The sequence below is a fragment of the Rhipicephalus microplus genome, chromosome 8, assembly GCF_043290135.1.
Source record: "Rhipicephalus microplus isolate Deutch F79 chromosome 8, USDA_Rmic, whole genome shotgun sequence".
NCBI classification, from domain to species: domain Eukaryota; kingdom Metazoa; phylum Arthropoda; class Arachnida; order Ixodida; family Ixodidae; genus Rhipicephalus; species Rhipicephalus microplus.
The window spans coordinates 104,941,009-105,085,187 of NC_134707.1; the positions used below are offsets into that span (position 1 = coordinate 104,941,009).

Here is a 144,179-nt window from a genome sequence, read left to right on the forward strand (position 1 = left end):
GCAGCGTTCAAAAATGATAAGAACCAATGACAGAGATGCTGCAGGGTGAAAGGAAAGAATTGCAAGTAAAAGTAAACATTAGAGATAACGCGGCGTCACTAAATGAAGCCATTTATTCTGAATGGACAAGCTGAAAACCAAATAAACTTTTGATGCCTCAGACAAGTTAGAATACCTCCATATCGGTCTGTCACGATAGTTTTACACCAACAAATTCGAGCTCGATCACTTGTTCCGTGACGAACGATCAGTGTGTGAAGGTGCATCTCGGAGGGGGTGAGACGGAAGTCCCCTGTACCTTTAACCACCTTTATGCAGAAGCTGTAATTATTGAATGTGTGTGTCAGCTGGGTATTATCAATTCTATCGACGATTACGATACTTCTTCGTGTTCAGAAAATGCCACCTGTTTGAAATTTTGGCTATCTGCAGTAGTAGCACTGCAACACTTGTTACAATTCCCTATAAAACTACTAGGGCTTCCATGCCACGCGCACCACCCTTTGCTTTGCCGGCGTCGCGACAAGCAAATCCAGTCACAGTGCACGTTCCAGCCCTGCAAGTGCACGATGTTGACAGAGGGAGAAAGCGATGTTACAGACCAGTGGCTGATTATGTCGCCAGACTCGTCAGTCAATCTGTTGTCCTCTTTCGCTAACTGTCGTACTGGTTCGATCTATCGGTGACGCCGGGAACGCCAGCGCCTACGGTGACGCAGCTCAACGAAAGAATTTCCGAAAGGTTCTACGATGTGGCGGCAAATCAAAAGAAATTCTTTTCCGAGCCCTCATCCGTTGTGTAACATTTACCAAAAGTTTTAACCGAACTGCTGCATTGCGGCTGCCTCAAGGCTACGAAAAATCACATTTTTTGGGAATGTCAGGGGAACCCCCCATTAAAGCCAATGCTGCCAGCTTCTTCACTCGAGGCTCTCGAGGCGTGTCAGTCACTCCCATCATCAAGTGACTATCGCATTCAGGTAGAAGCGATTAACTGGGCTGAACCGGTCATGGCAATCTGCTGGCAACCACCCTTCACACCACCGGCATGTTCAATTAAACGACCTCGTTGGAACTTTTAAGAAAGTGGTTTTTCTCTCTCTTATTAAAGTAAAATAGCGCGAAAAATGTACGGAAGCCCTCTGGTAGAGAACGCAGCGTGTTTCATGCAAGGTGGTAAAGCGACACTCTTTCTTAAAGGGTTACGGTATATGACTTTTTTAGAAGCCGCTTATACTAACTCTACCTATCCCCTTCCAGTGGCACCGCGGCGGTAGCCCGGGAAACCAGCCCTGTCACACCAGTTTCGGGGCACGCGGCAGGAGGCACCAGATGCGTTTTCATCTAAGTGGTAATGGCAAAGCTACAACAAAATTTCGTCTTCAAGCGGCCACCATTCTAAGTTCGCGTACAGCTCGAGTTCAATGCGACGCGATGAGTAGCCTGAGGAAACGTGGAGTGATAAAGTGGAGTGGAGCTCTGCAACACCAGAGTCGCACGTTAGGAAGAAGGAGAAATGCATTGTAACAGACGGGGCCTACGCTGTTACGAACGGCTAGACTGCTCATAAGCTACAAAAAGGCGGCGTAATACGTATCTTCATGCATATAAGGTTAAACGGGGAACAGCACCACGCTCTTTATCGATCAAGCAGATAGCACTCACTCATTGCGGCCGAAGTGAGGTTGGGCCCTGTACTTTGCTCGAGATTCAAAGGAAAGCTGAGGCACAGCTACGGCTCAGACGGGTAGAAGAAGGTCAAGAAGAGAAGACTGCGGCGCAGGTTCTTTTCTTCTTCTTCTTGCCTTTCACTTGTGGCTCATACCCCCTGTGGGGGATTGACCAATAATTGAGTGGCCTTATAGAGTATTATGCGATATTAGAGTAAAGGAATTAGGAACTTCCAAAGTTTTAGAACAAAATATTGATGATCACTGATCAGTACTTAATATAAAGTTTTTGTATTAGTAATAGATATTAACGTAGATAAAAACCTCGCTTTAAAAAAGAAAAAGGGAGAAGTTTGAGTATGTCGACACAGAAGAACTATGTTAGTTTGTTAGTCTTTTCGTTTCATTCGGATAATTCTGCACTGCCTCGCAAACTTTCGCAGCTCCGGCTCAAAACGGGCGGCACGCGCTGTGAGTGGAGATGATGATTATGCACAGCTATTGCATGTATACCCACTGATGACTGCCACTTCGGCATATTGAAAAGGGTCTCGATGAAACAGGCGCAGTATGCACGATGACTAAGAGATGACAACGGATGAAGCGTCTACTAGCAAGTGAAAAACTTTTATTTCGGAGAGAACAATCTTTTATATGCATCGCATTAAAGTACGACCCCGCAAATGATTTTTTTAATCACAAAAAGCGTGAATACACGAAAGACCGCTCATATGTATGGATTGTTACTTTCAAAATAAGTATTTTTGCTAGTTAGTACGCGCTTCGTCCTGTTTCCTTTCTAAGGATTCGTGCAAATTGCGCTTGTGTCATTCTGATCTTTTTCACGCTTGTTAAATCATAGTAGAAACATTCTCTCAGAAGTGGGCTTACTCTGCGCCGCATATAGTTTACAGCACTCCTAAAAAGAGGGTGAAATACGAGGCAAACACGCACTTTGGGGAAGAAAGTTGCAAGCACAGTTTTACCGCTACGATTGTGTAGCAAATATGATAAAAGCGTGACATAGTTAAAGTAGTCAGAAAGCCAACTTGCCATTGGCAGGGATCAAACCTGTGGTCTTAGGATATGCACTGATAGCAAACCTGCTCTTCAGCTAATCACAAATGTGAGATCACCTTACGAAAATGGTGAAATAGCACAATGTATTGCAGAAACTGTGGAATATGCCTCATCGCAGGGTCACAACATCGTATTCCAATGGATACCCAGCCACATTGGAATAAAGGGAAATGAAGAGGCTATAGCCTCGCGAAGAAAGCATAGAAGGAAGGTCGGGATTGTGCAATCTCTGTGCCTGGGACGGATATTCGACATTTTATAACGCAAGGAGCTAACCATTGTTCGACGGAGAAGTGGTTTGAGAGCCCTAAATCAAAGGAAACGATACTTTATGAAGTTGGTCCACACAGAAAATTTTCCATAGGGACAGACCTCCCACGACACCTAGAGACATTATTCCACCGACTTCGATTGGAAGTAGCATACACAAACAGTTTCCTGGACAAGATACATCGATCCAACTCACAGGAATGCCATTGTGGTGATGCAGAAAAAAAATTTTTGCCATCTCTTTTTGGAGTGCGTTAAATACGCGAATCAAAGAGAAAAATTAAAAAAACAAATTAGCAAGTTTGGACAGACGGCCCCTCTCAATAAAGAAACTACTTGGACCATGGCCTGAGATGCATCTTCATAAAAAGGCAATAATCTTCCTGACAGACTTTTTAGTGGAGACCGAACTGGACAAGCGCCTATGATATACTGCCAGAGATGGGTATATATAAAATGTGGTCATGTATATACTGACAGTTGAATAGTAAGGTGTGCGTGTAAATACTTAATGACTCTGTGAACTGCTCTAAGAAAACTGTGTATTGGCATGATATTTGAATTGGTTTCAGTGTGCTATTATGTTTTTTTTCTTTTCTTTTCCGTATTGTTATTTTTGAGTGCCGTTCTGTATTATTCTTTTTTTTTTCGCTGCAGAACTTTGTGATATGGAGTGGCCGAGGCAATATGCACTTCAACCTCCCCACAGCAAAACATGTAAAACAGAACAGAACAGAACAGGATGACAAGTCTGGTACTTTCCCCGCTAAGACACCACGGCAGTCATTCCATAGTCCAGGGATGGTGACCTGCAGCCCACGGGCTAAAAGTAGCCCGCGAGGCATCGTTATAGGCAGCTCCTAGATGACGTCACCAACACAATTTCCCCTTGCCGTTTCCTATCTTATAGAAGACATGACTTTTTGGACCTCAAATGCATGTTGCAATCACTTCCATTCGGCATTGTGACAAACCTTGACTTTGATAAAAATTTCCCAAAACTTAGGTAGAACTTAGAAGTTTAATACATCATTGCCAGTTCGCCAATTTTTTTTTCTCTTAGCCTGCGAAGCAACCCCCCTCCCTCCACTTAATTTGCCGTGCAGCCCCCAACCTTGTTTGCTCTATTGACTTGAGCTTCAACTTCTTGTCACCAAATCTGACTAACTTTTCCAGCTTTACACACGCAAAAGTACCTGTCAAGTCCGACAGAGCGACCACCACCTCTGTAGGTCAATTGGGAGAGCATCAGACGCGTGATTAAAAGGTCACATGATCGGTACCTACAGGGGTAACTTGTATTTTTGCCCAGTTCTTTATTTTTTCACAATTTTAATATACTTATAGCAGCAAGCACAGGACCGAGACGACTGGCGGTACGTGGGAGAGGCCTTTCTTCTGCAGTGGACGTAGTCGGACTAATGATGATGATGGTGGTAGTGGTGGTGGTGATGATGATGATGATACTATAATTGCTGCTTCAAGTTGCAATGCTACAAATAACGTGTCCTCTACCTTCCTTGTCTTTACTGTTTCTTTTCGTTATAACTGTATCAAAAAAAAAAAAACTAGCGCTTAAAAACGGCACCGCGTTCATTTGCAGCAACGGTCTCATTCTCTCAGACCAATAACCTTTTGGCAGTCTGCAAGGGCTTATCGGTCGGGTGTGCATTCGCTAAAGAAGACGTATACAAATAGCTTGCCCGTGACGTCACCATCGCAGCTCCATAAAGTACTGCATCAACAACAAGGTGGGCTTGATTGTACAGACAGCATATTCTACAGCATATGATTGAGCTGCTTTATTATGATAACGATGTGGGCAGAATTTTTATTTGCCTTTATCTGTTAATAACAAAAAAACATAAAATTATATAGTAATAACAATACCGCTAGTGCCTTAAACCTTGCGTGTGTCATGTGGTTCATCAACAGGGTGGTTTCAATGACGTCAGTGCATGCCATCTATTGCGTTTCACGCGACACCATCAGGGAGAGAAAAGTGTTCCGAACTTGTCGTCATGGATATACGAATGCCGCTGACTGTCAATCTCGTCTTTCCATGCACAGAAATACTCGACAAAGTGGACCAGAGAACAACCACTGCCGTAGCACGGTTTCTTCAGCATCAGCCGCGTTATCCGAATGTCGTAGGTTTGGTTTCTGCCGACGGCACTTGTTGTGTTTCTATGCAATTTCCTTTCCTGGCATTTCTAATATAACTACCAGAATAGAATGGCAATAGCACAAATTAAGCCATCTACGCTGTCTTTAGCGTCACAATTCTTATTATCCATTAAGGTCACGTACCACTGATTCTCACTTTTTCAAAAAATATAATGTGCTAGTGGAACAGCTTCAAACAGTGAAGACCCAATAGTGCGTACAAAAAGTAAGCAATTGAAAAGGCTGCTCGCGAGCCGCCAGGGCAGGGCGGAATACACCAAGAGCAAGGCAGGGGTGAGGGACTCCCGCAGCTGTTACTGTTTCGCGTATGAGGAAAACACATTAGCTCAACTGGCATAGCTTACTATCTGCACTACTTGGGTTATTCATTCTGCTTCGAAAGGTCGATGTATTGGCAGGCAAAAATAAAAGAATGCATGCGAATTTAGATTGAGTCTCATACGGCTAGATGGGTTCACCACTGAACTGCAAGAATGTTCGAACAGAATATTCAAACAGAATGCACCAGTGCTGCATTACTTCGTATGTTAGTAAGCTGCAGCTATGTTCTTCTGAAAAAACTATTCGCATGTGCCGGCACGGATTTTGTAGCTGCCTGTTCGACTCCGCAGATCAAAGAAATATACGAGAATGAAGGACACGGTCGGTCCGTACAGGGCGACCGTGGAGAGTAACAGTGACGCACCATCAGTTTCTGATATTGCAAAAACTAGTGAAAAAGGTGAGGCAATTATTCGTATATGTATATATATATATATATATATATATATATATATATATATATATATATATATATATATATATATATGTGTGTGTGTGTGTGTGTGTGTGTGTGTAACATAACGTTTGAATATTTAACGAATAAGCCCCTAAATCACTGCGCATAACTTTTCAAAGGTTGGTTTTTCCGCCCCATTAAGACTGTCTGAAACTTGCGCGACGACAAATAGAAATTCAGGGAAGCCCTGTACAACGAAGCACAGAACGCTCTACTCGGAATGCCCTTGCGATGTGGCTTACAGGATTGCTGATACATGAGAACGCCAGTATGTATATTAGACTGAAACTTGCTTTCGCCAGAGCGTGAATGAACACAATTTGAATGTGTTTAACAAAATTGAGAGATTTTTAGCAGAGCAGTGCATACAGTGCGGACATGTTCACTTTGTTTGGAACACCCCATTTCCAAAAAAAAAAGGGAGGGAGGTATTGCGACGCACAACACCAAGACGCCATAGCGTTTTATTATGAGGGAAGCAGCAGACAATAGAATCAAGAAGCCATTTATTTCATTCACTCACGCTTAGATTCAACACTTCCAAGGTTTGGATGGTTGGTTAATTCCTCAACATTTTGGCAAAGCCCACTCCAGGGAATAGGCCAAGAAACGCGCGGTGCCTTGCTTATTAAAATAATTCAGTTGCAGAGTGAACGGGTGGAAAGTGAATTGTTTAGTCAATACAAATAAATAAATTAAACTCGTAAAAGTATAAAAAAATTTAGTAATCAAACCAATATGCCAAAAATAAATTGATACGTCTGTAACTATGGCAACTGAATTAAGATGCGCCTACCAGTCAATTATTTTAGACTTTAGTGAAAAGTTATATACAGCGTTGAAAATACTCCTGCGGCTAAAATCGAATATGGCTACAAAAAATGAAAAAAAATCACCGCAAGAAACAAATTTTTTTATTGGTCTTCTTTTACCGTGCTTGTTGTTAGTAATTCTTTTTCATCTATTATCTCACAGGAATTGTTATTTCACCCACACTGCCTGTTTTTGTCTGCTTGCTGGCTTTGCTCGTTCAATTTCATGAATATTGGCTTGTCGAATTTTTATTGCTGCTTGTAAATACTTTCGTGTTGGTCGGTGTCTGTTTTCTTTATTTTGCTTTTTACATTATGGTACAAGTTTCTTACGCGCAGCGTCAATGAAATAGACGTTTTATCTCTTCGTGAAAACTACGCTTGAATCTGCATGGACGCTTTCTAACGCGGCAGGTTTGACTGTAAAGGCAGTGAGTTATTGCACGCTATAAAAGAAAGTGGTTCTAGGAATACAGTTTAATAATATGCTGAGAGAGTTGACTGAGTTCGTTTTCTTTTTTTTGTGCTTCCGAACAGCAAGTACTCTCTTACATACGTGCGTCCTATAGCAAACCTCGAGTGATACAGTTTGATAAGATAGACTAGTGAATGTAAGGTTTCTTCAAAACTGGTTTTGAAAGTCAATACGACCCAAAAAAGATGTCGGAATGGAAAAGTAGAAATTAGGTGCCAATAAAGGTTACCCGCCTATAAAATTATGAATGATATCTGAGGTTGAACGTTCAAAAACCACCACATGATAGAGACGCCTAAGTGGAGGGCTCCGGAAATTTCGACTACGAATGGTTATTTAACGTGCATCAAAATGTGGACACATGCACCTGCAGTAAATTCGCCTGCACCGAAAATGCAGCCGCCGCAGCCGAGATTTGATCCCACGGCCTGCGGGTTAGCAGACGAGTACTTTAGCCACTAGGTCACCTTGGCGGGGCTGCCTCTAAAATAGGCTCTAAAAATTCTTACACCGTTTTTTTTAATCACAAGCCAAACTGCGACCCCTAAAGTAACTACGAGCTCTTTATTTGAAGTTTTCATAGACATTGAGGGAGATTTGAAGGCATAAAAAACAGGAATATAAAAAAAAAAGTCGCGGAAAGAAAGGAGATCATGATTGCACTTGCGTTGCGAACCTGTAACCAGCACCGGCGCTAGTACCTGGACGCCCTAGAAAGAAGGTTCCTTTCAAGCCCGGGTGGCATCCTCGCCTAATAAAGCTACTCGAGTTTGGTGAGGACATGTCACTTTGGGTTTGATGTATGGTCTTGGAGAGAACATATAATGTGTGTACTGTGGCGTGATTTTTCGTTCTATAGGTCACGTGACTTTATCGTGCATCTTACGTGATGTTCCGATCTTTCCTTTTCCATCTTTTTCTATGTTTCTTTATGCTAACTATTTTATGGTATCAGTAAAAATTGAACGCATATCAGTGTTTTGCACTGATGTCGTTGCTCTGTGTTATTCCGCTTTTTCAAACACCTATTTCGTATGATTATATGTGTGATATAACAAAAACGTTAATATACGTCTAAATTGCATCACATCTGCTGGCCCCTGCTGTGCGCACGCTAATTGTGCTAAAACTGTGCATGATTCTTATGTACTGGGAATGGCGCTCTCCCCTTGTCAACCAAAGCAGGGGCCAACTGGGATCAATGTTATTGGTTTCTTCGGCAATACTTGACCACTGGAGCGTCTATACATTTGCATAGCTATATAGAAATAAAAATAAGCATACAAACACAGAGAGGAAAAGGGACACCTAGCGCTGTCACGGAATCTTACTGTTCCTGCTGTTTTTCAACTGTCATCGTTATTTTTGTTTGTCTTGACACGCCTAATGCCTCGAACTGCATTCGTATTGCAACTATCCCAGCAAGCTGCTTCAGGCCCAGCAAGCTGCTTCAGGTCAGAATTTATTCGTACAACCTGCACCTACAGCAAGCCGTCACGTTCACGCAGTTGTTTCACCAGGTACTTCTTGCGACATGACAGTGACCTATTCGCTTTCCTTCCTGTCAGTATTATTATATACTCAAGGTTCTTATGCAATATTTTGCGGTCGCAGAGAAGAATAGCCGGCTGTAGGGGCCACCCTACTGTTCTTTTTCTTCTTGATATTATCCACATCTCCTGATACTATCCTCTCTTATTGTCTCTTGTTTTTATAAATGCTCAAACTACTGCCTTTCCTTGCCAAGAGCACTCATTGAACGCCTAAGATTCGTTCATGACTGTAATGGGTGGGACGCCCGGTCAACTTCCACCACTTGCTGGCCTCTTGTATTTTATTTCGCTGGGAGCTTGTCGCTTCGCAGATTCCCTGGCATCATCAATGTCAGGTAGGAACTCGAAGCAGCACAAGTTTTCACACTGTGGTGCTATGTGAAGCTGCTGAAGAAATGTAAGTAACGCAATGAGAGACCAGGCGGTGCACACTATTTTAACGAAAGTTTGGATCATACCTTCGATTCATCATGACAGTGCCTACAGATCGGCGATATTGCGACACTGATATACATGAGTGATATCAGTGTCGCCTGTTAACTTTTTCTATAGACGCGAAATTTCTAGTTCAGAAATTTCCGCCTGCTCACTCTAGTTTCTGAAGAGAAATGTACTTCCCCCCCCCCCTCCACCAAAGCTTTGAGGACCTTTTTTTTTAAGCGCGGGAATAAGCCTATAAAGTTTACAAAAATTGAAAAAAAATCAATATTACCAAATACGCGGGAGTAAAGCCTATAACCTCTCGGTCCACGACACCAAACTCTCTTATTAACTTTCGTGGACGTCCACGGCCACAAACGTCGAGAAACAAGGTGCCTGGCAAACTGCGCTAGAGAAGCTGACGTATGCGACTGTACATATGTGCCTTGTATCTTAACACCTTTTTTTTTACAGTGGCCTTTTTGGGGCAGTGCGGATAACCGCATTGGAGAGGTTAAGTGAAGTGCAGCATCATGGCAATAATGGGAATTGACAGGACGCACTGACAGTTTCAGCACATGAGCTCCTCGATGTCAGAATTTATTCGTTCAACGCTCGCTTCGAGGCGCCCTACCTGGCTCCGCGGAGAATGGCTGCTGATTTCCACTCAATGTCGTTTCAGTACATATATTTAGTGAGTGCTTAATTGCACTTACACGTCATAGCCGGCAGCTGGACGCCTTCACGCGTTAATGATCGAAAGTAAGAGCATGGCCTCTCGTATGCCTGAAACGCTGTGAGGAAGTGTACGCATGACCAGAAGAGTACCCATTTGAAGGATACGGCTCGCCTATTCGTTTCCCTCCTTACATGAGCACGCTTTGAGTGAGCGCATTTAGAATACTAGTGTTTATTAGGTGCTTGTTGGTGTCATCTTTCCAACCAAGTCCGCACGCACTCCATACGGGTTAATGTTAACTACTTGAGCGGCCTGAAAGGTTTCTACTGTATCGTTGACGTGTATCATTTCTATTGATGTGTTCTACTAAGTTTGACCATAAGTGGATTCGCATGAAACGATGCGATATCCACACAAAAAAGCAGCAACCATAACAATCCATCATACATCAGTGTACAATAAACATTGAACTACTTTTGTAAAGACGCGTAAAGCTTTTCTATTATAACAATTCGTACTGGTAAAGGGATAAAACATATTTTTTTTGTTTACGAATCTTCACTGCCAGGATGGGATTCCCAACTAAGCTGGTACGAAAGAATCATGCTTTGGGTGCTACGACAAGGAACCATACCTCGGCACTTCACCATCCTCGCGGATGGTAACCGCCGTTTTTCTCGGAAAAAGAAAATGTCCCTGAGCCAAGTCTACTCTCTCATGTTTAGGAAGTTCACTACGGTAAGAGGTCTCACGCTCGGCCGAATAAAATGGTCTTCTTATTTCAGTATGTTCGAGTTTACCACTATATTTGCAACTGTTCAACCAGTTGTTCATGCTCATAATCGCTGATGGACGCACTTTGACCCTGCAAAATTAGCGTGCACAAGCGCGTTCCAACGTAATCTCATACGTCACAGTATTTGTTGCTGACTGATGTTAAAAACAATCTCTCGTACTTTTAAATGAGTGGCCTCACTGCGGAAGAACGTGTGATATGGAGCACAAGCTTTGGCGTCGCTCTCGTTACGTGCGGATAAAGACCTCGCGGAGCAGAAATGCAGCTCGGCTCTCAAGAGCTCGGAATATCAGCATAAACTTTGGGCTGTCCAGAGAGCCTGCAATATGGCAGTTAGGTTAAGTTTAGCTGTCCCTGCGTAGGAGCGATCTATGGTGTCGCCCTATTGAGTGGCACTTCTCCCTATCCTCCCTATCTTTAAATAAAATTATTCGTTCTCCCTATCTTTCAACACATCTTCTTGCCACCAAGTCGTTCATTATTATTCTAGTAATTTGCTTGAGGTAAAACCACTCGGAGAGAATCTATAAAACGACGGTACCTGCTTTGAAATTGAAATGGCGTGCTTACACAGAGTGATAATCAAGTATGGTTGTTTGCTGGGCTAGTTCGTTCATTTTAATGTATGGATCAGCGCATGGAACTAGAAAAGACGACACGAACAGAAAGAGCGCTGACTTCGAAAAGTTTTATTTCACTGATGATACCAAACAGAAATACCGCTTACTTAGCTTTGCAAATCTGAGTTTGATGAAAGTAGCATTGTTTATTGTGACAAATACCAGAGCTCCATAGAAATAGTATAGGCGGTAGATCGAGATTGCTCGTTTGGGAGAGGAATGTGTCAGCATGCCATCGCTTGCATTGGCTAATGAGGAGTGTAAGTTTTTAGAAAATTAGTGATTAAGACTTGTTTATGTCACCCAGTGCTTTCATTACCGATAGAAATTTCTTTTGGCTGTCATTCTAATCTTACTCGCTGTCTCTGCGCATGCATTTATGCCTGGTATCGTCAGTGCAAAAAAGACAGTCGGCGCTTTTACTTTTCTTTTTGTGTCGTATTTTCTGGCTTTACGCACTAGGAGAGAGGATAAAATGAGGATAGGAAGTGACCATTTTCTCTTCCCGTTTGCACTATCCACAATCATAAGGCGAGCGTAAAAAAAAACACGAGGCCTGCGCGGAAGGCGCCGCACAGTCACAAGGAAAGATGGAAGAGCGGCCTTTCAGAGCCTTTTCGAAACACTCATTGGGTAACTAGTGCAAGCACACTAGCTTGATACCCAATAAGTCAATATAATAAATTTATTTGGGTAGTGGGCTGGTATTCAATATACTATTTATCATCAATCTTCTGAGAAACGTCAATTCCGCTAAACACTTGCAAAGTATTTTATGCCAATTGCTCACGCAGTGGCGGACAACGATGAAGAATAATGGCTGAAGTGGGTATTCGCCCCAGTTAATAGAGGAACAAGAACACGCTTTTGTGATGGGTTGGGCCATTGGACGGCCCACTCGTTACGCTATCCGCACTGTGCGACGCCTGGTTTTCTTTCGCAGTCTTAAAACGCTTATGTGGTATTAACACGATTGTTTTCCCGACATCAAGCCTGCCAAAGGCAAGTTTGAGAAAACACAAGCACCGGTGAAACTCGGTAACTCGGTGGTAGAATGCTGGGCTGGCACCCAGCGGACCCGGGTTGCAGCTCCGCTGTGTCATTGGTGTTAGGTTTTCTCTAGATATGCACGATGTGGCTACGAGCACCGGCCACCACCGGTGTCCATAACCACATCGTTATGTTATGAGATCTTAAGTTATGAGATCAAAATCAGAGTTGTGATCTAATAGCAGCTTACGCTGTAAAACATTATTTCTAGCAAGCATTACTTCTTCCCAACAGCGCACCACGCATACAGTGTGGTCTTAAATAAAGTTGATAAGAGCCAGTACACTGATAATGGCGCCGAGGCCTTCGGTAATATATGAAGGGTCCATATAAGAATGAAGTGCCCTCATGTAAATCCCGTTTAACCTAAATTAAGGCTCAGCCAGGAATGCTGTTTTATAAGATGTCTAAGAATATTATCAAGTACCATAAAAGTTTTCCTAAATGCGTGTTCTCCGAAACCTTTTCATCCTGACCTTGACATATACCTTCGTCCTAGTCACCATTTCATACAAGTGATTTGCGCATACCTTTATTGATATTACAGTACCACCCAGTGGTTCACAACGCTTGACCGATTTAGATGATTGTTATTGTGTGTAACCTACCCTATAAAAACTGAGATATTAGAGCTGCAAACTTCAAGTTATGAGCTGCGTAATGAAATATAGTATTACGCATCTATGTACAATTTGCAGTCCCGTAGTTTTGCTGCTTCGCATTCAGCACAATATATATTTTTTTTTACCTCGGGTATCTTCTGCTTTCACCATTGGATCTCATGTATATTTTTTTTGACAGACTTGGCCCTACATGGCAGCTCTCGGTGTTCCCGAGGTCACCTACTTCATGATTAGTACTCGTAACTTCAGCCGCAATACCTGGGACCTCGTTACTGCCATTGATGAGATGATGAAATTCTTCACCAGAACCCTTCAGTGCCTGTGAGCATTCCCACATTCATCACATTATCGTGAATTTGCAGGTAAGGCAAGCGTGACGTACAAGGTGATTGCTTTTATTGCGATATCATATGGACATTCTCGGCGGGACTCCGCCGCTGGCGTCCACCGTCATTTAACGTATATGTATACATATCTATGTATGAGCGCGTGGCGTTAGCTACTGAGCCACGAAGAAGCAGTTCCTTCAACGCTTAAACGGCAAGCTACTTATATCTACCGCTTATTACTGGCGATGCTGATCTCGGAAGAAATATCGCGCTATCTGCATTACCAGCGAGATGGCGCAATGAGCGCGCGCTTCGCCAAATCGTCATGACGCGACGACGCGCGCTCATGCGCTGATCTCCCATGCGTACTTTGCCCCGCAGAGAGGGGGACGGGGAGTGGGCGTAAACGCTCACGCGCGTACGCCCATGTCTCGTGGTGGGGACAACCGAACGCCTTCGGTTCTCACCAGAACGATTCTGTTGTAGTTACCGGGCGCACAAAGGTCGCTGCAATCGCTGCATTGTCTATATTTTGTGTCCGTGAGCGAAAAGAGCATGGTTTGCAGACTCAGCAAAGTAACAACTTAGACACTTATTCACGTACATCTGCACTAGTGAATACGTTTAGCGTGTCATGAGGACCGCCAGGGGGCTCGAAGTAGTGCAGACGCGCTCGCTTTGCGCTCTGAATTCTCATGATTTTTAGTGGTGTTTTCCGTCTGCAACGACTCGAAAACTTTACTATCAGCTTCAAGAAGTTCCGAGGAACGCCTGGGCACCACTCAAGAGGATTTCTTGCCACTTCGAGGTGCCAAAGGACTTCAGAAAGCTCGTCACCCCTAGGACGCTCACCAAACGCTGACCTGGGGAGCCGCCGGCAGCTGCACCGACGCTGGGGACGCCCGCGTCGGAGCTTCATCCAGCTATGGCTCTCAACGTGGCGGCCGACCAACAATACCACCTCCTAGAACAGGAGGGTACAGCAGACGACCAAATGGATCAACTCCAGGGCGACCACGATACGGTGAGCCGAGACGCTATCGGCGCTCAATCGCATGCAGAAGAGGACGCTAGCTGGCAGGCAGCGAAATCCACCAAAAAACGCAAGCAAGAGGCACTGGAGCGGAGGCGTGGCAGCGCAGGGCTCCAGGACCAAGTTAAGACAGGCACGCCAACATTCAAGAAATTGCCAAAGCTACCGCCGTTGCCGAAGGACGATTACAAGATCGTCATTCGTCCAAACCAGGCCCTCCCGCTGAAAAACATTCTGACTCCTACGCTTGCGCAAGCAATCATCGAGGCATGCCAAGCTGGCATCAGAGATGACCATTTCATCCTTAGAATCAACCCAGGGTCAAACATAGTGATTCTGTCGACCAAATATGAGGAAGTGGCGGACAAAGTGCGTCTGATACGCGCCCTTGTGCTTAACGGCAGGGCTCACGCTGTCCGTGCCTACGCCGCAAATGGAGACGATACTCTGAGAGGGGTGATTCACGGCGTACCGATGAACACCTCAACCGAAACTCTCATGGCGCACCTACGTGTCAGAACGCACGGTGTGGAGATCATCACTGCCAGAATGATAGGCACAACGAAAAGCGCAGCCATTACATTTTTCGGTCCAACGCTACCTCGTACCGTCTACTATTACGGGGGTGAACTCCGCTGCTACCCCTTCCGACCTACGATTCAAGTCTGCAAGGTCTGCCGAGAAAAAGGACACCGCGCGGACGTTTGCCCGCATCCGGATCGCCCCATTTGCCGGCTGTGCGGACTGACTAATCCAACGGATGGACATCCGTGTTCTATTAGTTGCGCCTCGTGCGGGGAGGCTCACCCCACAGGAGATCCAACTTGCAAAAAAAGACTTAAGCCGCCGAAGCCTAAACAGCCGCAAGTACAAGCAGGCCACAGTGATAAGCTTCAACAGGGCACTAGCAACGACCCACCGAGGACCAAGAATCTCCGCTGGTTCTCCTCCGAAGAGGAAGAAAACGCCTACAAGTCAGCCGATGACAAGCACAGTTCCCGGTCGCATTCACGGTCCCCGGGCAGAAAGCCGCACTCGCCATCCAAGAAGAGCGCGCCAGCACCGACTCAGCAGAACCTCCACCGCAGTCCTCCAGGAGGGGGAGCCAAAGGCAACGGTGGGGATCAAGGATGCACCCAACAGGCATCATCACTTCCGGTAAGCTGGGCGGAAGCCGTGGCTCCCAAGTCTGCATGTACTCCCCCCATCACACAAAACGTACACTATCAAGCAGTAATCGCTGAAAACAAACAGCTTAAGCAACGCTTTGACAAATACGAGAACAAAATAATGTGGCTCGAAAAACAGCTGGCCCAATTAATGGGAGCCACCCCGAAAACTACAGTCCAGGCCTCTCAAAATCTAACTAGCCACCCAAGCGAAAAGCTACGGGACAATGGGCACATCCAACCGCAATCGACACCACCACGAGGTCCTGTAGCCAATATAGGAACAGAACAAACAGCGACAAACCTCACTTTAGAACAACAACTGCAGCTAATGCAACAGCACATACTGCAGCAAACAGAAGCCCAAATGAAACAGTTCTGTTGAATTTCATGACCTGAAGCGATACGTTCATGAAAGCCTCGACAAAGAAACGAAGCGTCGACGTAAGCAGAACGAACCGCGGTCCCAGGAGTCCGACGCCAAAAGCATGCTTACCTCGGACGCTGAAAGCACACCCACCTCCTCGCATCATGGCAATTAACCGACGCATAGCGAACGAGAATCTCACTATATGGTCCTGTAACTGTCGTTCCCTGCACAACAAGCACGCTACACTCACTCTATACATAAAGGCGGCGCTGGTTCCTCCTGACATAATCTGCTTGCAAGAGGTGGGAGCCAGGCCTAAAACAGTTTCTGGCTACAAACTGTACATGGATCCAAATACACCGGAGATTGCGACACTCGTCCGGAAAGAATTGGCAGCTACATGCATAACGGCACCGAACGAAGAGACGCAACACCTTATCGTAACGCTCTGGCCAGCGAAGAAAGGACGCCCGAGGCAGGGTATATGTAACATATACAGTCCCCCACAAGACAGAAAAGCAGAATTCAGCAATATCTTCCACTATTTGAACAACAAGCTTCAACCACGCGACCGCTTGATCATCACTGGGGACTTCAACGCTTGGCACACCACATGGGGTTATAGCGCAGACAGACCCAAAGGTACGCGGCTTTTAGAAGCGATACAGCGCTACGACTACACACTCCTCACGACACCGGGCATACCGACTCGTATAGGAAACAGTGTCAACAGGGACACCACTCCCGACCTTACCGTAACCAACAATGCCGCGACCATGCGCTGGAGTGTGCTGGACGACAATCTGGGCAGCGATCACAATATTGTGCAAATAACATATGAAACAGCTCGACTGCGACGCCCGCTCGGAAAAGCCAGACTGACTAACTGGACTAAATATAGAGAGCAACAGGAAGTAGACGGGCCCAAGCCAACAACTATAGCCCAATGGACACCGTACATTAAGGGTCTCTATGACAAGAACACCAAGATATATCAAACAACTACCGACGCACCTGCCATTGACACCCACTTGACACATCTTTGGGAAGCTCGTCGAGGCCTCACGAAACGGTGGCGCCGACAAAAGCTAAATAAGAAACTCAGACTCCGTATAGCGAAAATCACGGAGGAAGTAAACGCATACTCAAAGGAACTTTACAACAACAACTGGCGCACCTTCTGCGATTCCTTAAAAGGCACATTAAGCACGAAAAAGACGTGGAACATCCTACGGAGTCTTTTGGATCCCTCTGCAACAAGAACCGAAACAAACGCTACCCTTCAACGGCTAGCTGGGGAATTTCAAGGTGATCCGGATCAGTTAATAGAAGAGCTGAAACAACGCTACACAGAAGAACGCAAGCGAAACGTTAGCCCAACACCCAGTCAAGAATACAATGGAGAACCGAACACTGAGCTCGACGCCCCCATAACCTTTGCGGAGGTTTATGCAGCGGCTCAAAGCTTCAAAAGAAATACAGCGCCCGGATTGGATGACATTACAAATGCCATGGTACGGAACCTCAGCGATGAAGCATTACAAGCCATCACAGACCACTTTAATCAGGAAGTCTGGACACCGAGTGGAAAGATACCTGCAGAATGGACACTGGCACAGGTTGTACTCATACCTAAACCAGGCAAACGGCGAAGCCTTGATCAGCTACGACCAATTTCTTTAACGTCATGCATTGGCAAGCTCTTCGAAAAAGTTATACTCACTCGCCTTGACCAATACACAAAAGAACGGGGGCTTCTACCAACATCTATGTACGGATTTAGGCGAGGAGTGTCTACCCAGGATATCTTCTTACTGCTCAAAGAGGAAGTGCTTAACCCAGCGCCAGGTAGTCTCAACAATCTACTCGTTGCACTCGACATCGAAAAAGCATTTGATAATATTGCGCACTCTACCATACTAGACGTTCTTGCAGCCATAGGATGCGGACAACGCATATTCAACTATGCCTCTTATTTTCTTGGAAATCGCAAGGCGCAGATTGGCATAGCTGGTACCAAATCATCACCATACGACCTCCCATTGAAAGGCACACCTCAGGGCTCCATCTTGTCTCCATTTTTATTCAATATCGGCCTCCGGAAACTAGTCCTCCAGCTGGAGACTGTATCAAACCTGGGCTGTGCCTTTTACGCGGACGATATTACGCTATGGGCAACAAAGGGCTCCTATGGAGAACGACAAGATGTACTGCAAACCGCTATAGACATGATTCAAGGCTACCTCACTGCTGCAGGCATGTCGTGCGCACCTAGCAAATCGGAATATTTGCAAATAATACCCCCACGCACTCGGTCCAACCGTGCACCCGCGCTGCAGCTAGAAATTGCCGGACAGATCATCAACAGGACCCCAGTAGCTCGAATATTAGGCATGCACGTGCAAGAAAACAACAGCGTAAAGACTGCAATAGGCAAACTCAAACACACCGTAAAGAGTATTGCATCCCTTATAGCTAGAATTGCGCGAAGTAATGATGGGATGACAGAGGCCGACACAGTACGCCTTGTACATGCCTTCGTTCTCAGCCGAGTCACGTTCGCTCTTCCCTTTTAATCAACACGCAAGCCCGAAATAGAGCAGATTGACAGACTCATCAGAATTGCGTACAAAGCAGCATTGCGACTTCCGAACAGCACAAGCACAGAAAAACTCATGGGACTCGGCATGCATAATACGTATGAAGAATTGGCCGCCGCCACGCTAATCGCACAGCGAGAACGACTCACCACTACGCTCCAGGGAAGAACACTGCTACAGGGTCTGGGATACCCTCTCACCCCTCAATATTGCAGCGATGAGACACTCATTGTACCCAAGCAAATACGTGATTAAATAATCGTGGAACCAGTTCCAAAAAACATGCACCCGCTCTACAACAAAAAAAAATTGCCCGCAGCTTCCCTCGGGGGAACACTGAGGAGGATGCGGAGCATATAATTGGTGAACGGGGTGTTAAAGTGCGACTTACTTGGGTCGATGGCAAAATTGGTTAACGTGGTTGTGAAATGGGGTGTTAAATTGCGACTTACTTGGGTCGATGGCTAAATTGGTTAACGTGGTTGTAGGAGGGGGTGTTAAATGAGTGAACACGTACACACGTATGCGAAAGGGTGGCGCTGGTCGAAGGGACGTCGATTATTGTGTTTGTGGATTCGTTGGAATTCATTTCACCGCGACCTTGGACGTCGACGCGCCGTACAAACCAACCGACGAGCGGCAACTGAGCGAGCGAGCGCCGACCTTGAGTATATATACAGCGCGACGGCGCATGCACTGTCAGCTGTCGAATGTTCGAGAAGGGGGAGAAGCGCAACGGCGCATGCGCGCGCGTCAGCTGCCGATGTTCTCGAAGCGCGACGGCGCATGCGCGCGCGTCAGCTGCCGATGTTCTCGAAGCGTGACGGCGCATGCGCGCTACATTATACAGCTAGCGAATGTTCGTGAAGAGGAGAAGCGCACGCGGTGTGTAGAGGAGGAAGGGTGCACAGATGGTGGAGGAGTGAAGCGCGCGCGGTGTGTAGAGGAGGAAGGGATGCACAGATGGTGGAAGAAGGAGGAGGAAGCTTGCGGACGGCGCCGCACTACAAGCCTCGAGTATTAGATGCTCCGCATCTAAAAGCGCCGTCGAGCGCGAGCACGAAAACTCCTGCAGAGAAGTAGCGATCCAGACGCTTACTTTACCGACGTCAGTCTTTATTCCGCGCCACCACAAGGCTCCAGAAAACAAGCATATGCACTGGCAGTGACTAACCAAAGCAAAGTCGTGGCCTGCGCGTCCCTACGCACCAGATCAAGTGCCACCGCAGAGGCAGCAGCCATAGCCTTGGCAATCAGAGAAGCCGAAAGAAGGGGGCGCTCAGCGTATATTTTGACAGACTCACAAGCTGCATGTCGCTTATGCCTTAGAGGCACACTTCCAAGGTGCGTCACTGATATTTTGGGGTCCATGTTGATGGAGGCACATGGCGTCACTTGGTGCCCAGGGCATGATGGCCTGAGGGGGAACGAGGAGGCAAACTGCGTAGCTCGCGGACTTACTGGCCGAGACGTAGGACTCTCCTCAGGACACCTCACAGGGCATCATGAAGAGCAAAGTGTAACAAGCAGGCAGATATTGGAAAACCAACGCCTTACAAGACGCACGTACGCCCCTCCACATCCGAACTTAAGCAGCCAACAAGCCCGGGATTGACGCCGCCTCCAAACGAACACATACCCCCACATATCAAAACTACACGCAATTTTTCCACAGATATACACAACAGGGGTATGCCCATGGTGTAGAAACCACACAGCCACACTTACACACATAACCTACCAATGTACCGAGCGGCCAGCCAATGCAGTATCTAGGTTGGTGCGCTCACTACAAACACTCACAACGTGGTCTTGGGAGGCACGGCTTTCCGAGCTGGCACTGGGGAGCCAACTGGTGACCCTAGACCAGGCCCGGCGAGCCGCTGTGGCCAGTGGGGCTCTACAAGAGGGCTCCACCCGAGATTAGTCACGTACTTTTAATTCTTCAATAAAGTTTATTCTCTCTCTTTAGCGTGTCATTTGTGCATGAGCAACGCGGGACACGTTCAGACCCGCTTGCCTTTCTTCGTATGACATTTCAATAAGTTGTTCTCGCATTCATTGCTCCGCCTTTGCGGCAAAGCTGTCACTTTATAGTATAGAGAGATTTTTCTTTGCTAAAAATGCAGTTTCCTTTGAAGATCAAGCATCTTTCTTTTCTACGTATTTTGCAGTTTTCATAGTTTCTGTATTAACCCGGTGTAAATACCAAGTGGAGCCTTCGCATCGCATATTTTTTATTTATTTACTTGAATAATAATTACGTTGACGCTAAACAGCCATGACTGTTATTAAGCATTTATTTTTAGGCACCCTGCGTTGTCACTATGAGTTGGACCATAACCACGAAACAATAACTGACTGTATCAGTGCATTTTGCAATTTGAAGATTTGTATTTATTTGATCTTTGAGTCCTGATGGATATCTACGGGAAAAAATGGCAGATGCCACGTACCATGGGAATAGATGATATGTGAACCACGAAAGAGAAATGTTGATATATCATTTTAAAATCAGCACAACGTTACGAAGAGAAGGTAAATGTTGCCACACGAGACTTCCGTGTCATGATTATCATGTTTGGATGTGTTATTTACTTTCGTCATCTATTCACACCACGTGATACCAATTTTAGTATATGTGGAGCTGGCGAAACAGCCACGAGCACGCTATGAGCGTGGTGCGTTGTCATGTTCTTACATGACACGCGTGCCACGATTATCATGTTTGCACTAGTCATATATTTCGTCATGCGTTGACGTCAGGTAACACCAAATTTGGTATATGTGGAACAAGCAAAACGGCCGCGATCACATCATAAAGGACCCAAAATACTCCAATGTAGCGTTGACGCCAGCGCACACTGGGCACAGCGACGCAACGTTAGCGAAATGTGAGCATTCTATGGTCTGACGCCAGGCGCGACCAGCGTCCATCGGCGCGAACCGATGACCACTTGCGCGAAATGCGACATGCTGCATTTCACGCCAATGTGCTTGGTCTTTTTGGAACGGAGGGACGCCGGACGTGCTGGAACATGCATCTGTCAAAGCAACGCAGCGTGGCACGCGCCTGCGAGTAAATTTCAGGACAGGCGCCTGGTGTGGCAACGCCGGATTGACGCGACGAAATGAACGCTGGCGAGCACGCGCACCGCGTCACGTCGAAATATATTGGCGCCTTGACTATGGCATGTAGTCACGTTCTCACATGACACGCATCTCATTATATAATGTTTGCACTAGACACATACCTTTGTCATCCATTGGCGTCACGTAATACCATATTTGGCATATGTGAAGCCGGCGAAACGGCCGTGAACGCATCATCAGTGTAGCATAAAGTCATGTTGTTATATGAGACGCACTTCGTAATTATCACGTTTAGATGATGCATTTACCTATGTCGTCCATTCACGTCACGTAATACCGAGTTTGGTACATTTAAAGCTAGAAAAACGGCAGTGAGCGCATCATGAGCGTAGCATGTAGTCACGTTCTCACATGACACGCATCTCATGATTATCATGTTTACACCAGACACTTACCTTTGTCATCCATTGGCGTCATGTTATACCAAATTTGGCATATGTGACGCTAGCGAAATGGCCGCGAGCGCTTCATGAGCGTGGCATGTAGTCATGTTCTTACATGACACGCATGTCATTTTCATGTTAAGGCCTGTCGCTTCTGTTCGCCATGCAGCCATACCACACCATACCAGTTTTGCAACACCATATGAACGAAACCACCACAAGACCTGCAAGACCATGAAACGTATATCATGACATTATTGACATACATGTCATGATTTTCATGTTAGGACTAGTGAAATATGTTCTTCGTACAGTCATGTTATGGCATACCAAGTTTGGTATCGATACCGATATCCAAACTACCAGGAGAGCTAAATGCCGTAGGCGGATAGATAGATAGATAGATAGATAGATAGATAGATAGATAGATAGATAGATAGATAGATAGATAGATAGATAGATAGATAGATAGATAGATAGATAGATAGATAGATAGATAGATAGATAGATAGATAGATAGATAGATACGCTCAATGTCGCCGAAGTTCACTAAAAATTATTCGCATTAATTAACTGATGTTTGAATTATGACAAAGGCGTTTTTGAATTTTGAAATGGCAATGTTAGGTCTCATTGAGTACAAACCAGGCACCTCATATCTCTTGCGGGGCTAAACTCTGTGACTTAGGTTCACTAGTGTAGGTCACTCGGGGGCACTTGCTTGAAACGTAACGTACAAAAATATACAAAACTGAAGCGAAAACTAACTTATTTTCTAATAATAAACTTTATTTCAGGACCTTTCGCGCCAAATGCTTAAATGTTTCGTATTTACCCTCTAACAGCGTGCTCAAGTGTATACATTTGCGGCAGCATTTTTGACCTGTCCTTTGTCAGAATGTAAAACTATTCCAGCGGCTAATCTGTGAATTGCCTCGATGCTTTTTTTTTTGAAGTTTATTCAGACAGTCATGGTCTGGGATGAAGGGGCTAAAGGCAGATGCAACTACCTGACAAAGGCCCCCCTACCCATACATTGCTCCCAGCCAATACATTGCTTTCACAGTCAACATGTCTCTACAGTTATTTCCACTGAAGAAGTGAAATGCGAAGTTTAAGCTATCTTCAGAATATATTATAAAGTCATGAAAATAACAGAGCGTGAATATTTGCATAGCGTTACACGTTTGCAGTTCCAAACATCCGTACACAATGAGCAACAGAAGTATTGGTATCACCGGCATTTTGGCGTAAAAATTCCGGAAGGCATTAACGTATTGTGTAACTGCTTTTTTAGTGCAAAGTTTTCGTGTAATACTCTTGAACACGAAGTGCTCTCAACCATGCATCGAGTAGCCGTATGGGCGTACCAGCTAAGCAAATGGCCACGGCTCTTGGTGACAAATTAACACTGCGTCAGCATTCTTGAAGGCTGAACACCTAAAAAAAAGCGCCATCATCTCTGATAGCCACACGATGACGGTCACTGCACATCGTTGTTTCACAAAAGGACGTTTGAGAGCACTTCAGTAAAGTAGAGTGTGAGCGCAGTCACGTGGTTTTATTGCAGCTTTCACGGCTTTCCCATAGGCTGTTTTCTGTAAGACATCTGTGCGCCACCATCTTGGGCTCTTAATCCAATGTTATATGTTCTTGTCTGCATTTCAACGTAAATAATAATGCCATACGGAACAGCACAGGTTACATTTAAATATGTCGCAAAATTCGGGTGAAAAGTATGTCAGAAGCTAGGGCCAGTGACATCTAGTAGTATTATTATTTCTTCGCGTTTAACGTCTTAACATAATCATAATATTATGAGAGATGCTGCAGTGCAGTGCTCAGGGGATTTCGATCACCTGGGCTTCTTTAACGTGCACGTAAATTTAAGCACAAAAGCCTCAAGAATTTAAGTGCATGAGCCTCGAATAGGCAGCGTCTACGGTGTACCGTGTGATCGGTGAGTAGATCCCCTAATCGTCTATCACGCTACAACTCACATGCTTGCATTTGCATACGTAACAGTAATGTATTGGAGCAAGAGAAAACAAACCACGTGACTGCTCAGGCACTTTTTGTGAATAATACCAGACCAGGGGCTCCATGTTTACAGTGTAGTAAAAGTGAGTTTTGTGACCATGAAGTGTCGCTGACGTCTCAAAATATATGCATGGCAAGGCTTCTTCAGGGTCCTACAATAACTAAGTTTTCATCAAACTTGGCGCCTTAGGCAACAAAACAACGTAACAAGTTTACGAGCTGTATACAGTCACGCCCTGTTTTTTTTTGTTTCGCCAGAAGAGTGTCCTCCTCTTACAGATGGTGCTAAGCCGCATGACCAGCTGACATATCGGGCCAAATACGAAGAGGTAGACACGGTATGCAGCGCGTGTGGAGATAAAGAAGAAACTGCCGAACACTTGATAATGTTCTGTAAAGGGCTTCGCCCTATAGTTCAGGATAATGGCGCAGAGTTTTTCAAAGCAGGTGGCTTTACGGACAGGGAGGGCAAAATAGACTTTAAGAGGGTAGAATTAACTAGAAGGATGTTATATGATTGGTAACTAAAGTCAAGGAACGAGTGAAAATAAACGCTTTACTGCAAAGTACGAATGCTCAACCTCACTTTTAAAAGGAAAAAAAAATAAATCTAGTTTTTGGTTCGATACGTATTACGGCTTGGTGGCGCTAGCCACCGCCCAATCTAAAGGGTGCAGCCATATCCATCCATCCAGCTGATGAGCCGCCTTTTTCTGATTGGATGGGCACCTATGAAAGCTTCGCTACCAGTTACATTCACCTCGCATCGCATGCAACAACCCAGTGGATTTTATACGTGTGCGTTCGCCGTAACACTGTTTTTTTAGCAGTTAAAGATCCAAAACATGAAGGTTAACAGCCCTATGTCACGGCAATCAGACGCATACATACAATAATCCGTAATGCCGGAAGAAAACAACACGTAGCATTCACGTTGGCAGTACAATATAAATCACTCCCCGAGCACTCCGTACATATGGTTCACCAGCGAAAGCTCAAACGTTCGACTCCGGTGTTTAGCAGTGGGTTCAACCCGGTGTGGCAGTAAAGCCTTTCGCGATTATTAGTTCCGTGTTCGTTCTCCTTTATCAGGTTAGAGACACGTTTGGCTTGGGTTTACTACAGTGTTTATTTCACATGTAGCACAATCCACCTAGCATGATCGTGGTCAAGGAGGAGTGAAGTTAGCGGTTATATGAGTTTCACAATGCGTTAATCACAATGGATGTTGATGAACGACACGCGGTCACAGACATCACAGCCGAAACCAATGTGCCGCTGAAGATCGAAAGCGGATTTCACCCCGGTGAACACGCTCCCGCAACCATCACATTGATGCCGCAACGACGCATTGTTGAAAGCGTCTGACATCGCGAGCCAACTCGACGGGGAGGCTTTAGGAGGAACTATTGCGCGCGGGCTCGGCCCTATGGCTGCGATGACGTCACTCACAACGCAGGCACTGGCGTGCGTACTTGGGAACGACGCTGAGATTGAAGAAAGTGATAGAGCAGTCAATGGAGAGCACTCATGACACCACTCCTGAACGGAATTTCGTTTCCCCTAGCCATATACAGCTTCCGCTGTAAAAAACTGGATAAGTCGTTTTCCTGATTCCTCTACCCTGGATCTAAACGTACTTCGCCCTAAAGTAGCCCACGAAAAAACACGGGCGAAATCTTCGTCGTAGGAATCAGCATAACACAAAAGTAAAACCCGTCTTCACAGAACTAGTGCTTGAAGTGATACAGGAGAGCGTGTACAATTTTTATTGGTGTTTTTTCGCTATAGCGTCGTCTGATGAGGTCACATTCACGTTGACGCCTAGTGGCACGTCGCCATGGTGACGACTACCATCCATAATGATGATTTAGTCGTTATGGTAACGGAAGTTTTTAACACATACCTGAACGCAGCGTATTCTATAATGGTGCACCAAGACGACATCAACAAAAACACACTAAACATGCAATATCAATCTTTGCAAGTCGGTCCAGAGACGAAACGCTCTGTTGCAACGCCGCTATCTGTTATTTCTTCAAGATACTTTCCTTGATGTAACACTTATCCGCTACAAATTCGTCAAGATGCTTCTGGCGCAGGACCGTGAAACTGCCGAATACATCGACGTTCTCGCATCGGAAAAAAGTGTCTAGTACGACCGCCACTGTCCCCAAAGTGATTGTGTAGCCTCCCATGTAGGTCCTACATGAATGACCCTAGGCTTCTTCCAGTTCCTCACCCTTAGGTCGAGTGCTGTTACTTTTCAGTATACGCACTGCAATAAGAACCGTTCGGGCACTTGCCAAGAGTGCTGTGTATTGTCGTCGTACCCTACGTTCACCAGTGTCGTGTTGGTGCTGGTGTCGCTTGGATTTGTAAATTTTTCTTCGTCCGGAACATCAGAAGTACTGAATATTGTGTGAATGCAGCGTTTTGGGGACGGTGAAGTGAGCGATGGAATCAGAAACGATAGGTGTAACCTTGAGAGACCAGAAGAGAGCAGAGTGGAACGTGGGTCAAGGAACAGACCAGGATTGAGGATATCATATTTGAAATAAAGAAGAAATGGACATGAGCTGGGCACGCAGCGCGTTGGCAGGTTAACCACTGGAGATCAAGGCTTACCGACTATCTTCCCAGAGAAGGCAAATGCACAAAGGAAAGAAAGAAAGTTGGGTGAGCCGATGAGAATAAAAAGTTCGCCGATACGAATCTTTTTTGCGGAGAGGAAGATTTCCTCCTTTCTGGGCTGTTGCACGTGAGCACGAAAGGCAACGTCACAGCCTCGGCAGTGCATTTCTTGGGGGTCAGGTGCTCTAACAACAGCCCAGAGAGGACTATGGCAACGCCCAGAATGCCTTGAGTGGAAAGGTCTATATTGTGGCAACGGAAAGCACAAGACCGGGTTTACTGGTGGGTCATGAGGAAGCATGTGCCCTGCAGAAGGCGTAGTCAAAAAGGTGATGATGATAACGCAGCGTTTTGGTGCCTCATTGGTACACTAAATTTTAAATCGTTGCTATGAGCCTTGCTTTTCTCCTAATTATAAGACGAGCCCTATTATGCTTATTTCCTGGTCCTAGTTGTACTACTGTGTTATATTTCGGCAAAGTGAATTCGGACACTTCGGGATATATAAGTTGTTCTTGAAAAAAACCCAGGAAACAGAATGACGGAGAGGTGAATAAACTTCGGAAAACTTGCGCAATTTTACCATTGGGCGAAATTTATAAAGACACACTCGTGTGCCTAAACTTCAGTTCACTTTTAAAGAGCCCAACTGGTAAAACAGTTATTCTAGATGACGTGCCTCACCCTTATGTCGTAAAAATTCGTGCAAACACAACTTTTTACACTATCTTGAGCGCTTTTGTGGCATTATTGATTGGCGGAAGTATCGCACACTTTTAGCTTTAAGAAAATACAGTTGTTCCACAATATAACCGAGCATTTCCTGTACGACTCTCATGCAGATGATCTACGAAAGCTGCGTGCTGAACTGTTACCTTTTTATGTTGTTGTTGGAGTAATAACAAACGCACCAATACCACACCACGTTGCTTTAATGAGTAAACTTATCATCTGTCCCACGTTCATTTCATAGGTAAATGAAAAAATGTACATGCATATACGTGGTTGTCTTAGCTCACCGCCAAGAAATATGGCACTTCTTTTCCCTTTTTTTTAAGTATGCGAGACCAGTATTCAAGAAGCGAATAATAAATTCAGTCACTCTACAGCAGGGCGTACTTGGCGGGGCACGAGTTCAACACTTACTAATAAAAATACAAGAAATGTGTTATAGTGCCAAAACCCAAACAGTCGCCCAGTGTGAACATCGCTTTCGATGGCCGATTGCGTTTCTCTCAGAAGTAATACCAACGTTCGATGAGCTTCGCGCATACATTCGGCAACGGGCCAGATATATTAACGGGTAAGCTGCAGTCAATGAGGTTTGAAGCAGTCAACGCATTTTATACGCCGACAATCGGCTCACATGACTCTCAATAAAGCGCCGCTGAGTTCATTTGCTCGCCCGTCGCTGGCTACAAATTCACACTATAGTGTGGTGATGGTGCTGCCACCTGTAGCCTGATCTCAGGGCGAATGGAGTTACCAACTATTTCACGAAGGCAGCTGGGACATAGTGGGTGGATGGGGGAGCCCGGACATGGAGCCAGTGAATTACGTTTTCTTCATGCATTGTCTTCCACACAGATTCATTCTTTGCTGTTGCCGAATCTTGTTATGGTTCAGCAGGGGAGCCATTCAACATCGATGATAAGGTGATTGTCTATTGTGTGCTCTACCGATTGCCTCTGGTCTTTAAAAGCGAGTCGCAGTACGAACGGCTGAAAACACTTCTTGGTGAAGGACTAAGAGTTGCTTTGGGAGTGCCAAAGTTTGCAGCGAACATAAAGGTAATTCATGAAGCTAGTTTTCCACCACTACGACTTCTCGCCTCTCGGTGACTGCTGACACAGCTTTGCCGACTTAGCGAATGAAGCCCAGGACGAGCATTACTCCGTCGCCTTCGGCGACACACGGAATCGCGAGCCTTTGTAGCCCTCAACACCCTTCGTTATCTCGGCATCAAACTCCCAAAACACAGACAACCTCGACAAAATCAACCTTGGTCACATGAGGATGTCGACTGTCAAGTGACGATTCTACGGATGCAAAGCAAGCTCTTCGCACCCGCAGCAGAAGTACGTTATTTGGAGCTTGAATACAATGAAAAAAAATACGCCAATCATTTGAAAGTTTTCACCGATAGATATTATTGAATTGGAGCACGGAGCAAGCGCTGCAGCGTTTGTGATCTGGTCTCCTGGTGTCTTAGGCAGTGCAACTAGAGTGCATTGTTTTATCGACAGCACGCGAAAGCGTGGCACTTCAGGTAGCCCACAAGAAACTGAAGTTTTGAAGGCTGCAACCAGTCGTGCTGTTTTTGGACAGTAAGCCCACTTTGCAGCGGCTAAAACATAGATTAGCTTTGAATGGGTGCACTGAAAGGCCACTGCGAATTCCTCAAGACCTGTATGACATAGCTCTAAACATGAAGTTTCAATGGATTCCTTCACACGTGTTTATGAGGTGGCTGACAGACTTGCCCGGAGTGCTTTGAAACTTACACCAACGAAGAAGGTTCCCAAAGACAATCAGCGTCTTTCTTGAGAAGCTGTGAACGAGTATTTCCGCTCGGTATGGCTGACGCCTTACCAGCCATGTGTAACAAAAGGGCTATCAAAGGTTTCAAAGGCAAGCTTGCTCCGTCGCATTCGAGCGCGATCAGTGCGTGCATCACCATGACTCCACAAGTTCAGACTCTCCGCGACGCCAATGCACTCGAATCCCACGAAAAGTGGTGATATAAAACACCATTTGCTTAATTATCTTTAGCTTAAGAAGTAACGGCAAAGCTTATCTCAGGAACCGCAATGTTTAGGCTCACCACGTGACAGCGTGACTCATATTCTGTTTGCGCTGGTCACTTGATCTTCAGGAAGCAGGTGTCGCGACTTCTCTTGAAACTTTTGAATGCTGCAGACTCCGCATTTGAATGATGATGAGTGACAATTATGTTTGGGGTATGGTGCAGTGAGATATGGGTACCGGCACAATACTGCATGTGTAATAGTAGTTGCCGCCGGCTTATGCAGGCTTGCGTCGCGCTACGCGTGACTTCTTAGGAGTCCGCCCGTTCTTGGATAAAAAACTCTTTGGTGTGTGCGCGTGCTTAGTTAAAAAAAATGAAACAGCATTAGTGACAATTAGCGAAGAGGACAAGGGGAGGGGCGATCGACTGCAAGTTATGCAAGCCTAGACTCACTGACTACCTTACAATGCCCTAATCTTAATTATGGTACGTCAGATGGTGTCGCCACAGGTCTGACTGCTTTTCTTGCTAGATGATGCTCTCCTAAAAAAAGTCAATTTGCACAGAGGTTGAATTAAAGTGGCCAAAGCCACTGACTGCCATTGCTAGCCACCACAACACAGGTTCCTAAGAAATTCGTGCGAACTTCCTGTTAGGGTAGCGAGACGCGCATTTTGTGACGTGTGTTGTATGAGATAATAAAACCTGACTAAATATTCTGGAAAAAGTACGGAACATTTCAAACTATACTTCTATGCAGAGAAGACGCAGGGGAGACCCCGTGCCATCCGGCTAGTCCCAGGTAGTCACCGCCAAGCCAAGCTTGGCAGCTTGTTCACGGGCGCTCTGGGCAGCCAGTATTTGATCGTCGAGTTGGGGTCTGCGCAAGCGAGCTGCCCATCTGTACTCGCGGAAGTCGATGTAAATAGCTTCGCATTGTCACAGCACTTGGTTGAATGTTGCAAATAATCTACAGGCGGGGCCGTCCGCACTAAGATACCGTTCACGTCATATGATAAGAAGAACCGCAGGGGTTGAATAGACATGGATTTGCAATAGTGTAACGGTAGCTGCCTGCGCCATGCAGAATGGGGGACAAGGAATACTCGTCAACAGATAGAAGTATTTATTTTTATTTCGTTAGACGTGAGGAAACGGTTCCCAGCGAGGCAGCGGGACTGCGGAGGCGGCGCGGTAAGCAAGTCGTCACGTGACCTCGCATGCGTCCTCGTTAAGGTTAGAGCTGGAGCCCTCAATGTACCCCTGGGGAGCGGGAAAGCAAGGGAGAAAATAGGACGTGATACTCTTGACGCTTTGAAGAATGCGCAAGGTCTAAGGGGCACCATCCTTCTTTGGTAAGCCTTAATAGTCGTCTCAGAGCCACTGTATATCGACTATCTGCCACTATCAAGCACAGCCAGTGGGATTGCAACCTGTTTGTCTATAGCGGGCTTTGATGTGCGTACCGTGGCGAAGCAAGTGAGCCTGGAATACTGCATAGGTTCTTGTAGACCCGTGTTTCATTTCATTTCATTTCATTTATTTTACCGTCAATCGCACATAGCTTTACAGAGGGGAGTGGCGTACAAAAAATAATACACTATAAACAAGAGCAAACATAGTAACATCAAAATAATAAAGATTACAAGACATGTAAATTTGATGTTAGGCAATACACTGAATGTATGTGTAAGCACCATCAGAAGCATGGGGGAAACAGAGTACAATGATATATATGTACCTTATACGCTTCACGCGTCATCTCGTAAGTACTTCCGTATTGTCGAAGAAAACAAGTCATGATTTGACATGGAAACCATGTCCGAAGGATGGTGGTTCCAGTCGTTGGATGTGCGTGGGACGGAGGAATGATGGAAAGTGTTAGTGCGGCAGCTAATGACGTGTACCTTATGTTGATGATCTAAACAATCTGAGTATTAGGCAGGAGTGGTACTGAACTGAGCTTTCAAAAGTGGATGATTCAATATGTTTTGAAAAAGTTTGAGACGAGATGCTTTGCGACGTGATTCAAGTGACTGTAGTGAAAGGCTGTGTTTCATTGACGTAATGCTGCTAGTGCGATGATAGTTAGATATAATGAAGCTGCTGCGTTATTCTGTATCATTTCAAGGGAGTGAGTCAAGCTCAGTTGAAAAGGGTCCCAAATGGAGCATGCATATTCGAGTTTTGGACGAACTAGTGTTTATACATTGTTAGTTTTATGGCTTGAGGGGCATGGCTAAAGTTGCGTCGTAGGTACCCTAGCATACGGTTGCTATTGTTATTAACATAGGTGATATGATGTTTCCAGTTCAAGTCAGATGTTATATGAATCCCCAAGTATTTGTATGAAGTTACAGACTCTAGATCAACGTCATTTAAGATGTAGTTAGCAGGGGGTCCGGTAGATCGTGAGATACGTAAAACTTTACATTTGTTAGCGTTGAGGTCCATGTGCCAAGTTCTACACCAGCTGGCAATATTATTAATGTCACTTTGCAAAAAACTAGCGTCAGAGTTTGATGAAATCTCTTTGTAAACAACGCAGTCGTCGGCGAAAAGGTGAATCGATGAAGTTACAAAATCGGGTAAATCGTTAAGATAAATAAGGAATAGTAAAGGGCCCTACACAGAACCCTGGGGCACACCAGAAGTAACGAGACAAGAGCTTGAGCTGTAGTTGTTAGCAACAACGAATTGTGAGCGATTAATTAAGAAAACCTCAATCCAAGCAAGAATGCTGCCATCAATATTAAAGAGCTTAAGCTTATACAGTAGTAGGTGATGATTATTCTTGTCAAAAGCCTTCGAAAAGGCTAAAAAAATGCAGTCGACCAGTGAACTCCGATCTAGAATGATATGTAACGAATGGGTAAAACAAAGCAACTGCGTTTCACATGAGGATGACTTCCTAAATCCATGCTGTGACGTGCTAAAGAACGAATGTGATTCTAGAAAGGTGACCAAGCTAGAGAAGATTATGTGCTCTGAAAGTTTGCATGGTATAGAAGTAAGTGAAATAGGTCGTAATTAGTAACAGAATGCTTGTTTCCTGATTTCTGTAGCGGAACCACCTTTACCTCGTTCCAAACGTGTGGCACCACACCTTCATTCTAAAACTGATAGAATATTTTACACAGGAACATAGATGGGGCACGCTTAGTTTCTTTAAGGATTCTTGCGTTTATATTGTCGAAACCACAAGCAGAGGACACTGAGTGATTCAATTAGTTTTACAATTCCATGGGCCTCAGTCACTATAACAGACGTTGACGGATAGTTGCGCGCTGGTAAAGAGACGGTAGCAGAAGTGGACGATACTAAAAAGTTCCGGACAAAATTTGCGTTCAGATGTGCTGCACACATCTCGGAAGATACGGAATGCCTTCCGAGTCAACAAGTACAATTTCACTGTCGTTGGTATTTGTAATAGTTTTCAAAATTTTCTAGGGTTGCTGACTAGCATTGATGGCAGAGTGTTAGATAGAAAGTTAGCCTTAGCATCCTAAACTGCTGACGACTAAACTCGCGCAGCACTCTCGTAGGAGTGCCAGCGTTCCTCCGTACTCTGAAGTTTCGCAGCACGAAACAAGCGTTTCTTTTTGTTAGAATGTCGCTTCGAGTATGTATTGTACCAGGGTGAGCAAGAGCTCACAGGTATAGACTTTAAGGAAACAAAGGTGCGAGTAAGTTCGTAGATTTTGTTAACAAACAGATCCCAGTTTTCCTGCACGGTTCTATTATCAAAGTCATGTAGATAAGCGTCGTAAAATAGAGGGAGTTCATGGTTCATTGTCTCAAAATTTGCAGCATTGTAGTTATAGATAACCTTGCGTTTCTTAGTAGCAGTTGGCATGCTGTTGCGTATGTAAAAATGTAGCAGACAGTGATCACTGAGACCAGGAAGTGAGTTTAGTGCATGAATGTTCTCGGGCATTGTTGTAAGAATCAAGTCAAGAATGTGCGATGAAGAATTGGTGACGCGAGTTTGGTTATCCACCATCTGCGCAAACTTAAACAGGTGGCAAGCATCGAGAAAACATTGGGCATTTGAAGAAAATGGTTCGACGTCTGGTAACGATGACGCCCACATTATGGTAGGATAGTTGAAGTCGCCGAGAATAGTTATCGAAGAAGATGGGTACCGCATTATAATTTCATTGATGTTATCGTGAAACTCCTGAATATCTGTATCTGGAGGGCGGTAACAGACGCCAAGAACAAGCGTTTCATTATTCACAACTAACCCGCACCATATCACTTCCAACGTAGACGTCACGTTTATAAGAAAGGACTTGAAACGCTTCGAAATGGCAAGCAAAGTACCACCACCTTGTCTTTCATCTCAATCGCTGCGGTAAATGTTCAATGATTTGGAAATAGTAAAAATTTTGTTATCGCAAACATGAGCATTCAACCAAGTCTCGGTCACGGCAATCACGTCGGCTTCACAAGAATCGATAATAGCGTCAAAAGCGCCACCCTTTCCTATTATACTACGGATGTTCGTGTAGGGCACCGAAATAGGACGTGATACGATACTGCCACTTCCCCTCGCTGATTGTTATGAGGAGGCATTAAATGTCCGCGCACGTGACAAAAGTGCGGCATCAGGCAATGAACGTGCCTGAAGGTCATGGCTGTGATCGGAAGTTGAGTGCGTCCCATTTTCGATGCGGGATCCACTGCTATTACTGCGAGAATACGCAGTAGTCTCACGAATAATGCCCGCGGAAGCATCATAAGAATAGTTTTTGTGGTTAACAACGAGCTTGTCGTAACGAAGCTGAAAAGCGGGTCGGCCAGACATTGATTTTGCATATATTTGTGCAGTATCTTGCGCGCTGTTCTTGTAGCCTGACAGAAGTCCTCCGATACAGAGACGTTATGACTTCTCAACTTAGATCAACGTGCCAGCACAAGTTCTTTTGCTTTAAGGCGCTCAAATTTTACTACGACTGGTCGAGTGTTCTCGCGTACATATGGACCACCTAAACGATGGGCCTTTTCTACTGCATTCGGGTCAAGCTAGGCACCTAGGCTACTAGAGAGCAAGTTGGTAAGTGCCTCTTCAGTAGCTTGCCAGGTCTCATTTTTATGGGGCATACCAAAAAACACCAAGTTGCACCTTCGGGCTCTGTCCTCGAGAGGTCGTTTAGACTGTACACCAACGCGTCATTTGTTTGAGTGATGCTGCCGATAGCTTCATTCGTGACCTGCAATTCCTTCTCCTTGTCAGCAACCAAGTTAGTTCGCAGTTCAACCGTCAAAAGCCGCCTTTCAATCTCGCATAATTTTCTCGCCACAAGTTGCTGGTTGGCTTTCACCTCGTCGATCGCCTTTGCTAAATTGCACTGCTCAACGGCAGATGAATCACAGCGGGTACTTATCTTAGAAAGCATTGCCATGACTTCTTTATGGCGCGCATCAGAAAAAGCTGTGTTCTTCTCGACATCATCTAGTGGCCCAGAGGTCTTTTTTGGAGGCCCTGGGTTTGCTTCAACGTCACCGCAACACAAGAGTAGCGAGCAAAGCGCGTTAGTACACTCTCGCGACAAGACGTATAACACATGTGGGCGTGGAAGCAGCAGTAAACAACGGTTACTTCTCTTCTTAGCATATAATGAATAGGTTTCACCAACCTGTATAACGTGAAAGCGAAGCTCGTAAGTTGTTGTTGTTGTTCTCCTATCGTTAGTGGCGCATACCCACTGTAGAGAATTGGCCAAGAATCGAGTGGTTTTAAAATTTACTGTTCAGGTTTGAAATGATGCAAGTTTAACAGAAAGATTACCGATAGCCTAGGAAAGTGTGGTGCTTAATTTAATGCATACAAATATTTACACAAACGAATTTATTCTTATAATAGAGCAATAATCTGATTTTATACGTGTATAATTATGTGGACATGTTAGGATAATGAAACTGGTTAATTAGTCAACCTATTAGTTTCATCATTATGGTCCCGGACCGCCGCGCATACTGTCGCATTAGAGAAACCAGAAATGGAAGCTCCAAAAGACAAAATGACAGGCAGAGATAAGTCCATACCAATACCACGTAAATGTATTTCTAATAGGGTTTTTTGTAATGTGTTAAACTGCCTGCAGGTCAAAAAGAAATTGTCTATTGTTTTCAGTTCATCACAGAATGCACACAGTGGCGAAGGTGCCTGAGCAGACGTGTGTTTATAGAAATTTAGATTTGCTACCCGGCAACGCAGCCTTGTGATAGCTACTTGTTGTTTATGAGTGCGGCAAAAGTCTCTTCGCCAGAGATATAATAAATGGCGATATTCTGTAGAGTTTGTTAGTGCTGAACCTTTAAAGACTTGCATAAGCGTACGTCTGCTGAATCGAGCAACAGCCACATAAGCGGATGATGGACAGAGCGTTAGAATTGGTTCGCTGATTGACGACTTAGCAAAGGAATCGGCTATTTCATTTAGAAACAACCCTTTATGTCCAGGCACCCAAACTAATCGTACTTTTCTCAAATGCGCAGGTACTAATGCACGGAACGCCTTTGTTACGTGATTATCAGCACCAACAGAAAGTGCCGTACAGAGAGATAGGGAATCTGTTATTACGGAAGCTGATGTAATTGCTGTATCTAACTTGCGTAAGGCGAGCACTACTGCCAGAAACTCGGGTAGTCGAAGGGAATAAATCCTATTTAAAAGTGGACTGAAAACACCAACCCCTGACTTTTTGTCGTATTGCGATGCGTCTGTAGCAATAATAACGTTCGTTGTAATACGGCGCAGTTGATCTTGTAGTAAACCATCCAAAATAATATGGGGAAGTAATTTGGCATTATTAGGAAATATGTCGTCAAATTGAATTTCCACCGGGGCTAAATTATCACGACCCGGCATCATGTCGCATATACGCACGTTTAGAGGCTCCAGTAAATTTTGCACAAATATATTTTGTGGCGTTTGAAATCGCAGCCATCTAGCAGCAAAAAATGATTCCGGGGTGGAAATAAAGGCTGTTTTTGAATGTCGTAATGGTGATTTGAAAATTTTTAAGAATGTCTGAACAGTCAGAAGGCGAATTTTACAAGAAAGTGGGGGGACCCTCGATTCGAGATACAACACATTGTTGGCACCTGTTTTGGGAAGGCCAAGGCATAAGAGCAAAGCTCTTTCCAGAAGAATCAAAGGCCGCAACTTGTAAGCTGGAACTCCAGAGAAAAGTACACACCCTAATTCCAAAATGGGACGAACGTACATGCAATATATCATTACCAATGTGTCTTTTCTCATACCTATGCGGCAGTGGCTTAGCCTACGTAATAGGCCAATGACCCGCACACCTTTTCCGAAGATATATTTGATACGAGGTCGCCAGTTAAGCAGTGTGTAATAAATTACTCCAGGGTATTTAACAGATTCCACCTGTGGTATATCCTCATGATGGTAAGACAAAGAGATGTTCACAGGGTATTGCAGCGGGAAAACAAGGAGGGCACATTTACTCGGATTCAGTAAAAAGCTGTTGCCATCGAGCCAGCTCTCCAATATATTAAGGAAAGTCTGCAGCCGTTCATATAAGATCTGAATGTTATCTGTCTTGCAAAAAATTCGATATTGTCTGCATAAACATAAGTTGCTATATCCTGTTTACGTGGAATGCAGCTCATTAGTAAATTAAACAGCACCGGGGAAAGCACCGAGCCTTGTGGTACTCCCCTCGTTTGGGTATGAGTAGATAATGAAAACACTTCTTTAAAACAGTACAATTTCCTGTCTGCAAAATTATTGTGAACCAACGCTACTATGTATGATGGAAAATCAAGGTATTCTAATCGATCTATCAAAATACAGTGCTCCATGGTACCATATGCTTTAGCGATGTCTAAGGTAACTAAAGCTGCATATTTTTTAATTAGCCGAGCTAATTGAAGCCGATTTTCTAAATCAACGTGGGCATCCCAAATTGAACAACGAACCCTGAACCCAATTTCACAAGGACTTAGAATTGACCTCATGGTAATAAGTTCATTAATTCGTATAGTGATGATTCTCTCAACCAATTTCACTAAGTTTGATGTCAGGGCGATCGGCCTTATGTTATCCAACGTGTATGCATCATTTTCATTTTTTAGCAACAATACAATTTTGGCAAGTTTCCATTCTGGAGGCATCCATGCGTTCCCTAACGAATAATTCACTAGTTCTAGCAAAAGATTAGGCGATTCCTGCAGTAAACATTTCAACATAGAGTTCGTAATCCCATCTGGTCCAGGAGCCATCCGCGGTAAGCATATTACTGTCAGCCTCAATTCAGCTAAAGAAACTTCAGGAAATTCATGCAAGTTTTCCAGAACGGACTGAATAGCCAAAAAATTAGCAGTGAAGCGCCATTCTAAACCTTGCTATATGTCTTCTAAAGAGGTGTTCATTTTTTCCGGCGTCAAGATACGCGACTGCAACGTAGAATGTTCTGGCAGTACTTTTCTTGTCCGAAGATAAGCGAACAAAGCACGCTTATTTTTAGATTTAGAAAGATAATCAAAATGTCTACTGTCGTATTCTTCTTTCGCGTGGTTCACTGTACGCTTAAATACGCCAGCAAAGAATTAATAATCCTTCCAGTTTGTTGGGCTCTGATTAAGAAGAGGTTTTTTCCAAGCGGCTTTTCGTCTTCTATAATCGCGCGTACACTCATCATTCTACCAACGAGAGGAGGATCATTTATTGGATGGAATAGAAAATTTAGAATTTTTTCTAGATCCCTCCAGCATTGAACCAATCGTAGAGGCAATCTCCTTAGTACTGACATTTCCAAGCTTGAAAATGGCAGAATGGAGGCAGGTTTAGAATTTGCTATGGTTGATGTATGTGCGTTTTGGCTGATCTAAAGTTATTGTTGGACAAGTAATGTCAAAAACTACAGCAAGATGGTCGCTGTTGGTTGCCGAATCCAGAACAGCCCATGACAAAACCTTGATTCTATTGGAGCAAAACGTTAAATCCAATACTGAGCTAGTTTGACCTCGGACAAAAGTTACTTGACCTTTATTTAGACAGGAGAGGTTGTGATCAATAGTTCATTCCCACAGTCGCCTACCACAAGAATCTGTCCTTATACCTCAAGACAAATGATGTGAATTAAAGTCGCCTGTGATTACAATTTCCTGTCTACATGCTACCAAAACGCTATCAAGATAACGCGTACTTTGCACACCGGAGGGGAAGTAACAATTTACAATTGAAAAAGGGTGGTATCCGGGGAGACACAAGTCTAATTCTAATATTTCCCAATCCAAGTCTAACATTCTGAAAGAAATTTTCGCCCTATGTCATAATTTACTTGATACAAAGATCATTAAACCACCACCACGTGATGGGCGATCTAATTGAAAAGAACGAAAACCTGCAAGATGGAAATTTTTATCTGGTGTGAGCCAAGTTTCTTGGAGAATTAAAACATCAAGATTAAAATTATTGCAAAAGTAATGTAAATCGGTTGAGGCTGAGAATATAGAACGGCGATTCCACTGTAGTACCGTCAACAGACCTATGGTGTTGAGCGCACCGCAGAGGCGCATGTCGCGCCCTTGTTAGCATCTTCACGCAAAATAGCCGATTCATTCCGTTGAGATTTGGACTTGAGATTGGTGAGGATAGGGAATCTAATACGTTTATTAGTTCGTACATCGAGTTTCATATCTGTAGCAGTACTTGTGCTCGGCTGAGGCGAATGTCGGTCCAAGCGCACCTGTGTTCCTGACTGCTTATCCTTGCCTGCAGATGCAGAACGTTCGTCATACACTACATTGCGTAGCTGTGTGGCATCGCTGGTAATGTCTAATACTGCAGGTTCTGTACTAGTCTGTACTGTTTGTCCAATCTGACTTGAAAGAATTTGCACCAAACAGTCGGAAAGGTTAGATATGAGTTTATTCATTGCCTTACTCACTGACTTTTCCACAGCAGTTTCAATAGCCTGCGATAGGTTTGAGTCCATACTGTAAGTGCAGCGCGCTGTAATACCACAGTATCCAAAAGCCCTGTCTCTAACTATGTCAATGGCTTCCCTTCGAGAACAGCGGCGGCAGTCAATAACTTCTAGGATTTGAACCTCCCGGGAACGAGCGGAACAGTCAGAGTTGTCGGCGCAGTGACTGCCGCCATAGAGACAACACTTTTCCGCTGTTGCAGTACACTTGCTTGAAGGATGGCTCTGTCCGCAGGTGCTACAACGAACATTAGATTTACATCCTCCCGCACTGTGGGCGAATCTCCAGCAGTTCTTGCATTGAATCGGACGAGAAGCGAGGGGTTCTACTCGGAAGATCAGTGGCCATAATTTTATTTCTCACGGGCATTTTCTGCCCACAAATGTCGCGACGACAGATTCGGGTGGTACCCTCTCTTTGTCGACTAGGTGATTACACCGGTAAATTGAAATTACGCCTGCTCCAGAGAGCCTGTCTAGGGTCTCAGCTGGACTCAGCTTGGAGGCGACTCCCCGTACAAGGACTTTGGTACATAAAAGGTGAGGCGGAATAAAAGCACTCACCGGGGTAATAGCAAAGCAGGTGCATTTGAGAAGATCCTGCACGCAGGTCTGATCCGGCGACCTACACACGATACCTCCTCGCTCAAATGGGCGCACATCTGTGATAGTCTAGAAATGATTTGAAATTGTCTTAAGTTCCTTTTGAACCGCCTGAGGATTTGTAAGTCTGATGAAGCCTCCATTTGTAGCTACCAGTTCCACGGGAATGCTGTCTATACCACTGCGGAAAAAGGAGTCTAGCGGTAACTCATTAGACGGCAGGGACGCTGACCAGGCGGATTGCGCCTGGCCAGAAGAAGTAGTCGACATGAACACTAGAGATATGGTTAGACTCAGAAACAGATAAACTATAGAATTGGACTCTAAGACAGAAAGTTAAAACCACTCAATCCTCAGCCAAGAACAACCCAGCAGGTTGAGCACGGGCAAGCTTGAAGGCGGGACTAGAACGGTTTCTTCTTCTGAGCGTGCCTAAACGCGTAGTCCTGACAGAAACCTGACGGAAACCGGCCCGTAAGCCATTGCCACGGTGGTGCTGCCTTCACGCCCACTAAACCGCTGACGTCCGCTGTTGCCGCTTTTGTTGCTTGATAAGAACGATGTCTCTGGCGATGACGATGTCCCGAATGGCCTGGGAGGCTCAGGTGTGTCGGTGCAGGCACTCGGATCCGTAGAAAAGCCGCAGTCTTCTGGAAACTGCAGCTGTTTGGCAGGGGTGTCAACAGGCCTTCCGAAGTGAACTATGAGCGGCAGCCAGACCAAGACGACCTGTATAACGTGAAAGCGAAGCTTGTAAGCCATTGCCACAGTGGTGCTGCCTCCACGCCCGCTAAACCACTGACGTCCGCTGTTGCCGCTTTTGTTGCTTGGTAAGAAAGATGTCTCTGGCGATGACGATGTCCCTAAAATTCTTTGAAAACACTATTTAACACGATTCTTCAATGCGTCCCAATCGTAATACCTACGCCACTCGCACACCGCTCTATAAAAATCGGTTATGGCGTTTATAGTTGGGAGCTCTTGCATCCACTTTGCAAGAGATGCTACGCATTATATCTGTATACGCCCTTCTGTCACGCTTCCTAGCGGCCGTATCACCGGAAGAGTGTACCTTATGATGTTCGGCGTTTTGTTGCAATGCTTGTGCAAGTTGCCATTGTATCTCTACGATGATGCCAAGAAGATTGTTCATAGCAACAGGGGGCGTTGGGTTGTCTCCATCACCTACGTGAGCGGTATCTGGGTGCCGAACGGTGAACAGACATAGCTTGATGTCTCCTGCTGACCGTTGATCTTTGTCGCGAGTGGTACCGAGGTTCAGGCTAGGCCATGGAGAAACGCCTGCAGCTTTTAATTGATGTCTTGAATTTCTCCTTTGCAGATCACTGTTTTTGATAGAATAGGTGCTCGATATCGGCTGCACCAAGTTAGCAGTAAGGACGTAGCTTACTGGACGCTAATCTTGCGTTTTAAGGATTGTGTACACTTTAATGAAAAACAATTTATTTTGGTGTGTGCGACAGTTTGTTATCTATCTTATCATCTTGATCGTGCGGTGCGGCTGTCTCGCCACGTGTGAGCTCTATGGGGATGCTCACACAATTATTAGGGCGCTTGTGATTCCAAGCCGATTGGAACTGTCACCACATTAAAGTGCTACACTGAGATCCTGATTGTGCGCTAATGGTAAAGCACCTATGGCCAGCAGTGGAAAAACTCCACTTTAAATAACTTTAGTACATTTTGTATTTATGTCACAGTATGGCTAATGCACCGTACTTTTCATATTTGTGTGGTGAGGATGAGGTAGAAAATACTTTTTGTCAAACTATACTCACCAATTTGTGCTCTTTATTGCTTTCAGAAGCATATAACGTGTGAATAGGACGGCAACTGTAGCAAAAAAAAAAGATGTTTTCGCAAGTTTACCAATTTCGCCCGTATACTGCCTTGCAGGAACATCTTCAGAAAAATAGGCTTGAGCGTCACTGCAGTGGGTAACCTTGATCTACTACCCAATGAGATGCGAGAGAAAATAGCCCAGACTGAAGTCAGCAGCGATGACGAAAGCCCGTAAGGAGGTTGCACCAATGTGTTCTTTTCAGGAGGCCATGTGGTTTGCAGTATGGTGTTTAAGGACATGTGAAGTTTTTCAAACTTCTATATACCACTTTCTGTCTTTCCAGAGCAGCAAAGCTTAGTCTCTGCGTAGCGTATAACACCAAGGTTGGATTGAAGAACATGGTGCTGAACTTAATATCTGCCGCTCAAGCGGGAGCCATTGAATCAGAGTAAGTACGCGCAGAGTTTGGGAGGGCATTATTTACCATAAACATAGTTTCGCCACAAGGCTGAAGACATGGATGTTACAGCAACAAATTAGAAAATCACGCGAAGAACAGCAGGCCATTCGAAAGATCCAGCGAAACCCTCAAGCAAAAAGCACTTAGGAAATCATCCTACACGGAACGAGCCGAGCACGAACTGACACTGTAAGAGCTCAACACACAAAGCGCGCTGTTTTAACATAATGAAAGGTGCACCAAACGAGCGCACAAGTGTACACAGGACCAGCGCAGACAACTGTCACAATTACCACGTCTTCGTCTGCGAGCAGCGTGCTTCTTATGTAAACGCGGCCACTGCAGCAAGTGAAGTGTCCTGGAGGCTCTTTTGAATCATGAGCCTGATAAGCGCGCGCGCAGGAGAGACCATTTCCCCCGGAGGCCCGCGTTCACTGAAACTTGGGAGGTGACGACATTTAGAGTGCGCCTAACGCAAGTTCTTCGAGCCATGTTTGTACTGATGAGAAAAACGCAATGACGTTTCGGAGCTGTGATGACCGCCAAACGGTATGTGGTGTATATGAATAGCTTGCTGTTAACTGTCTTGACAAAGTACGCTTCCTGGTTTGATGGCTAGCGCCGCTCGCTGCGGAGTGAGAGGTCACTGGTTCGACGCCTTGGGGTAGAAATTTGGGGGTGGATGATTCTGTGAAGTCTGATAGTATATTTTTTTAACGTCTTATCCGTGACGAGAAATATGTCAGCAGATCCGCGGTGAACCCCGGCATAAAAACTGCCGTGTTGAAACACTATTCACGCGATGGTAACAGCCCATGACGTCATCACTATAGCATGTACAGCAAAAACCTTGGGACGTCAACTTGACGTTCTTAAGAAAACGTTTTAAATGTGATATTTTAGCTGAACACGGATTTATTATAAAACCACTTGAGGGGCACAGTTTTTGATGCTCCCGGTCTGGAAACTGTGCACGTGCTGCTTAATAACCCGGATTTTCTGATAACCATAAATTAGTGTGCAACACTTGTGATCGAATCCTGATATTTCTTTTTAAATGTTCATCTTGCCATTGCAGGTGTGTCGGATAACAACCTTTGCGCAATAAACTGTATAGATATTTCGCTGTAGTACGATCAAAGGGGTGGAGATGTACCCCTCGGCTTTGTGAGAAAACACATCATTTGGGAAGCAGACATGGCTGTGAACTGCTCAGGCAAATATTGCAGCCGTGTGCGCCGCGTAATATCTACAGGAGGAGCAAGTATTTCGTGTTTCCTAAGGCACCTTCTTTTGAAACGCAGGCTGAATCTTGCTCTTGTTAGTGGGCGCACGCTTGTCGTCGTTCGTCCCATTTCTGTTATCCGACGTCCCGAAATATTATCGCTGAACGGCCCCCGTAGAATCAAGAGCCGTGTTTTAATGAGATGCGCCTGATCCCGTACACACTTCGAAAAGTAGTTGTAGTTACTTCAACAAGCTGGAATATGAAAAAGTCTTCGTGGCAGTTTTCGAAAAAATTGACTGACTTCCGTTAAAGGCCAATTTTCGTTGCATCCAATTGTCGTTGCACTCATTGCATCCGCAAACACTTGAGCGTAACATTACAGGACCCACTTCCTCATCGGCATTGTAAACTCTCGTGTCCCGTTAATTCGATTTGTTTTAAATGTCGAGTAGGCTGAAGTATTACAAAACTAGTATTGGGCGTTGAGTTCTAATGTCACAGATATCGTGATGACTTTATGAGTGCGTGCACCGATCGAGATGCGAGCAGGTTTTCAGTCAACGGGCCCGACAGCGGCTCATTGTGAACCATGAGGATTGAAATTTAGCTGAGGGTTTTACCCCTACGATTATATTGACAGAGATTGCACACGGTCCGTTACATTTTGCACTACACACTTCACGTCAAAAATTCAAAGATATACCGACGTTTATAGAATTGCGTATTCACCGGCAAGGTAGCAATAATACAACTGTAATTCTACCCTCATTTCAGAGTACTTCATGCATTTCTAGATATATTTACTCACAACTATAGGAAAACTAACATAAAGATTTTTTGGAAATATGCTTAGGAAGTTGTCGGCACTATCATACTACAACCGCCATACTACACCCGCCACAGTACACCCTAAGGGAATATATTCCTGGCACAGGTAGAATTAACAAAGATTAGTCTTTAGAACACGAAATTAGGTTATTTTTCTATTGCGGCACACGACTCAGCTCTGTTTCCCTCGGTCAGTGACAGCCGCCCGTTCCCAAGTTGCGGAACTCATGTGTATATAAGGGTTGGAACTTATTTGTCGTATAGTATGTTAAATCTATGCTCGGAGCGCGCACTCCTTAGGCATGCTACCACGCGTGCTGCTAACGTACACGCGCAATCGAGAACAAGCTGCGCTCTGAGGACGTTTGCATGCACATTTTCGAGCCAGTAGGCATGCGACTAAGGAAATAGAGCGAAGAAGACGACAGTACCAATCCGAAGATCTTGTGTGAGTGCATAGACCAGAGACGCAAAACACGCCCTGCTCGTCTTCATGCCCTGAGCGTCAGGGCATGAAGCAAAATACACAACATTTAACTACGCAGCATTGAAGCGAGCTGATGCAATGTACTGGGTGGGGTGCTATGAATGGCGCTGTCTCCTCCATCGGAATGAAGTGAGTAAAAGGGGCGTGCCTCAGATATAGCGATCGCTATATCTCCAGCATTACTTTACGTTTTCGAAAAGTTATTTCGGCAATATGTTCTTGGCAGTCGTCAGGCTTATTTCAAGGTGTTTAACAATAAGAACATACACGTGATATTTTACAGAGGCGACAAAATATTTCTCTGCTTCGATCAGGCTTTCGCAGCGCCGCGAATAGTAATGAATAAATGTTGATATTTTGAATATAGGAATGAATATAGGAATTAATATATATAGGATATAGGAATGAATAAATGTTGATATATATGTAACTTTCAAGGAGATCACTTTTGCAGTGACATAACTGCAGGTTTCTTGGCGGAATGGCTTACTGTCAGTGACACTCCTGAAACTGAGCTGTGGTTTCGCAGCAGCGGCGAAATGCGTTTCAGTGAATTCTTGGTGCTGCAGAGCGGCTACTCGTATATTCACATCGACCCACAGTTGTGGCCCGCCATCACATTCCGGAACTGGATTTGGGCAGTTCTGCAATTTCAACTAATTGTCCGTACATCAAGGTTAGTGGATAATCTAAGCAGCGTCTCGTTGTTTTATGATCAAAACATTTCAAGCATGGCTTATGAGGTACTGTGCATAAATGCGTCAAATTTGCCGAGGAGCTTCGGAAGGCCCTAATTGCCTAAATTAAGAAAAAGATTTCCAATGCCTCCATTTGCGTTTGTCTCAGTGAAGAACTTTTTTGTATGTAACTCTATCGCTAAAAGTTCTCAGCGCATTTATTTTAGGCTTGAAAAACCATGCCACTTCGTTTATGGTTCTATTTTTCTTGAGCGAAAAAAAATTGTATTTCACCTGTGACCCGGGCAAAGAGGAATGTTGGACAACTCTTCAAATATTATGGAGCCTTGAGAAAAGTGACCATAAGCAACAGTACACAACGCAATGATTCAAGTGCAGATACAATTTCACGCAGAGAACTTTTTATGTAACGATGAAGTACGTGCTTTTCGTTAGATACGGCTCAACTCGAAGAGAAAATGAGGTTCTGTGATTTGATGTTCACTATTTTTTATATGAGGTCAGTTAAAAGCAGACTACATACTTCTACTGCCAAATTCAATCATTGAAGCAAACCCTGTCATAAAGCCCCTTCTTTTTTGGTCATTTTACATGTAACGAATGCGAATCGTGAGATAACTATGACAAAGACTTTTGTTATCATTATTTCTGATGCAGGCCATTAAGAACAGTCATCGCGACTTGTGGGCATCTCACCAAGACCGGAATGGCGGCGCAACTATTATTCCTCAGAAGTCCTTCTTGAGGCGTCTCAAATGCGCAAAGACGGCGCACCTAAGCAGTCAGTGCTTCAGCGAATTTGATCAACCCACGAACGCATCCTTGCGATTCTCCGGGGACCATCTTAATGAATAAGGCAGTAAACATCCTTTCACTACTTCTTTGGCATGCAAACATATCTTCTGAAAAGCTGAGTGTTCTAAGGAAAGTGCGGAAAATAAATTAACCATTGTTGGTGTCTCTCTCATACGAATGAGTCGTAAAATACACAAAACTAAAACACGTGTCCATAGAAGTAGTTCCAACCTTGTGCCGGACAAGAAGCTTTCACGGAGCTCATGGTAGTTGGGTTGGCATGACAGCGTTGCAAATTGTTGCATCGATATTGAGGGCCATGGCTGAGAATTCTGGTTAGGCACTAGAGGCTCACCGGAAGGCCTGCAAGCCTTCACGGGACGCGCCTATATCAGTTATTGCAAAAGTACAGTTCCTGATGACAACAGCGAGAGCCAAATATATGTACGGTAGTTGCAGACATTGACATAAGGTCATGCAGCTGAATGTTTATCTTTTTGACCCTATGATGCGGAACAGCCCATCAATTGTATAAATAAGGATGCAAGAAGCTTTCAGTTTCCAGTTCATGCCCTTGCAGTTTCAATTCTAAATGTGTAACGCTGGGCTTTCGTTCTTCGTTTTTGGAGCAGTTCATTACTTTTTGTATGCTGACGGGTTCTTTTTCATTCTCTAAGATATTTACCAGCGAAGCTGCTTAGCTTCATCGTAATTTCGTTATTCAAGCACCACAAGATTAGTTCGTCCTCACTTTTGGCTTCGTTAGCGTGACATCACTGAAGTGATTAATAACATACCTTTTTTTAATGGAGCAGCACAAAGATAGAAAAAACGAAACAGTGCAAAAAATGAGACACTAGTCGAAGGGGCACACATACAGAGCGCTGACTTACACATACAGAGCTGCTCATGCTTTGGTAACAGAGCGGCAGAAATACAGCCTAATAATCACAAGGTACCGCTTAGATGATAAATTTATGCAGTTGAAGGCATACTTAACTATGAGCTTATGGCGCCAACAATGGCAGTGTTAGAGACGGGGCACGAGTGGATGTAGGTGAGCTCATTAATGATAAAAAAGTACGGACAGGAGTGTCATTTTATAGTGCTACAGAAGTCACGCGAAAAGTAGCGACTGGCTTTCTTTATTCCATTAACACTAGCACATCAAAGAGGTTTTTATGTCATATTTTAGTTTATGCTCAACAATGGTACATCAAAAAATATTGTTTTTCATTTCTGTTGTTTTCTCTGAAGTGATAACTAGACCGAGTTATAGAGAATTCCTGTCGATTGGAGTTGGCTCGTCGACGCACAATTCATTCACGCGTGCCATCCTGGTGGACTTCACTTGCCTCAAGAAAAAACGTTGACGAATGATTTTTCCAAGGTCTTTGTGGTCGCACGCTGAAATACGATGCGTGTGATGGTTCTCCTTCACCGCCTGCACTTAAGACACGCATAAGAAAGAACATGCATTCATGATTACTCATTGCCCATGCTTTCTGCAATAATTTTGCCGTTTTCGTTTCAGTCGGAGTTGTCACATTATGTAATAAATAAATATAACCCACTGGAAGGTACCTCAACTGCCTTTCTGTAGGCTGAAGTGCTGTGTGCAATCTTCCACCTAATCCGCCCATAAGTTTCGCAGTTTTTTTCGGGAGCAGCATACTGAACATAACTTGCTGCAGAGACTGCTCGTCATTATAGAAACACCAGGTTTCGCAAGTGCATACATTATACTTGTTGAGCAAGAACGGGACCCGGTGTGTCGTCCTTCCATCAACTCAAGTGTTGGGACTGTAAGACGCTAAACATATATGACAACAAGACTAGCAGTGCTCAAAACCCACGCTAAACATAAAAAAAGGTCTAAAACATTATGGTAGGCCTCTTGTGACTAAGACTTCTTGTTACACAAGGTGGATGGGTCCAATTCAATATCGAAGCGATGTAGTCAAGAAGTAATCAACTTAACCTAAAATCACTGCAATGATCTGCCAACATGGATATCACTTTTTAGTGCACATGTGATGAGAGAGGGGCCACCACCACATCACCTAGCAAGCGAATGCTCTTCCCTTTGTGAAGCCCGTGCCTGAACTCTGCGTGGCTACATGACTAGATCTGATGACGGAAACAACCAGAAGGAATTCGCAGCAGACAATGCGCATCGCAACTGCCCTTACAGGAAGAAAATCAATAAAGCAAACCAAAAAGTTGAGTACATCTCGCACACCAATTATTCGAGTCTACTCGCAATATTTCACTTTCCAGGCCGATTACTGGCTAGGGCTCTCAAAGAAAGAAAGGATTCGAAATCAAGCATGAGAAAAAGGCCCAGCTGTGTGGATGTGTCATGGTCTACAGAATAGCACTCTCGTGTGGTAGACTATGTGTCAGACATCCGACATGTTTTGTTAACAATAGGCTGAAGGAGCACAACGCCTTTTTGAAGAACGTGGCCAATTCTAATCTAGCTGTGCACTCTAAATAATGTGGATACAGTCTTGTTTTCAAAAACACCAGATAATGTGCGGTGAGGTCATGGAGGATATACATAAAAGTGGTAAAAGCCTCTCAAATTGTGAAATAAAGAAAACTGTGTAAGTCAAGTTTTAGTAAATTTGTATGATCAAGTGTTTGATTTCCTGGGGCAGGCGTTTTCAATAATTTTTATCCTTACAAATTAGACAAGATGCTGAGGCAGTCCTTGGCACGTTAACTTGCAGGTTGCTTATATAAATGTGTAGCGTGCAATAAATCATTCATTTGCGAGTCAGCACTTTTTTAGCGTCGTTTCTTCACCTATGTCTCAGCTCATTTTGTTATGCGCTGCTAAATTGGGATAGGAAGTTCATTCTTTTGGTTAAACTTTTTATTTATGCAGAAAAAAAACACCGAATCTACTGCTAGACTTCCAAGCATTTCAATGCTTTTCGTAAAACTATAGGTTTCAAAATAGGTGACTTGTAAAGTATTCTTAGCTCTCTTGACAAATAAAAAAAAAACGATTGCTGTGTCGAGATGATTTAGCGTAATGCGACGACGTATGTCCTCCTTCACAAGAGCGGTACCGCTGCCACGCTATTTGTGACTGTACGACATGTCACTTGTAAGTCTCATTTAGTTTTCATCACCTCGACGTTGCCTATTGTTTTGCCTAATGGGGGCTGAACAGAAAACTCCACTGTAACAGTAATAACTTCACACCCACCTTGATATGCGGCCAGTTGAGTTGAAAGTGCACGATCGCCCGGACCCAGTGCCAGATTGAGACTGCGGGCCAAAGTTCTGCTTCCCGGTGCATGTGCGCGTAGCCACTCTGGAGCACAAGAAATTCGCTGAAGCGCCTTTCGCCGCTGCTGCGGAACCACAGCTCTGTTTCGGAAGCCTCATTGAGTGCCAGCCATTCAGTTACCAGACATGGGCAGATGTCACTGCACGAGTGTTGCAAATACATTTAGGTGCTTATAATCCGCATATGAACATCTTTATTCCAAAAAACTATCTTCGATGAAATAGAGTTCTGTTATTGAGTCATGATTGAATACCTCAGTTCGGAAGCCAAATCATCGACTCATGTCACCACATGGGTGGTTTCACATAAATTTGCATGCCTATATTAAGTATATAAACATATTATTTCATACAACGTGCTTGACCAAATACCTCAGTTCAGAGGCCAAGCCCCGCGTCAAAAGTTACTTGACATTAGTGTCTACTCATAACTTTATTTTATGTCTGCTTCGGTGGTAAAGTGGTTGCAGTGCTCAGCTGCAGACGTGAAGATGGTGGTTCAGCCTCTGGCCACTGGGATGAGACTTTGGCGGACGTGTACAAGTGAGCGCAGTTGTACTGAGCAATATCGGGGCACCTTGAAGAACACCGGATAGTTTATATTGCGAGAGTCTTCTTACGTGCTGCTCTTTAAAATCATATTGCGCATTTGGCAATAAAATCTCTGCTATTATCAATATTTTTACGATAAGAGCGCTATTACTATTGTTATTACAGTTAAGGCTGGTATCAGATCACCACTTGGGCAGCGTACAACGCCATAGTTGTCCGCCGCCACCGGTGTCTGTAACCCCTATTGAACGAAATAGGAAAAAAAACTTGGTAAGCAAAAATAAACACAAATGACGCAATGGCATTCAAACCCTGGTCCCCGGCAAACCGGTCTATTGTTTTACCACTGAGGCATGCCAGTTTTTTCTTGATTGCCCATGCACATACAACAATGTAAAATAAACATACACCTCGTTGTAAGAAGTAAGCTTTCCAACGTCTACATGCAAGCTCCATTAGGAAGGTACGTAGCTTAGTAGGACTCAGACGAATCGTAATATCTCACTGTTGGTGTGATGAAATTATATTGGTAAGTCTAAAAAGAGAGGCTAGAGCAGACATTGAAACACCAACATCTAGCTGTGCTGATTTAAAAATAAGGAGATTAAATTTCATGGCGATTGCACTAAAATCAAAGGCGCAGAAAATATATAGACAGATCAAGAAGCCACCACTTCATTGCTCATTGCTTCCAACGCATCTTTTTTTTCTTGATATATTTATTCCATTTATTCTAGTTTGCATTAGGACATCATGTTGCATTGCTTTGCTCCTTTTTACTCTTCAATAACTCTGTCTATTGAGTACTGTTGTGCACCAAGTTTAAAGAATTACAAGCCATGTACACTTATTGTTTTACGTTGTCACAGTCCTGTTAGAATGGCCTTCAGGCACTCTCAAGCTGTTTGCAGCAGCGTTTTGCTAGAAGGACCCTCTCTGAATTGTCATAAAATAATGGAAATAGAAATTTCAATTATTATTAGGTATGCGAATGTAGGAAAAGAAGAATGCATGCCGAGAAAGGGAAATTTTATTGTTCACTGACAAGAATTTAAAAGATGATATTTGCTTTCGTAAATTACAAACTATAGAGAAATGAAATTTCTAACATCACTGAAATCAAGCAAAGGCATTTTTTACCTCCCCTGCATTGTGAGTTGGAGAGCGAAATAAATAGCCGTCATTTTGACTGCCAATAGTTAACATACCATAACTTTATCTTCCTTAAAGACCCTCCAGGGGGTATTACATAAATAATTGGTTAACATATAAAACTTTTATTGCCATAACTATTCATCTTAATTAAACACAACCAAAATTAACACACCCAAAACTAAACTCACTTGATTTCATTCACAAATGAGACCATCCGCCTTAACTTTACATATACTATACGAAACAACATTATCGACAAAAGCGACCAAGTAAAATACTTAGGCGTTACTTTCTCATCGAATCTCAACTGGGAACCACATGTTTTAGCCATATGTCGTAAAGCAGAGAGGAAGCTATTCTTCCTGAGGAGAAAATTGTTCTCTGCACCATCACACCTTAACCTAATGCATACAAAGCACAAATTATACCATGTTTAGGGTATGCCCATTTCATTTGGAGTCCACATCAAAAGCACCTCGTTAATAAAATAGAAAGAATACAAAAATTGGCATTCAGATTTGTATATTCAGACTCCTCGAGGCAATAGAGTTCTGCAGGCTTGCTCGCAAGTGCAAACTTAAAACCTCTCTCGCAACGCAGAATTATCTCGCGACTAAAATGTTTTTACCAATTATATCATGGCCAATTCCGCATATCGCGATCTCATTACCTGCTTGACCCTCCCAAACACTCATCGCGACTGAAACATCCTAAAACTAACCACCAACCTTACAGTCAAGTTAACGCTCACAAACATTCCTTTTTTCTGACAGCTATCCACTATTGGAATAGACTAGACAACAATATTGAATGCTGTAACACTATTCAATCATTTATGAACTTAATACAGTGTGTACATTTTGAATTATGAGCCGTTTGATATTATATCTTCTTTCTGGTTCTTTCGGTATGTATTTTCTTTCAATGCTTAGTATGTATCTTATTGTCTCCACTCCTGCATGGGCCGTGAAAAGCCTGCAGTGTGTTAAAATAAAAAAAATCATAAGTCTTGAAAAATGGGCACATAATTGATCAAAAAAATGTTGGGCATTCAGCGGTGACAAAATCATGAGGAATGTCGTTCCAGTCTTCTGCTGTCTGTACAAAGCAGGACATAGAAAAGATGGTCGTCTTAATTCGTGGCCGGGCAACTTAAAGTGAATGATAAGTGCGGTGAAATATGTGGGCCGGTGAAATGATGTACGGATGACGAAGCGTGCTGTGGAAAAACATATGGAAAAGGCTTGAGCGTATACTTACTCTGATTCAATGACATCTGCTTTGACGGCATTGGCGAAATCATTCACCATATTCTTCAGGCCGACCTTACTGCTGTAAGCTATGCATAATCTCAGCATCTTTGTTCTGCAAGATATAAAAAACTGTGTTCAGAATTTACATCATTCAAGATTGAAGTCGAATACCAGATACATTTTCTTGCACAAGTTGTTCGGTCTTTGCCTCATCATAATTTCATTTATCAATCTGAAGAATAGTCTTGGCAGAACCAATTGTAAAATCTTTCTGTAACCCTCATTCACGCCTAACCAACACCATCTCGAAACTGCGCCCGAAGAATCGTCCCTAAAATGCTTAATGATTTGTTTGTTTGTTTGTTTATTTGTAGCCTAGAATCCATGGCTACTCTGGGGGATTGGCCAAGAGAACATATAGTCTCATATGGACGATAACTGCACTATTTTTTACAATAAAAAAAGGGGGGGGAGTTGTAGAGTGAAGACAGTATATTATTAGAAACCAATGATTAAGATAGTGAAAGAAAAATCAACAAGAAAGTAGACCCTAATAGCTATACCTTGAATTTGGGAGCCGACCAGACAGTTGGTTTTGCCAAACTCGAATAAATTTGTATGTCTCGGATTTCCCCAGATTTGAAAATTACTTTCCGTCCCGTTTTTTTGAGTACCTGTTAACGTGGACTTTATGTTGAAAAACGTTTCGAGTCTTGAATAAAATTACACACCACATCGAATGCATCTCCGTGGCAATTTCCCAAAACAGAGGCACCAAAATTTAGAACATTTGCTGTGGTTAAATTTAAACCAAGCTTCGCAAATGGGATATCTAGAAGTCGTTTCCTAATTAATGCATAGTTCCGACATGAGCCAAAATAATGTTCAATAGTTTCTGATTCTTCGCAAAACGGACAAAGGGGCGAAGTGTCAGACCAGCTCTGTGTAAATAAAAATGTAGTGGGGGGACACGGCACCCGAATCTGGAGATCATAATTTCAAGTTTTTTTTTTGAAGGACTTAACTGGGTTTTCCATGGGAATTTGAGGTGCTGACAATCTATTCATTGTGTGGTCTTTTCGGAACTATTTGTAAAAATAGCGAATTTTCTATATGTAACCCTTTATAAGTACTCTAACTCGGGAAGTACTGAAATTCCTGGTCCATCAAGGGATGCTCATGCCAAAGCAAATGCCAATTCATTTAATTGTAATGCGCAGGGACCTGGGACCCTCACTAATTTGAGGATGTTTATATGCGGTGGTGCTACTGTGTGGAACGCTGCTAGGGCACGGGACTGTTCGGAGGTTGTTAGAGCTGCACACACCGAAAGTGAGTCTGTTAGAATGACGGCTGATCTCGGTCGTAGGAATTTTACGAAGAGCTAAAATAATAGCTACTAGCTCGGCTTCAAATATAGAAGTGAAATCTGGAAGCCTTACTGAAAAAGACCAGCCGAGGAAATCAGATGCAATTCCTACGCCTGGCTTTTCATTGTTTGCAGAAGCATCTGGAGCTATTACATTTTTTCGTTTCTGCATGTACCAAGTAATCTTTTAATGTAGTGGTCAAAAATTTAAGAGACTGCCACTTGGCTTCTCGGGGGAAGATTTCATCGTACTCTATTCTAATGTTCAGGGTTGAGGAATTAGTTTCATTTACTGTGCTAATGTCTACATTTATGCAATCCAGTTTCTTTTTAACAAAAATGATCTGAGGAGTATGAAATCGAGGCCAATGTGCAAGAAAGAAAGAGTCAGAGTCGCTGATAAATGCGTACTCTGAGCTTTGCACCGGTAAACTGTATAATTTTAAGAAGGTTTGAACCGTCAGAATGCGGAATCGACAGAGAAGTGTTGGCAATCGCGCTTCTTGGTACAATACATTATTCGCCACGAACCTGGGAAGTCCGAGGCATATTCGCAGGGCTTCTCGCTCTAACATTACTAGCGATTTAATTTTATAACCAGCGGCCCCCGAGAATAATACACACCCAAATTCCAATATTGGACGCACATACATTTTATATATCAATAACATCGTAGTCTGCGCAGCCCGTATTTTCTGTTGCTTAACCTGCGTAATAAACCTAACGCCCGTTGTGCCTTTACTGTTATATATTCTATGTGTGGGCTAAAATTTAGCTTTTCATTAGAAGTCATTCCTAAGTACTTCACTGAATCTACGTGTGGAATAGGTTCCCGATTATATAATACAAAAATTCAAACCGTATCTGCTATAGGAAAAACGAAGAGCGCCATTTTACTTATGTTCAATGACAATGAAATGAATTGCAACCAAATTTCTGGAGTTATAATATATCTTTGCAATTTTTGATGTAGTGAGTAAATGTCACTCTCTGCAGCGAAGAATGCGATATCATCTGAATAAATGTAGACACTGACATCCTGAACAATTGGAATAGAGCTCATCAGTATATTCAACAATGCTGGAGATAGGACGGACTCTTGGGGAACACCACGTTTCTGTTTGAATTTATGCGAACAACAGCCATCCTTCACGCGGTACCAGTTCCTTGATTTTAAGAATTCTGCTATCAAATCAGTAATATAATGAGGAAACTTTCGGCTCTGCAAGGTGTTCAGTAGAATAGAGTGCTCGACACTGTCATACGCTTTAGCTATGTCGAGAGTTACTAATGCGGCGTACTGTTTTCTTTCACGAGCAAGCTGTATTCGACTTTCTAAATCCGCATGGGCGCACCGAATTGAGCATTCACTGCGAAAACCAATTTTGTTTGGCTTTTATCTGAACTTATTCGTCACCAAGGAGCTTATTCAGCTATTTAAAACCCTCGCTATGAATTTCACCATGTTCGAAGTTAGCGAGATGGGTCTGATATTTTCTATGGCAAAACCTAATCCTTGCTTTATAATTAATGGGATTACTTTAGCTATTTTCCAGTCATACGGTACCCAGGCAATCTTTAAAGAGTAGTTTATAAGATTGAGGACGTCGCCGGGGGATAGCTTGAATAAAATTTTATTCATAGAATATGTGATTCCATCTGGACCAGGAGCTGACGAGGGTAGATTTCGAATTACTTTTGATGCTTCAGACAGCGTTACGTTTTCGAAGTCAGTGCTTATTCTAGACTTTTGCCAGTTGAAAGACATAGTCGAAGAAAATCTCATTTCTAGACCTCTGCCAATTTACTCTAAAGAGTTTCGGTGCGCTCTTCTTCTTCGTCTTCAGCTCCACTATGCCTCACAATTTCAATAACTGGTGTTAGTGAAGTGACAAAAAATATCTAAATTTATTAACAATTTGCGTTGATTCACTTTTTTCGCTAATACAGTACTTTTCTCGGTAGAGCCTAAAAGTGACACTTTGCCTTCATCTCAGCACAACTTCTTCAAAAATTATTTCACCGTTCTCTTCGCGACTTGAAAAAAACTGCTCAATTTAGTCATAATTTTAATAAATGGACAACGAACAGTATCCTTGACTTCCTCGCTTGAAACGTGTGGTACAAAAAATGCCATCGTAATTACTTCTATACTTCCTTGAATATGATAGGAACCTGGAATAACGTAGTTACAAGATTAAGCTTCTAAGATACTCAAGTTTTAGATGTTCTTAAGTAAAGGAAAGCGTTCAGTGCTTCTCAGTCCCTAGGTCATAGCTAAAAAGTTTGCCTTGATTATATTCGTGCAGAATCACTAGTCTAGGTATATTATGCACGCAAATAGAACGACATTGATAGTGGCTGCCAAGAACACGTTTTTTTTTTCTGTGGCGGTCTGTGGCTGTAAAGTCTTGGTATGCTCGGCCATAGAGGTGCCCATCAGAAGGCGAATATTGGTCTCTGATGCACTGGGTCTAATGGAACACAGTGGAATTAGTGTTAGAACAGATAAAAAAGTTCCGTTTTTTCTGAGAGAGCAGGTGCTACAAGCTTATAAATGAGAACAAACATTAATGTCAAGGAAAGTATAGGGGATGATCCTATGAGCTCCTGTAGTGTAAAACTGTACAAATAAAAATGAATTAAAAGATAACTAGACACCGGCTGGATCCAAGCCTGTTCTGCTCGACGCACGCATCTGATGCACTACCACTGTGCTACGGTGGTATTCATTCCCCCATCCACATTTTAGGGTATACATGTGCATATAAACCTAGGAGCGTCATTCAGCGCCATTCCTTGCAATTACGGCCAATAATTGTCATTACTTTCCAGCCCTGCACAACATCAGTATTGTGTTTTACATGCTCTGTCTACCAATATATCCTCTCGCGCGATGGCTCGAATCTCACGGAGGCTTCGTAGTAGGATATTTGACAGGAAACCCTAGATGAGCATTACCTAATGGGCAAAGCTGATTTGTCACCTTACGACGGATTGTATTCAGGAGACATACGCTAAGTCAGATTGCTACTGTTCTCAAGATGCTAAAATTTTACAGGAGTTCTTGTTGGCTAAAACACACAATGCATAGCCGCGTTTTCGAAGAATTTTAGCAGAGGAGAGGACTTGTCGATTTTGTCTTGTTGCAGAATCGTTCACCTTCACTAATCATTTTAGGCTGTCCTCCAATGCGTAATTGAGTATGTAGTGAAGCTTTGAACGAAAAACTATAGCAGGTGTTTTTGGTTGAGTGCGCTTCAGCGATCCCAACTTACTGCCACACGGAGGAGTATGTAGCGATCATAAACTACGTAATAAATAAAAACTGAATAATCGTCTCTCTTGAAAAAAATGTGGTGTGCGAATGAATTGTTTCTGCCAATCCTGTCGGTGCGTGTTATCCTTGGGAAAAGTAGAAAAAAAACACCAGGACTGCGTGCAACGCCCAGCACAGTCACAGCAAAAGCCGGAAGCGCGGCCTTTCGCAGCCTCTTCTAAACACTCTTTGGGCCACAAGATGGATGCACACAAGATGGGTGCCCACTACGACATAAATAATCATAAATTTTCTGTAGTAGGCCGCCATTCATTGAGCTATTCTTCCTCACACTTTGGGGAAGCTTGGTATTCCCTGTTTTTCGAGGCATTTTTTGCAAGAATATATGCAGTGACTGACGAGGATGACGAACTATGCCTGAAGTCGGTATAGCCGACAGTTAATAGGGGATCAAGAACAAGATTCTGTAATGGCTCGGAGCAATGTAGGATTCAATCGTTGCGCAATTCGAATTGTAGGACGCCTGGTTGTTCTGCTGTTCTAAAACGCTTAATGACTTATATTACCACGAATACTTTCTCCACATCAAGTGTTTAAAAGGCTAGTTTTTAAGTGAGTTTCAAGCAGCAGCGTGGCTTGGTAGAAAACTGTCATGGCACGCAGGCTCTGCCTCTCATTTCCCGTTAACAGTGATTGGCATGTCCTCGTAGAAAAGATCGGTCCATCACTGCGTGCTTTGAGCTTTCTGAGGTTTCTGTCTTGCGCAACACCGCTATGAGCGCCAGAGACAAAGCCGCCAGCAGTGTGAGAGTTAGCTCCCACTCTTTCGCATCTACTCATGGTTTCCTTGAGCTGGAGATGTAATTTTTTGAAGGGAGTTAGCTTCGAAGGGAGATATAAAACTCCAAGCTGTAATAATTCAATGTTTTCCTTAACCTTTAGGTTACCATGGCTAAAGCTTTCTTCAATACTGCAAACATGTATACTTGGCTTTAATTCATCTCTCTCGTGTCTCTCTTCCCTGCTTTTTTCACTTCAACATAGAATTGATCGGAGTGGTTGCGCAGTGGGTGTTTCGGCTTCGTGATTTCTCACCTATGCCGCAGAAGGGACGACCAATAAATATCGGCGAGAACATTCATTGGCGGAGAGACATCCGAGTTCTTCTCTTACCCTATAGTTCATCAAAGAATACACCGTGATTCACATACCTAACAGGGAGGAGGAAATTTCAGATAATTTTTATCACGAAACCGTTATATGCCGGGGGTCCTTTAAGCTTTCATTGACGTACTTCCGTCACGGAAATGATGTCTAAAAATAACATTTAGATCACCAAGTTCCGTCAGCGGCCGTCGAACCCACAATTTCTCGCTGGGCGACAACATTTTTAGGGTATGCTATCCCCTGCACCACCATCACATACTTTGTAGGATTTAAAAGCAGGTCTTTTATATATACCACTGCCCTCTCGCGGTACTCTTGGTAAAGTGCATCATAGAATCATTACCATAGAATCCAGGATTAGTTCCGAAATGCCTTCAATGCGTCGTTTTGTCCGTGTCCGTCCTAATTGATGCGTTTTCAATAGAATCGGAGTTTTGTGAACACAATAACAGCCTGTCAGGTTGTGACCTTACCCAAAGAGTTGGTGTGACTAAAAGCATTCATCCATTTCTACCAAAAATAGTTCTGCGGTATACCAACCATGCAAAGCAACGCGCTTGCTTAATCTGGTTGTAACTTTGCGTTGCCCGCTTACCCTCGCCACGCGAGAAATCATGGCCGGACAAAAGGGAAGTCACTATGCGCGTTGCGTTTCCCTCCAATCGGGCAGTGGCAATCACTAATTCGAACATGTCATGAGCAGCCGACGTTACGAAACGTTTGGCGTACAATAAGTCGCACTCCTCTGGCTGTCACTCTGCTTTCTTTGGTTCTGCTGCCACCTTTTACTACTAGAGCTATATCGGGCATCATTAATCATTATTCAGTTTTTATTCACGGACGTTAGTCGTCAGGATGAAGATGTATTAGTAAGCGTCAACGTGGATGTATTTAGCTGTCTCAAACGCAGAGGCATCACATAAGCGCTTTTATATTAATGTACAGCAAGCATTAAACTACTTTTTGTAAGGAGATGTTTTACTTTCGTGTTATAACGATTCCTAGGATGGAGGGATCAATCATGTTCGTTTACCTGCTGTCGGCATCAGTGTTGGTCTCAATTCGTGCCATATTTTGTCGCAAATCCTTGGATAGTAGGTCAAGACTTCCTGCTGTGCTGACTTTGAAGTTTTCTTGACTGAAGATTTCTCTGTAAAAGAAAACAACGTGAAAACGTATTGCGCGCTGAATTAAAAAGAAAGGCGCACATTCAATAACTAAATGATTTTTTGTTTGCGTTTGGCAGCTTAACCGGCACTCGTCAGGCTATTCTAACCAAGACCAGTCCCACTACCCAAACATTGTATGTGAACTGCGTTGTATGTGAGCCGAAGCCATGTTGTTTAACACGAAGGTCTTTATGCAGCATCCACGAAGATGTCAATCGCGTAATAAAAATTGCGCCTTACACATCATAGTTGGTTGGTTAGACGACTTAGTCACTGATAGCGGGACGGCTTTCGGCTCTCCTATAGTAGAGTACAAAGTATTCTGAATCGTTGAACACTTTTTCTAAACACACGTATTTCTATCACAAAAGTGACGTCGAAAAAATACATACACTTAGAAATTATGTAAAAGACATTGGCTCCGTATCTGCATGTTACACTGCACATGTCTTCGAAAGACGATATTCTTGCGTCAGGAGAGAGTGGACAAAACGTTAATTTGATGTTCTGCGCAAGAAACTTGGTGAATGGTGTAGACCCTTTTCATAAATACGCCACCTGACGGTGAGCTTTTCGTCAGTTTCGCTTCGCAAAAGAGCGTGGGATAGCTAGCGCCACCATGAGGGCATGGAAAGCGAGCCGTCAAATGTGTGAGTGCTGTGTTGTTTGTGTTGGCGGCTAGTTCTCCGTATCATCTGCTGATATCGCACCGCTTTCTAGCTTGAACGAGCTCCTAGTACTCTCCTGTAAGCATTTTGAGCTGCTTCCGCTGCCCAATGAGCAACATTTTCTAATCTTCAACGGGTTCGACGAGCAGTTTGGCTTGGTATAACTGACAATGCATGGATCTGGCCTGCAAGAGACTCTCATCGGCGCTCCCTCCCGATGCGGTCCGCGTCCTGCAGGAATGCAAGAGGTGTCTGTGTGCCCTGCATGAAACGCGCATCAGTGTCACTGGGAAACAGAGCCTCCGTCGTCTGCTGCGGTGCCCTCACAATGACGGCAGACTACAGTTCACGTCCGTGGCGCTAGGGGTACCCTATTTCAAAAAAGGTCTAGTGTGTATCGGAGGCGAACGAGAGCTTCAAGTGACGACACACGTGTGACATGAGCGCTATGTGGCAGTTATCTTGGAAAACGAAGTGCGCGCGCCCTGCGTGCCTGTCTGGGAGGTGATAAGGTGTAGAACGTCGGGCGACGGGCAGGTGCCACCACCATGTCGTCCCAGCAAAGCGTTGGAAACACTTGCCTTTTTTTGCAAGCGCTTCCTGGTCAGCGAAACGTGATAAACGTTACGGTCCTTAGTATTACTTAAGAATTATTCTTCTACTAAGAGACACACGTACAAAATATTGACGTTCCATGGTGCCTCAGATATGTGCAATAATTGCTTTTTAATTGACAATCACACAAGTAGGAACACTCAACCTTGAGCAATATCGGTGGGTGCCGTTTGGAGTATTGTTTCGCCACTTTGGTGTCAATTAGGGTACTTTTAAGGGCGCACAAACAGACAAAAGTGTAGACAAACAGGCAGACCAAAATTTTTGCGTCGAATGTCTCCAAGGAAGACTATCGTCTTTAAAATTTCCGTCAATGGGAGTCAAACCCAAGAGCCTTCAGTTCGCGACAACACGGGTCGGGCCACTTCCCAGTGCATCTAGGTCACATATTCGCAAAGCTTCACCAAGGCCACTGGATAAACGGTCATCACTTTCCAAACGCGCTTTTTATAAAACTCACACATTTTATAAAGTTACACTCAACTTCGTTTCTACGCATCCGTCCAATTCGGCACGTTTCTTATAGGAGAATGGTTAGTAATTTCACGCTCTACTTTGCTCACCCCGCAAAAAACAACGGCGGGTAAACAGTATGGAAACCGTTCAGGGGAGTTTTCCTGCCTGACTGCAGCGCCAGAACACATCGCCTAGCGAATAAAAACAGAAATTTTGAGACGGACATCGGTGAAAATGGAACGCGATGCACGCGTCTGCTGTAGGCAGATTGTGGTTGACTGTACAGTGGCGTACCGACTCTTTGGCGAGTGGGGGGCATACCTACCTCACTTGTCAGCTGATATATGTATATATAACAAACCCGACTCATAACTAGGCCTTCATAGTGCAAAAAATCATGGCCTTTCAGCTTCTCCCTGATCTGGTTGGTCAAGCTGCGGGGTAAGAATAAAAGGTTAGCTCCCCCTGTGCTCGAGTCCACTGTTTTATTACACCTCACAAACGCCACTTTACAAACTGCTGCCATCGCTCCTAGTTACCATAAGCAAGGCTGATCATATTTATCAGAGACTACTGAGGACACTTTCTTTTTGGCGCTTCCAGTACAGCTAAAGTAAAGCATTTCAAAAGATTCGTAACACACATCGGCTCACAGCATGCAGCTTCGACAGAACAGTGGTGATGCTTTTCATTTCAACGCATCATCATACGCCTGTCAGACAATGCCGTGCCCTTAGCAACAATATTGCATATGTTTCTTACAGCCATCTTCTCTGCTACCACTGTGAGGGAGCCTGCCTTACCTACCGTTATACCGAACAAAACTAGATGGGACTCAGAGCCTCCGCCGCCAACGCGCTGTGTCTAGAGTGCGGGGAACGACCAAGTGACATCGCCGAGCACCTCGCAGAAGCGCATTGGACACCTCTAAGACCTTCCGAATCATTGTCGTCAGGCAGCCACAAGGCAGCGCTGCGCCGGCCGTAAACCGCTGCCGCGAGCTACTGTCCGAAAACCTAAGAGCACAGCCTCCGCCACCGCCGAGGATCACTGAGAATTCTGACACACAAAAGGGTAGTTACATAAATTGCTACAACAAAAGAGAGCGCAGTAAGCCAGAGTTCTTGTTTAATATTGCGACCGTGGAGCTTTCAAACGCCCACTCATAGAAAGAAACCCGCAGCCAAGGTGGTAGCACAAATTCCTCCATTCGACACAGCCTACTAAAATTGATCATCTGCACATTGACCATTCAGCGGATGTTTTCGGGGCAAAAAAAAAATATTCACTGCAAACTGCAGTTACTGGCTCCAACGCATGCAGGTAACGAAGATTGATAGCTTTCATTAGATTGTTTTAGCTGGAATTTTACTAAAACATTATAAAACAATAAAAGCTTACAAAGAATGAAGAGATTTGATGAAGAACCTCTTGAGCTCATCCAGAACAGTGCCAATTTCAGTGGTGTTACGGCTGAAGTTACGAGCACTGAGCAGGAAGCCAGAGACCTCGGTGACACCCAGCGCTGACATATGGTGCCATGTCTGTATAAATCGAAATCCATGAGTGATGGCAGGTAGCGCAACACCAAATAAATGCAGTTTGAACTAGACTTTACGTATTTCGACAACAGTAAGTTAAGTATAATAAAACTCTAAAATCACAGCACGTATGGTTGGGGTATCGTAATAATCATGTTCGGAACCTTCTCCAGTCAAGCAAAAAGCAAATTCACCGCAAGCTATGTTTCAGCAAGCTATGTGTGGCCCTCGGCGACGTCAAGAATGACGTCGCCAAGGGCGACACAGTGACAAATGCACTCGCAGAGCATGCCGAGAAGACGGGCCACGAGATAAGCTGGGACAACGCACGCATCATGGCCACGGAGAACAATTCTACAACCAGACTTAACCTCGAATCACTAATCATTCAGACGACTTGTAACTCAATCAATAGATCATCTGGCACACTAAACCACGTGTACTCATGGACTTTGCGTTATGCGCTCAACGTTACATAAGAACCTGCTGCTCAGCCGTCATTCCATTGTGAACAAGGGATCCGTACGGGTCCCGAAACGTCATTGTTTTGTTTGACATTGGTCAGTGACCTGTTTTATTCAACAATGCCTTTACCTGACCAGACGGCATTCGGTCGAACTCTCGACTACGAATTCAATGAATAGTACCTTGTACTGCTGTAACATGCAATCGACAAACACTCCCCAACTTTTCCCGCAAGAAACCTGAACAAGTGACAAATGGCGGCCAGCCACTTTTTCACGTAGTTTACTTGTGGAGGTCCAAGACAGGTGTCGGTCGATTACGACTCCCAAGAACCTGTGGCTCTGTTTGCATGACACCAACTGCCCGTTAATTGATATGCTGTAAGTGGACTCTGGCTTTCTGGTGAAGGCCACGACTGCACACTTTGGACTTGCGATTTCGAGCGCTTGTTTGCGTAGGTGTGCGATGTCACTGATGCTGCCTTCTGAAGTCAAGCGCGAAGTTGAAGTCGAGTCACACCTGATGTCCACACACAGATGTCATCAGCATAAATGGAAAGTCGTACACTGCTTGGTTGCTTGCCAACTAGTCCAATGAGTGTTAGGTTGAACAGCGTCGGGCTTAGCACTCCGCCTTGCGGGACTCCTCGGTTTCAGTAATACTCAGGTGTCGGGCCACTCTCTGTCTGCACGTGAAATGATCTATTCTGTAGGTAGCTCTGAACCCGCGTGTATATCCTGCCACCGAGTCCCACTCCTTCTAGTGCGCTGAGAATGGCTTCGTGGGTGACATTGTCATATGCCCTTTTTACGTCAAGAAACAGAGCAGCAGATAACCGTTTGCAGGCCTTCTGGTGCTCTACATATGTCACCAAGTCAACTGCATTGTCAATTGAAGAGCGGCCTCGTCTGAACCCGGACATGTCATATGGTTATATTTCGTAGAACTCCAAGTACCATTCTAGACGTGTTGAAATCATTCTTTCCATGACTTTTCCCACACAGGTGGCGAGGGCAATCGGGCGGTAAGAGAAGATGTCCAAAGGTGACTTGCCAACTTTGAGAAGTAGAATAAGGCGACTTGACTTCCATTCCCGTTGAACCATGCCAGTTTGTCAGGAGTCACTGTATAGCAGTAAGAGTGCCTTCCGAGGTTTGCCTCTTAGAAGACACAGAGCGCGGTAAGTGATGTCATGAGGTCCTGGCTCTAAAGAACGTCTACACAAAGCTAGGGCAGCCTTTAGTTCTTTCATTGAAAACGAACACTCCATTCGGAGATCACGTGAAGATACAGAAAAGTCGGGCTTCTTCGTCCCAGTTGAATTCGCCCTGCTGGCAATCCTTCGACAGAAAGAATCTGCAACATCAATCTCTTCACAGCGTAAATGAAGTGCCAGAGATTTATATGAGTAGTGCTGAGTAATGGTTGCACGAAGACCCCGGACAGTTCTCCAGATTAGTGACAGAGGCTTTCTGGGATCCAAAGACTCATAAATAGATACCCATCGTCGCTTATCCAACTTGTCCAAGTGACGCTGTATTTTCTTTTGTGTGCGTCCGGCCACTCTCAGATAATCATGACTTCGTGTGTCTATAACGTCGTTCTGCACGACGACAAATCGCTCCGAGTTTCTCGTGATCAATGTCCATATCACTGCAAGGTGAGCTCACCGGAATCGAACGCGTGGTGGACTGTAGGGCACTCATAATTGCGTCCTTTAGGTTGAAGGGTGAGCCGCCAACATAGTCTTTCATGATTAACTTTGCATTTTTGCCAATCGGTGCACTGGACGGCTCTGGAGGACTTGAGACTTGAAAAGCCTTTAATGTTCAGGTATGTAGGAACAGCTGTAACAATAGCCCAAGCACAAGCTTGAATGGAAATGAACAATTCACCACCGTTTCTAATATCTAAACTGCCGGTGGAATCGCCACTAGAAGCAACGGATGATGTTTCATTAAAAGCTACCTGAAACGACGGTGACCTTCTCTGGTGTAACAAGCTCCTCCGCTGCTTCTACAATGACTTTCTTGCGCGGCAGCACTGTTCCGGTCACACTCTTCGTGGCGAGTATTTCCCACCCCAAGTTGCTTGTGCTGTGCTTTTAAAACGAGCATTGGTTTCTTGTTCTTTAAGATTTTGCTTGCTGCATCCCGTTTCATAACGATTCCCTTGGCCAGGTGAAACTGCAAGAAAAAGGAAAATTTCGTACTCTTGTTTTTTTCTTGCACATCATATAGCGAGGCTGCAAGAAACATGGACTATACGACAAGTGGTGCCCTGTAATGCCCCCTCTCAAAGCACAAGAAATAATGAACTACCAACTCGCCCAATTTATCACTCTGCTAAACAACGTATACAAATTCCCATTATTGCAACAGATAGAAATGAAACTGAAATCAGCATTAAAAGTAGGAACTATCAACTTTCATTTTTAAGATATCAAGGTGTGTCTGGTTGGACTTTTGTTAATGGCTCATACTTTGCTTGAACTCACGGTGCCATCCACCATGTAGGAAAAATGATGGGCTCCTTTCATATTGCTGCCATTTTGTTTCGCAAAAAGAATTACACAGACAAACACATATAGCAGTAGTGTATCAAAGGTTGTGGTGTGAATGCTTAAGCTGAAAATTCCACATGCACATGCCGCATTTTCAGTTGATCAGCACAGGGAACTGTGTCCCTGATGTTACTTTCGTCGATGCACGCAATTAGCACTAGTGTAAGCATACCACAGATGTGCAGCTCAGCCCGAGATTCTTCCTCTTTTCCGGAGACCTGGAACCTTTGCGGGTGTAATTTCTCGTGGCAATCATATCCTATAATTAGATTCTCAAAGTGGTGAGCCTCATCCGGAGGGCGCTCGACGTTCTCTTTTGATGACATCACTCGCGAAGATAAGGTGCTGCGATAACGTGAAGCACGTGTTTGCAATGTCCTGTTGGTACAATAAATAAATGCCTCGGCAAGCAGCGCTTCCGGACGGACAACTAGACTATCTGAGCTAGAACAATAACGTTTGAACGTTTGCGTTAATGTTTGGGTTAAAATGCATGTTAAACTTATATGCTCAACTGCTCTGAAAATTAGACGCGCACAGTTATAGAATCCAAAACACGTACCTGTCAGTATCAGGATCTGGGCGTTCTTGAAACCAGTGTCTTCATCATCCACCGGGTCGTGCCAGAAAGCACTATACGTAGCGCGTTTATCAAAATCCGAGTCGTTTGCAGGCACTAAATCTTTGATGTCTCTGACCGCAATGACGTGACGTTTCTCGTCGAAATCCTGTAAAAATCTAACCACCGCAAACATCTCGATGACGCAACAAAAACTGCAAAGTGTTCGAAATGAATGCACGTTCGAATTACAACGACCTTAGGCACACATGAACACACATAGCTCGACCAAAATCCACTTTATTGGATAGGATTGCATCGGCGTGTTTAACAAAATAGCCATTGTCATGCAGTGATTTTAGAAAATTTATCTCCCAAGTGCTAGAAAAACTTTATAGTTATATGTAAAATAGTTATATGTATTAAAAAATAAGAATATTTCTTGGTATGTTTTCACACAGGCAACCGCCTTTGACTATTGTGGGCGCATAAGAGTTAATATACAGAGTGACTATATTAACTCTATGTGTGGGCGGGTCTGTTTTGCAAGTGTAATCCAATGCAATCCAGCGATATCCAATAGTGCTGACAACGTTAACAACAGTGTGTTTTGGTGTTGTTTGCCTAGACCGTTTCTATTTTTCGCAAATATGCGTCACCAAAAGCAGCATTTGGGGCCAATAAACAATGCTCCTGACCTTCCGAAATCGACGCGGACGTATTTGCAAAGCTGTGCGTTCGCGTGAGGCACCGATGACAACCGAAGTGGCATCAATGCTGTCCCGGCGCCAGATGTGCCATGTGGAGACGACGACAATGTAGACAACGTCATGGACGCTGCATGAGAAAATAATGCAAGACGACAATTTTGTGCCTGAGACTAACTCGACCTCCAATGGAGCGCTACCTGTGCAGAGTGACCATGAACAATCGGCTCAAGACTTGCCAATAATGGTACTAAGCTTCGCACTGGAGACCGGCTTGTCTTGGGAAGCTGTTGAAGCTCTGCAGAGGCTGATTGTGCATATAATTGACACGTAAGACGATGTGACGTCAAAACAAATGTTTAAGAAGCAAGGGGGAGCCAGAATCCGGGCCGCTCGATTTCACTACTACTGTGCGCTTTGCATGAATTCACTAGGAGAGATATCGGGCGATCTGTGGGAATGAAACAACTTTCAGGCCGGCTGCTCAACTTGTAACAGCAGCTACAGCAGGCGTAATTTGATGCTAGACGACCACTTTCTCATCACCTTGACAATTGTGCAGCACCTTTCTTCCTTGCTCTGTGATCAAGCTGTCACAGACGCTTTAGTTCAAAGGCTGCATTCTTTTAACTATCAAGAGCATGCCAAAACGTCAGCTGACGTGAGAAAAGTCGGTGACATAACAGAGAGCTCTATGTACAAATAACTGAGAGAAAAGTTGCAGAAGGATGACCTCACGCTAACCTTCAATGCTGATGGCAGTCTGGAATTCAAATCCTTCAATATTTTTGTTTGGCCGATACAGATAGCAGTGATCAAGATACCACCACAATTGAGGTGCAAGAACGTTATAGTAGGTGCCCTTCTGTATGGCCAGTCACCTTCTGATACGACTTTACTTCTTGGATGCTTTGTACAGCAAATACTTTGTACAGACATCAATGCCAACCAAAGTGGGACTTGGATGACTGGCACTCGAGAAGGGCGTTCACAGGTGAGTAAAAAACTCTGTGTATATATATTACACCACATCTGTGGTTAGCTAGTGTCAGGCTCACATGTTTTCATGAGTGCTGTTTGGTGCACTCTTAATTTCATATGTCTAAAGGAGAATACGTAACACCTGAAATATAATAAATTATATTTTGACTTTAATGCAGGCTCAAATAATTCACTGACAGGGCTTTCAAATCTGTGCATTAAAAGCAGATTGATAAATACAGGCAGATATTGCAACTTGGCAGGTTTAGTTGATAATGATAAGACAGTGCTGAAACATAGGAGTGTATTGTGACAATGCACACATGCACTCAATTTAAGCCCTTTGCCTAAAAACTAACGAGACACTCAGTGAACCCAGCTGCTAGTTCTGCGCCATGCGCGGAATTTTCTTTGTCTGATGTGCTTGGTACTATAATATATTTATTATAAAAGTAGTTTGTCTGTTTTAAGATGAAAATAATCCAACAACCTAAGTAAAGTGCAGCGAGAGCACTGCATGGTTTCAAATACAATGTTCTTATTGAAGGTTTACAGCCTCGGCTACTGTGGTGATGCTCTGGCCTGAGCAGCACTGCAAACATTTATGCAGTATACTAGCTACTATGGCTCTGGATGGTGCCTAATTAAAGCGAAGACCGTGAATGGTGAGTATAGCTTGTCACGAATTTTGCTGTTTTATAGACATTTTAACATTCAGGTAATGCTTTAAGGTTCTAAATAAGGTATTTTCAGATGATAACTTTAGAATATAGAAAAAGGCATTGTTACTGAATGTTTCACTAAAATGAATTATATTTTTGCAAAGCCATTACTGCAGCACTGAGAAATAAATACCCTATTTACTCGCGTATTGAACGCACTCTCATAGTAAACGCACCCCAACTTCAGTTGTCAAAATCTGGCTTATTTTTCTCCTATGTATTAAACGCACCCCTCACATTATACCTTTCGTGGCGACGTTGTTGTGGTCTTCGAGTAAACAGTTTATGCATATATTAAGACAGTTTAACTGTTCATTTACAAGAAATTTCTGTATTCCTTTAAAAGTTTGTTATTTCTCCAAAAAATGCTGCCGCTTGAGCCACTGTTGTGATAAATTGTATCTTAATGGTATAACAGAAAATTCCATGTTGCTTAGAATCGACAAAGAGGAGGTTTTGGAATATTGAGGAGTCAATGCCTCCACTGCACAGTGGCTGTGGCATTTCACGGTCAAGCATGAAGTGGCAGAACTAATTCTAGGTTTCAGTGGCTGCATTTTGATTAGAACAGCAAGCCAAAGTGCTCATACTTTTTGTGCGTTTATTTAATGCACAATTTAAAAATCTCTCCAAGGCATTCGTTGCAGAAAACCATTCTTATACCTTAAATGCCAGCATATAATAAACTGAATAGGCATCTTTTCATGTTTCTTTGTAATATTTTCTTGTTTTGCCAAACAGGAACTCTGAAGTACCTACTGAACCTACTGAAGCACAAAAGAACTGAAGAAAAAACTGAAAAACACACGAGGAAGGCGTCCATTCTACACTAAGTATAGAAAGGTGTGAAAGGCCCAATGCCTCTAATTAACCTGCCACACTTTCATGTGATCTGCAGTTTCACCCCAGATTACATGCATTGTGTGCTTTTAGGTGTATTGCAGCATTACACAGAACTGTGGCTGTTTGCAGTAAATGAGCCATATTACGTTGGCTTACCACAAGCTTTTTCTATTATGGATGAATGCCTATGTGCAATTAGCCCACCCCCCCTCCCGTCAGTATCACGTCTGCCTCACTGTCTTTCAGTGGAAAAATACTGAAAGGCTAGCGTATCGCAGCAATAGTTGTGTATTGTTCGCTACCATGTCTTGAGAGCTCTTGCCAGCACAGTTTGTAAGCACTTTTCGCTTCTCGTACAAGACATTGCACTCATACTGCAAGACACAGTTAGCACACCTGAAATTACCGCTTGTACGACCTGCCTTGCACGGTTTGTAGTTGATGTGCAGTTCTTATGTAGGGAAAAGCACATGACATACAATGTCCATCAGCTGATGCACATTTCAAAAAGTGTGGTGCTGCAATGACCCCTGTGCACACTCCTGCTTTAGGTTTGAGTCCGAAATTGGCCGTTTCAAAGAACTGGTACTTTGAGCTAAGGGACCAGGGTGTGCCAATTGAAATAGTGGAACGGATCTTGACGTGAAGCAGCTACAAGAACTTGTGTGCACAAGCAAGTCCACAGACTTTGTGTTTTTGGTAAAGCCTGGCCGTTCAAGCACTGAATCAGCTGTAACCCTTGTCAGGAAGCCGCGGCAAGTAAATCAACATCTGCTAAACTTGGTAAAAAATGAGCTTGACTGCATCATCTGCGAACCTGTTGTTGAGAATGACAGAGTGATTGTAGCTGGGACCATGTTCCACAGTGAACAATACACGAGGCCGAGCAAAACGGTCAGCACTTCCCTGATGACTGCGCAAGAAGAATGCCTGGAAATCAAGCACATTGTTTCACTCAAAGATGTTACAAACTCTATAGGAATATTCACTGTGTCGCGTAGGTTCTATTCTAAGTGTGCCTATAACACAAGTCACGTTTCGAAATGTCAAAGGGCGAATCAGTAAATTTTAGTAGATTTGTCCACAAATGTTACTACATGCACCTATGTTAAGTGCGATAGAAAAATATTTCTTGTAAGGCTGGCACCAAAAACACTGTTAGCGAACTAAAGCGGGAGCCATACATGTGTGGTGAAATTTTAAATAATTTGTCAACTGAAATAATAGCTAGGTTTTTATGACCACGTACAGTTCTTGTCGAATTTTTCTATAAGTTACCTTTGACAACAAATTTCGAAACTTTAGATGTTTGTGTTGTTTGATGATCGAGCAAATTCAGGTCAGCTTTTCTGGATGATTATAAAAATGCAATGTTGCTTTTAAGAAATTTTAGCTTGGTTTTACAGCACGTATGAGTGCTCATCTGAACTTTCAGCACCTCGTGACACTGCTATTGGTATGATGTAGACAGAGGGCCTTTGTGACGTTCCGCAAAAAATTAACATTGTCAACGTCGCAGAGCATTCATGGTGGGTACATTTTGGGTTCATATTTCGTGAACCGTACAACGCCGTTTGTACTAGCAGTATTTTTAGCTTTGCTCACTGTTACTTGCAGTAAGAGCGCAACGCCTTGTATGAGGAGCGAAAATTACAATTCAATTTAGCATTACCAACTTCGCATGATGCAGTCAAAGCTGACAGACTGTGCCTTCTCTACAAACAAGTAGTACACAATTGCATTAGCTTACTTGCACGCAAGTGAAGTGTTTTGACCTCACTCATGTCATCTTTTTGTCAATTCATTAACAATAATTGGTTATAATGTTGAAATTGTGTGTTTTCATTGGCTTGAAATACAGTTATTATTTTGCATTTATTGGTGCCACTTTTTATCATTCTTAAAGGCTGATTTTTTTAACTTTTATTTGTTTATACAGTTTTCATACCAATAATTACCATTCTTATAAATCGGCATTAGGGCTGTCACGGTTTCTTGTCAAGATTATGTTTCTTGTCAAGATTAGCTGCCAGATTTTCCCGTGAGTGCGAAAGTCCAGATGTGAACAACAATCCTAATCATTCAGAGCTGCATGTTTACAAGTAAGCACTATCAACTGGAACCAGTGCGATCCAAGTTCCAACCCAGCAGCTTTCCACCATAACCTGTTCCATCTTCAACATGAGTTGTCCAACTTGAACCAATGAGATCCCACTTCAAGACCAGTAGCTTTCACAGGAACCTGTGTGATCCCACTGGCAGACGAGCAACATCCTACTTGGACCTGCGTGACCCCACTTCAAGACCAGCAACATCCTACTAGTACCAGCACACAGTCGGTTCAAAACCGGCAACATTCGTAGTGTACTGGTACCAGTACATTACAAGTTCAAAACCAACAACACCCGACTGGTGCCAGTACCCTGTCAGTTCAAAATCAGCAACATTCTACAGATACCATTTCAAGACAAGCAGCCTTCTGCTGGGACCATTTGAAACCAGTTCGCTCCCAACTGCGACGAAAAGAAACTAGTGCACTCCACACTGGACAAGCAGAAACGACTGAAAACCAGTAGAGAAATTTTCACCTGGGCGAATTCGTCATATATGAAGCTAGCAAAACGGCCGCGAGTGCACCATGAGCGTAGCATGTAGTCACGTTGTTAGATGACAGGCATCTAACGATATCATGTTTACACCAGTCACATACCTTCGTCACCCATTGACGTGACGTAATGCCAAATTTGACATATTTCAAGCAAGCGAAATGGCCGTGAGCGCATCATGAGCGTAGCATGTAGTCACGTTGCTACATAGCAGGCACTTCATCATTCTCATGTTTGCACCAGTCAGATACCTTCGTCAGCCATAAACGGGACATATTACCAAGTTTGGCATACTTGAAGCTAACAAAACTGCCGCGACCACATCATGAGCGTAGAATGTAGTCGCGTTGTTACATGACACGCATCTCACGATTATCATGTTTGCACCAGTCACATACTTGCGTCAATCATTGGCCGGACGTAATACCAAATTTGGCATGTTTGAAGCTAGCAAAATGGCCACGAGAACATCACAATTTTTGCATGTAGTCACTTTGTTACATGCACGCTTGTCATTATTATGACGTTTGGACGTGTCATTCACCGCTGTCGTCCGTTCGCATCATGTAATACCGAATCTGGTGCATGTGAAGCTAGCGAAATGACCGCGAGTGCATAATGAGCGTAGCATACAGTCACGTTGTTACAAGACACGCATCTCACGATTATCATGTTCGCACCTTCGCCATTCATGCACATCCCGCAATACCGAATCTGGTATATGTGAAGCTAGCAAAATGGCCGCGAAGGCATCATGACTGTAGCATGTAGTCTTGCTGTTGCATGACACGCATGTCATGCTTTCCGTGTTAGGGTCAGTTGCTTGGGTTCGCCATGCAGTAATGTCATACGATAAATGTTTTTCAACATATCATGTAAACGAAACCACCGCAAGTGCCACAAGAGTCGCAAGAGCATGAAATCTGTACCGTTGCATTCATGACATACATGTCATGATTTTATGTTATGACTCGTCAACTATTCTAGTCATACAGTCATGTTACGCCGTACCAGTTTTGGAATCGATACCATTGTCAGAACGGCCAGGAGATCTAAAAGCCTTTCGCAGATAGATAGATAGATAGATAGATAGATGGATAGATAGATAGATAGATAGATAGATAGATGGATAGATAGATAGATAGATAGATAGATAGATAGATAGATAGATAGATAGATAGATAGATAGATAGATAGATAGATAGATAGATAGATAGATAGATAGATAGATAGATAGATAGATAGATAGATAGATAGATAGATAGATAGATAGATAGATAGATAGATATGCTCGAACTCACCTAACTTTGCTAAGAAATGCCTTGCATTTAATAAAGTGCCAAGCTTCTCTTGGCACGTGGCGTAGCTCGTCTTCGTCTTCGAGCAGACGCTATGTTTACCGTTTTTAACAGTAACCACGCGTGGTCGACCTCGATCGCAGTGACCGTATCAATAGAGGACACTGCTAAGTGGCTGAAAGTTTGGTACGCCTTTCGCCCTCATCGCGAAGTTGGGTTGCAGCAAAAGACAGCTCGAGTGCCGCTCTGCTACAGGGAGTGGTCGCGTTTTTTTTTTTTTTTTTGAAGCAGTAAGGTGCGATCCTTACTTGATATTCATGGTATACAATTCGCTGATGCACACGGATTCCTTTCGGCACAAAACCCCTTTCTTGGTTTCACGAGCAGAGTGGTGATGTGCACAAGTTCAGTTGCGTTTATGGTGACGAATAACAATGAAAATCATAGAATCGCAGAAGCACAGGTAAAGAAAACCCTGGGACGAGAATTAATGACGGACACAGTGCTACTTTTTCTGACTGTTTCCCAGTGCTTTTTTACACTTGTTCCCGACCTTCTGTGTTTCACGCGCGCCATGTTCATCAGTTAGCCGCAATAAATATCAAAGAGCTTCCTGGTCAATGTAAACTTCAAACTCAGAAGTCTGGCATATATCAACAAGTCTTCTTACCAGTGCGATGTTTTGAAGCCAGATAGCGTAAATTTTGCTGAGGTTCATTTCGTTTTTCTTGGCGAAGCGCCGGTTACCGTCAGGCACGATTGCAGCATGGCGCGGTATTATTCCCTGGCGAAGCACCCAGAGCACTACTCTTTCGTGCCAGTTCAACTTGACGTCCCAAGTTGGCAAGAACTCTGTGCGGGAAAAATGGGAAAAATATAACTTGCAAGTAAATCCTGGGGAGAAGGCCAAAGCAATTGTGCGTTGTAGCACTTAAGCAATGATAAAACACTTACAATACATGCCTGTCTACAAAAGTTTTTGAGTGTTTACATGCCCCTACATTATTGTTGGGCTAAGTTCCAGGCCAGTGGTTTTTGTAGCGGTGACAAGCCTCCTGTGGCAGCAGACTCTCCTGGTTTGGAACTTGTTCGTGTCCTAAAATACGTTCATACCCGCCTCGTGGAACAGTGGCTAAGGTGTTCGGCTGCTGACCCCGATGTCACGAGTCCAATTCCGGTTGCTGTGATAGCATTTCGATGGAGGCGGAATGGTAAAGTTTGGTGTACTGTGCTACGCCAGAGCTTGGTAATGAACACCCGATGGTCGAAATTTCTCGAACCTTCCACTACAGTGCTTGTCATGAAGATGCCTTCGTTGTGGGACATAAAACCTTGGATGATGTTATTATTATTATTATTATTATTATTATTATTATTATTATTATTTCAGAAATTGACAATTCTGACTATGCATTTTGTCCACGTGCTGGTGAATTTGCTTGTATTCAGTATACTTAGGTTTCAAGTCTGCTGGTAGTTCGCAGTATTCGTATTTCATTATTGCTGGGGTATTTTAGGTCATTATTAGTTTTTTTACTGTATTAAATAAATGCTCGTATTTTCAACAAGGTTCCAGAATTTCAACTCGAAAAAGTAACTGTTGAGTTTTTAAGAAATAATTTGCCTTTTATTAATGAAAACAGAGGTGTACAAAGCCCTGCTCGGATTTCATAGATTGTTTATCATCAATAGGCATTTGTACGCACTTTAGCCTCACTCAACTTGTCACTTAGCACCTTTCTCGTTCATATCATTTTCATATTGAGTTGTATTCACTCCAGGACTCGTTCAGCAATATGTCGTCTCACCTGAAATAAACTATGTTAGCTCGATTCAATGCCATACTCAGACCTTTGCAAGGTTAAGGAATTGTGCAAATAATTCTTGAGTGTAAATTAAATTGCATTTTATGGCAATCTTTTTACACCTGCACTGCTCTAGTAACGTCGATAATTAGCGAAAAGGTGGTCTGCTAAATGGGCCGGCAAACGCATAGGAGAAAAAATTGTTATTCATGCTTCAGATCTTTTCGGTTTAACGCTCATCTCATTCTCTTCACAATCAGAAACAGACAGATTCGCCGCCGACTGTATGTGATCATTGATACTTTTACGCAGGTACGTATACTCACAATAATTACTGTTTGGGTTCTAATAACTATAGGTAAGGCAAGGTTGCTTCAATGAAAGCTAACATAAATTTACCAGCTTAAGTCACATGTTATTTGCTAGCGTCTCGGCCTCTTTAAGAATACTTTTCAATGCAAACAGATTCCTTTTTTCTAAAGGGAACGCTCTTTGTCAGATTATTCTGTATCTGCCTAGTTCATTCATAACTTCACTATCAAAACTTCATTGAGCCACACAAGCTTTCGTTATGCTTATTCACTTGCCACGAGCTAGCAATGGCCGCAACCACCTTCCTGCTTTGAACACACTGCTGCGTGGCTGATTGCGTATGATAAATGATTGTCAAGTCGCCCTTCTTTGTACCACCTTCAGGCCTTCTGAATATGAAAAAAAGTTAATAAAACTATGTAAAAGAACAAATGAATAAATAAAACAAGTGCTCCCCTTAAATAAATCAGCAACGTTGAATGGCTCAGCATAATAATGTATGGAACATATATGCCGCCAATGTGCAGCAAGCAGATTAGCTTGTCAGTATATGCTCCCACGCATCACAGACTAGATTCCAAGAGAGGGCACGGGAATTAGGGGGTGACAGAGAGTTAGGGGGGCAGATGAGCTTAGGAATTGAGCGGGTGTAAAGTGGCAGCAGAGAGCACAGGACCGAGTTGACTGTCGGAATATGGAAGAGGTCTTTTCAATGCAGTCACAGTAGTCAGACTGATGTTGATGATGATCATGATGATGACGACGACGACGACAACGATGATAATGATCATGATGATGATGATATGTACCCGAGTGACAGTGGCCATGGCCCTCTTTCATGACCACTCGGAGAGGAATGAATAACCCACGTGGACAAAATTATGCTGAGCCCTATGCTACAGTGTGCCTTATGAGAATATTGTAATCGGGACACGCCAAAAATCAAACATATAATTTTACAATCAAAATGGATGGTACAGTGAGCTCATCAACAGTACTATGGCACAGAAGTGGGCTAGAATATGAAGGGAAAAGCCTTAAATCCCATATTCACAAATTATTCTTAACATTGATTCATGTTTTCTTTATTTCCCTTCACAGTTAGATCATATGATGAACAAAGGTCAGTATTTCCGATTGTATCTAGTAGTTATCTTCACACTGCTACCCTTTTCGTACACTGATAACGCACGTCGAATTTACAGAAACATAAAGAAAACAGCAGAAATATGAGATTGCTCTACCTATATGGGTCTCTGTCTCCTACCACAGCCTCTTCGCAAACCAGGGCATGAGAGTAATCTGGTATGAGCACTCACGTTGTCTACCTTATACCAACCTCATGCTTTGATGTATACACGTGGCGTAGTGTTATAGCCAGAAAAAGCTTGTGAAAGGATAAAATGAGTGCACATATGAACACACCATCACAAGACTTTGTAATCTGCCATCACGTGTACCTTGCCAGACGTTGTTTCCTGCCTCCTATCCCCCCATCCCACTTGCCAGCTGTTTAGGAAAGCTGATGGAGAGAATTGTGCTGACTCGCCTACAGTAGTAACTGGAGCATAACAATACATACCCGTGGCTTTGACCGGCTTTCGACGAGGACGGTCTTCCGTAAAGAATGTTATTAACCTTGTCACGTCTGTACAATCGCAGAAAATTTTAGAGATGTCAGTGTTCTTGGATGTGAAAGGTAAATCTGACAATGTATTGCATGAAACTATCTTGAATGCCTTGGGCAACATTGAATTGGGGGGCCACGTCTTCCAATGGATCTATTGGTATTTGAAAGACAGAACCTTCTTCGTTAAGACAGAAGATGGTGCAGCAAAGCACCATTATACTTATTGTGGTGTACCTCAAGGCGAGGTCCTGAGCCCAATACTTTTTAACCTTGCGCTCATCGGCCTCGTAGATGTCCTGCCGCCGCCTGTGCATCTGTCTATCTACGCAGACGATGTCTGCATTTGAGCATCAGGGGTCACGCGTCTACACGTACCAGTCAGGCTTCAGAGAGCGGTTACCCTGACCTCAAGCTACCTTCAAGGATGGGGACCAGAGCTGTCTTCTGAGAATTGCTCACTGCTTGCGTTTACGCGCAAGGCAATGACGCGATACGTCATCAGAAATAAGAGACACATGATCAGCTATCAAACGACTTACTGTGTCTTGGGAGTAATAACAGATTGTGACTTATCGTGGAGCCCTCACATCGCTCGCATAAGAAAAATTGCCATGATCACCTACGTTCTGAATTTTCTCGCGTAAAAACAAGGCAAGCTTCGGTACGAGCCATGCTTGAACTGTATACTGCACTTTTTATCGGCTTCAGCGCTACAGCCTGCCTGTGCTCGGCAAGGCACGAATAACAAACGTACGCGTCCTCTAGTCAATAGAAGCTTGAGCACTGAGAATATGCCTCGGGCATCGGAGACGCGCATCCTCGGCAGCGACTGTCGAAATCGCTCGTGATCACCCTGTCACAACCCACGTTCATGTCGATGCTTTAAGAACGGTCATAAGAGGTGCCACCCGGATTCAATCGCATCACCTCGCCTTTCTTCTAACTTGCAGGCCATGCTCTGCATTCTGCACTATTATTGCTCCACATCTCACGGTGATTCCCACGAAATTCACGCAACGCACGCAGCAAGACTCCATTATCTTTGTGGTGTCTACATTCACTGGAATCCCTGACACTCATCCCCGGAATTCAAAAGAAAGGAATTCGTCAATTTTGGTACTAAAACAAACAACACTACTGTTTCTGCTTGAGAAACACGGTGGACCCTTTCACATTTGCACAGATGGGTGAGCTACTTCAGCAAGCTCAATAGATGCAGTGGCAATTCAGGAGAAGTCTGTCACAATTAAATTTCAGGACATCCCATCTCACATCATCCACGGCTTTAGAACTCGCCACCATTTGCGCCACTTTGGATTTTATAGTAGAAGAACCACAGCAGGCATTGTCAATCTTCTCCGTTTCCATAGCACCCCTCCCGGGCATCACCTCGCCATAACTTCATGAACCAAATGAACAGCTAGTCACTGAAATAATACTGCTTCATCACGTGGCTATAGAGAAACATCCTAACATAGCGTATCAATGGATACCGCGCCACTGTAGCATCGATGGAAATAACAGGGCAGATGAAGCAGCCCGAGCTGCTCATGATGATTCCCCTTCTGAAGCTATATCATTGTGAAGAACGGACGCTGCTATATGGCTTCAGTCACTTGCACGAGAACTAACATTTACTTAGTGGAATTCGACGGCATTTACCTACGTCCGCCTTCATAAATTGAACCCACACCTACAGCTCCGCTTTCTGTCAACAATAACAAGAGCTGAAGACACGCTTTAGTGCCATCTGTAGATGGAGATGGCCTTTACGAATGGTTATTCGTTTCGAATGAGAATGGCCAGCAGCCTGACATGCGACAACTGTGGATGCGCGAGACATTTTCCTATCTTCTCTGCGACTTTTCTCGCTTCACTGCGTCAAGAACTGCGGAAAGTTATAGATAGACTTGACAATCATCAATTGTCGGAAGAAACGGTTTTAGGAAGATGACCGAGAGCGTCCTCGGCACGCAAGGTATTGAGGCGTAGTTGCGCTTCTTGCGGGCAAGTGGTCGTGGAGAAAGACTGTAAGCAGCGTCGTGGATTGTACTGTTGTCATTCTTCCTTTTTCGTTCTCCTTCAACGTCCCTTCCTTGTCGTCTTTTATTTCCCTTACCCCCTTCCACAGCACGGGGTAGCCAGTCGGTCTGAGAACTGGCTAACCTCCCTGTTCTTCCTCCATCCTTCCTCCTCCTCCTTTCATACTATTCTCGTGTTGGCACAGCGATGAGTATATCACAAGAAGGCTGTCACGGTAATATCACTCCATTTTTTTTCTCTTTGTATATTTGAGCCACAATTTCGGTGTTCAAAAACATCTTAAACAGACTGCTTTCTCGTGTAATAATAAAATAAAGTGAAGATAATAGAAATGTGAGACTTCGTGCATTGAATAATTCAATAAATACCTTGTCGAGAACGCCGCTGCTGCCATAACAAGTTATTGACGTCACTGGAGAGTCACTCTCAACCGTTGTTCTAACCATGTTGCTGAACATCCACATGTCAACGTTGTTTTCTTGGACGTATATTATTGGCGAAAATCCAGTTCTCCTGTTCTCGATCATCGATAGTTGGTGCGTCTCTAGCTGTGTACGATATAACAAGATATCCTAATAAATTCTTGTTTAACGTACCTGTTGTCTCACTCGCGGAGATGTCCATGTCTGTTGTCTGATGCAAGCAAGGCCGTTTCTCCACTTGGTCGCATTCATGACACGTCAGTGCCTACTAGTACATATAAGAGAGTTCGCAGCGATGCTAATTGTAAACAGACAGCGCGAATAGTGCAGAGGGTCAGCTGAACGCAAGTGTTCGCAGTCGTAGCATGACAGCACCGTTACCTGGCTGCAAACAAGAGCGACAGCTGCACGTGTAAATGTACGCCATGCTTTTTTTATGCTTGCAACTATTTACTGCAGGTTTATTACCTTTTCGAGTTCAACTTTTCAGTTGAAATTCTTATTACAATACTTGTCTTTTTTCTACGCTTTTCCAAACTCGAGTTCTATGACGGTCATTAGAAATTAGAAAGAAACGCCATCTAATGTGGTAGCGCTTGAACATCTATAGAATTAGACTCCTAAATTAGGCATACCAGTGGTATGCTTGCTTAATTCAAACATTGTGAGAATGTAAACTGTTCGAAACACTGCATTATACGAATAGACCGAAATAAAAAACACAAGGTCATGTGGAAACCTTGCTGTACAGTCAGAAGATGCGCATGTGTTTCTCCAGTAAATTTCAAGCACTCAAAACACACCGTCATTGCACTATAATAATTTCACGTAGCTGTCGGCAGAGAAATCAGGAAAGCTCATTAGGCGAATCTTGCGCTTACTGAGAAGTAAATAAAGAGCACTTATTAACGTTGCCTGTAACAAACACTGGTGTTGGCAAATCATTATAGTGCATAAGGGTCTCTTACGCCATTCAAGCAGTACTGACAAGCCGGTGATTAGCACTCATTGATTATGTTTTACGATGACAGAGTTGTACTGTGAACCTCTTAGCGAATGATATCAGTTTTTATTTTTAATAAATATGTTGTTGTTAAATATTCGCATAGAGACAGGGGTTGCATAATAAATGTTTAACCAGTTGATTTGTCAATTATGTTTGAATTTCGAAGGATCACTGCTTCAACGATTCCAAACCATTTCAATGTACTGCAAGCTTTTGCTAGCCATGTTGGCGAAACAGTCACTGCACGAGCGGCCACACTTAAAACAAATATAGACAGAAAAGGAGGTCTGACGAGGGCGTATTCCACCAGTCATATGTGGAACTTCTAGTGTAAATACCCCTACTTTCGAATCTGACTATACAATGGAGATAGCATTAGTGCTACACTTTAAGGGAGCCAAGAAATTTATAACATGACAATCGTATCCAAGTTTTATTTCAGTGCGAAGTTGCTTCAACGCTTCTCAATACAGCTCTGCTCACATTGCCCCCAAAGTTCAAGCACAGACACCACAAAAAAGTTGGAGGTGCATTCGCAGGCCTGCCTACTACTGGAGATGGTCGACTGCTAGGAAGTTGAAACCAGCGCCAAGACATTCAGTTAGTGGAAGAAGGTGAAAAATGAAGAACTAACTTTTAGCATATTTCTTTTCCATGACCCCACATTTCTTCCCTTGTTTGTCTTCGACAGCGCATGTCTTACAAGTGATAGTAATAGCATTCTGTCCTGTATAGATTCGCTATTTAGGTGACGTCGGCAGTGGGAACACGCAGAGACAGAATCAAGCATACTAAATGAACTGTAATGTAGCATTTGAACCATCACTTACAGCGCACTCGGACAAGTCAAGTGCACAGGCACGATCCGTAGAACAGCGTCTCTATAAATGCGCGCATTCACGTGCCCGCCACGGTTAGAGTACGACCTTCGAGAGGCTTGACGTGTGCACCTGCATGCTTTCCAAGCTGCTAATAACGTCGGTGTGGCGATGGAAGTATTTTTGTTTTCGTGTACGTATCGCGACCTGTACGTTCGGTCGTGGTGGTGCCTTGTCACAACAACACGTCACAACAACACGGCACTACATTTTCTGACGACAGCTTTAAATATTTTAGGCGTAACTGTCAAGGCAACAGAAAGTACTATAACTCATTTATAAGCAGACAGACAGGCATTATCACTTTTGTTATGACTAAGCTGTCAAAACAAATAAAATCCAACGTAACCATCAAACATTGAAGCGCTAAACACCGACTAATACACCTACAGTCATAAGAGAGCACTTCGAAGACCAACGACCTCGCGCACAGTATCTTCTTGCTATTTTCATTGGTTTTTTGCTGCATGAATATTAGCTGCATTGCTGTTGGCATTACATAGTCCTCTAACGGGAAATGTTTCTGGCACTACCTGGAGAAGCTTCGTTTACACTCGGTGAAGGCTATTGACTGTTGTCTTTGCTGTCACTGAAGTCAGGAGGCGTTGTAGTGAGTAAAGACAACTTAGTTAAACGTAAGAAATACAATACCGCGCAGGTGTGTCCGTCACGGGCATGTTTTGGTTAGCCCGAAAGCACTAAGTGGGTAAGTTGCGGGAGTGTCAGCGGGTCTTCGAGACTTTACCCGTGCAAGGGCCAAGGTTTATTACTTGTGCTAACGCACGCAGAAAAGAAAAAAAATGACGCGAGAAGCAAGATGAACAGTACGAGGTGCTCTCGCTGGGCCTATCAACAATCGTGTTGTTCTTAATTTGCGCGGGCATAGCGTGAGAGAAGTTAGCTCCACCGAAATGCAAGCGCTATTCAAGGAAGTCAACGCACTTTAGCAGACGACGCGGTGAAGGCTCCGCCTACAGCCGTCACTGCGCTTGCGTGCTAGTCCCCAAGTACTCGCGAAAGGCGCTCCGCAAAGCCATGACCCATGGCCACACTGTGCGGTGTTGAAGGTGGAAGTGGACACACTTGTACGCTCGTGTGTTCGCGCTTGATTCGCCCCGGACGTAAAAAAAGACTTCCGCACGTCTAACGACCTAACAAACAAGACGATGTACTATCTGCGTCAAATAAAACCCGAAAAGCGGCAAGCCTTCGCGATGGTATTGGCCCCGGGACCTTATAGTGGCACCTTCTCGCGTGTGACGCCAGCTTGAGGATTCAACTTACAACCGTGCTGCAGTCGCTGCCGCACCTGTACGCAGATAGTTTGGTCCAGAAGAAAACTTTGTCCAATTAACAGCCTTGCGAGGGACAAAAACACCTTCAACGACTAATTTCGAGTGTGATTATATTTTTGTTTTAGTTGCGGTCAATTAGACAGGGTCAGGAAATGTCCGGGATAGTGCGCCAAAGCCACCGACCACATTAGGAATAAGAAAGCGAAACTATGTGTCTGTGCGTGTTTTTCTTTGGTATCCGTACTACCAACCAGCCCCGCCACGTTAGCCTAGTGGCTAAGGCACTCGGCTACTGAGCCGCAGGTCGTGGGATCGAATCCCGGCGGCGGCTGCTGCATTCTCGATGGGGGCGAAAATGCTGTAGGCAGGTGTGTTCAGATTTAGGTGCATGTCAAAGTACCCCATGTGGTCGAAATTTTCGGAGCCCTCCACTATACTGCATTTCTCCTAATCAAATCGTGTTTTTGAGACGTTAAAAGCCTGATGATATAACTATTACTCGTTTCGCCGCACGGGTGTTTTTGTCGTTGTTTCAGTAGCCATGCCTTTCTCCCGCACCTATAAGTATGTCGGCAAAGTTTGCAGTTATTCACCAGGCCCCATACCGAATTTTAGTTAGACAGTGGAAGTTGTTGGGTGTCCGATGAGGAACATTTAGCCACAAAAATTATTCGAATCGATTTATCACGAGTGGAGAAAACAGGTTTTTTTGAAGCGGCGCGAAACGAGGATGAGAAGAGGCGAGCTCGAAACCATTGCCGATCCTCCGCGTAGCCTTCGCAAGCCAAATCTCTTCCCCACCCTCTCCAGCATCCAACCATGAGGTGACGTACGCATTACGTGCCCAAACAAGTCCAACCCCCGAGCACGCGAGCAGCGTTACTTTGTTGACCAGCGTTATTTTGTGGCCTTCTGCCTGTTTTTGCGGAATGGTTTGGAAACCTTGGCTTAGACGTTGTAGAATAGATGAGCACAATGAGTGCGCGAACGCGTAGGAGCGTTTCACGGTGGTCGTCTGCTCAATGCGCTGACCGCGGGGACACGAACACATGCGAAACGCTGGTACATCAGCCCCTCATCTCGTAGTGTTTCACGAGGAAAAGTTAAAGAAAAACACGCACAATTTCTTATTGCGTCTCATAATTTATTTTAGGTTTTATTATTCTCTTGAAGCAACAAATGTATAATCTACGCATGTTGTCTTAAATGATTTTTGCCATGTCACGTGGTATACTGCTGACGACGTCAGAGAGAGTCGTCGACGTAATGACCAACGTCGCTGCATTGCCGTGTACATAGGGCCATTCATACGTCCCCGTCATGCCCTCAATATCTAGGCATGCGCCGGCAGAGGGGAGGGGGAGCAGCGTTCATCTTTATATTTTACCTATTTACACGGTGCGTAGCGTTGCAAATTTTGGAAGACGTGATCATGAACGCCTCGTCTACGCATTGTGCTTGTCAGCTCGAAATTGTCAAACCTGGTTAGTGGCCCTCTAAGAGCGTTTCGGAGAGTCCTCGTTTCCGTATGTGCGTCCAAACCCATGCTGTGTCGCCGGCCTGGTTCTGCGGCGAGAATTGTACCGGCTTGAGTCGTACTCTTGCTGCTGCTGGATTCGCAAGCGTGCTAGTTCCCTTGCTTCTTGCGCTGGTTCTATAAACTTCGGGGCATCCGGTTCAATGTCGTGGTATTCGTGCGCTAGCATCGCATCTAACATGGTTCGTACTTCTCTTCCATGAATTAGGCTGAATGGGGTCATCCGGGTTGTTTCTTGCTTGGGCGTGTTGTATGCAATCGTGATATATGGCGAAATTTCGTCCCAATTTTGTGTTTGACGTCTACGTACAATGAAAGCATGTCTTCAATTGTTTTATTCAGACTCTCTCAAAGCCCGTTCGTTTGTGGGTGGTAGGCAGTGGTCTTACGATGGGTTGCTCCACTCAGCATGAGGACTTGATCCAAAAGAGCTGCCGTAAATGCGGTTCCTCCGTCTGTGATCACGACTCTTGATGCACCAAGCCGCAGAACAACATTCTCGATGAAAAATTACGCCACCGCCGCTGCTGTACCTCTATGAATAGTCTTTTTTAGTAACACCGAAAGTTGGGCGAGTTGGTGATTGTTCATGATTACAAAAAAGCAGCGCACGACGTTTTTACACAAAGAGAGACGATAGGGACACCGCTGCACTCTCAACTAGTTTATTTCGTAAACGACCTTGGTTATTATACAACAAGACGGTGTACCACGTGCTACAATGACAACGTATTTTCTAAAAAGCCAACTTCGCAATCGCTCAAAGTAATCGATGCTTGGCTTATACAGTAATCTTTTCTTTTTGCGATGTGGAAGGCCTCGATCACTTCCCTTGTCATCTTATCTCTGTGGCTGGAAAGAATTTTAGTCTCAGAGAACAGCGGGGAACAGCCACATTCTAAGCAATGCCGTCTTAAGTGCGAGTAAGCATTATTAGCTAATGCTCTCTTGTGCTCCGTTAACCTTGTATTTATGCACCGGCCTGTACCCCACCGGAGAAAGTGGCGCTCACCAAGAACCTTGCTCGTCGTGTGTTAGAAGAAGAGCGCCCGCGCTTCATCACGGAATGCGTGGATGTTCTAAAGAGGACGTCAACCACAAGAGGGAAGCAACAGCACGTAAGAACTTTGGTGGACTTTGGCATTAGCAACAATTTGCGTTTTCTGACCTCTGACAAGGAGGGTTGCTTTGTTATTTTACCTGATGGGCTTTTCCAAACAAAGGCGTTATCGGCAGTTAAAAAGAATTTTGTTCCTGTTAACAAGAAAGCTAGCAAAGTCAAGGAGGAAGCTGTCGCGCTACTTTTGAACCACAATCTGGAAAAGCTTGCTTCTACTGTGAAACGTGCGACAAATTTGCACCTGGAGTTGTTTTTTGCAGCAAAAACTCACAAGCCTGACGTTCCGTTTAGGTGTATTGTATCGGAAAGGGACTCATGGCAACTTAATCTTTCTACCTTTCTTCAAGAGCAGCTAGTTAGCCTTAAGGTATCAGATCCCTTCTGTGTACCGAACTCGGAGGCGTTGGTTGCCTTCTTGACAACCTCAAACCCTGGTATTTGCAATTTTTTTAGTGTTGATGTTCAGGATTTGTACTACAACATTCCACATGGTCCTTTATTGACAGTTGTTAGAAAGTGCATTACAGATGATAATGATGAAATCGAATTTGTTAACAAATGCGGCATTTCAGTGGGAGCTTTCCTCGAATTATTGTCTTTTTACTTAAGGTCTACTTTCATCAAATGGCATGATGAGTTGTACCTACAAAGATCGGGAATATGCATTGGTTCGAAGGTGGCCCCGATACTTAGCAACATTTTCTTGGGTTACGTGAACAAGAAAATTGAAGCCAACATAAAGGGCCTTGCAAAGACCATATTTAGATATGTTGACGATTACCTAATTTTTGTAGAACACACTGTACTTGACAGGGCTATAGTAGATATCTTAAATGTTTTCAGGGACTGCAGCGAGGGCCTCGAGTTTACGTGGGAAGTGCCACGGGAAAGTCAGCTTCAGTTTTTGGACTTGTTGTTATCACGTAAGCCAGACCATGTTTGCTGGTTATATAGCCCACGATCTGAGAAGCCCCTGCTTAGCTATTCTTCCGGGCATTCAAAGACAGTTAAGAATGGCATAGCATTCTCTTGTCTCCGCGCTGCCTTGGCCAAATCTTGTCCCCACAAAGTTAATGATAGCTTCATCAGACAAGTAGATAGATTGGCTAGTGCGGGTTACGAAGAGCATGTTCTGCGCAGGACCGCACAGAAGTTGGTTCATCTTGTGCGCAAGAATATATCTTCGGAGCAGCCTCAAATTGAGAGGAATTATGAAGAAAGGAAAAAGAAATGTGTCTCCATACCCTATGCGCACAGTATATCACATAATCTAAAGAATGTAGGCAGCCGGTATGGCTTACAAGTTGTTTTTTCTGCACCCAACAAACTAGGAAAGATATGCGCTAGGCTAGATAGGAAGCGATTGACAAAAAAGGATAGGTGTCGGTGCTCTGTTAAGCACAGTGTTTTGTTTGTGGAGTGCAGAACCGCGGTGGTTTACTGTTTGCTCATGTCGTGTGGGAAAATGTACATCGGTCAAACAGGCCGGTGCATAAATACAAGGTTAACGGAGCACAAGAGAGCATTAGCTAATAATGCTTACTCGCACTTAAGACGGCATTGCTTAGAATGTGGCTGTTCCCCGCTGTTCTCTGAGACTAAAATTCTTTCCAGCCACAGAGATAAGATGACAAGGGAAGTGATCGAGGCCTTCCACATCGCAAAAAGAAAAGATTACTGTATAAGCCAAGCATCGATTACTTTGAGCGATTGCGAAGTTGGCTTTTTAGAAAATACGTTGTCATTGTAGCACGTGGTACACCGTCTTGTTGTATAATAACCAAGGTCGTTTACGAAATAAACTAGTTGAGAGTGCAGCGGTGTCCCTATCGTCTCTCTTTGTGTAAAAACGTCGTGCGCTGCTTTTTTGTAATCATGAGTCTTTTTTAGCATAACGGGTAAGGCAAGCAGTCGCGACAATAACCCAGTGGTTCCCAAAAGTAGAAGTAGGAAGTGGGCCCAAACAATCCATGCCAATCTGGTCGAATGGTGTTCTTGGGACCGGCACGGGCTGCAGCAGGCCAGCTGGTTTAGTCGGTGGTGACTTCTGTCACCGGCAGTTGAGGCAAGTATCTACATGGTGCTTTACGGCTATGGTCAGTCTTGGCAAGTAGTAGCGTTGCCGTACTCTAGCCAACGTTCTCGTGAAACCTAAGTGGCCTGAGGTCACCTCGTTGTGGCAGGCGTCGAGTACTTCAGCGCGAAAGGCTGCTGGGATGACGAGCAAATAGGCAGATCCTGTTGAAGAGAAGTTTATTTTGTATAGTCCTCCGCCCCGTAAGCAAAATGAGGGCAGCGTTCTTACGAAAACAGTTGGTGCCTTCTGAGATCTTCCGTCCAGGTAATTAATGACTGGAAGTGACTCAGGGTCACCACGTTGTTACTGCGCAATGGCGGTCGTGTCTCGCCCCGAGAAACTGTTTCCTCCTCATCGGATTGAATTGCCGATTCAATAGGTGAGCGGGATAGAAAGTCAGCGTCCATGTGGCTGTTCCCTGACTGTGTACGACCGTGATGTCATAGTCCTGAAGCCTGAGACTCCAACGCGCTAATCACCCAGAAGGATCTTTAAGATTTGTCAACCAAAACAATGAATGGTGGTCGCTGATGGCTTTGAAAGGGCGGCCGTATAACTACGGGCGAAATTTTGTGACCACCCATACCACGGCGAGGCATTCTTTCTCAGTCGTAGAGTAATTAGTCTCGGCGCGTGTTAGTGTTCGGCTTGCATAGGCGATTACTTTTCTGTGCCTTCTTGCCGCTGCACAAGCACAGCTCCCGAACCAACATTGCTGGCATCAATGTGTAGCATCATTGGGGCTTTCTCATCAAAGTGGGCAAGCACTGGAGGCGTCTGTAGTCACTGGCGCAGGTTCTTAAAAGCAGCTTCCTCTTCATTGCTTCATTGGAAGGCAATGTCTTCGCTCGTGAGGCAGGTTAACGGTGAAGCGATGCGTGCGAAGTCCAGAATGAATCGCCTATATACGCACATAGTCCGAAGAATCGTCGGACAGCCTTTTTATCAGTAGGCACCGGGAACTGTGCAACAGCTGCGATCTTTCAAGATCAGGATGAACGCCTGCGTGACTGACAACGTGGCCCAGAAATTGCAGCTCTTCATAGCAAAAGTGGAACTTTTTGGGCTTCAACGTCAAGCCCGCGGACTGCATGGCTTGTAAAACTGCCTCAAGTCTTTGATTGTGCTGGTCAAATGTTGCGGTAAAAACTACGACATCATCAAGGTAGACAAAGCAGATTTTCCACTTCAACCCAGAAAGTACGGTATCCATGAGTCTTCGAAAGGTAGCAGGTGGTGAGCATAAACGAAAGGGCAAGATTTTAAATTCATATGAACCGTCTGGTGTCACAAATCTCCTGGTTTCTCGGGTCTACCTCGATTCGCCAATATTCACTCCTCAATTCCATCGATGAAAAGTAATGAGCATGTCGAAGTCTGTCGAGAGAGTCATCTATACGAGGAAGTGGATACACATCTCTTTTTGTCACCTGATTGAGTTTTCGGTAATCAACACAGAATTGCAGGCTGCCGTCTTTTTTTTAACGAGAACTACAGGTTACGCCCAGGGGCCTTTTGAGGGCTGAATGACGTCATCTTCTAGCATTTTGTCGGCTTGCTCTTGTATCACTTCGCCTTCTTTTGGAGCCACGCGATAGAGGTTTTGGTGAACTGGTCTCGCCATGTCCTCGGTAATTATCCGATGCTTCGTTAGAGGCGTGCAGCCAACTCTTGATGTTGTCGAAAAGCAGTCTTTGAATTCGGCCAGTAGCTCAAGAAGCCTCTTTCTCTCGTTCTTAGGCAAAGTAGTGCTAACGTCGAGAGCTGGTGTTGAATCAAGTTTTGGCGCCTCGTCGACTACTGCCGAGCAGCCTTCTGCGTCTGTGATATTGTTGAAGTAAGTGACGGCCATGCCTGTTGGATGGTGCCGGCTCTCACCACTAAAATTTGTCAGAAGCAAGTCCGTGCGTCCAGCGGCGACACTGACGATACATCTTGTGACGGAAATGCCGTGTGAGAGGAGGAGCAAGCTTATTCGGTCTGCAGCTCCTTCACCGTCAAACTGGACAGCGCCTGCCACAGAAATAAGCGTGCATGACCGAGGAGGGAGAACCACATCGTCATCAGTTAGACGCAACTGATTTGGTCGCGCCTGTGGACAATCAGGTGCGCCCGAACTGTTGCGGAACGTAATCAAACTGTCTGGGATATTGATGGCGGCACCGTACTCTCGTAAGAAGTCCATACCAATAATTAGATCCTTCCAATATGCGGCGAGAACGACGAACGAAACAACGCAAGAAGAACCTCCTATGTCACTTCTCGCTGTGAATTTTCCAGGAAGCACCAATAACTAACAACCTGCCGTCCTTATTTGAGGGCCTGTCCACGGCATCTTCACTTTCTTGAGGCGGACGGCGAGGTCCTGACTGATAATAGAAAAGTTGGTGCCGGCGTCAACTAAGGCTGTTACTTTCTGGCTGTCAAGAATAAACATTAAGGTCGGCGGTCACAATGTCGTCGCTCTCACGTCTCGTCGGCTTTACAGCAGTGTGTAGTGGGGGCTTTTCATCGTCATCTTCATGGCCTGCAACTTTACCCCCGGAGGTCGCCGCCTTCAGTTTCCCCGGTGCGGGCTGGGTGACCTTCTTGCGTTAAGGTCCGCGGAGGTACGTCGGTGTGACGAAGGCGAATGCACGGGAGAAGGAGAACGGGATCGACGTCCCAAACCTGGCTGATGGGTAGGTATTGCCTCCTCATCAGAATTACGGTAGTCGTAAAAGTGAGAACGGGCTCATTGGAAAGAGCCGTCCTCCCGGCGTGGTATGTATTCTTCGTTCTCATGTCGATCGTCAGACCATGTTCGAAGAGGGTGGAACGAATCACTGCAGTGCCAGCAATAACGGGCAATATGAGCTGCACCTCCGCAGTTAAAGCACAGAGGACGTTGATCGATTGTGCGCCATGCGTCTGTTCTTCGGAGCGGTGGACGTCTGACCCTCCCATCTTGAGACGATGTTCATGGTGCTGCTGTGGACGGCAGGTGGTACGTCGGTTGGCTTGGCGGTCGGCTCAGGGTCTGTTCTTGCAGCGGTGGCCAAGGGGCCGTTGGCACTGGCGGTATGGCGGCAATATAGCCGATGGGGAACGTCGGAGAGTGTCGGCGTAGCTCATGGGACGGTGCTCATCGTCAGCACCAGCGGTAGAAAATGCGTTGCGGAATTTATCGTGTACCATTTCAGCGATGGACGCAACGGGGGTTTGTGCAACCGGAGTCCCGAACTTCTGTAGTTCTTCGCAAACTATCTCCTTAATGAGGATTCGCAGGGAGCTTTGATTCTCAGGTGCGGCAGCATTTAATGGGGCGCTGCTAGACATTCGATGATACTGCCTGCATCGTTGATGGAGCGCCCGCTCAATAGCCGTAGCCTCTTTGATAGAGCCCACTACGGTACCTGAAGGGTGGCGCAGTAGCCCGGTGAGAGTTGCTCTTTAACGCCACGCATGAGGTAGCTCAACTTTCTATCTTCACTCATGTTCGGGTCAGCTCAACGAAAAAGACGAGTCATATCTTCAGCGAACATTGGCGACGCTTTCATTGGGTTTTTGAACGCGTAGCTCCAACAGCTGCTGCACACGGTCCCGTCGATCGACATTGGCAACGTGTCGACACGCTGTTGTCGGAAGTCGCCCAAGGTTAACAGAGTGGCTTTTCTGTTCTCATACTAAGTTTTCACACCACCCTCAAGGTAGAAATAGGCGCGTGAGAGCTTTTCTTGTTCAGGCCACCAATCAATCTTGGCAACACGCTCATAGTGATCAAGCCAGTCGTCAACGTCTTCATGGGCGCCGCCACAAAAGTGATCCGGAATCATTGGTTGAAAGATGGTTACCTGTGAAGGCTGTGTCAGCGGGGGGCCTTGGACAACACCACCTAGACTGTTTTTTAAGGTCTCGGCAAGTCTCCATCTCGTCAGCGTGACGTCACTGCTGTGAGATCTGTGAGAAAGCAACGCTCGATGGCTGAGGTCGGAATGGCTTGCGCATTCTGTTCGCCAAATAGACAGACAATCTTTTTTGCTTCGAAACAAGTTTTCAGTAGGCAAACTGTAGAAAATTATTACCTACTGTCTAACAAAAAAAGCTTAGCAATATTCTATCTTTCAAATGATGTACTTATTTACTTAATTTATTCATGTTTTAAACATTTTTGTGCACAGCCGAGCGAAGTTGGCAGCGCATGACAGTGCGTCTGGCCACATTGATCTTACGTGCTCGCTCGCTCTGCTGACTGTTGTGGTTGTAGGCTAGTTGCATTTTGTTACCGCTCACGCTGTTTTTTTCTTTCTCTTGTGCTGTGTGAGCATGGTTGGGTAAACTACGCAATATGCCTGGATGCTGCTGTGCACCGGGGTGCAACTCTAACTATGCTCATGGACCTAAAGCGCGCGTCTATCGGTTTCCGATGGACGCCGACCAAAGAACCGCATGGACGCGCGCAATCCCTCGCAAGGATTTGGCGCCCACAAAGTACACTGTGGTAAGTGCGTTCTTTCACTTGTCGCAGGTGCCTACGCATGTGTAAACTCACTCAGCTATGCAACTAAAAACCTTCCAATTTTCATTATTTGTGACTATGCCTTTGGGGCACTTCCAGCATATATTACGAAGGACATGAGACACGCAGTATTAGTAATCATGCTGTTTCCCTAATTTTTGTTTTCGCGTGACCAGTCTTGACAAACAGGGACTTTCCTCGCAATCTCACGCCTAGCTGATGGCCTGAGTCGCTCTAAACGAACTTCAGCGCCGGATCAAATCCTATGAGAGTTAGATTTAATAAACAGTGCTCGGCTGTTGATCCGCCTAACAAGGCATTGCTACTATGATAATGCATAATAATACAGCCACATTTTCTGATATGTAGTTGACGAATGTCCACTAACTTTTTCTTGCTTGATTTTTGTGCTATAAGCTCTGTTTCATTTTTCTTTTTTTTTCAGGTGTGTGAGAAGCACTTTCATACAGGTGATTTTGTGACCACGTCGACCTATCAAGATGAGAAAACCGGACGAGTACTTGAAGTTCCTCTCCAGCTGAGACGACTCAAGCCTGGTGCTATCCCGAGCCTATTTCCAAACTGCCCTTCGTATCTTTCTAGTCCTACTACTGTTGCCCGGGAAGGTCCTGAAGAGAAGCGGCTTCGTCTAGAGGGAGAATTGCTACAGAAGGCAATAAGGCATATAAAACTTCTAGGCGCGTAAACTTCAGACAACTAACATAAGAGACAAGGACGAGCGCAGACTTTCAACTGATTTTATTACTACTACGACACACATATATATATTAGAAAGAAGATAAGCAACACACAAAAAAAAGGCGAAAAGAGAGATTGCAAAAAACATCACACAAAATCAAAAAGGCGAAAAGAGAGATTGCAAAAACATCACGTGCTCACCCTGGGCCCTCACGTGCCGAATTTAAAAACGCCAATTCTTTCCCAGATAATGCTATCGATGGTTTGCTGATACAGCTACCTCGAGCAATTGCTGCAGCTTCAATTACAAGTCTTGTGCCTTCATTAGGGTGGGACGCGAGAACCCTTGTCTGTTCGAACAAAGGCTGGCATCCACATTCGGAACAATGAGCGGCCAAAAAACCGTCCCGTCCTGCATTTCTTACTTTCTGGCAATGTTCTTGAAGTCTTACATTGAGGCACCTGCCCGACTGACCGACGTACTCAAGTCCACAAGACAAAGGTACGCCATAAACAATCCCTGTTGCACACTCAACAAACTTCTTTCGGTGCTTAATTTTGCAGCTACTCGTAGTGGTTCCTACGGGGCTTGTTTGGACAGATAATTTTGACAATTTATTCGGTGCGGAAAAAACCACTGACACGCCCGCTCTCTGGCCTATTTTCTTGAGTTTATGCGAGATACCATGTAGATACGGTATCACCGCCACCCTCTTGGGAGTTGCTTCTTGTAAAACGTCCCCATCGTTACCGGCCCTTGATTGTCTGCGCAGCTTCTCACACACAGAAACTAGCAACGAACCGGGATAGCCCGCTGCCTCTAGACGGAGAATCTGCCTGTCGAAACTTCGCTGGACTGAGTGGAAGCAAGATTTTGTTAAAGCGTTATATAAACATGCCTTTACAATTCCACGCTTCACCAGTTTGCTGTGAGAAGACGCGTACGGTAAAAGGGGTTTTTTCCCCCGTGGCTCATACGTCCAACACACGTGCCCAGCTGAAAAAGTTAGTATTAACTCTAAAAACCTCAGGGAACCATTTTCCGGCAACTCATACGTGAGAGACAGTGGTTCAAGGCATTCCTGGAACACTTGCAAGACTTGCTGAAAGCACTCACTAAGGACCTCAAGATCGCAATCAAACAAAATTAAGTAATCATCGACAAACCGGAAGCACTTACTGACATTCATTTGTACCAACCGTTGATGAATCTTTCTATCCAAATGAGCGAGATATAAATCGCTCAACACTGGGGCGATGCATGAGCCAATGCACACGCCTGTTTTTTGCAGAAAAACTTCACCATTCCACTCCGCAAAGGTGGAGGCAAGGTAAAGCTTCAGCACATCCAGGAAGCCAGAAACAGAAATACCACACTCGTTTTGAAAGGCAACAGCACCATAATCAGAAATTGCTTTTTCAATGACATCAACAAGTGGTTTTTGAGGCAGAGAATAGTAGAGATCCTTTATGTCGATGGAAACACCCACTCGACGAGTGGACACGTGTTGACGGAGGAAGCCAACAATCTGCGAAGAATTGTTCACTAGAAAAGGATCATTAATCGGCAACAGTTTTAGGTACCTCTGAAGCCAAGAGGCAACACACTTCTGCCATGTGTCCCGTTCAGAGATTATAACACGAAAGGGCATATCAATCTTATGCGTCTTTGCAGAAAAAAACAAATTAAGCGCCAGTCTTTCTTGTTTGTTAACTGATCTCACGAGGCTACATAGATTAAGCTTATCAAGCATGTTGCACGCTTTTCGCTTCGCATCCTTCAGATTAATTTGCGGGCAAAGGTTAAACACAGAGTCAATAGCCGCGTGGCCTTTACTCATGAAGGTCCGGTTTCTTACGACACAAAACCCACCTTCTTTGTCCGAAGGCAGCAGACATAGTTTGTTGCTCTTTAGGTAGGAGACGACTTTCCTCACTGGAATGGTCTTTCCTCGAGGCGCATATCGGTAGAGGACATCAACACCTTCTGAAACACACCTCTCAGATTCACTGTCCGGGGCAGCCCTTGAAACGTTCCGCACTAACGAAAGCAGTTCCGCAGGTGAGTTTTTCCTTTCCACGGCGAACTTTGGTCCCAGGGATAGCGTTGTCCTGACGTAGTCTGGAAGACTAATTCCCTCTTCAACGTGGAGCTGTCCTGCAGAGCGCACTTGGGGACGCCGTTTTTGGCGCCGAAGTAGAAGCAGCTCTTGTTTCCATCTGCTCTCTACAGCATGGTCGATCAGCTTCGTCCATTCGTGCCGTTTTTTTACCCTTGCAGACCTGTCACCAGGACCGCGGTCCACTTGAACGTACAGAAAGTCCCGAAGTATTCGAGCTTGTCGCAGGGTTTCCGAACGCAGAATCCTGCAGACCCGCCTTCCGTGACCGACGGATGGAGCCAGGGTCCCGAACGCAGCCTGAACGTCCAGCGGTAGCTGACCGACACGAATGCAGTAAGCCAGTGCCCGTGCCCGGCACAGGGCAAGTGAAATGAGCGTCACAAGCAAAAAAGGGGGAAAAGAGCTACAATTAACAGTGCCCGAAGAACTAGAAATGTACTTAAGTAAAGTGTGGGATTGGGCTAGTTGGTAATCCATATAAAACTTCTAGGCGCGTAAACTTCAGACAACTAACATAAGAGACAAGGACGAGCGCAGACTTTCAACTGATTTTATTACTACTACGACACACATATATATATTAGAAAGAAGATAAGCAACACACAAAAAAAAGGCGAAAAGAGAGATTGCAAAAAACATCACACAAAATCAAAAAGGCGAAAAGAGAGATTGCAAAAACATCACGTGCTCACCCTGGGCCCTCACGTGCCGAATTTAAAAACGCCAATTCTTTCCCAGATAATGCTATCGATGGTTTGCTGATACAGCTACCTCGAGCAATTGCTGCAGCTTCAATTACAAGTCTTGTGCCTTCATTAGGGTGGGACGCGAGAACCCTTGTCTGTTCGAACAAAGGCTGGCATCCACATTCGGAACAATGAGCGGCCAAAAAACCGTCCCGTCCTGCATTTCTTACTTTCTGGCAATGTTCTTGAAGTCTTACATTGAGGCACCTGCCCGACTGACCGACGTACTCAAGTCCACAAGACAAAGGTACGCCATAAACAATCCCTGTTGCACACTCAACAAACTTCTTTCGGTGCTTAATTTTGCAGCTACTCGTAGTGGTTCCTACGGGGCTTGTTTGGACAGATAATTTTGACAATTTTTTGGCCGCTCATTGTTCCGAATGTGGATGCCAGCCTTTGTTCGAACAGACAAGGGTTCTCGCGTCCCACCCTAATGAAGGCACAAGACTTGTAATTGAAGCTGCAGCAATTGCTCGAGGTAGCTGTATCAGCAAACCATCGATAGCATTATCTGGGAAAGAATTGGCGTTTTTAAATTCGGCACGTGAGGGCCCAGGGTGAGCACGTGATGTTTTTGCAATCTCTCTTTTCGCCTTTTTGATTTTGTGTGATGTTTTTTGCAATCTCTCTTTTCGCCTTTTTTTGTGTGTTGCTTATCTTCTTTCTAATATATATATGTGTGTCGTAGTAGTAATAAAATCAGTTGAAAGTCTGCGCTCGTCCTTGTCTCTTATGTTAGTTGTCTGAAGTTTACGCGCCTAGAAGTTTTATATGGATTACCAACTAGCCCAATCCCACACTTTACTTAAGTACATTTCTAGTTCTTCGGGCACTGTTAATTGTAGCTCTTTTCCCCCTTTTTTGCTTGTGACGCTCATTTCACTTGCCCTGTGCCGGGCACGGGCACTGGCTTACTGCATTCGTGTCGGTCAGCTACCGCTGGACGTTCAGGCTGCGTTCGGGACCCTGGCTCCATCCGTCGGTCACGGAAGGCGGGTCTGCAGGATTCTGCGTTCGGAAACCCTGCGACAAGCTCGAATACTTCGGGACTTTCTGTACGTTCAAGTGGACCGCGGTCCTGGTGACAGGTCTGCAAGGGTAAAAAAACGGCACGAATGGACGAAGCTGATCGACCATGCTGTAGAGAGCAGATGGAAACAAGAGCTGCTTCTACTTCGGCGCCAAAAACGGCGTCCCCAAGTGCGCTCTGCAGGACAGCTCCACGTTGAAGAGGGAATTAGTCTTCCAGACTACGTCAGGACAACGCTATCCCTGGGACCAAAGTTCGCCGTGGAAAGGAAAAACTCACCTGCGGAACTGCTTTCGTTAGTGCGGAACGTTTCAAGGGCTGCCCCGGACAGTGAATCTGAGAGGTGTGTTTCAGAAGGTGTTGATGTCCTCTACCGATATGCGCCTCGAGGAAAGACCATTCCAGTGAGGAAAGTCGTCTCCTACCTAAAGAGCAACAAACTATGTCTGCTGCCTTCGGACAAAGAAGGTGGGTTTTGTGTCGTAAGAAACCGGACCTTCATGAGTAAAGGCCACGCGGCTATTGACTCTGTGTTTAACCTTTGCCCGCAAATTAATCTGAAGGATGCGAAGCGAAAAGCGTGCAACATGCTTGATAAGCTTAATCTATGTAGCCTCGTGAGATCAGTTAACAAACAAGAAAGACTGGCGCTTAATTTGTTTTTTTCTGCAAAGACGCATAAGATTGATATGCCCTTTCGTGTTATAATCTCTGAACGGGACACATGGCAGAAGTGTGTTGCCTCTTGGCTTCAGAGGTACCTAAAACTGTTGCCGATTAATGATCCTTTTCTAGTGAACAATTCTTCGCAGATTGTTGGCTTCCTCCGTCAACACGTGTCCACTCGTCGAGTGGGTGTTTCCATCGACATAAAGGATCTCTACTATTCTCTGCCTCAAAAACCACTTGTTGATGTCATTGAAAAAGCAATTTCTGATTATGGTGCTGTTGCCTTTCAAAACGAGTGTGGTATTTCTGTTTCTGGCTTCCTGGATGTGCTGAAGCTTTACCTTGCCTCCACCTTTGCGGAGTGGAATGGTGAAGTTTTTCTGCAAAAAACAGGCGTGTGCATTGGCTCATGCATCGCCCCAGTGTTGAGCGATTTATATCTCGCTCATTTGGATAGAAAGATTCATCAACGGTTGGTACAAATGAATGTCAGTAAGTGCTTCCGGTTTGTCGATGATTACTTAATTTTGTTTGATTGCGATCTTGAGGTCCTTAGTGAGTGCTTTCAGCAAGTCTTGCAAGTGTTCCAGGAATGCCTTGAACCACTGTCTCTCACGTATGAGTTGCCGGAAAATGGTTCCCTGAGGTTTTTAGAGTTAATACTAACTTTTTCAGCTGGGCACGTGTGTTGGACGTATGAGCCACGGGGGAAAAAACCCCTTTTACCGTACGCGTCTTCTCACAGCAAACTGGTGAAGCGTGGAATTGTAAAGGCATGTTTATATAACGCTTTAACAAAATCTTGCTTCCACTCAGTCCAGCGAAGTTTCGACAGGCAGATTCTCCGTCTAGAGGCAGCGGGCTATCCCGGTTCGTTGCTAGTTTCTGTGTGTGAGAAGCTGCGCAGACAATCAAGGGCCGGTAACGATGGGGACGTTTTACAAGAAGCAACTCCCAAGAGGGTGGCGGTGATACCGTATCTACATGGTATCTCGCATAAACTCAAGAAAATAGGCCAGAGAGCGGGCGTGTCAGTGGTTTTTTCCGCACCGAATAAATTGTCAAAATTATCTGTCCAAACAAGCCCCGTAGGAACCACTACGAGTAGCTGCAAAATTAAGCACCGAAAGAAGTTTGTTGAGTGTGCAACAGGGATTGTTTATGGCGTACCTTTGTCTTGTGGACTTGAGTACGTCGGTCAGTCGGGCAGGTGCCTCAATGTAAGACTTCAAGAACATTGCCAGAAAGTAAGAAATGCAGGACGGGACGGTTTTTTGGCCGCTCATTGTTCCGAATGTGGATGCCAGCCTTTGTTCGAACAGACAAGGGTTCTCGCGTCCCACCCTAATGAAGGCACAAGACTTGTAATTGAAGCTGCAGCAATTGCTCGAGGTAGCTGTATCAGCAAACCATCGATAGCATTATCTGGGAAAGAATTGGCGTTTTTAAATTCGGCACGTGAGGGCCCAGGGTGAGCACGTGATGTTTTTGCAATCTCTCTTTTCGCCTTTTTGATTTTGTGTGATGTTTTTTGCAATCTCTCTTTTCGCCTTTTTTGTGTGTTGCTTATCTTCTTTCTAATATATATATGTGTGTCGTAGTAGTAATAAAATCAGTTGAAAGTCTGCGCTCGTCCTTGTCTCTTATGTTAGTTGTCTGAAGTTTACGCGCCTAGAAGTTTTATATGGATTACCAACTAGCCCAATCCCACACTTTACTTAGGCAATAAGGCAGTCCGCTGAAACTCACAAAGAAGAGAAAAAAAAGAATAACATCAGTACTTTTGAAGACTTGCTCACCGCTCTGACAAGTTTCCAGACAAATACCTTCTGGACAAAACTTGTTACTCACGACAAAGTCCTCTTCCTAAACTTCGATTCTCAAGAAGCTCCCACTGTGCGTTTTTCTGTGACAGTGTCAGCTGATTTGATTGTGAAATTGTTCGTTGGTGACGTGCAGCTTAACAAGTTTGGGACCCTCGTGCTTCCTGCTTATTTGTGTGATCTGCGGGAAATCGACAAGGTCCTTATTGCTGTGCAAAGTTTGGCAGGAAACTTCTCCGACAGCGAAGAACGCTTGCAGGTTGTCATGAAGAAGGCAGCGAAAACACTGGATGAACTAGCGTCACAAAGTTTTCCGCATGAGTGGCAAGTGGAAGTTGTCAAGTTCGTAAAACAGCAAATTTTACTGAGCAGAACTTCGAGATACCCTGTGGACTTGCTGGTATTTGCTAGCCTTGTGTTCACAATATCTCCACATGTGTACAGATTTATTAGGTCCACATCAAAGTTGAAACTTCCACATCCCGACGCAATTAGACGTGCTTGTGGGTCATACCGTGTGAACCCTTGCTCTGAGCAACAAGATGCTTTATTTATGTCGCATACAAAGAGGCTGACCGTAGGAATGGATGACCACAAAAAAGCTGTGACGCTTGTCATGGACGAAATTCATCTGCAGCCCTACATTGACTACAAAGGTGATGGTCTAGTAGGAATGGCTACAAACAGTCAAAACGCAGCAAAAACTGCATATGTGTTTATGATTCAAAGCCTCCTGTCGTCAAGCAAAAACGTAGTGCACATCCTTCCAGTGGCGCAAATAGATGCAATACAGCTGCATCAATTTCTTCGTGAGCTCCTTAATGGGCTGGACGCAACAGGCTTTCGAGTAATCGCGGTTGTTTCAGACAACAACTCCTCCATCAATGGGAAGGCAATGTCATTTTTTTCAGAGCCACGGAAGGTTGATACGGTCTACAAGCATCTATCAGACCAATCAAGACCACTGTTTTTTATTTTAGATTCTGTTCATGTTTTGAAATGCATACGAAACAATTGGCTTAACCAGCGTAAGAGTGGTAAATGTATGTTTTTTTCCAGACATCAATGGACTACCTGACAAGCTGTGCGTGCTAACAGCTTCATTCAACACGCTGCTAGAGCTCCATGAGAGAGAAAGAAATGAGCTTGTACGACTTGCTCCAACATTGTCTTTGAAGGCACTGAAACCTTCACACTTAGAGCGACAAAACGTAAAACTTGTTCTCAAGGTGTTCAACAGTTTCACAATCGCAGCTCTCAACAGTGCACAAGCAGCAGAACTGCAGCATGCCAAAAGCACGGCCGATTTTATCAGCACTGTCGTAATGTGGTGGTGCATAGTGAATGTTAAGACGCCGGATAAAGGGAGGCACCTTCGAGATGACTTACAAGAGCCCATAAAGGCAGTTTGTTGCCCCCAAGTTGAGTTTTTGAACAAAATAGTCAGTTGGCTCGACCACTAAAAAAGCCTCAAGCATGACACTGGTCATTTCCGTCGTGAGACGCACAATGCATTGCGTCACACATCTCTTGCTCTTGTTCAGGCGACAAGCTACTGCCTTGAAAAGCTTGGATTCAGGTATGTCTTACTGGGGAAATTTCAGTCGGACTGCCTTGAAGACAGGTTCGGCAGGTACCGACAGTTAAGTGGCGCTCAGTACCATATTTCCATACGGCAGATGTACGAAGCGGAGCACAAATTTAGGGTGCAGAAGGTGCTCGAGCTGCCAGAGAGTGACGAGATTCCTCTATGTGCCTCCACTGATGAATTTCGTGATGCATTAAAGCAATTTCAGATTGTAGTTGGAGAAGAGGACATTGCTGCAAAGCAGTACACGCTTCCAGTTACAACTTATGTTGCTGGTTATTGCGCACATGCTGCACTCAAAAAGCTTAAATGTGCATTCTGTAAAGAGAATCTAGTTGTTGAGAGTAGGGCTCTTACAATTGAGGCAGACGAGAGCTCATAACGAGTATCACAAGAGGTGGACTTAAGTTTCCCCAAGCCATCGTTGTGAACGCCGTACTGATGATGAATATTGTTCTCGAGAAACTGACAAGAGAAAAACACGCAGCCAAATTTTATGCCTGTGAAAAGCAGAAAGAACTGCTTGTTTCAATGACAACACTCTTCCTTGAGTGGAATGAAGACTTTGATGTTTGTGACAATGGCCATATGCCACATGTAGTGATGGGGTACATACTTAGTGCAGCAGCCAAAACTTTGTTAAACAACCTTTGCAAACGAGAAAACAACAAGCTATCTGAAACCAAAGCAGCTAAACGGAAACTGAAGACACTCCAGGCGTAATCTCTCGCACATGACTGATGATTTGTCCTTTGTTTTTATAAAGCCAAATCGTTTGAGCTCCCAGTTTCAACACCTTCTACAAGATCATTTTAAAAATGTTAAAAGCTTTATCTCCACAATTTTTTAAAGTATTGTCACATTTTTCCTTTTGCTGTGATCATTGCCTTTCTTTTGGCACTTGAGCTGTTATGTGGAAGAATCATTTGAAGATTTAAATAGATCATATCTAACCCGTTTCGTGTGTGTTCAATTACATCTACTGAAAATAAGTCAACTAAGTGTCGAAAAGATTTTACAGGTAATGTCATGTTTGCTTTATTTTATTTTTATGAAAATATCGTATGTGAAAAACTTCGCATGAATCCTCGTTCAATGGTTTTATTTCATTGTTGTTTTGTTTAGAAAAGCATTTTATATAATAAAACATGCAGTCTCGTTTTGACACAAATCTTCTGGTCCATTTACTGAAATGCAAAATAGACCCTCCAATGCCTTCCAAAACGTTACATAAACCAACGAGTCCGATAACGCGCCTTACTTCAGTATAATCATAACTCACTGAGGCACACTTTCTCACGTGTGATATTATAGCCAATAGACTTATTTTTGCTTCCCGTTACCACAGCTCTGCTGCTAGGTGTGAACTTGTCCATTTCACGATGAACTCATCACAAGGTTCTGCTACAATTGTAAATATAGGTGTAAATATCAAAAACGTTTCGGGGTCTATAACATTTACACCAGTTGCTAACAAAAATTCCTTTTAGGCAGGCCCGTAGCCAAAAATTAATTTTTTGGGTGGTGGGGCACCTGATGAAGTCCTTGACAAACCCCTATTTTCACTATTTATTCTCAGTAAAACTGCCCCCTCCATCCGGATTTTGTGGGGGGGAAGGGGGCCTCCTAACCCCTCCCCCCTGGCCACGGGCCTGCTTCTAGGTGTAAACCTCTGAGAAAAAAATGCTATGAGTGCTACTGGGCCGTGGAACGACAAAACGCGAACGTGTGCCGGTCATTTGAGTGAAGCCAGCTTCCAGGCAGATCTCACACTGATGACGTCACGTAAGCTTGCGGAAGCCTGAAAAAAAGTCTAGGTGGTGTTGCCTTGGGGCGCCGGTTGCGGACTGGCTTTGGCCACATCGTGAGGTAAACGGCACCTGCAAGGTTCCGTAGAATGAGTGAATTCTGGCGCGAGGCCTATCAGCCGCCGACTGAACGGGTGCACGGAAGTTGCAATAGTTGACAATGCTTCCGGGCTAGATGAACGGCTCCCAGTGGGAGTATGGAGCATTAGGTAAGGTTGCGGCCCAGCACCTCCACCAGTGTCGCGGTACAGCGCGAACAAAAGGCTGATAAATGTCGACACAGCGATTCTCGGCAGCCGAACAGCAAGATCACATTTTTTGTCTTCTGTCAACCAGAGCTCCACTACCTGGCGTCCTCCACATCCCTTTATCGTCATTTTTGTCCACCAGTACACACGCGTCAAAACATATATATATATATATATATATATGAGATCTAACAGACAGTAACTGTCTGTTGTAACTGTGTTACTGTCTGTTAGATCTCATTAATATTGTGTTAAAACACGGAAAAACGAGCCCTTAGGTATACGTTTCTTTCTCTTATATATATATATATATATATATATATATATATATATATATTGACGGCTTGGTGAAGTCCTTCTTATGGCTGAATAACCTTGCCCTGGCTACACCACCCGAGAGATAGAGGGAGACTTCACGGAGCTTGTTATATTTGTCCCACACATCAGTAGCCCTTTCGCGTTCATAATTGTCATGCCAGTTCTCCAGATCTTTGCCACGGAGACTATTATTATAAAGATCGGGGAGTCCAGGAGGTAGTTGATGACGTAAAAAGGTGGGGCTTGCGGCACCCAGATAATAGCGGCATGGGCGTCGAGGAGCTCGTTGGAGGACAGAGGGCGATCGGAGTTCCAGTGAGTAGACGTTGCGAAGAGAGGTCCGGGGACTGCAGATTCACCTCCTCTACGTATTGCGACTCGAATGACGTGAGGTTTATTGACCATGACCTTGACCATGAACGCGGCAGCAAACAAGCGCCATGGATCCAGAGATGAAGCGCATATATAAAGACGAATATATGTATATATATGTATATATATATATGGGAAACAAATGTATACTTAAGGGCTCGTTGTTCGTGTTTTACACATTATTAATAAGATCTAACAAACAATAATGCCAAGAAAGGTATAGGGGAAGTTATTAGGCCAATTGTAATGTAATTGAGAAGAAAGAAAATTGGGTGAAATGATAAGTTGCCGTGGGCAGGATACATATATATATATATATATATATATATATATATATATATATATATATATATATATATATATATATATATGTGTGTGTGTGTGTGTGTGTGTGTGTGTGTGTGTGTGTGTGTGTGTGTGTGTGTGTGTGTGTGTGTGTGTGTGTGTGTGTGACGCATTCACAAGGTGATTCTAGGAGAAGCCGACGAAGAGGAAGTGCGCATGCATTAGAATAAACGCATGGCATCTAGACCACGACGTGTCTCCATTTTGTAGCGTCACATAGGTCGACAGGATCGACCTCATCAACGTGCCATGGCTAAGCCAAAGCCTCCGCTAAACATACAGAAGTTCAAGGGAACACCAGAAGACGTCCCCATCGACAAGTGGCTTCTTCTTTTTGACATGAAGGCAGCCGAGGCATCATGGACTCACCACGCTCGGGTCACTCACTTCAACAAATACATTGAAGGAGAAGCGTTCAAGTGGTAACTGACAGAGATTTTCGGCAACGGCGAGACAACTTGGGACAATATCAAGCGTGACATGCAAGCCCGCTTTGCTTCGACTGACGGAGATGTTTTCCGTCTATTCATTCACTACCGACTGAAAGGAGGGTAGACCATCAAGGACTACTACGACGAGAAAAAGCGACTGGGTTCCTGATGTGACCTGAAAGAGTGTCAAATCATTTCTGGGCTGACTGATGGTGTTCCTCCTGATGTGGAACTGGCGCTCGCCGGACTGTCTTTCAACTCGTCAATAGAGTGGCTCACCGCTGCTCAACGGGTCGAGACGTCTTTAAAACGGCTGAAAGGAGTTTCCTTTACTTGTAACGCTAGTATCGCATCAAGAGCTTGTAGCGGCGAGAGAAGAGGAGACGCGAGAAGACGTCGAAAGCGGCCGATGGGGCCGTGCCGATCTCGCCACTTTATTGCAGGCCTGAAGCGGAGCCACGTCGGCTACCAGCGTCCGCCACGCCAGGCGTGTCAGCTCGTTCTTAATCTCGCGCAGTTCGAGCTCGCGCCAGTTGCGCGAGAGACGCGGCGCGGTGATGGAAAAAATGACGATGGTGATGATGGCACTACAGGGCTCCCCCCTAGCGCTTTGCGCGATTTGAACGCATATGAAAAAAAAGAAAGAGGGCGACAAATGCTATGTACATGAACGGCAGTCCATAAAGTGTTCCTTTGGCAAGTCCAGTTTGTCAACGTGTAAGGGCCATCAGTAGGCAGCGGTCTCTGGCGGGCGACACTGGGAGTTGCGCAGAGGACGCAGGAGGAAGTGCCGGGTCGCTGTGCTGGCCAACAAGCGGGTCTCACGGTGACCTGGTCGGACAGGCCGAGAGTGGACCGTGTGTCGCGAGGTCTTGACAGGATGGTGGGTGACAATGTTGGCGCTGGGTGCACAGGACACTATACTGCCGCCTGTCGAGATTAGAGGTCCCGACAGGGCCCCATGATGGTGGTGGTGGTGGTGGTGATGGTGGGCATGCGCCAGTATCTGCGGCTGGGTGAACGTCGGTATCTGCACCAGGGATTGGTGCTGGTCTACCTGGAACGCACCCAGTGTGGGCTGGGCCAGCATGGTCTGCATGGGCAGCATGGCCTGCAGCTGTTGCAGCGTCAGTGGCTGTCCCGGGACTATGGCAAACGAGGGGGGCGACATCATGCGTGGCGGTGCCAGAAAGATGTTGGGCCTTGGCCCCAGGTTCTGTGGGATGACAAGCGTCGGGGTGCCAGGCGGTCCTGGATGTCCCCCATGGGGCCTGGGCCCCGTCTGAGGTCCCAGGGTCAGGCCCGTGGCATGGGGTGGCCGCAGGGCCAGCTGGACCCCCTGTATCTGTCCCAGAGAGCTCTGGGTCTGCCCCGATGAGTCTTGTATCAGAATCGGGCTGTGGCCCAGGCTCGGAATGTACTGGTTCAGCAGGGAAGTGCCCTGCGCAGGTCCAGCCGGAAACATGCCCGGCTGCGATGCCGCGGGGTTCCCGATGAGCAGCAGACTCCCCGTGTTGAGCCCCATCGCGGCTCCGGGTTGCACCGTGGTCGCAGGCTGCGGCGCCGGTACAGGCGCGGGCCGCGGTGTGGCCTTGTGCTGGGCCGCCCGGGGAGACTGTGACCGGGTGGTCGCCGCTGCCGAAGGCGTGGTCATGTTCGCGCTGCCGCTCGACAGCTTGGGCAGGATCTGTGGCTGTTTCGGCTGGATGAGCCGGGGGGCACCAGAGGTGCGAGGACTGGGGCTGGCCGAAACCACCTGTGCGACGCCGGGTCTCGACGCAGGTGCCTGCTGCGGCGCCACGGGCAGAGGGGCGACGGTGGCAGTTGCTTTGGTGGTTGCCGGTGTCGACGCCGACGATGAGGGCAGGCTCTGGCTCCGCGAAGACACGGCGCTGGGGCCCGTCGTAGACCACGAAACAGAGACAGGGACAGGGGCGGGAAGCGGGGACGCCGAGGGTGGTCGGCTGCTGGCCGGGGAGGTGCGAGTGGAATGTGGCGAGGCACCCGGCAGGCCATTGCTGGCACCAGTGGCAGGTGGCGGAGCGGCAGGGGGCACCGTCGAGGAGCTGACCAGCAGCTGCGGCGAGGAGGAGGCCGAGACGTCTGAGCTGGTGGTCGCGAAAACGGGGAGGGCCACGGTGTCGCGTGCCGTCGGTTGCTCTGCGTGCGCTTGCGTGCGTACCTTGCTCTGCGAAGCCGGGGAAACCTGCCTGGTGCGGGTAAACGGAAGCGGACGGTATGTGTTGCCGCTGCGGGCGAGCACTGCAGTGCAGAGGGCATCGTAAGGCTGCGGGCTGGCGCTTGAAGTGGCAGCGAGATGGCGCAACTCCACCGGAAGGGCGTCGAGAAGAATGGCGTGCATCTGCAGCTGGTCCGTGACGCCATTCAGCGCCAGAACGGCATCGAGCTGCATGAACCATACCTTAGGGTAGGTCGATTGGAACGGTGGCACTGGCGGACAGAGTTGCGGGAACATGGCCGCGGGCCGCTCGGCGAAGGGCGTGTTCTCCGGGTCACCAATGTAGCGGCGAGAGAAGAGGAGACGCGAGAAGACGTCGAAAGCGGCCGATGGGGCCGTGCCGATCTCGCCACTTTATTGCAGGCCTGAAGCGGAGCCACGTCGGCTACCAGCGTCCGCCACGCCAGGCGTGTCAGCTCGTTCTTAATCTCGCGCAGTTCGAGCTCGCGCCAGTTGCGCGAGAGACGCGGCGCGGTGATGGAAAAAATGACGATGGTGATGATGGCACTACAGGGCTCCCCCCCTAGCGCTTTGCGCGATTTGAACGCATATGAAAAAAAAAGAAAGAGGGCGACAAATGCTATGTACATGAACGGCAGTCCATAAAGTGTTCCTTTGGCAAGTCCAGTTTGTCAACGTGTAAGGGCCATCAGTAGGCAGCGGTCTCTGGCGGGCGACACTGGGAGTTGTGCAGAGGACGCAGGAGGAAGTGACGGGTCGCTGTGCTGGCCAACAAGCGGGTCTCACGGTGACCTGGTCGGACAGGCCGAGAGTGGACCGTGTGTCGCGAGGTCTTGACAGGATGGTGGGTGACAATGTTGGCGCTGGGTGCACAGGACACTATACTGCCGCCTGTCGAGATTAGAGGTCCCGACAGGGCCCCATGATGGTGGTGGTGGTGGTGGTGATGGTGGGCATGCGCCAGTATCTGCGGCTGGGTGAACGTCGGTATCTGCACCAGGGATTGGTGCTGGTCTACCTGGAAAGCACCCAGTGTGGGCTGGGCCAGCATGGTCTGCGTGGGCAGCATGGCCTGCAGCTGTTGCAGCGTCAGTGGCTGTCCCGGGACTATGGCAAACGAGGGGGGCGACATCATGCGTGGCGGTGCCAGAAAGATGTTGGGCCTTGGCCCCAGGTTCTGTGGGATGACAAGCGTCGGGGTGCCAGGCGGTCCTGGATGTCCCCCATGGGGCCTGGGCCCCGTCTGAGGTCCCAGGGTCAGGCCCGTGGCATGGGGTGGCCGCAGGGCCAGCTGGACCCCCTGTATCTGTCCCAGAGAGCTCTGGGTCTGCCCCGATGAGTCTTGTATCAGAATCGGGCTGTGGCCCAGGCTCGGAATGTACTGGTTCAGCAGGGAAGTGCCCTGCGCAGGTCCAGCCGGAAACATGCCCGGCTGCGATGCCGCGGGGTTCCCGATGAGCAGCAGACTCCCCGTGTTGAGCCCCATCACGGCTCCGGGTTGCACCGTGGTCGCAGGCTGCGGCGCCGGTACAGGCGCGGGCCGCGGTGTGGCCTTGTGCTGGGCCGCCCGGGGAGACTGTGACCGGGTGGTCGCCGCTGCCGAAGGCGTGGTCATGTTCGCGCTGCCGCTCGACAGCTTGGGCAGGATCTGTGGCTGTTTCGGCTGGATGAGCCGGGGGGCACCAGAGGTGCGAGGACTGGGGCTGGCCGAAACCACCTGTGCGACGCCGGGTCTCGACGCAGGTGCCTGCTGCGGCGCCACGGGCAGAGGGGCGACGGTGGCAGTTGCTTTGGTGGTTGCCGGTGTCGACGCCGACGATGAGGGCAGGCTCTGGCTCCGCGAAGACACGGCGCTGGGGCCCGTCGTAGACCACGAAACAGAGACAGGGACAGGGGCGGGAAGCGGGGACGCCGAGGGTGGTCGGCTGCTGGCCGGGGAGGTGCGAGTGGAATGTGGCGAGGCACCCGGCAGGCCATTGCTGGCACCAGTGGCAGGTGGCGGAGCGGCAGGGGGCACCGTCGAGGAGCTGACCAGCAGCCGCGGCGAGGAGGAGGCCGAGACGTCTGAGCTGGTGGTCGCGAAAACGGGGAGGGCCACGGTGTCGCGTGCCGTCGGTTGCTCTGCGTGCGCTTGCGTGCGTACCTTGCTCTGCGAAGCCGGGGAAACCTGCCTGGTGCGGGTAAACGGAAGCGGACGGTATGTGTTGCCGCTGCGGGCGAGCACTGCAGTGCAGAGGGCATCGTAAGGCTGCGGGCTGGTGCTTGAAGTGGCAGCGAGATGGCGCAACTCCACCGGAAGGGCGTCGAGAAGAATGGCGTGCATCTGCAGCTGGTCCGTGACGCCATTCAGCGCCAGAACGGCATCGAGCTGCATGAACCATACCTTAGGGTAGGTCGATTGGAACGGTGGCACTGGCGGACAGAGTTGCGGGAACATGGCCGCGGGCCGCTCGGCGAAGGGCGTGTTCTCCGGGTCACCAATGTAGCGGCGAGAGAAGAGGAGACGCGAGAAGACGTCGAAAGCGGCCGATGGGGCCGTGCCGATCTCGCCACTTTATTGCAGGCCTGAAGCGGAGCCACGTCGGCTACCAGCGTCCGCCACGCCAGGCGTGTCAGCTCGTTCTTAATCTCGCGCAGTTCGAGCTCGCGCCAGTTGCGCGAGAGACGCGGCGCGGTGATGGAAAAAATGACGATGGTGATGATGGCACTACAAGCTCCACGTCTCTTCAGCAGATCGCAGCAACCGACAATAACTCTTCAACCGCGTGCCCCGCAAAACGGATGTAGATACTGCTCAGCTGCTGGTTTCCCACGACAGTTTCACTGGCACAACAAATGTCCGCGCCGCGGCAACGTGTCCGCTATTAATACTGAACGGGGAAACGAGGAGGGCGACCCAGAGTTTCATTAATACACTTCAGTGCTCTCATCAACAGAAAGCCAGTAAATGCAATTCTCGATACAGGAGCAACAATTAATTGTATCAGCGAGGATGTGTACAAACAGTTAAAGCTTCAGTTGATGAGAGACTCTAGCATCATGGTCCAGCAAGTTGCATCAAGCATTCGAACTTTGGGTCGCGTAAACATTCAGTTACAAATTGGGAACATCATCAAGAAAGTTTGTGCACATGTACTGCGAGGCATGAGAACGCAATTAATTCTTGACCTAGACAGCGCTGCATACTTCAATCTTTCTGTAAATCTGGAAAGCAAGTCATTGACACAAGCACGTGAGAATATGAACCTTCCGCATCACAATGAAAAGAAAACCATTCAAGCCCCGCTGATGCGAACCCTGACTTCAGAAAACTTATCAGAGCATGCGTCTGTGGCTGTCGACTCTCTTTTAAGCAAGTATGACGAGATATTTTCGAAATCTCAGACAAATATTGGGCGCATCACTACTGAGAAACATAGGATCGCGCACTTACCAATGATGTCCCTATTCGTCGAGCACCATACCGATGTTCACAGGCAGACAAAGTGGAGATCAACGAACGAGTTAACGCTCTCCTCGAGCAAGGTGTTGTGAGGCCTTCATTATCACCCTATGCCGCACCTGTCATTTTAGCAGAAAAGAAAAGTGAAGGACGCACTCGTCTATGTATTGACTACCGGAAACTCAATGCCATAACGGTACCCGACTTTCAACCAATTCCACGTATAGATGATATTCTTGAACACTTAGGAAAGGCGGAGTTTTTCACTACGTTGGACGTAACGTCGGGATACTGGCATGTCCAAATGCATCCTGACGATGTTCAGAAAACTGGATTTGTCACGCCTGATGGTCATTTTGAGTGGTTGGTAATGCCGTTTGGGTTGAAGAACGCTCCAGCTACATTTGAAAGAGCCATGAAGTTAATAATAGCGAAACATCAGCTCACCAACGTTATTAATTGCTTTGACGATGTGGTCGTATACTCAGAGACATTTATTGATCATATACGACACCTTGAGGCGCTATTGAAAGCTCTCAAAACCGAGAACGTAAAACTCAAACGAAAAAAAGTGCCAATTTGCACGCTGCAGCATTGAATACCTGGGCCACGAAATTTCACAAGGAACAATGACACCTAAGCAAAGTAATGTGTCTGCCATACTCAAATTTCCTACACCAAAACGAGAAAAAGATGTTCAGCGTTTTCTGGGAACTGTAAACACCTACCGTCAGTACATCCCCCACTTCAGCGATATTGCTCTTCCACTCACAAAACTACTCCACAAAGGCAGCAAGTGGGTGTGGACAGGAGCATGCGAGCAAGCCATTCGTGAACTGAAGGAGCGGATAACTGAAGAACCGGTGCTTCGCATATACGACCCTTCGAGACCATGTACTGTGTACTGTGACGCATCTGGTGAAGGCATCGGTGCAGTGCTGAAACAACCTGATGACAAATTCAAAGAACAACCTGTTGCTTACTATTCCCGCATACTACTTAAACACGAGGTGAACTATGCTATTACAGAAAGATAATTTCTTGCCATTGTAGATGCCATTGATAAATGGCATTGCTACCTTCATGAAAAGTCGTTCACTGTTGTGACAGATCACTCTGCACTCCAGTGGCTGAAGAATGTTAAAATCCTCAAGGTCGTCTCTTCCGGTGGTCTTTGAAACTGTCAATGTATGATGTGAACATCAAACATCAAAAGGGCGCAAGTAATGTCGAAGCAGATGTGCTCTCCAGAGCCTCAATAGTTAATCTTCTATCACACGATGACCTTCAGCGATGCAACAATGAGCGTCCAAAAGGAACGCACTCATTGGAAAATAACATCATCATCGTTAAAAGAAAAGGACTACGGAAAATATACGTGCCCTATGAAATACGCCCAACCATTCTGAAGAGTGCACATCAACATTTTGGGCATGTCGGAGTGAAGAAGACGCTATCACTCCTGTCTCCGCAATATTATTGGCCGCATATGGTAACAGATGTTTTCACTTACATTCGGCATTGTGATACTTGCCAGAGATGCAAGAAGACGAAAACAAAAAAGTTTGGGACGCTTGAATCACTGCCTCCAGCTGAAGAGCCTTTCGACCTCTTTTCGATAGACACCATAGGAGGATTTTCTGGATATGGCTTGTCAAAAAGGTTTATACAATTGGTCATTGATCAGGCGACTCGCTATGTATGGGCGTTTGCTCATAAAAGTGAGAACAGCGACGCCTATATTTCATGCTTAAAAACAATTTTTTCTTCTGCAAAACCACGGAAGCTCCTTTCAGACCGTGGAACAGGATTTACCGCAGGAAAATTCAAGCAGTTTTTAAAACATAATCGTATACACCAACTATTCACCTCATCTCATCATCCACAATGCAACGGCATGAACGAGCGGACAAACCAGACTATCGTAACGAGACTTAAATGTAAGATCAATGACAAATCACAGAAGCCTTGGACTAAGCTGCTTCCGGAGGCAATTGACGAATACAACAGAACACCCCACAAAGTGACCGGCTACGCACCTTCTTTCCTGATGTATGGAATTCCATCTTATCCTACTGTACTGGAACAACGAGAAGAAACCGTCGAAGAAGCGCGAAAAACTGCAGTTGCAAATTCTATCGCCTACCATAATAAGAACGAAGTCATTTATGATAGAAAATTTCTTCCGATTGAGTTCCAAGTCGGTGACTTTGTCCTTTACGAGACACCCTGGCATCCCAACAACGGCAAACTGAGTTCCGTCATGGAAGGACCCTACAAGATTCTACGCAAGGTCTCAACAGTAAACTATGAGACCAACCGCTCCGTGCTACCCTTACGTAGAAACTCTGACATTGTGCATGTTAGCAAACTGCGGCGTTATTTTGAACGTTCTGAACTGAGACTTTCTCGAGGGGAGGGGGGAGTGTGACGCATTCACAAGGTGATTTTAGGAGAAGCCGACGAAGAGGAAGTGCGCGTGCATTAGAATAAACGCATGGCATCTGGACCACGACGTGTCTCCATGTTGTAGCGTCACACACACACACACACACACACACACACATATATATATATATATATATATATATATATATATATATATATATATATATATATGTATATATATATATTGTTACGGAGAGAAGGCGTTGGTAAACAGGCAGGCATACAATATGTAGCCCGGTCGGCACGATCTGCACGAGCTCGCCCTAAACATCGTCCTTTTTTCTACAATGTTCATCTGTGGTACCCCGTAGCATCACCCCCGGCGGCGAAGGCACCGTCTCGGTGCTTGGTTGGTCTGACTAATATCGTTTCAGCCGAGTGACGTGAACAACGTCAGAACACGATCGCGCGCTAATGGCGTTAAGAGGTTCAGTTTCATATGTCACGTCGGTGACTTGGCGCACCACATGGTACAGACCCGAGTACGGTGAAGTCAGCTTTTCGCACAGGCCAACTCGCCGTGACGGCGTCCAGAGAAGGACTGTGTCACCTTGACTGAAGTGGACATCACGATGGCACGCGTTGTAGACCTGTCGTTGTCGTTCCTGCGAATCGCTCAGACGATGGCGAGCAATCTCACGTGCCTCTAGAGCTCTAGAAGTCACATCGCGGGCATATTCTGACGTGTGGCTAACAGCAGGAAGGAGCGTGTCGAAAGGAAACGTAGGTTCTCGTCCGTACAGGAGGAAAAATGGCTAGAAACCTGCAGTGTCATGCCGAGACGTATTATAGGCAAATGTTACAAATGGAAGGGCGGAATCCCAGTCACGATGGTCGGAAGAAACGTACATGGCGAGCATGTACGTGATGGTTCTATTTAGCCGCTCCGTGAGCCCGTTGGTTTGAGAATGATACGCCGCTGTGAACTTGTGCTTTGTAGCGCAAAAGTGTAATATGTCTTGGATAACTTGTGATAAAAAGTAGCGACCCCGATCGGTAAGCAGTTGCCGAGGAGCGCCGTGGTGTAATATGACGTCTTCTAGAAGAAAGTCAGCGACGTCGGTCGCACAACTGGTAGGAAGGGCCCGTGTGATGGCATACTGAGTGGTGTAATCCGTGGCGACTGCTATCCACTTGTTTCCGCTGGCCAATAAAGGGAACGGTCCTAGTAGGTGAACACCTACCCTACAAAATGGTTCGGATGGGATCTGAATGGGCTGAAGGTGTCCCGCTGGAAGGGTTGCTGGTTTTTTGTGGTGTTGACAGGATTTGCATGAGGCGACGTAACGGCAGATGGATCGGTAAATACCGGGCCAAAAGAAGCAGCGTCGAACGCGGTCATAAGTTCTTGAAACTTCCAGGTGACCAGCTGTCGGAATATCATGCAACTGTGCAAGGACAGTCTGACGCATATGTTGTGGTATGACCAACAACAGCTCAGATTCGTCAGGATGCATGCTGTAGCGATATAAGACGCCATCTTGGAGCAGGAACATACGGAGAGACGGAGGAGTTGTGAGACCACTAAGCTGAAGGATTATATCTCTGAGGTGAGGATCACGGCGTTGCTGATCTCCGATGTTGCTAAACGCGGAAAGTGCCGAAACGCAAGTAGACTCATCGCTCTCAGAAAGGTCTGCTTGGTCTACTGGATGACGCGACAAGCAATCAGCATCCTCATGGTGGCGACCTGATTTGTAGACAACCGTGTAGGAATATTCCTGTAGCCGTAGAGCCCACCGGCCGAGACGTCCACTAGGATCTTTTAAGGACGACAACCAGCATAAGGCGTGGTGATCAGTGACAACCGTGAATGGGTGTCCATACAAATACGGCCAAAATTTAGCCACTGCCCCGACGAGTGCGAGGCATTCGCGTTCTGTGATAGAGTAATTTCACTCTTCTGGCGATAAAAGACGGCTAGCGTATGCAATAACGCGCTCGCAGCCATGCGGTCGTTGTGCCATAACGGCTCCGATTCCGTGGCCGCTGGCGTCGGTACGCACTTCCGTTGGAGCGCATATATCAAAGTGGCCGAGAATCGGTGGCGTCGTAAGTCTACTCGTCAGTTCAACAAATGCTCTGGTTTGTTCAGGTCCCCACACAAAAGTCACATTTGTTTTTAGTAGTTCCGTGAGCGGGCGTGCGATGTCAGCGAAATTCCGCACAAATCTACGAAAGTAAGAACAAAGGCCCACAAAGCTTCGAACATCGTTTGCAGAGGTTGGCACAGGGAAATCTTTGACGGCGCGGATTTTCTCATGATCGGGACGAACACCAGAGTAATCGACAAGGTGTCCAAGGACAGTGAGCTGCCGGCGGCTGAAGTGACATTTCGACGAGTTTAGTTGGAGCCCTGCATTGCGGAAAACCGAAAGAATTGTTGAGAGACGCTCGAGGTGAGTTTCGAAAGTTGGCGAAAAAACAATGACGTCATCAAGATAGCATAATCAGATTGACCACTTGAAACCGTGAAGAAGAGCGTCCATCATTTGTTAGAATGTAGCCGGGGCATTGCATAACCCGAACGGCATTACTTTGAACTGATAGAGCCCGTCGGGAGTTATAAATGACGTCTTTTCACGGTCCAGATCATCAACTGATATCTGCCAGTACCCGGAACGAAGGTCGATGGAAGAGAAATAATTTTCTCTACTAAGGCAGTGAAGAGCGTCGTCTATCCGCGGCAGAGGATACACGTCTTTTTTTTTGTAACCTTGTTAAGATTTCTGTAGTCGACACCGAAGCGCCAGCTGTTATCCTTCTTTCTCACAAGCACAACGGGCGAAGCCCAAGGACTTGAAGAAGGTTCAATGATGTCTCGGGCAAGCATCTTGTCGACTTCTTGCTGGATCACGTGGTGCTCGGTGGAGGAAAATCGATAGGGTCGCCGGTGTACTGGATTTGCATCACCGGTGTTGATCCGATGTTTTACGACGGTCGTTTGACCTAGGGGTCGGTCGCAGAGATCGAAGACGTCTTGATACGACGCAAGAAGGCCACGAAGCGCAGACACATGCTCGACCGGGAGATCAGAGGCAATCATTCCAGTTATGCAGTCTAGTGTACTGCGCGACTGAATACATGCAGATGACGGTGTATCCTCTGTTAAGGTCGATATGTGGTAGTCGCTGGCCAGGGCAAGGATCGCAAGGGATATTCCTCGTGGCAGCACTTCAGAGCAAAGTCCAAAGTTCACAATAGGGAGACATGCCACGTTTTTCTTCATTGTGATGATGGTGTGGAAGATCGCAACATTGAGCGAACAGAGTACTGTAGGATAAGGTGAGATGACATAATCGCCGTCAGCTACAGGTGGATCAGAAGAGACGTCGACATACGTCACAGCTCGACAAGATAGGCGAACAAAGTCGGCGCAGCATAGCTTTGGCGGCGCAGGATTAGGAGCGTCAATGGCGTGTGGTAGGACGAGCTGAACAACACCGGCAGAACAGCCAATTAGGGCGGAATGCTCCGACAGAAAATTGAGTCCCAAAATGATGTCATGTGGGCAGTGGTCCAGTACGTAAAACAGAACAGTGGTATGACGTCCAGCAACAGTGACACGGGTGGCACACATCCCGGTGACCGCTGGTGGTGCACCATCAGCTACTCGAACAAGAGTGATCGGAGCAGGAGTGAGCACTTTCTTGTGTCGAGCACGAAGGCTGGAGTTCAAGACTGATATGTGAGCGCCGGTGTCAATGAGTGCTGCCACAGAAGTACCGTCAATATTTACATTAATCAAGTTGTTGTGTCCGGGTATCGTGTGTAGAGGAATTTCGGGTCGAGTCGTCGAAGCAGGCTCACCTCTAGGAGCTGCGCCCGTCAGTTTTCCGAGGACTGGTGGTAGGAGGGTGAGGGGGAGCGACGTCGGTTAGTTGAGCCGGCCATGCGTCCAGAGGGCGACGGGGAGCGGCTTGGTTGGGCAGGCCTGGATGGCGAAGCATCATCTTGTGCCGTGTAGATCGGCATCCGAGAGCCAGCAGGTGGGCGTCGGATGTTGGCATATTGCGACCATGGCTGCCGACCCCAGGAATTGCGGCAATGACGTGAAATATGGCCGACTCGTCCACAGTTGAGGCAGATCGGCCTCTCATCGGAAGTTCGCCATTCTACTAGGTTCCGGTAACGTGGGCGGTTGTTGGGTCCGCGGGACATATTAGGTGTACTTAGCAGTCGGTAGTCAGGTCGGTTTACGGGGCATAGCGTCTGAAGTCCGGCGTTGGCCAGTTCCTGGCGTACGACACTCTTCATCAAAGAAGTCGTGGCGCGAGAGTCGTCAGGGCCCTAGACTTGGTCAGACAGGGGAGATGCTGCCTCGATTTCGTGGCGCACGATGCGCACGATATTAGAGAGTTTTAGTACTGCGTACGCTGCGTACGTGGTGGCGTTGCGTGCGTAAGGACGCTACGTTCTCCATAGTGCGCATGCGCAGACCGGAACGCGCACGTATCACGTTACGTACGCAGCCGCTACGTACGCACGCATGAGATGCACGTGTTGTTGGCAGCCAATGTGAGCCAATCCAAGTGTTATAGCCAGATTATGGCCATATTTTAAGCCACAGAGCCGGTCGGTGCTTGCCCTCGATGCCGCCATTTTGCAAAACGAAGTCTCGCGCTGTCGCGAACTTGTTCGTAAGCGGCGCGATCACCTCATACGTACGCACGCATGAGATGCGTGCGTGCGTACGTATGAGGTGATCGCGCCGCTTACGAACAAGTTCGCGACAGCGCGAGGCTTCGTTTTGCAAAATGGCGGCATCGAGGGCAAGCACCGACCGGCTCTGTGGCTTAAAATATGGCCATAATCTGGCTATAACACTTGGATTGGCTCACATTGGCTGCCAGCAACACGTGCTTCTAGTTTGATCTACCAGATGGCGCAACACGCTTCACGCTCGTTACGTACGCGGGTACTACGGCGTACTAAAAGCCGATTAGTGGCAAACGACGCCACGTAACGCAAGGCGCTTGCGTGATGCGTACGTAGCATCATTCCGTAGTACTAAAACTCTATATTGTCGGAAGCAGCAGGGGCTGGTGCCAAACGGGCGTCCTTGCAGGTTGATGTTGCAGCCGTGTTGGGAAGACGAGAAAAGTGTGGAGTGATACGGTGACTTTTCCCGTCTTCGAAGCGTCGGCATTCATTAATAACGTCGTCTACAACCGATAAGTTTCGAAATACGAGGAGATTGAAGGAGTCATCGGCGATTCGTTTCAGGATGTGCGCGACCTTTTCAGATTCCGGCATCTTGTCATCAACCTTTCGGCAGAGGGCGAGCACATGTTGTATGTATGTGACGTACTACTCGGTGCCGGACAGGAGTCGGGACGCTAGTTCTTTCTGCGCAGCACGACGACGCCCGATGGGCTTGCCGAAGAGATCGATGAGTTTCTGCTTACAGATGTCTCAACTCGTGATATCTTCCTCGTGGTTGGAAAACCAAACTTTAGCTTTACCATCAAGGTAGAAAATAATATTGGCCAACATGAGCGTTGGATTCCAGTTGTAAAGAGCGCTCACCCTTTCGTACAGCTGAAGCCATTCCTCCACGTCAGTACAGTCACTGCCCGAAAATGTACCTGGGTCACGCGGTTGAGTCAGGACGATGGTGCGGTTAGTAGCAGCTGGATGTGGTGCTGTTGGTTGCTGCGTAGTTTGACGAAGCACGGTTGGGGTAGTCTCCAAAGAATCCTCGTGTTCGTCTTGATCAGGCATCGCACAGGCAGCCAAGTAACGTCCGCTGCGTAGAATCGTCGTGGTGTTGACTGCGGGAAGACCCGCACTCTCCACCAAAATGTTACGGGAAAAAGGCGTCTGAAAAAATGCCTTTACTTCTGGTAAACAGGCAGGCACACAATATGGAGCCCAGTCTGCACGAGCTCGCCCTAAACATCGTCCTCTTTTCTACAATGTTCATTTGTGGCACCCCGTAGCAGTATATATATATTGACACTGTGCTGCGCTTATCTGGGACTAACCCTTAACTGTGAGCGAATACTGGGTTTCTCCGAAGCTCGATGGCGGCAATTCCAAAGTGTGACCCTTCGATAACATTCTCCACAGGGTGTGCTTCTGCAGCATACTGAAGGTAAGCTTTTCATTCATACCTTTTACCACTTTTACCACTTTTACCACCATACCTTTTACCACCCGTACTGTCCAAGGACTGTACCACTTATACTGTCTTTCCCACACATGGTCTGGTCACTAATGAGCACGCACGAGTGACCAGACCCTGTGTGTGTGTGAGTGACCAGACCCTGTGTTAGGGGAGTGGTTTACACGTCTTCTGCTTTCACCACGTAACTTGCGTTCGCGGTACAGAGAGCACGAAGATCGCGTCAATATCTGCAGCCGCCGCGTTTTAGGAAGGATTTTTCTGCTAGCTAGAAGAGTCGATGTAAGGAATTTGGTTGCGCAAAGTTATCACGTGCCGGGAACAGCTAAAACGCTAAGCAGTAAAAAATGTCATAGTTGTTTGCTTGCGGTAATCCTGTGTGCACTACTGCGTCCCCTTTGTGAGTCCTTCTTTGGCAACAGAATCGAAAGTTGGGCTAGTTCTTTGGCCTCGTTCACAAAAGCGTGCCGGATACTATACAGAGAGAGATGGCATGGGAAAAAGTCAGCGTGAGAGCACGTGTTAAGAATCGCTCTCTCACAATGTGATCTGCTGTAACGTGTCGTTCGCAGGTGTAGGGTGTAGGGTGTATGAATCGTAGCGCCAGCCCACAATTACAAACCACGGCAAAAAGCACAGTCAGATGCTTCACGTCGGTTATTGATTCCTCTTGTCGCATTAGTTATACCAACAAATAGTAGGCCATCTGCTGTTTGACGTCAAAAAGAATACGCGGCAGTCCCAATGAGAGTGAGCACTGGCCTTTGAATAAGAAGAGGTGTCCTGGGATTGGCAACTAGGCTCTGCACATACCCGTTCAGTGCCGCCCGTGATTGCAGTATTTGGATTGAATATTCATAGGAACGTAATATATACGCCGTGTGTGTTATACACGCCAATCTTAGCGTTCACGCTGGATTGTCATAATACCTTTTCTAACACTGACTCATCACACAGCCAAAACTTGGTACGCTCTTCTCTTAGCGTACTGTATTGTACCTGTGTAGAATTGGAGATTTTCTGTAAGCCATCAAAGTAATCGTAATTTTTTGATGTTGACAGGATGTCAATATCATCCCAGCTGGACTGTTTCTTCGCCCACATTGTAGTTATCGGCTAAAAATCGGCCAAAATAGAACACTCGTCAATTATGGATTTGCCAGCCTTTGGCACCTATCCGTCCTCCAGGAATCAGACCTTCACAACTGACGCCCATGTTACAAACAACGTTTCAATGGTCGAATCCATGAGCTGCCGTAGCCTCTCAGACACCATGGCACTAATTTTTGCCGCCAGGCTTCTTTCTCGTGTGTGAAGGCCTGCAGCGGCTTGTAGCGGCTGTGCACAATCACGACCGCAATTACCGTTTGCGCACCTTTTCCACATGGTATCATCCTACAAAGAGAGTAATGAATTGAAACCGTGGGAGCTATCGATGATGTGCAAGTTAATGCAGTGGCTGACGACACGCACTGCTCAAGCTGCTGCAGTCTTAGCTGTCTTTCTACATTATCTCCAATGCCCAGCAAAGCGTTCTGCTCTCTACTTGTTGGAACCATTACATCAGACCGGTGTTTACACTTGCTGTTTCTCCTAATTTTCAAATGTGGTGCAACCTTCCTTAGGCCAGATGACTGCAATACACTAAATCTACTCTGGTTCTGAAGAGCCACCGCACTAGCGCCCATACATTTCTGCGACAAAACGGGGTGCTCCACGAGCCATTGATCGACATGCCACGGCGTCAAGTAATCAGCCTTAAGGCTGTCCAAGGCATCTCCTGTGTATTTCTGTAGTTTTTTTTTGTTACAGTTATTAATTAGGCATCACAAACGAAGCTTTTTAATTACACCGCTTGACATTGTAACAGTAATGTTCTTGCAGGTCAAAGAGTCTGACGCTTGAAAAGAAGTACAGGAACTTTTGCAATGAAGTCTCTTCACTACAATAATTATTTATTATTTTAGGCATGCAATATTACCTAATTACGCAGCTTGAGTAAATAGAAAGTATTATGAAGCTTTCCTTTACACAGAAAAAAGTGCAGAACTAATCAGGAGTTTAAGAAGTGCACGCCTTACCTAATAGTTATCTCTATCTCATTGTTCACTCCTCCCTCATAACACTTTCCTTTCTCCAAGCCGATAAAGGCAGGTGCGTACTAAACAGCGCAACATTTCTGTTGCTGTAGGCCCCAACTGCAGTGATGAGTAAAACGGGGCTAAGCAGCAATGAAAGCCAACGTGATGTAACATGTGGCCTTGAAAAAAAACCGTCATGCTTGCGGTGATGTATACTGTCTGCGTGCCAGCCTCTGGTGTTGCAGTATTGCAGAGTAGGTGAGAGGTATGAACTCCGCCTCCGTAGACGCAGTCCTGGCGTCTAGAAAGTGGGAAGGGGTAGCCCGGTAGGCGTGATCGCGGGCCGTGGCATGAGCCGCCTCATTTCTCTCAACTCCTTCGTGCCCAGGAACCATTTTCACACAGGTGAACGGCATCGGAATGCTTCGGTGTTGCAATATCTCGATTGCTTGGGTAGACACACTACGTGTGCTGTAGTTTCGCATAGCTACTCGAGAGTCTGTAAATAGTACGGCTACATCCAAGCACGTTAAGGTAGCTAGGGCAATTTCCGCCTCCTCTGCAGTTTCTGGACTTCGGGCGCGTACTGTGGCAGATGCGAGCTCTACGACCCGAGAATCAATGACGCTCAAAGCGTATGCGTGTCTACCAGGACACTTGGCTGCGTCTGTATATCTGGCATCCGGATCTGCAGAACAACATATACACGGCACACTAATGCACCAATATAACTAACATTGCATCAATATTTTTGCCCGAATTCCGCCGTACCTGACACGTTGGTTCACCTAATTCTCGAATGCCAATGCAACACAAATACAGATCTATCGCTTCCACCGAATACCTGCGGCACTGTCAAGAAAACGAACACCTTTTCGAAAGGTGAGAGGCCAAGCTCACCTTGGGGGACCGGGACCAACAACGACGTCTTGTCGCCAGTACCAAGGAGGCAGCGAAGACCAGATGGTTTTTGACATGAAACCTCCTACCTGAGGTGAACGTGGAACCTACACCGCTACACCGTTTCGAAAACTAAACGTTTATTCCTCCTCCTCGTCCCCATGCCTGCGGGAAAGCACAGTGCCGTAGCAGTAAAAGCTGAAAGAGCATCCTTTCTAGAGGCCTTTTTACACACTTTTGAGGCAATTGCTACAAGCCAATTAGCGTGGTATGGTTATATATATAAAGTATATGAAGTACTCCGTATTCTATTTATTGTCATTCTTCGCAAAAACGACGTATACGCTACATTTGATTGATTGATTTGTTGGGTTTAACGTCCCAAATATACGCTACATTTGCAGGGAATGGAGTGCTCTTTGTAGATACTATGCCTGAAGGCGCTGAATATTCCTATGTGAGAGAAGGTCAACAAGAACAACAAGAACAACTTTTGTAAGGTGGTTAGAGCAAACAAAGAGATGTTCGTGTTTTATTGAAACTTCATCTTCTATATATAGGTAATTTCTAAAGTAATACGACGTTACTGAAAGGCTGTGTTATGCGTCAGTGATGTGGCCACATAGATTCACATGTACGCATAGATGTGGACATGTTTATGTCATCTTTGTTTTCACGCTGATTAGACTTCCGAAAAAAAGCTCGCATACAACCCGAAGCTTGTCGTCCGCGACATATCCTTCACGTTCCTGTTCATCCAAGTCCAATCGGCATAAAGTAACAAGTCGTGATTTACTAATTATTTCGTGAGGCTCGACATAGTTCGCAGCATTCATTCCAGCGTCAATGTCCTTGCGGAACTCTTTGTTTTGCGTTGGGTGTTTAATGGTCATTTGAAAATTTCTATTGAGCGGGTATTCATGAACCTTGGTCAACCCCTGGTGCACCTGAATATAGGGATACAGGTAAGCACGATTTTTGTCTTGAAGAAAGTAAGCACCAGGAGAAATGAAATGGTAGGAGTAGTATATAGTTTCACCCCAATAAACTTTTCCTTTCGAAGAAGTGCTTTCCTTCTTTGCTTTGTATCCTTCTATAGTGAACTCTCTTCTATGCTCACTTATTGAACAGGGCATTTTTCATAGTTTATTGCACTTGAATCAGCTTGCGTGAAGCAGTCCTTTACTCCAGCAATCTTGCCAACACTTTCTGCGCAGTTGCTGCAGCCTTTTCTCCCGGTAACCGCAAACTCTTTTCGAAGAGTTTCCTGTAGCGCAACACTCCCAATGGTAAAGAATTCTCTCAAGTGCGCTTCCAGAGCACTCGGCATGTCCTGTTTCAGTTGTTCCAAAGTTCGCAAGCCTTCGTTCAGTGTTTTGTGTGAAGTGCTTATTGTCCCAATAATCTGCTGCAGCTTTTCAGCTTGGTCGTTCAGAGCTTCGTTGATTGCTTCTGAGGAGGAAGTACCACTGTCAAATCTGTTAGTTTTGTTTAATATCTCTAGCAGTGTTTCTTTGAACGTATTCATGCAATGTGAAATGTCATCGAGGCGGTTACTTTGCGCGTCATTTTCCAGTTTAAGGTGATCTAAGATCACTTTCATTTCATCTGCCCGTTTGTCGATATTGGCATTCATTGTCATCACTATTCCTTTTTCACCATTTGTCTTAGCGTGTGGATTCCTGGGCGCCATAGTCATCACATGATCCCTGCACTCGCTCTGCATGTGCGAGCACACGTTGTTACAGCGAACGATCATCGAACACTTCGGACAAGAAGTGCAGTGACAGTCACATTGTTTGTAAAAGTGTTTGTGGAGTTCCGATGCAGGTAAGATAACGTCGCAACCATGGTCTTCGTTCCAGCACTTCACCTGTTGAAAACAGAAAATTAACGACTTTAAGTCATGTGTACATCCATTTGCGATTTTTCCCATATCAACATCATTAATGTAGAAATGCGGATTTTGCAAATAGCTTCCAAAATGAGACAGTTTACACATTAGGCAGACAAACAAACAGACACTAAACATGTATCACGAACTGAAAGAGGTTTTATAAATTCGAAATAGTTAATTCACAAAATCAGGATTGAAGCACTCATAGGTTTCTCTTTGTTGGTAGCCGCACTCCATAGAAATACCATCGGACAAATATATCTCTAATAAAAACAGCAGTAGACAGAAAAAAACTGAAGTAAATAGTATTTTGGCCAAGTTGATTTCAGTACCGTTAAAGCATTTATTGCTATGAAAGGCAAGCACGTTTGTTTCCCTAGCAGTTTCGCTTATGCGATTCTGCTTACCAGCGCTAACTGTATGTGCGGCCAAAGTTACGTCAATATCAGCAATCTTCTTAATATGGCAAAGGGTATCAGATAAGCAAATCACACCGTGAAAACAGAGACGCGTTAATATTGTCGTTAACTAAATACGCATATCTATCAGCCTGTCACATGCATATATATCATGCATATACATGTGAATACCCATATATATCTTGTATGCACGTTTAAATTATTCCAGTGATACCTGCGTTTGTCTAAACATAGTGGCTGCATGTCTAGTGGTCATACCAAAATGCAGACAAATGCACATATCTTCACCGCCTTCAGGACGTGCGCTTGTGCCCAGTGGCCGGTAAACATTCTTATAGCTGCAGCACTAACTTCGTCTCTAGAAAAAAAAACGAGTGTAATGTTGAATGTCCCAGTGGCAGCGTGAATCATTTTGGTAGCCTAGCAGTTGCACCAGACATTGCCGCGCGTGAATCTCTGTTGAATTCCATGTTTCGTTAAAAAAAAATCACTCAGCATATCCACGGAGTGCATGATGATGAGTGGGGCGAAGCGCCCGTCCGTGCGTTCTTGCTTCCATCCGTCTGTGCGTCCGTCTGTGCGAACATCCGTGCCTCCATTCGCCCGTCCATGCAATCGTCCCTGCGTCAGTCTGTGCGTCCGTCCATCCATGCGTCCATCTGTCCGTCCATTCATCGATCCATCTGTCTACCTGTCCATCCATCCATCCATTCGTCCATCTGGTGAACACTCCAAGTACCATCATCTCGCATCTTTTTTGATCATGTATTGTGCCTATAGAAGTAACGCGCCCCAGCGGACATTATAAGAACTAAAGAAGAGGTGGCACATGCGCACTTTCTTACGGCCTGCACTTCGTCTCTACTTTCCGCTTTTCACCACCTTTAGTTCGTGGCACTGCAACCCAACCCTCGCTAAACCTGTTTAGAAAAATTTATAGTCACAAACGTCAATAACCTTGCGAAAACCAAGGAGGTTACGCCCAGCGAGTTTAACGTGGCAACCCTTTATGATCATATAGCGCTCATAGTGCATCCTTCTGATACAAGGTTTTTTTTTTTAGTAAGCATCATACTCAAGACAGCTTTCTTAAAGATTAACCCCCGTATTCTAGAACGCCCCTTCACTCAACGCTCCACCTTCACTTGAGAAAATTGATGGGAGCGCCATCTCTAGGAAAGACAAGTCACCGCATATCAGTGATAATTTGCTGCTATTCTTGAATAGCCAGTGTCATTTTCAGCCGAGCAGTGGCACAGTGCGCAACTCTGTCAAGCGAAGGGGGAACGTCGAGTCGAGGAGCGTTTGCGAATACCGGGGTAAGTGAACATTATTCGTCTCTGAAATATATTTCATCAGAAACAACTATCTTTTATTTAGGATTAACGTGCGCGGTGGCTACTTACTACTACTACGACGACTACATACATCGCGGACGAACGACCCACGGCATAGGCAGCTTCACCCCCAAAAGCTGATCGTGTTGGCCGGAGGACCGCCTCATAAATAAAGTATTGAGTAAGTTCCGTGCGCAACTATTTGAGTACTGCAAAGCTTTCTTGCCTCTGTTTTTCAGCATGTGACAAGGAATTAAAATGTCAGGTGCGGAAATGTAAATTGGATATTTATTACAGATTGGATATTTCCCCCCTTCGGTGAAGTTGTTTTAGTGATGTTAAGTGAGGTGGAGATTCTTTTCTTTTCATACAAAGGAGGAAGCCGAGGCTGGGGTGCCTGACAAAGGCCTCGACTTCATTGTACAGTCTGGCTACAGTTAACAAAACAATATAACTACATACATGACATAATAAATAGATAAATCAGCTACACTTGCAAGTACAATAAACTGTTCTTAAGCATATAGCAATGAAAACGGTATATTTTACAGAGACCAGAGTGCAGTAAATATTTCTTTCTTTTCATTTTATATATTTTCAATGAAACATCAAAATTATATTTGTAGACAATTTATTCATAGCCACGTTCACCTGATAAGTTATTTTTTGTTTGTCATAGTTAGTAAGCGTCTTAGGAACCCTCAGGCTTTGTTTTGAAAAATGGTATGTATCATTAGTCACCGTATTGTTTTGAGTATATAAATGATTGACTTTAATATGCTGCAACAGATGAAAAAATAGACTTGATTCACTTCAAGCAAAGCATAGTGACGAAACAATGGCGAAGTGGGAATATCCTGATGACTGTCGCAGTAACCATGAATGCACCGCAAAGCTCTGTTGTAGTTTCTGGTGGTTAGTAGTCGTAGTTGTTCCCCAGACAACAATACAATAGGTTAGTTTAGAATATACAAGCGCATACTGCATCTGTAGTCTCAACCATATCGGTACAAGGCTAGTCGCCTTGTAGAGACAGCGAACACTTTTGCTTATATTAGACGCCAATAGGTCGTATATATTTAAATCGGGTGTGGGGCAGTGCCAAAAATACTATGACTGCCAAGGTTTGCCCGACCTTAAAACTCGTACTATGACCGTGTAGAATCGGGATTTCATAATTTAGGAAATAAATAGTGACTCGACGTACAGTGCAGTCAATCATTATTGAGTTACTCTCTAATAAATTCGAGTAATATTTGCACTTCTTTCTCGATGACGATGCAGATGATGATGATGATACAACATTTTTTATTAGGAAAAAAAGATAAAAAGGGAGGAGAGAATGTCAAGGATTGTTTCCCCATTCCGGGACACCAGTGGCCACTGCAGCTCGACCGGCTTGATCCAGGAGATCCCTTTGGGTCCTCAGGTCAGGTCGGGCGAGGACGGCTTCCCAAGGCTCCCCCAGTAGCGTGAGTATCAGAGGCGACTGAACCTTCATAAGCTTGTTCTGGCAGTCCCATGTGACATGTTGCAACGTTGGTCGTGACTCGCACCACGGACATTAGTTTACATATGCATTGAGGTTTATGTGATGCCGCCTTTTCAAATGTGGATAGGTGTTAACCTGAATTTTTTTTAGCTGGCGAGCTTCGTCAACTTTAAGCGATTTGTGCGGTGGGGCATACCACTGCCTTGTCTTCCGTTAATGCTCGAGTAAATCGCGTGCAGTGCATGGTTCGTACTGATTATCGGTGTCGTTGCTCACTCGGTTGCTCAAATCACGAGCGAAACTGTGCGCCAGCGCATTACCCGAGATACCTTCGTGGCCTGCACACCGAATTATAGCATGGTCCTGTATAAGCCTATCACCGAGTATTATCAAGGCGACCTTCGGTAGTGCAACAAGAAGAAACATTCTGCAGGCTTCCTGGGAATCAGACAAAACTAATGCGGAGGTGTTCTCTGCCTCTTTAGTTCGAATAGCTAGCGCAATCACCACCGCCCCCAAAGTCGCTGTACAGGTTGTTTTAATTGAAGCTGCGATAGTTTTGGCGGTGTGCGGCATTGGTTGAACTGCTACTATAACGCCGCTCTCGTTTGATTTAGTGGCATCGGTGTATACTACTTCGTGGCTTTCGCCAAACTGTCTTTGAAGCTGGCGAGCTCTAGCTTGTCTTCCCGCCCCATGGTAAAACTTACTCATGTTTCACGGAATGGGGCAGACGGTTACGTGTTGGCGTGTTTCCCTAGCCATCATAGTAATGTTCTCCCGGCAGTATTGTGGTCTAGTAGGGTATCCTAAGCGAGTGAAGGTTTCTCTGCCTACCTTTGTAAGGCAGAGTCGTTCCTTCTGCGAGAGAAGTGTTGCTGCCGCACGCTCTTCGAACGTGTTGTACACACCAATCGCTTCCACTTTGTCATTGGGTGCATTAAGTAGTACACCTAAGGCAGCTTTGTATGCTCCCTGTCTGGCCAAGTCAATCTTTTTAATTTCCGTTGGTGTGAGGTCCTGATATGGTAGTCCATATGTGACTCTACTAAGAATGAAAAATGAAGGCTTGTACCAAGCGTGGAGTTTCTCCTTCGTTTAGCCCTTTGCCCTTTCTTGTTATTTTGTGAATCATTCGAGCGATGTTTTTAGTGTACATTTCAGCATTTTGACTGTATAGATTGCTCTTTTGTTGCTTTGCAGCCATAAACCTGATATATTCTAATCGTTTATCTCTCCGGCAGCGTTTTATCTCCAATGCTTAGTTGCATGGTTGATTTGTTTCTATCATTTATACCATAAACTCGAATAAATTTAGATTTATCTGGTGCACATGTCATGTCATTATCTTCAGCAAGCCGACGATCGCTTCTTGTAAAGTTTGCTCCTTCTTTCCTTGTGAGCCTTTGTTGACCCACAGAGTGATATCATCAGCGTAGAGCGCGAAATGGAAGTCACGGATTCGCTCCAGCTGGTTTGCTATTTGATTCATTGCTATATTAAAGAGGAGTGAAAAAAGAACTACGCCTTGCGGTGTGCCTCTATTTGGCATTGGAATTTTTCGGGAGCGTATGTTCTTCATGCCGAAGGTTGCTGTGCGGTTAGAATGAAACGATTTGATATAGCTAAATGTTCGAGCACCACAATTCAATGATTGAAGTTCTTCCAGTATGTATATGAGAGATCGTATCGAATTCCTGCCTCAAATCCAACGCTGCAACTATGTTCTTGCCTCAAGTGGTTACATTATGAATCACTTCGTCTTTTATTCGCAGGAATACATCCTGCGTAGACCAATGCTGCCTCAATCTATACATGTTGCGAGACAGATAATTCCCTCTTTCTATATATTCAGAAAGCCTAGTGTGCACAACCGTCTCAAAAAGCTTGCCTATGCATGATGTCAACAATGTGGGCCGAAGGTTGTGGAGCGTTATATCCCTTCCAGGTTTTGGAATAAGAAATATGTTGGCCTCCTTCCATTGGCTAGGGATTTCTCCCCCTGCCCAGACCTTTTCGTTAAAGTATTGGGTAATTTTTCTAAGTTGCTTATCGCTCATATTTCTCAACAGGCATTAGTTATTCCGTCCTCTCCCGGAGCCGAATGCCTTTTACGTGACAGTGCAGCCATGAAGATCTCTTGCTCACTTATTGAGGAATCTAGGTCCTGATTTTCTAAACGCTTGTATTCTAGATTCTGTATACTTTCGCCACCGCTGCCAATGTATTTCTCTCGAAGAATTTGCGGCAAAGCAGCGTCATCCCCTTTGAATTCTCTCGCTAAAGCTTGCAATGTTCTAGTTGTAGTAGTTTTCGTGTTCATGGGGTCTAGCATAGTGTTCAATACTGCCCGCGTTTTAGTTGTAGAGAGCGTTACCCTCACGGAATCACAGAAGGTGACCCAATTACTAGCCTCAAGCTCTCGGGCATATTCATTAGCTTTTACGGACAATTCTGCGATTCTGGCTTTCAGCTTTCTATTCAATCTCTGCCTTTTCCACCTTTTGATGATGCTGCGCTGGCCTTCCCGCAAGTACGTGAGGGAGGGGGGGGGGGGCCCACTGCTGGAGTTTATTCGTTCATTTTGATGTGCTTGGTATGTAAGCTAAGCGCCTTCCTCGTATCGTCCACCCAGTCGTCTAATATTTCTAGCGGCTGCTGTGTCGCCGAATACTGCCTGTAGGCCTCCCAATTGGTTATTTTAGCAATCCTATATGACCTTTTGAGCCTCGGAGTAGACGTAGAAAAACTGAATATGAACTGATCACTCCCCATATTCTCATCAATCGTTTTTGACGATCCGCTTTCAATATTGTACGTGAATGTTAGATCTGGATATGTGTCCTTGAAAACACTATTTCCTAGTCTAGTGGCCGCCTGTGGCATGGTCTCTAGCTGCATCTCGTATTTCTCTACTGCCTGCAATAAATCTGCTCCTTTCCTGGTATTTTTCCGGTATCCCCAACAAGTATGGGGAGCATTGAAGTCACCTTCGAAGACTAGTCTGTCTTTATGTCCCACGTGCTCAAAAGCCCGCTCGAGCATATCGAGAAAGTTGACGTGACGCTCTCTTGGAGGGCTGTAAATATAAAGGATAAACGCTTTCGATTCACCCCGTTTGGTGGTACGGAGCTCAATCAGTTGGGGCTCCGTTGGGCTCTCAGATTGGTGGTATACACTGCTCGCAATACCTTTATGCACCAATGTGGCGATCCTAGAGTATTTTAAATTCTGGATGGTGTGATAATCTCGTCATTTTATAACTCCCTTGCCAATTTCCTGCATATATATCACGCCAGGTTGTGTAACTGCAGCGTCCATGTATGATTTCAGCGCCGCCGCTCACTTTTGGAACGAGCGGCAGTTTCAATGCCATATCTCAACGAAGTCAGTGGTGCGAGTTGTATTACTGGCCATGGCTAATCACACTCTCGATATCTTTAGAGTCAGGCGATGCCCGATTTTTAATTTTACTTGCCATGGGAGCATATCTGGATCACTGCAAGCTCTTATACGCGAGCTTTGCTGTTTATTCAATTGCACACGCACAAAAGCCTAGTGGCTCGAAGCTCCACATACAATTGTTACTGAAAGTTTTGCAGACCATGCATCTGTTGCACCAGTTGGCTTATCGTTTTTCCAATACTTTCTGACGTGATGGGCTGAGTCGAGGGTTTATCTGCGTGGTTAGTTTTGACTAATGCGCCCATGGAGTTTTGTAATTCCATCCTGAGAGCTGCTACTTCCAATTTGATTTCGCCCAACGACTGATTTAAATATCAGTTTTCGAAAAGTATTCTCTGATACTCAGGGTGGGATGTTACTGGGGTCGCCCCTCACGCCGTCTCCGCCGCCCTGCTCACCTGCTGCTGGGTCGAGCTCCCGGCCACTCCAGGCGTCCTGGTTGGGGTAGGGGATCGGGATTGAGGACAGCAGGTAGGTTGCGACTCAGGGGCTCCTAATTCATGATGTTTCTTCCTTTTCTCCCGTGATCGTGCTTGTGCCTTGTTCTTTCGGCTGGGCCTGTCTAGATTCCAACCTGTGGCCATTCTTCATAATCGTCAGTGTCTTGCGATGCATACCACCTCGGTTTTGGCGGCGATGGTAAAGCTCCGTTAGTTGCGTTTTTGTCTGTCGTCCGGTCTAGCACCTTAGGATGCTGCTGCCTTACTGGCTGCTTGAAGCGCTGTTTTCATTCTTTTGTTCCAGTCAAATGTCCCTCTTCACACGAGGAACATACAGGGTCGCAAGGGTGGTCCGGTTGAGGCTCCTTCAAACCACAGTTGGGACAAATGGCAATGGTGGGCGTTGGGCAAACGTCTGTTCTCTGTCCCGTTTGCTTGCAGACATAGCAGAATTGTATAGCATTCTTGAATGAAAAACAGGGGACCTCACCGCCAATATAGTACATAAATATTAGTGTTATGGGGCCAAAAAAACGTGATCACTGCTGTCTTTTTTTCACCAAGCATTCTGGCTCTTAGGATCTCGACTTCTTGTGTCCGTATGCGTAGATTTGCCAGGAGGGTTTTTGGGCTTTTGTTGGCAGTCAGACCATGTATGACTCCTTTTCGTGTGCCGTCTCCCACTGCTGCATAGGCATTGACAGCATGCAATCTTCCGTTGAGAGTGAGGCTTGTGATTTTTATGGTGGCATCGGCCACGTCCTGGTTGGGAGTGGAGATGATGAATATGTTGAATCCTGGCTTCAGCCGGGGCAAAATATGCTGCCGCTTATTGTACCTTGACACGCCTTCACAACTGCTTCTGCCATTGGCGTTAGTTCTCTAATAGGTAGTCCTTGGGATGATCTTACAATGATTTTGAAGTCTTCCTTGGAGAGTGGTGATAGCTTCCGCTTCTGTGGTCTTTTTTGCGATGTAGGTTGCGAAAGTGACTTAGATGTAGGACTCAAGAAGTCATAGTCTCTTTCTGTTATCGTGAGTTTCTTTCGCGCTTTCGCGAGAGCTTTCTTTTGACGAACGGTAAAGACCGTCTGCCAGCCTCCATCATCGTCGCCTTCCTTGCCTCCAGGTGTACCGCCGGTCTCTTCGTTGTCTTGGTGGGTGACGCCATCACTCGCAACGCTCTCCTGGCATTCCATTTCAGCCTGGACCAAGGCCGACGTATCTTGCTCTGCCTTATCGTCTGTCTTAGGACGTATTGTCTTTTTAAGCGGTATCTTCGTCGCTTTCAACCGGGCATGAGACACCGCAGGTGCTCTCGTAAGAGCCAACAAAGTTTTCGCCATCGAACGCTACCGCGCCGTCAACGCTTGGCGCGTCTCAGGCGTAGGCGTCTCGCCGCTGCTGCGTTGCTCACGCGGTCATAGTGGGCATGTCGTCGACAGAAAATAGATGTGAAGAGGCTGCTCACCGAGATACGTTCGTCATCCACGGGTAGCCCTGATGTTCCTGAGCACAGTGTGACAGTGCAGTCAAGGTAAGTCACAACGAAATCACATAAAATTAGCAAAAATCGTGGGGCACATGTGAGCAGTGCTTCACTCGTCGGTGCCACGCTTTCTCGAAAAATTCACTTCCTTTGAGGGTGCAATCATTTCGTGGGCAGCGGTTATGCGAAAAAATTTGAGTTCCCATTCTCAAATATTACGCAGGTTCTCCGTAAATAACCGAGAAATGCAGCAAATAATTGCGCAAATTTGCATAAAAAGCACACGTTCACCTTTATTTGCATCAAATGCTTCACGTATGACACGACACATACGCAGGTGCGAAAAAAAACAGACGAGATACAGGCACATAAAACGCCTCTTGTATACGCTATATCGAAGCAATTTTATTTAAAACCAAAATATGCCGGAAAAAAACCTTTTGATTGACAGAGTTGGATTCCGGGTAGTTCAAAGTCTCGCGAAAATTGTAGTGCACAGAGGCGTGTTGTTTTATGCAGCCGAGCGCCATCATCTTGAAATGCAAGAATAGTTCAAGCATTTACCTTTTCCTTCAAGCCCTTCTCACAGGAAATGGCTGAGTCTGGAAGCAAAATTAGAAATACCAGTGATAAAGGCAATTCCGAAAAATAGCCATGACTGAAGCCTTTGTTTGTTTTTCGCTGCAGTGATTAGTGCTCCTTGGCTTCCGGCACAGCGCTCGCACGGCGTTCGCTTGTAGATCAGAGAACAGCAGTTGATGCAGCTTCATTGAGTAACTGCGTGAGAGTTAACAGCGGCGAACAAAGCAAGCGTTTTCACTAATTCGAAACGTGAATCTTGCAGTGGCGTTTGGAGGGTCGAATGCAACTTTTTATTGTCAAGTGGAGTGGCAAAAAGAAAGCGTTATCGGGAGGCTCAGACGAGCCGGTGAAGGCACTGGGCCCAAAAAAAAGAACAACAAAAAGGTCTGGTGACGCAAAAATCAGTGGCCACAATCGGAATCTCAGTGCCGTAAATTTGTACACTCCGTGTCTCAAAGTGAACCGGTGCAGGGGAAGGTGTGCGCGATGTGCCTGTGTCTTAATTTCCTCTTTCGAGGTGCGATAGTCCGTCCTCAAGCGCATACCGAACAGCAATTACCGACATACGTGTGGCTTGGATATTATGTTCATGGTTAAACGCTGCATGGCAAAGTGCCACTCCGTTTTTTTTAAGGACTGGCAACTTCGGCGAATAACCAGTGACGCCACACTGAACACAACCGCCGTAACGACGCCGATGTGTTTGGGGGGTGTTCGAGACGTGGTAAGGTAACGAAAATCACATTTTGGAAACAAGTTTCAGAGTCTTGTCATGACGCAATTGAATTTGATTAGTGCGAACAAGCCTTGTTTAACTTCTGTCATTTCTGCTCGCCCAGCAGTGCTTGTGATAATAGTTTTACACCATCAATACCAGAAAAAAAAGGTTTACGTTATTTAAGAATTCTTACCTTCCTTTTGAGCAGGTTCTCCACAGGGAACTCAATCCATTCGACATCTTCTTCCACGGTCAGTTGACCATCGAGTGGGCAACTATGCTGGTCATCATGGCGGCACTGCTCGTAGCAGTTCCTGCAGAAAACGTGCAGGCAAGGCAGAAAAGCGGTCACTCTGGTTACGAGGCCACACGCTTTACATATTCTGTTTGGTGGAATAGGCTCCACGAAGGCCAACTGTCTCCAGTCCAACTCGTCGGAAAAACCAACCAAGGTGTACCAATGTCTCGCAGTAGCCATGGTGAAAGCAGCAGCCACCTGGTATCTCAGTCGAGGTGACTCGGACCACTGAAACCTCGGGACGCTGTCAACAGCCTTTCGTAGCGGACGTTTCCATGACAACTATCGCCCTGATATCGCTTCCGGGCGTTCTTCTGCCACGGGATATCGCACGCTCCCCCTATGAAAAGAAAAAGAACGCATGCCCTGAGCGGGCTGATAACTCATCAGTCCAACTGCTAATAGTGTGAAGCAATTCGTAGAGCTGAGACGTCCGCACTACGCCACCGATCGCCAAAGAGAGGGAAGAACACTCAACCCTTTTTCTATCCAGTTCCCTCTTGGCTACGTGTCTCAATCACTTTTCACATACAGGGATTCGTGCTGGGGCCAGGAAGTAAGAGTCGCTATGACCTGTTTCTCTTTACTGATTCATTTAATTTAATAGCAAGTGCAAATGGCGTACACACATACTGTCCGTAAACGACATCTCTGGTACACGAAATTGTAACACATCAGCAAATACTCGCGACACGCATAACAGGATACATAAGTTAAGTAACGGTGACAGAATACAGAATAATACAGAATAAACACACGACGACACAAATGATAAAGTTATCAATGAATAAAACCACGCAATGTCTCAACAGGCCACCTCCCTTCCCGCAAAGCTAATCTAAATAGGGTGCATAAAGTTCGTCTCACGAATGGTCCGTCTTGTCAGTCTTCATCGTCTTCGTCGTCTTCGTTGTCTCTCTCGGCGATTTCTATCTTAATCTTCTTTCATAACGTCCCGCAATCACTCGCTTCCTCGTTTCTCATCTCTAACTTTCATTCCTCGTCATATCATCTCTGCCTCAGTCATAATCTTATCGATTCTCATTGCTATCTCTTCGCACCGTTATCTTTCTTTTCCATTCCGTCTTTCTACGATCTCTATCTCAACTCTCCGTCTATCTCCGACTCTTCACATCGTATCCCGGACTCTCAAGCTCGTCTCGTAGTCCCCTTTTTGTAGGACCCGACTTCGCCCTACCGGGGCACCAAACCAGTCCACCACTCCACGCGGCATATCTTTTCTTCTCAGTCCGAGTGCATCCTCTTCGGCGGCCGCCCCCGCTGCCTACACCAGTAGAAAACCCTCTCCCAAACAAAGCCGAGCAAGTAACGATGAACAAACTCAAGCCTCAGGGAGAGTGATGGGCGAGCCGTCCGAAGACACTTTAATTACGGGCGAACAATGGTCCCGATGCTTTCGGCACTTGGCGAGCCGATGTCTAGACCAAGTCTCAACGTTTTCATGCAGCTCGGTGTCTCCCGCCAAATTCTCCGTAGCCGCCGCTTCTTCGTCGTTCACCGCCGCGGGCGGCCATCCGCGCAGAACGCAGTAATAAGCCCTGGAGCCACGGAGGTTGACGGAAAGGCACACTGGACCCGGCACAGGCGCTCGCCGCAAAGGTCGCATTCTCCGAACCAACAAAAGGTGTTCTGCTGCTCCCCCATGCCACAGATCTGAAGGGTGCGCGTCGATTATCTCCATCGTACATTGTCAGACTGTCTGTAGACGACAAGGCGCCGCCCGATCCTCGTGTTTGCGCGGGGGAGCCCGCGAGAATAGTAGAATTAATCCTTCTAGTACTTAACTCCGGAATGCCCTTTATGCGTGGGTTTGAGAAACGAGCGCACACATCTCGAAAGGAGCGGGGTTCAGTCCGTGTTTGCGGGGACGTCACAGAGCCGTGAAACGGTGCTTGCTTTGGCAATGCTGATGCCGAAAGCGCGTGGAACCTGGTGACTTTCGCAGTGAATAGAACTTATTTCTTGTGACTAGTGTTGTCTTAAAGTAATGTATGAAAAGGTAAGAGAGGACACTCCCATAAGCTCTTCCGGCTGATTTGAGTTCGCAGTGCTCCAAACAATTGCTGGCTTTCTTCGCAGCATTATAGATTGTAGCCCGCAGAAAAGAATGTCTCGAAGGCTACTTTTCTGCGACTAGGAATAATTTATATAGCCTCCAAGACCATATATATGTGCACGCTTGTCTCAGAAGCAATATTTATTTTTTTTAACTAGTCGTCTGCATGCATCGATTACCTTCGTGTACGCTGCACCCCCCCTAGCGGCAAACACAGGATGCCACTGTGTGTCTATGCCCGCATTTTGAATAAAACATGAGAATTGTTGGAGGTGAGAGAACTTTAATTTTCAAGTGATCTTCTTCGCAAGCACCTGCCAACTTTGTTAATGTTTGCTGAACGCGGGCTCGAAGAGAGATGTTCTTTGCACAACGAGACGCGGAAAAACAGCTGTCAAGTGAGATTATAAGCTGCACATAAGAAATAAACACATAGGAAACATCATAGGAAGTGCACAGAAGAGGGAAACTGCATTACACGCACACAACTACACATACTGCACAACGCGATACGGCAGTGGTTTCCACAGCACTTTACGCTAGTTTGAACAAAAAATTAATAAACAATGTTGGCTACGTTTGCTTTTTCACGACCACAAAAATGTTCTCCTACGCACTTCACATCGTTCTTTTGCCGAAAACAGTCTCAAGCAGCTGCCGCAGCAACAAGAAACATTTTTAGAAGCCATACAAACTGTTAACTATGCAGGAGTGTTTACTTAACAATTACGAGTGAGCTTTAGCTAACAAACATTTTTTTCTGGATTCACCACTTCTCTATTATTGCACTTGTTAGAGCATTAAGCAGTTTCCGAATGCCATAGATAACAATACTAGGCATAACTGCACTTCTCGCAATATCTCACTAATGCAGTGAATTCGAATACGTGTACCGGCACAAACAAAACCTAACAACGCGAGCGGGGACTCATTTTCTTGATCCAAGAATTGATTTTTTCGTAAACGTGCTACGCAGCATTACAAACAGTTGCTTTGTTTCGTGTGAAGCAATTCGCGAAAAAAATGCGCAAAGTTACGAGCACAATGCCGAACAGCACCATGCGAGAATGAACGGACGAGAACCGGCGCATTCAGCATGGTATGGCCGATGGCCAATGCGAGAACCGTCGGCTTCAGTTCAATACACACATTGCAAGGTATTGATGGCGTTCGTACCTAGCTAAGCTGAGAGGCAGACAAAACAAGTGAGGACCAAAATGCACGCTGGGCCCATTATCCCACGTTTTTATCGCGTTACTCTGCAGCTGTCCGTAATGCTCCATTGCCTTAAATGCTCATGAACACGGACCGTGACAACGTCATGATAAAATACATGGTTTGCGAAACTTGGAACTAAAAGTTTCGGAAACCGATTGCCACAGGCACCAACACGCGCCGATAATCGAAGCGTGATTAGGTGAGGAGGGGGCGAACAACCAAAACTGAAACTCAATATGATTTCTTCTTCAAATAGTCGTAATTTTATATATGTTAAAGTTAACTGTACACTTACTTCAAGACGCATCTCACATTTGGCTAACTCGCTTATAGCCTTAATGTTTTGCCGAGTGCCATAAATGTAGATTTGGGGGATGGGCGGCGCGTCCAGGCCATCTGCTAACAGAGCTTGTGCCTATTTCGGCGTGTTTTTTTTTTACTCGGCGCATCGAAAGAACAACGAGGCATTGTTCACTTTTCCGTGGTAGTTTCATGCGTATCTTCAGTAGTTTACTTAGTTTTTAATGCGATAGCAATTATATGGACACTCTCAGCTAGGTTTTGCTGCTGGCATCGCTGTCCACTCACTCGATATGTATACACATCTACATATATTAAAACGCAAAAATAAAAATAATTGACAAAAAGACTCTGCCGCGTGGTATCGACCGTGGGCCTCTGAAATGTAAGTGCGAGGCATGAACCACTGAGCCGCTAAGGAGCACAAACTCCAACGATCAAACGGCAAGTTCTTTATATTTACCACTTACCGCTGGTAAAGGGATGTTTCGGGGGAACTATCGTGTTTTCAGCATTACCAGCAATATGGCGCAACGAGCTCGCGTCTGCGCATCGTCACATGCGGTGGCGCGCGCTCTCATTTCTCACGCGTATACTTAGCGCCGCGAAGAGGGTACAGGATGGACAATAACGCGCGTGCTCATCTCGCAGTGGGGACAATCGTACGTCTTGGGTGGAGTTGGACCTTAACCGGAACAATTCTGTTGTAGATACCGGGCTCACAAACGTCACTGCAATCGTCGCACAGTTTCCGCTTGCGAAAACGGCGCTTTTCCCAAACACCGTAGTAACATCTGAAACGCTTATTCCTGGCACTTGCTGATTTCATGACATGACACTTGCTGATCGCAACCAAAAGATTGCTGTGACGTCAGCATAGTATGAGCTTGGTATGTTTTCATGTTCTTACATGACAAGCGTGTCAGGATAATCATGTTTGCACCAGTCATATACTTTCGTCGTCCATTGACGTCACGTAACACCAAATTTTGTATATGCGGAGCTAGAATATTGGCCGCGAGTGCATCATGAATGACTCAATTACTCCAATGTAACATTGACGCGCGCGCATACTGGGCACAGCTACGCCATTTTATTAAAACGTGAGCACTCTTTTGTCTGACGCCAGGCGCGACCGGCATGACCAGCGTCCATCGGCACGGCCCGACGGCAACCGGCGCGATAAGCGATGCGTCACTCACCGCATCGCTTATGCGTCATAACCGATGCGTCACTCATACAACACTGCATCTCCCTCTTTTCGTGAAGGAGGGACGCCGTACGTGCTGAAACGCGCTTGCGTCAAATCAACACATCGCGGCGCGCGCCTGCGAGTGAATGGCACGACCGGTCCCTGGCGTGGCAACGCCGGCGAGACGCGACAAAGTGAACGCCGGCGAGCACGCACACCACGTCACGTCGAAACATATTGCGCCTTGACTGTGGCGTGTATTCATGTTCTCACACGACACGCATCACCAGTCACATACGTTCGTCATCCATTTGCGCCAAGTAATACCCAATTTGGCATATGTAAAGCTAGCGAAACGGCCAGCGCATCATGAGTGGGGCGTGTAGTCATAATGTTACTTGACACGCATGTCGTCGTTGTCATGTTTGGTGTGCCATTTACCCATGTCGTCCATTCGCGTCGCGTAATACTGATTTTGGTACATGTGAAGCTAGCAAAATGGCCGCGGGCGCATCATGAACGTACCTTTCAGTCATGTTACATAACACGCATCTCATGATTACCATGTTTGAACCAGTCACATAGCGCATATCTTCGTCATCCATTCACGTACCGTAATACCGAATTTGGTATATGTAACGCTAGTGAAACGGCCGCGAGCGCAGCATGAGCGTGGCATGTAGTCGTGTTGTTACATGGGACGCATGTCATAATTTTCATGTTGAAGTCTGTCGCTTGTGTTCGCCATTAAATCATGCATACAATATCATTTCCGCACCATGCCATGGGAACGATACCACCGCAAGAGCTGCAAGGCCATGAAATGTAAATCATGACATTCATGACATAAATATGAAGATTTTTATGATACGACTAGCCGTATATGTTCCTCATACAGTCATGTTACGCCATTACAAGTTTGGTATCGATAGCATTATCGAAACAGAACATGAAGACATACCACGCTTATAGCATGCTCGCGAGCGTTTCGCTAGCTTCACATATACTGAGTTCGGTACCACGTGACGTGAATAGATGCGAAGGTAAACGACGCATCTAAACATGATAATCATGACACGGAAGTCATGTACGGCCTCATTTACTTCCAGCTCGCAACGTTGAGCTGATTTTAAAGTGACATATTAACATTTCTCATTCGTGCTTCGCATATCATTGATTCCTACTGTACGTGGGATCTGCCAATTTTTTCCCTTGTAGTGGATGGTGGTGGTGGTGAAAAACATTTATTTACAAAAGAGAGGTGTAGGACCTCTGTAGAGGCCCCTACAGACTAGGTGGAGTCTCTATTCCGGGACCCCATTGGTTAAAGCCGCCGTCTTGGCTCTCTGGACCAAGGCCTGCTGGGCCTGAAGGTCTGAGCAGCCGAGCAGGGCCGCCTCCCAGTCCTCTCGCCTAGGGTTTGGGTTAGGAGTAATGGCTGCGTTAGCTTGGCAGGCCCACACCATGTGGTAGGTGTCTGCCACCTCCCCACAGTGCTGGCACTGTCCTGTGACCGTAGGGTCGAAATGTTTGACTATGGCAGGACATAGCAATGTATTCGTCTGGAGGCGAAGCAAAATGCGCTCCTCTGCTTTCTTCAACCCCCGTGCGGGGGGAGGGTAGCGGCGATGACTTTCCCGATAATAATAAAGAATTTCCTTATATCGGAGGAGAGGGTAACCCTCCTCATCGGTCTCCATCGGCATTGACGAAGGTAGCCCGGAAATGAGCGCTCGGGCAGCCGCATCTGCAGCCTCATTTCCCCGCAATCCCTGATGGCCCGGTGTCCATATAATGCGTTTCGGATGAGGGTCCGTGTCTCTTATGCAGTTGCGCAGTATTGTCTCGGCTAACGGTGATATGTACCCGGCTGTATAATTACGACACGCTCGGCGCGAATCCGTGATAATATACCGGGAATTACTGTGAGAGGCCGCAAGGGCAATGGCGACCTCCTCAGCCTGTGTTACAGAATACGCCCTAAAGGTTAGCCCATCCACCTGTGTGCCCTCGTGAATAGCAGCCGCCGTGTACCACCCCTTGGAGGTGGGGCCAGCAACGTCCACGTAGTACACACCTGGCTTCTGTCCAAATTGTCGTTCCAGCGCCCGAGCGCGTGCGTCACGTCGCGCTGTGTGTTCATCTCTGTCCATTTTAGTGTTGTAGTGGAAGATGTGCCGCACTTGGGGGTGTCACCGGCAAACCATCGCCGCCACTTGTGATGGGGGCTGCCATTTTGATAAGCTCGCACGTTCGTCCGCTTCGCTGAAGAGACGAAGTGAGTGGGTCACCGGCTGGCTGCGTGGACCCGCCGGATTTCGCAGTGAACTGCACATGCGCAGTTCACCTCTGCTGTTACTCGCTGATCAGCTGCGCCGATATGAGCGGGTGCGTGGCTCGTTCCGTGAAAACGCTGGTTCTCGCTGCGTGCCGCGCATGCGCTGTTGGCGTCTCCGCTCATTCGCTGGGCCCGCTGACCCGTTGAGCCGCTCAGCTATTACTCTCTAGCGTCTTTGCCTTGACGTCACCCTGATCGCTTGGTTACCATCGCTTGTTGTTGTGGGTTGCTCTTCGAACCGAATTGTTACCGGAACTGCTTTGAGTATTCGAAATCCATGGGACAGATGATAGATATCACCGCAGTAGCTATTCAAAAAGTCACTGCACGATGTTAGCAGAAAGTTGGAGAATCGGGGGTGTAAGAGACTGTGTCCCCAAGCAGCGTTCGATAGGGTGCTCTTGCGCTCGGAGGATAACCGAGTTTGATTTTTACGTTAGACGCAAACGGCATTAAGTAATGTGCACAAGCAGAACGACAAAAGTGAAAAAAAATGGCAGCATATCCACGGGCGAACAATGGAGAGTGAGGCGAAGCATCCGTCCGTCCATTTGTTATTGCTTCCGTCCGTCCATGCGTCCATCCGCCCGTCCGAGCATGGGTCTGTTCGTGCGTCCATCTCTGCATTCGTCCTTGCATCTGCCCCTGCGTTCATCCATGCGTCCATACGTCCGTACAGCCATTCATGCGTCCGTCCATGCATCTGTCTGTGTCTCCGTTCGTCCATCTAGTTAATACTCCAAATACCACCATCTCACATCTTTTCATCATATATTCCGCATATAGAAGCGCCGCCATCCAGCGTACATTCCAAGGAATACGCGAGAGGCGGCACATGCACACTTTCTTACGGCTTCCGGTCCGTGTCTACTTCCCACCTTTAACCACCTCGAGTTCATGGTATATACTAGTTCACTGTAGTCATGTCACTGCGGCCCAACGCTCGCTAAACCTTTATAAAACCAAAGAGGTTACGCTCAGCGAGTATAACCTAGAAACACTTTCTTGTCAGATAGTGCTCAATGTATATGCCCATGGCTGCTAATCGGGAATGAGAGACAGGAGAGTTCAGCTTTTATTTAATGCACACACTGCAAATTTTTGTGGTTTTTATTGTTGTGAAATTCAATCCTTAATCATATAGTGGTAGTACTTTGCTTTATGACTTGGTGACGGGAGCCACCATCCTATCTAAAGGGCACAGCTGGATCCATCCGTCCATCCATCCATCCATCCATTCGCCCACACGTCCATCCTTCCATCCACCCACCCACATATCCACCCCTCCACCCACCCATCCATCCATCCATCCATGCATCTCGTTCATTCTACACGCGTTAATTTGGAAAACTAGATAACTTGTACGGGAAGTTTTGAACCAGTAAGCACATGCAATATTAAATAGTATCACAGTCTCATGAACTCGACGTAACTTGTTCGCAATACACTCAATTGAGGAGATCTTCAAAGCATGCTCAGCATGAAGTGCCGCGAAAGCAGAATGCAAAAGAACGATAACGACGGTCACCGACGAAGGTGCCCTCAAGCCTCCAGAATTGTGTGGTTTGTTGATAATCTTAAGACAATTGCATTGCTAATTACCAAGGCTTCAGTGGTGGCGGAGAACTCGTTTTACTTTCGATTTAGCTCAGTGCTCGCAAACTGCATGCAGCCTGGCTTGCACTCTGTACTTATGATTTCTTCGATAAGAACCGGAGAAAAGTTACGAAACACACTCATTTCGTTCTTGTAGTGGAAGTTCAGAGCAGCGTCATCGACATTAACAGTATGCTCTCAACATTTTATGATCGTTTTTTTTACAAGCTTGCCAACCGTCTGCTAGAGCTGAAGTGGCAAACATTCAAGATGAAAATAAGCTGCACAATCGATTTATACCCATTAAGCAAAGTTTTATGAAAATCAAAGCACCACGGTACTGCAAATCAATTACCCGTGTTTCCAACAAGAAAAAAAAAACGTCTTTTTCGCATTGCTAAGCGCTCTCAATGTTAACATAAATGAGAGGCTTATAAGTACGCAGCTTCCACTTATTCAGCTGCACTGAAAGCCTGTAAGTATTCATTTTACAACACTACACTTTCAAACATGTTGAAAAGCAACGCAAAAGGTTTTCGGAAACTATTTCGGAATAAATATGCGCAAATTATATATCTAAATACACGTAATGGTGATCATCTGCCCAGTCAACAATTTGCAACCATTTTGAACAATGCGTTCATCCAGTCATTTTCGTCCTTGAGGCCCGTTAATGCACTACCACATGTGACTCCTTCCTATTTGCCTCCAATGAGCCCCTGATATTGAAGTCTGCTGGCATCAAATGAAATAAATAAATACTTAAAGCTTAGCTTGTCTAGTGAGGCCGATGGTATCACCTCAAAATGTCGAAAAATACAATTGAGTACCTCTATCAAAAACACCTCCATCATCTTGAAATAAACCTTTTCGCTATCACTCTATCACTCCAATCTCCCTCATTAATCCAGGACTGCAAGATAAGAAAGGCTGTTCCAGTCTTTATACCTGGTGAACCTCATAGTCCTCTTAGCTATCGACCAATATCTTTTACTTTAATACCATGCAAAACGGAGCACGCCATTTTCACTCATGTAGTTAATTTTCTTGAAGACATTAAGTTCTTGTCTAACTTTCAATTTGAGTTTCGCAAATATTTCTTTTGCGAAACGCAGCTCCTTTCATTTACTCATGACCTGGACACTTACCTTGACTCTGGCTTTCCCACTGACTGCGTATTTCTCGACTTTTGTAAAGCCTTTGACAAAGTAAACCATCTGCTTCTCTTGTATAAGCTAAGTGTACTAAATGGAGTCCCTGCAATCATTACCTGGTTTCGAGCGTTTCTTGTGTTTCGGCTTCAAAATGTCACCATCAATGATAGCGTGTCTGATGTTGCCCCTGTTGAATCCGGCGTTCCTCGGGGATTCGTACTAGTTGCTCTTCTGTTTTTATTTCATATGAATTACTTACCCGACAACATTTCCTCTGAAATTCGTTTATTTGCTGACGCGTGTGTCATACGTCGGAGAATAAATACTGCCTATTGCATTACTATTTTACAGTCCGATCTGAACCACGTCCACAACTGGTGCTTCACTTGGCGCATGGAGCTCAATACTAAGAAATGCTAATACATCTGAGTTTCATGCACTAACGCATCATGCCCAACATATGTGATTATTAACTCCATTCTCGGATCCGTCATACCATACCGTTACCTTGGCGTCTACATAACCAAT

General features: G+C 45.6%; 3 protein-coding genes and 1 pseudogene across 4 annotated transcripts; 2 read left to right on the forward strand and 2 right to left on the reverse strand.

The window, feature by feature from the left end:
* The first annotated feature begins 5,744 nt into the window (after nt 1-5,744).
* Nucleotides 5,745-46,496, forward strand: LOC119163900 (dehydrodolichyl diphosphate synthase complex subunit DHDDS-like). Its single transcript, XM_037415972.2, has 7 exons — nt 5,745-5,927; nt 10,492-10,661; nt 13,191-13,333; nt 41,961-42,077; nt 42,191-42,295; nt 45,305-45,526; nt 46,206-46,496. The coding sequence occupies exons 1-7, from the start codon at nt 5,837-5,839 to the stop codon at nt 46,291-46,293; spliced, it is 936 nt and encodes a 311-aa protein (XP_037271869.2). The 5' UTR covers nt 5,745-5,836; the 3' UTR covers nt 46,294-46,496.
* Nucleotides 46,497-47,467: 971 nt separating this feature from the next.
* Nucleotides 47,468-80,132, reverse strand: LOC119165672 (dehydrodolichyl diphosphate synthase complex subunit DHDDS-like). Of its 2 annotated transcripts, none has more exons than XM_037417768.2 (7): nt 80,002-80,132; nt 74,286-74,467; nt 62,732-62,874; nt 59,456-59,572; nt 52,614-52,718; nt 49,564-49,786; nt 47,468-47,787 (listed from the first exon to the last, which is right to left on the reverse strand). In XM_037417768.2, the coding sequence occupies exons 1-7, from the start codon at nt 80,027-80,029 to the stop codon at nt 47,617-47,619; spliced, it is 969 nt and encodes a 322-aa protein (XP_037273665.2). In that variant the 5' UTR covers nt 80,030-80,132; the 3' UTR covers nt 47,468-47,616. The 2 variants fall into 2 exon arrangements, with proteins under 2 accessions (XP_037273665.2, XP_037273666.2); XM_037417769.2 differs by lacking the exon at nt 80,002-80,132 and adding an exon at nt 79,774-79,990.
* An 11,795-nt stretch (nt 80,133-91,927) lies between these two features.
* Nucleotides 91,928-101,943, forward strand: LOC119165671 (uncharacterized; annotated as a pseudogene).
* Nucleotides 101,944-122,274: 20,331 nt separating this feature from the next.
* On the reverse strand, nt 122,275-133,995 carry LOC119163899 (uncharacterized). The gene is made up of 2 exons (XM_037415971.2): nt 133,672-133,995; nt 122,275-123,512 (listed from the first exon to the last, which is right to left on the reverse strand). Exons 1-2 carry the CDS (start codon nt 133,954-133,956, stop codon nt 122,760-122,762), a joined length of 1,038 nt encoding a protein of 345 aa, XP_037271868.1. The 5' UTR covers nt 133,957-133,995; the 3' UTR covers nt 122,275-122,759.
* Between the last annotated feature and the right edge of the window lie 10,184 nt (nt 133,996-144,179).

Bases quoted from the DNA above. Each gene is read 5' to 3' on its own strand.
- LOC119163899 (XM_037415971.2), bottom strand. From the start codon at position 133,956: ATGGCTACTGCGAGACATTGGTACACCTTGGTTGGTTTTTCCGACGAG. The intron at 123,513-133,671 runs GTAAGAATTCTT...TGTTTTCAACAG, and splicing joins AGAACCTGCTCAAAAGGAAG to GTGAAGTGCTGGAACGAAGA.
- LOC119165672 (XM_037417768.2), bottom strand. From the start codon at position 80,029: ATGGACATCTCCGCGAGTGAGACAACAG. The intron at 62,875-74,285 runs GTAAGAAGACTT...CGATTTATACAG, and splicing joins GGCTTCAAAACATCGCACTG to ACATGGCACCATATGTCAGC. The intron at 52,719-59,455 runs GTAAACGAACAT...TATATCTTGCAG, and splicing joins AACACTGATGCCGACAGCAG to AACAAAGATGCTGAGATTAT.
- LOC119163900 (XM_037415972.2), top strand. From the start codon at position 5,837: ATGAAGGACACGGTCGGTCCGTACAGGGCGACCGTGGAGAGTAACAGT. The intron at 5,928-10,491 runs GTGAGGCAATTA...CTTCACTGCCAG, and splicing joins TGCAAAAACTAGTGAAAAAG to GATGGGATTCCCAACTAAGC. The intron at 42,078-42,190 runs GTAAGGAGGTTG...CTGTCTTTCCAG, and splicing joins AGCAGCGATGACGAAAGCCC to AGCAGCAAAGCTTAGTCTCT.